Source organism: Pituophis catenifer, unplaced genomic scaffold (assembly GCF_029215685.1).
Source record: "Pituophis catenifer annectens isolate HBS135680 unplaced genomic scaffold, rPitCat1.0.hap2 SCAF_2, whole genome shotgun sequence".
NCBI classification, from domain to species: domain Eukaryota; kingdom Metazoa; phylum Chordata; class Lepidosauria; order Squamata; family Colubridae; genus Pituophis; species Pituophis catenifer.
Window position 1 is genome coordinate 94,438,865 of NW_027256882.1, and position 108,791 is coordinate 94,547,655.

Here is a 108,791-nt window from a genome sequence, read left to right on the forward strand (position 1 = left end):
GTAAAATTGAAATGTTTTCTTCAGGGGATCTTCTATTATTCCAAATAGCTGCATTCTTTCTAAAGTCTTCTCCAATCTTTTTTTATAAATAATACTTTGGATGAGATTAGTCACAGTACAATGAAATCTATATACTATTCAACATGTGAGTGTTCTGAGACACTGAAGTTTGCAAGGTAGTCAAAGAGTAGTGGTTAATTTTGCATGCATAAGAATAAAATACTTTATGTGCAACAACCATAGACTAAAAAAATATTTAAGAGATCAGTGTTAATTAAATAAAACAGGATTTTGCAAGCAGAAGTCAGTTTCAGCTGCTGATGACTTCATTTCAAAGGCCAGAAATGGAAGGATCCCACTGGGAAATACTGGAATGTACTAACAAAGCCAAAAATATCAGCTTCCATGAGTAAATGGTCCAATCCACTATTCAGTCATGATGCATAGATTCTATGATCAGGAATGTGTGGGTCCTCAAAAGTCAATTTCATTGCACTGAATTCTTTGAAAGCTCCAGTACTCTATTGTAACCCTCCCTCCCTCCCTCCCTCCCTCCCTCCCTCCCTTCCTTCCTTCCTTCCTTCCTTCCTTCTTTCCTTCCTTCCTTCCTTCCTTCCTTCCTTTCTTCTAGAGAAATATTTGCCAGACCACATGGACAATAAAGATTACATCTCCTTTTCTTCCAGATCTGTTTAGTTTTTAAAATGTCTGGCACATTTTGTCGTTTCCTGGACCAATTATATGATGTTGGATGGTTTTCATTCCTGGGCAGGCAAAAGCAATAACCAAGGATTAAGGATAGGGAAGCTTTTTTAAAAATCACTTGAGTCCTACATTCAAAGCAAAAGCAATGGGAATCTCCTTGAAGTCTTCTAGTTCATTAAGAGCACTCTCTGGCAGTGGAAATTTAGACGGAACTGTGTAGATAGCAGAAAATGAATTGTGAGTGAATTCTCTTATATCCTGGCAGATATTTTTTTTTTTATTTAAAGGACTTTTCCCTTAAACAAATAAGCAAACATTCTAAATGCTCCATCACTGGAAGTTTTCAGGAAAAAAGATTGGACAATGTTGGAAGAAAAATCCAAGGCCAGCTTTTAGAAATGCAGATTTGGTAATCCATTCAGAAAGACTGGGTCAGACAGAAACTCCAGATAAGCAACACAAATAGGCAAGCCAAAGTTTGACAAGAATAGCTTAGACAAACACCCTAGGATTTGCATTTTCCCTTTTACCTATAGAGCCAGGCATGACCCCTACATGATCCCATAGAAATCAAGAAGGTATAAAAAGCCACCCACTCTCAACTTCTTTTTGTCAGCTGCCCAAGAAGTACAAGCTGTTGGTGGTTCTGCTCATCAATAAACAGAATCTTTCTTTCCAATCAGCTTCCATTTTATTCCCGGGTTGGAACTGGAACTGGATTTTCCTTCCAGCAACAGCCATTAGTCTAGAACTCAATAGTAAGGTTTCTTGCCTTGGGTAGGGGATTGGACTAGAAGATCTCCAAGGTCCATTCCAGCCTTACGATTTTATCAGCTTATGTCAGTGATTCCTTGTGGGGTCTCTTTGGATCAGTGTTCTACAAATATATGTTAATAATTTACAATTAGGAGCAATGGGTTTGGAAAAATGCTTTATCTCTTCATGTCTCTGACCTACCAACTTTATGGGAGTCTTTGTGGGCTCTGTATGGAAAATGAGCTAGGGGAAAAAAACAAAAACACACAAGGCATTTTATCTGTGGACAGCATTCTTTGTAAAACAAAGATCTGAGGGGTAGCCAGGGGTGAAATTCAGCCAGTTCTATCCCAATCGGGTGAACCTGTAGTGGCAGCTGCGGGAGACTCCGCCCACCCATGCAGACGTCATGACGTTACTTTTTTGCGATGATTTTAAGCCTCTGTGCATGCGCAAAAGGCTTTGCACATGTGTGGACAACGGCAAAGTGTAGGGAAGGTAAGTGAATTTCACCCATGGGGATAGCCTATTTGTAATTGTTTCTGCCAATCTGGTATGTTATGGCAGAGTGTGTGTTCTTCAGCTCTTCTTTATTAAGCTTTGTCACCTTGCACGAGCAAGAAGGAAGTCATGCTTCCTATTCTCTGGAACAACATCCCCCCCTCCCTGAGATACAGACAGCACATTCTCTCCTGGGATTTCAGAAAGCCCTTAAGGCCTGGCTCTATTCCCAAGGCTGAAGTTAATGTGTTTGTGGGGTCCCTGTTGGTGATTTATATTACTGTTCTGGCTGTTTTTATCACAGACTGACTTGTGTTGTTTTATGTTTTGAACTGTTTCACTGAGTCCATTGGAGTGCGCAGCCGTAACAAATTTAAACCGATAAATAATAAAGGTAACTATAGGCAATGATCCCTATAAACTAAGGACAGCTATAGGGTCCCATAACTGCTGAGCTGTTATGCCTTGACACTGTCTAACTTCAACTTGGAGAGTTCTAATTCCTGTTATCCAGAATCCAAGGTTGTTGGTTTTAGCTTAGCCTGATTTGCACACCAGAACAGGTTCTACCTGTTATGATGTACAAAATTAGGCCGTTAATATTTGTTCAACTAAGCAGGATGTTAAGAAATTCTAGTTTAGACATTTGAGGAAATGTAGCTATTATGCTAAGACAGCAAGATGGAAGTACTGCAAAATAATGTACTTCTATGTATAAGCAGCGGTGGTGCGGTGGCTCAGGGGCTAAGACATTGAGCTTGTCAATCGAAAGGTCGACAGTTCAGCGGTTCGAATCCCTACTGCCACTTAACGGGGTGAGCTCCCGTTACTTACCCCAGTTTCTGCCAACCTAGCAGTTCGAAAGCACGTTAAAAAATGCAAGTAGAAAAATAGGGACCACCTTTGGTGGGAAGGTAACAGCGTTCCATGTGCTTTGGCATTTAGTCATGCCGGCTACATGACCACGGAGATGTCTTTGGACAGTGCTGGCTCTTCAGCTTTGAAATGGAGATCAGCACCACCGCTTAGAGTCGGGAATGACTAGCACATATGTGCGAGGGGAACCTTTACTTTTACCTATGTATAAGTAAAGATAATGTTGGTAACGTTCAGTGAAACAACATCCATGGTGGTTGTGTGAGTGGTAAAATTGGCAAGATAAGCAGATGGAGCATTGCTCTTTAGGTACAAGTGTTGACACATACATGTTCAAAAAGGATTGGCCTTGCATCTTCTAAATGCGCTGTCCATCATCTTGTCCATTTTGACCTTCCCTCCATGAATGCTACTAGTTTAGCAGGATGTAGGCACAAATACTTTACTCTTGCTATCTCTGAAGGTAATCAGCATGCCAAATGCCCCAGGTTAATTTTTTATAAAAAGTTAATGGTACTCTGTGATAGATTATTAGTTATGGAATTAAATTCTAGGTACTGAAATATCAAGTTAATTATAACAATAGCATTATGTCAAGAGGTCTGTGTGAGAAAGATAAACTTATTTTTTTAAAGTTCTGTTAAAAGAAACCACTTAACAATAAATTAGTTTTTTTAAAACTAATATTTACATTTGGTTGGAGGGTCAAGAAAGGAGAAAGGAAAGCAATCCAACAAGAAAATCTGTGTGCTGCCAATACACCCAGTGAAATTGCTTTTTCCTGAAACAAGTCTAAACAGCTGGATAAGTATTATATATTTTAGCAGATTACTTTTGAAGGGATTCCAAAACATCTGTTCAAAATAAGTGTTGCTGTTTTCACTAGCTGTAGAAAATGTTTGCATGCATACATTGTAAAAGAGTTATTAAAACAAAGCAGAAAAACCCCTCAGCAATAAATCATGAATTATGCATGTTTCAAGAACAGTTTGGAAGAAGAGCTTGTGAGTCTCATACCATCACACATTCTTCCGCTTGACCTCAAAAATTGTTGCCTCAACTTTAATGTGTGGATTCTTTAAAGCAGCAAATTTAGGATGTTAAGAAAGGACAACAAAACAATAAATATCTAGCTAATGCTATTACCAAGGAAGTAACTTTTCTGACTCCTATACCAAAATTAGAAGGAAGCCTTTGATATGCTGACATTAACTTAGACAATAACAGCAGTTAATGTTTCTTTTCCAATGGCCCATATGTTTTGGGCCTTCCTTAAGGCCCTTGCAGTCAACCAATGTCCACCGGAAGATTCAAAAGCTCCTCTTTATGTGTGGATGTATATAGAAAATAAACTCTTCCATTCTCAATTGTGCACAAGGCAAATCTGTAAATATAAAGGGATATATGAAAAAAGAAGCAGCTCAGACTAGAAAACTCATGCAGGAGAGATAATTATGCAGTCAACCAAGGCATTTTCTTGTTCACTCATTGGTCCAAAGGTCAAGTAAAGAACGGTAAGGAAGTTTCATGCTAGGAAAGAAAGGCTATCTTCCCCACCTACATATCTCATGGTGAGGAGAAAGGAAGAGAAGGAAGCAAGTACTCTAGTTTTCCTGTAGGAAAATCCTGTAGGAAGCAGAGTAAACAGGAAAAACTAAGATAATTTCCTCCCTTGCTGTTTTTAGCATTTTCTAGAGTGAGCCAATCATTGCTGTAGCCAAATAAATAATGAGGCCAGGCTTTAAATCTGTTATTGATGGCTGGGTGATAGTAGGAACACATTGTTCAGTCACTTGTAGGTAAACAGTCAGAATACCAATCTTCCAGTCGAGGGAAGACAGGAGAATGCAAACAACATTGCATTATAAATTTTTAATATTGTAAGCCTCCCAGAGTCACCTGTGTATATGAGCTGGTCACCCATATAAATTTGTTAAACAAACAAACAAACAACCAATAAACCTCTTCCTTGCTTCTTCTCCTGCTAAGGCTCCTTAATGTAGAGCAGAAATGTCAAACTCATGGTGTCATGGTGGCGTCACGTGAGGTATCATGAATTTTTCCCCTTTCACTAAACCGGGCGTGGCCAGTGCGTGACACACCCGGCCAGCAGGCCTCGCGTTTGACAGCCCTGATGTAGAGAAAATGGATACTTCCACCAGATGCTTATAGCCCATATAAAGCCTGTTAATCCCAGTGGGTTTGATGAGCTATTCTGTTAAAGAGCAGTGTGTTATGGAGGAACAAAAGCATTCATGGCCAGATGACATTTTGTGGTTTGTGTTTGTATCTCTTTTCAGTAATGGCAATATAGTAATTTCTGAATGAGTGTTTTGCATTTATTTTAGCAATCGTAAGCATCTTGAATGTCTCCAAAGACAATTTGGAGGGCCTTCATCATAATGAATGGGGAGTTCAGTTTTATTACATATTAAACATTTATATATCGCTGTTCAGCCAATACCTCCTGGAGCAGCAGACAGCAAATGCATCATAAAATGATGAAAGCCATTACAATAACAATAAAATGAGATAGGCAGCAGCAAAAATATAAAAGAGCCTGATACATTTTTCAGATTAAAATGCTGATGAAAATAAGAATATGCTTAGTCCAGTTTAAGCAGAAGCTTGCTAGTGCTATTAGAATATTTGCTGATATCTAAATCAAACCCTTTTGCTGCACCTGGGTTGGTATAACAATGGGGAAAGAAGTTACAGGATGTATCTGAATTAGACCAATGCAAGTCACAAGATGAGTGACAGTTGAACTATCTTGCCTTCTTCCTCATCGTTCAGATGTGCACTGTGTTTCATACCTCTGTCACACAGTAAATACACCTTCAGGAAAATGCCAGCATAGAACCTAAACCAATTCATTAAAATTAACACAAAGCTGTGGGCATTCAGAAATTGGTTTTTGCAAACTATTTTCCATAATATAATACATTTTTGTACATTATGTTTATGAATAGATGCACTTTTATGTGATTTTTTTTCCTTAATACATGGAGGGAAGCTTTGGCTTCCTTTTGATTAACAGATTCATTGCAGAATTTGGAGAACAATTAATTTCAAACCACATATTGGCCTGAATATGCGAAATTAAGACTGACAAAAATGAATTTTTCCATCCTCCTATACTTTCACATTATTCCTTTTCACTATACTTGATGACTTTACAATGTATAGCTTGTAGCTGACTCTATTGATTCCGCTGACAGCTGCATTTGAAGTGTTACCTAAATAATAGCTGGGTTTTTTTTGATGTAGGATGGATTAGGCACAGATTTTACTTACATTTACACATTTACGCTTTTACTCGATGTTGAGAGAACAAGTATTAGGGTACTGTCCCTGGAAAAAAACAACAACTGCACTTTCCACACACAAAAAACAGGAACTATGTTGATCATAAGGGAAAATAAAACCAATTTAGCACGGAGCAATACTTTATTTCTGAAACATCAGAAGCACTAAAGAGTTATTTGGAAAGCTTTTATTTGTTACCCGACCTTGAGGTGACCTAATGAAGATACTACCGTCAGCTGGATTTTGCAGAAAGAAAGTGCTTTTTTTCATGCAAATAATTTAGTAGCAATAGAAAGTTGGACAAGGAGAATTCCTGTCCATTGTAAGAGTGTGCCAATGACCAGAGTTAGGAAAGGAGTTTCCAAAAAAGTAATGCCCAGTTAAGTTTGATATGAGAGTTTTCCGTCCAACATCTCAAGGAGTTACAAGGAAAGGAGCACAAAAAGCAAAGAAGTTTTATGCCACTACTTCAGTCTAATAAGTCAAGAATCACACTGCCATTGTAAGTAGTCCTTTTTTCTTATCACAGATGACAGCTCAGCCAGATGCATGCTGAATGACTATCATGGAAAGAATATATTAGAAAGTGATAGCTATGAAGACAATGTTAATTTTTTAATAGTTTATGATATAAAATAGAAAAATATAAGAGAAAATAGTAGTAAAAAGAGAAGAGGGTGAAGGGGGAGGGCAAAGTGTAGAAAAGAAGGAAAAAAGAAAGAAAAGGTATTGACTTCTGACTCCCTTTGGTGCAGTAGAATAAGATAATACCTCAAATGAGATAAAACCTCAACTTTTTACTTTTACATAATAGTATAAACTAGCCATTTCCATAACAACAATCCTATCTAATTGGTGAAACCCAAAATGAAAGTTACATTTTTTTCCACTTTAAGCAGAAAGTCCGGAAGCGGTTTCCAAGTAGAAACAAAAATAATTGTGGGTCCCCCCCCACTTTAATCAAAGCAGTCAATTTAGCCATCTCTGCTAACTCCATCAACTTTTGCAGCTATTTATCCATTGTGGGAATCAAAGTGTCCTTCCATTTTTGTGCATAAAGTAATCAAGAAAACGTTAATGAAGAGGGAACATTTCTCAGATCCAGTGGCATTTAAAAATATTGTCTATGGCAGTGTTTCTCAAACTTGGCAACTTTAACATATGTGGAGTTCTAGCCCCAGAATTTCCCAGCCATCATGCCTGGACTTCAAGTCCCAGATTTCCTCAGCCAGCATTGTTGTCTGGGGAATTTTGGGATTGGAAGTCCATACATCTTAAATTTGCCAAGTCTGAAAAAAACACTGATCAACGGTAACCCATAATCAGGAGAGGTCTAGCAGCATAAAACACTGTATACATATTTGATAAACAGTTAAGGGCAAGACCTGTAGCAATCCATGATGAATTCGGATCACTTCCCAATGTGATAGGTCTTCTTTCTTTCTACAGTTTCAAGGTCGTAATCCAGTCTTTCACCAACATTCAAAAGCAGTTCTCCTTGCTAGATTTGGAAGTCAGGCAAATGATTTATGAACCAGAAGCGCAATTTACTGTCTGTATGTTAAATAATTCTGCTATGGGAAAATCAAGTTTTCTTTTCTTTTCTTCTTTTTGCATCCCAATGGATTGTGGAAAGAAATTGTTACGCTGCAAAAACCGATGGCGACATTCCTCTGTCAGAGCCAGCAAAATGCAAAGTCATTTAGAGGACATAGATATTAACCCTGGAGAAAATGGAGTAATAAGGTGTGGAAATGAAATGTGGCATATTTTTGTATTTTGATTTGGCACTAGCTTTTTTTGAAACTATTCTTTTCCTCTCCAGGGATGCCTCATAAATGCGCAATTTTGGCTGTTTGCATAAACCCTCAGGCTCTACAAAATGAATCTTACTGCTAAATATTGTAGTCAGTCACAAGATAGAAAAGGCAAGTTTTGCATTAGACTTATTCCATTTGCTTTTAGGTTGGCAAAATAGTTTTAGGGGGAAGATTGAAGGATTTAATCCTAAACAGCATTAAATTCTAGGTTAGCAGTGTCGTCTATTGATCATTTCCCTTCCCAAACATAGGAAAAGGCTGCAAATAAGGGATCAAAGGGAACTTTTAATTTGCATTTTCCCCTGGTTTACTAATCTCTCTAGCCTTAACTCTCCAGATATTTTTGGAAAGTGCATCCAGCTCACTTCTGCTGTGCCATTGTAAAGTTCTATGACATTATATTTATGATAATATATACTGCTCAAAAAAAATAAAGGGAACACAAGCAGAAGACATCCGAGATCTGAATGAATGAAATAGCCTTATTAAATACTTTGTTCTTTACATACAGTAGTTTATACACTGCTCAAACAACTAAAGGGAACACAAAACTACTGTATGTAACAAAGTACTTAATAAGGCTATTTCATTCATTCAGATCTCGGATGTCTTCTGCTTGTGTTCCCTTTATTTTTTTGAGCTGTGTATTTAACAGAAAGACCTGCTGAATTGGACAGAAATCTGTTGCTACCTCCCACAAGGAAGCAAATCAGAAAGGCTGTAGAGTTCATCTTTAATTTTTCATGAGGCAAAAGAAAGAAAACTCATCCTGTCTAAAGAATTGATAAATAAGGAAGGTATTTTTCCAAATTCTTAAGTAAGCAGAGTAAGAAGTAAGACTTTTCTGGGCTTCTTAATGAAACATTGCTGCTGACATATTTATGTACCTAGTTTAGAGGGATAGAAATAGAAGAAAGGTCTAATAAAATAAAAGACAAGAGGAACGAACAGTTCTAGTACATCCTTCCATTCTTTAATTTTTTCTTCTCTGTCCTTCAAAATAAATCAAAGGAACTGACCACCATTGGGGTATAGACAGACCTTCATTCTCCCTCATTTCATTAAATGATAAATCTTGGTTTCAATACTCATGAACAAGACAGCAGTTCTGGCTATGTGTTCAATGGGATTTCGAAATGCTTCTTTCATTTATTCTTCATTTTAATGACTGGAAGGCATACCTGGTACTAGGAGGTTCATGGTTTGAGGTTAGTAAAATCTAAGTGACCTTCATGCAAGAGATGAATGTCTGCATTGGAAACCTCTTCCAAAGAGTATACAGCCCAGGATGCATGCCCGCTGCCCTTTGCTGTTTCCACAAACTCCACCATTGCTTCTTTCTTTCTTATTTATTTATTAGTCGCATTTCTATGCCACCCAACTCCCTAGGGACTTCTTGTTGCTCTTCATGCCTAAGTTAGACATGACATGGGAATTTCAATGAAATACATACCAAAGTCTTTGTTCCGTGGAGTTTATTTGCTTGTAAAATTTGGGACAATTGACATAATAATTGGCACATTGGCTTGGCTGAAGTATCATTAGAATATCTGTATAAATTCTACACAGACCAATGTATTTTAGAATAATATTTGGATGTGCTTATAACTATACCTTTATAGGAATATGTATTTTATCCTTGGCTGTTCTTCCAATCATATGGTTCATTTTATGGATTTTTTTCCCTTCTTTTTCTCCTACTGTTATCATTTCAGTATTATTACTAAACAATTCTTATATTCCATTGACACGCATTTGACCAGATCTGCATTCATTTATCATTGGACAATGCAAATGCTATTCTATGAATGTTTAACATTTCCAACTCTGTATAGGAACATATTTAATCCAAAGATAAATTTGAATACTTCAGTTACAATCTAGAGAAAAGCTTTTGTGGTGTTATGTTTGGATATAGATTTGCATCTTTGCTCTTGATGGAAATATGTTCTTAGTTCAGCAGAATGCTGGTACATCTGATAAAAAAAAAAGCCACAAATTTATTGCTAACTAGTCACTAAGTGCTTCAGCTTCCAAGCCTCCAACTAATACACAGAAGTGAATGGCAAAAGCATCTAAAAATTGGGTGCAATAACCCAAATTTGGCTAAATAAGTCATATCTGCTCCATAATATTACCTTGTGATTGGCTGATTCAACAAATGAGGCTAAAATGTGCTGTGAATTAGAAAACTAAATAAACTTTTTAATATAGTTCTTACCTTGAACACACTTTGTCTTACTTTTTCATACAGCAATCCAGCCTATTATAGTATAAATTCTGAGGAAAATTAATTTTTCTTTAACTCACGGCCTTCTGAAATCAAAGAATCGGATCAGTTGCAAATCCTACTAGTCTTATGTTCCTGGTGCTGAAATATTTTCACCATTAAAATAAATATCAGGAATGTGGAAACAGGAAAAAGGATGTGACTAGCTATCAGAAAGGCCATGCATTAATTCCTATAGCAAATAAAAATACAGATTATAATAGAAAATTTGGAAATATTTCAGGCCAGGAGCAAACAAAGGTTAGAATTTGAGACATCCCTTCCCTGTACACCAAGTTAAATAATAGAAAGTTTGCCAAAGTTCTAGGAACTGAAGTGGACAGGTGTGTGTAATATCATAGAAAATTTTATTTCTTAAAATAGGGAAGATCCATTTGTTACAAAAGCAATGCAGCTGCTTCAGAAAGCAAAACAAACAGTAACAACAACAAAAAACAGTTTAAAAAAACACAAGAGGAAGATCTAGGATTCCTAAAAATTTTGCCATTAAAACTCCCTTTAATATAATCTTAATGTACATACTTATCCTAAAAATCCAAAGACTAGAATGAACACAAATGAACAATGAAATCAGTACAAGAGAGCTTTATTTTAATAAAGACATAAAATAAAATAGAAAACTTTATGCCTCCCCAATCACTTGCCTCCCCAATCACTGGCTTGTAGCTAGTATTTTGGGAAAAGTGGTTTTATTGTGACAATGTACAACTAAAAGGTCCTTCACACCTCCTGTGGACTTTACGTCTCAAGAGTTTGCAAAAGCCGTGAACTACAGGGCACTGATTGCATAGAAAGCCGAATGATAACTGTTTATAACAAAGGGTAGTCCCCAGGGAAAAAAAGAGCCTTCGATAATCTATCCTGGTATAACAAGAAGAAGAACTGAGATAGTGGACTTTGGCTTAGCCTCTTTAGTTCATTGCTATTTTCAAGTGGCTTCCACTGTAGAGGAACATCTTGTTCACAGCATATGCTTTTTGTCCATTCAGCTGCACAATGAATGTGGCTGGGTAATCTACGGAGGACTAAAAGCCCTCAAATAGGGTTTATCGTTTCTCCTTGGATGGCAGGGAAAGGTCTTGAGTTTTATCCAAATAAATCTTTGTCACATGTTAGCTTAAGAAGAAAATGTGTGATTCTATTTCAATTTCTCAGGGCCCCAGAGATACACACAAGCTTATCTCATTGAAAGAAACAATATTTTCCCCCCACAGGACAGGCTATTTGAAGGCTATTTGATTGTTAAGTGCAACAAGAATCTAAAAGGTTTGCTTTGATAGAAGATCTCCTAGTTGCTGAGAATATATAATTTAACACCTAAATATATCCAGTCATACTAACAATATTAGTAGTACATGTTACACAAAGCTTTTCATCTAAAGCTCTCCAGATGAAAAGCATATGAGGATGATAAGTATAAGGAGAGTTTATATTATTTTCCAACATATTATTGTTCTGATCAATCCAAGGTGCACATTTATACTGGAATATTCAAATCTGAGCAAGAAAGGCTTCAATCTGGCTCATTTATTTGGGCCTCTTAAACCTAATGGGCTATAAATACTGCAACCTCTTCTAATAATGTAGGAATGTGCATACTCAAATATAAGAGAGTGTAAGACTCAAGGTGTAAGACTCTTCTTGTGCTTTGTTCAGGGTTGCCTAGATACCTCTCAACACATGACTCTGATCCAGCTATATATGCAAAGTGTCTTGAAACCGTAAGGGTTGGAAATTGTGTGGAAACATTGGAGAATCATATCAACTTCCACTTGATCCTGGGAGTACGGTAGTAACTAAGCAGGAAAAATATAACAGATATATCGTATAATTTTCACACTATAAGCTATTTTTGTAAAAAAGATTCACATCAATAGCTTATACTCCCAAGAAAGAAAGATCGGTCAAAATGTTGAGAATGCTACTTCACAGAAATACTGTAGGTATCTGTGAATACATATTATTGAAAAAAAAATTCTATCCATGGCCCAACCATGCCTCTACAAAACTATGGCTCTCCAGATGTATTGGACCTCTCTTCCCCAAATCCTCAGTGAATGAAATCAAAGGTCCTGCTGACGGGGGATTATATGGATTGGCATTCAACATATTAGTAAAGCAGAAGAATGGGAGAAGCTGTTCTTGTGTCCAGGGTGCAGAAATCAGCCTTGACTTTTTTTTCTACTGTGAGGAAGGCTCACAAGGAGGGCTGTCACGTGTTCAAAACACATGCAAAGGAGTTGTAAGATTACAGCAATTTAGCATCCTCAACTATTGATGGCTATGTTGGCCCCAATTCTACACAAGGACGTTGTAGAGGTACCAATGTATATATTTCACATTTACACTCTCCACATATTGGTGAGTCTTAATTGATCCAGGAATTTCTCTCTTATGAAGAAATCCAGTATGAGGCAAGTTTAATCAGATCCATATCTGATGTGCTTTTTCCTTTCTACAAGAGATATTTTCTATACTCATGACTAAAAAAAAAAATCAGGATATATATATATATATATATATATATATATATATATATATTTCTTTTTTGTAGGCTTTTATGTGCATATTCTTTCTAGCCAGGTTTTACCTACGTAAACTAAGTTGTTCTGCAGCTCTGGTTGTGTGAAATCTCATTCACAAGCTTCAGGGCTTTTTTTCTGTTGACAAATCTCCCAGAGAGCAACACAGAGTTGCAGTTTGTCAACAGAAAAAAAGCCCTGAAGCTTGTGAATGAGATTTCACACAACCAGAGCTGCAGAACAACTTAGTTTACGTAGGTAAAACCTGGCTAGAAAGAATATGCATATACACACACACACACACACACACACACACACACACACACACAGTACATATACACATACATACATACATACATACATGCATACATACATACACGATGGCGTCATGTGACGTATTGGGACTTTCCCCCCTTCGCTAAACTGGGCAGGGGCGGGGCCAGCACATGACACATCTGGCCTGCGGACCACGAGTTTGACACCCCTGCTCTAATATAATGTTTCTCAACCTTGGCAACCTTAAGATATATGAATTCTGGAAGTTGAAGTGCTGGCATCTTAAAGTTGTTGAAATTGAGAACCACTTCTCTAGTATGTAAGACACAATGCCAACAGAAATCTAAAATGGAAGGTTAAAATGAAATTGTAGTTTGACCAGTAAAAATTCTCAGGTTACCTAAAGAACCATCTTATCCCACTCATGTCAGCAGAAGGGACATGTTTTGGATCCCATCGGTCATGGAATTCCAACTGGCTCTAGAACATTGTATCCTTCGAAGTGAGATATGCCCCCACCCTCTTGCCTTCTGGAAGGGCTTTAAAACCTGTTTCGGCCAGTTGGCCTGGGCTCCTTTGGGCCATTCCCTTCTGGAGCTGGTTAGTGGAATAAAAAAAGATTCAACCTGCACATGTTTGTATATTGGTTGCTTCCTTTGCTAATTTTTGTTAATTTTAATGTTAGCATTTACCATATTTATCATTTTAATGTTTTATATTGTCATTTTATCTTGTTGTAAGCCATCCAGAGTTGTTTGATAGTGAGTGAGGCAGCATATAAATTTAATAAAATGAATAAATAAATGAAAGGTCCAAGTCACTGTTATTTACAGTTTAATTAAGAAGCCTAGCTTTTTCTCTCTTTCTTCACTGGAACAAATGGAAAAAAGTATTGAAAAAAATAATATTATAAAGGAATATTGCAAGATGCAATGGATATAGTGTCTTAGAACAATCTTGCTTATTGTATCATTATTTCTTTAGTAATGAACCTTTTCTGTCCACTTCCAGTTTTCTAATCATCCAGGAGGGAGAATAAAAGATACCATACTAATCCTGTTTTTTCTCCCTCCAACTTCTTCAGGAACCTGGAATGAAAAATTGATGTGGGCTAAAGTACTGGTCTCTGACCAGTAAAATTAAATATAGACTAATGTGTGTCATTTCAATGCATGAGTGCTGCTCATAATTTACAAGTCAGGCAAAATAGATCCAGTAGATTTCCCATTTTCTCTTTCATTGTTCTCTTGACAATTGGTCTTGCAACTCAAGTATGTAATGGTATGTGAGATAGATCTTGGGAGATAAGATGAAAAGAAGAGAACAATCAGATAAGAGGTAGCATAGTCCACAGTTGGATAGTGGGTAGGGCAAGAGGCTCAGAAGGAACCCTTCTTAGTTTCTTCTGAGGGATATAAAGGAGATACCAGAAAATTGTATTTTTGGATTTGTAAGATTTTGTTAATATAACTTTACGTTAAAGTAGAATTGGCTTATCTGGTATTTCCTGTCTGGTCTACCTGGTAAAAATTATACTGTTTGATCTGAAGGCTCTTTCTGTAAATGACACAGAAGAACCTTCTAATTAGCTAGGCTGTCTTTCTGTCATGTTGAATCACTTGGGAATTATTAAAAATAATTTCCTTTTTTAAAAAGATGTTGCATAACAATTTCAGTATCTTGATTTGTATAGGTTTCTTTCTTTGTTGTGTTGGCTGTGAAAACTGAAAAGTCTTAATCTCCATACATTAACATTAAGAAAATGACACATGGTGTCACCTACCTTCAGATAGAAGCACCTGCTTTCATTGTAGAACCTTAGGGAACCTCTGAATAATGGAAGCCCAATTAGCGGATGATATGATGACAGTTTTTACAATGCTGGTATAAAATAAGATACCTCACAAGGTTTTGTTCACATACCCTGAAATAAATTCTCTCTCTGAAATAGAAAAGAGAATTCTCTCCAAAAGAAAGTTGGTGAGAACATTCATATCAAATTGTTTTACTTTTTAATAAGTTGTTTACTTTTTCTAAAAATAAATCAGATCACTTTTTAACATAATGCCCTCAAAATAAGCAGGCAAATGGAACTTAGAGTTAAACTTCTTTTTCACCAAACTTACAGTTCCAGATGATTCTCACAGCTTTATTAATTTGGCTTTAACACTATCAACAGCTAGATATGTTCATTAATAAATACATTTCAATTCATTGCCTTTCATAAGAACTACAACAGTTAAATTGATTGATTACATGCCATTAAGTCATTTTCGACTCCTCGTAACCTTCTCCACAATGACCTATTCCTAACCTGTTCTTTCAGTTCTCCTAATGGTGCATTGATTGTCACTGTAACTGAATCCATTCACCTTGCTGCTCTTTGTCTTCTTCGCTCTTCTTCCACCATTCCCAGCATTAGAGCCTTCTCCAGAGAGCTAGATCTTCATATCAGGTATCTGAAGTAGGATAATTTGAACCTGGTCATTTGTGCCTGGAGTGAGAATTCTGGGTTGATTTGCTTAATGATCCATTGATTTGTTTTCTTGGTTGTCCAAAGTAGTCTTAGGAATCTTCACCAACACCAAAATTGAAAAGCATCAATGTCCTTCCTATCTTGCTTCTTTAAAGTCCATGTTTCACTTCCATAGAGTGTGAGAGAGAATAGCTAGGAAATAAACAGATGCTAAGTGCATGTTGATCAACAACTTTTAAAATCCAGCATATGGTCTCCACAATGATCAAAGTGAGATTATGGGAAATTCCCCAACAGCTCATGGATGCAATAATACTTGCCGACTTGTATCAGTGGATATTGAGATACTGGATCCAGTGCTGGAGGTAATATTTAGCATCATGATATTGGCCAACAAATCCACTCTTCAATGACTTATCTAATCCTTGTTTAAAGCTTCTTGACTTCTTATGATTTTGAATGTTATATTATTGAACATTATTAGCATTATTCAAAAAGATAATATATCCCTTTCTACTTTCTCCATACCATGCATAATTATCTGCCATGCATCTGTCATCTTAACCCCCTCTTCCCTTTTCTTTATTTCTAAGAGAAAAAAAGCAGTATATACCTCAACACTGCAGTATATACCTCAGCAACTTCCCTTCTCACAGGGAAGTTCCTCCAACTGTTTGATCATTTACACTGCCCTTCTCTCCATATTTTTCTAGCTCTTCTCTTTTGAGGTGCAACAACAAGAACTATATAGAGTATATGTTTCAGAAATTGCCACACTCATTGATACTGACTTTGTTTCTTTCTTAATGGTGGTTAACATGAAGCTTGGCTTCTCATGGGAGCTGATGTTTTGACTTGGTGGCTTTCTTTGACTTTAATATGCCTATCCTAGCACATCACCTCCAGCTTCAGCTTAGGCTCATCAGTAAAATTAGGATTTGGGGCCGTTACATCACATTTTATTACAAGGAACTGCATTTATTTAAAATCTTCTTTCTCCGGTCTGGAGATATCTTTTTGCCGCTCTTCAGCTTTTTGTTTTAAGCTCTTTAAATAATTTAGCGTCATCAGCAGATGTAACTCCTGTCTCCAGATAATTAATGAAGGCTAGTCTGAACATAAGACATTGTTTCCATCTTTAGGAAAAGCACCAAACTTCATGGAGTTCAATACATATAAAAAGAGAAGAATATTGGAAATTAAAAATGGAATTATTCAACTGTTATCAACTCTCAGCCAAAGTTGTAATTGCAGTTTTTCTATACTGGGTCTTATCTTACTGACCTATATTATGGAATTACACAAAACATGTTTAGAAGCCTTTGCAGTGCCTGTGAAGGCTGCAGTTTCTAATGCCTATTTTTGTTGTTTTTCCCTAGATAATTACTTTTGCCTGCACAGTTACTTAAAAAAAAACACAACTCCTCAAGGCTGAGTGTGCATAACCTCTGTTTCCCTCAGGAATTCCTTCAATACATCACAAGTCCCAAGTATCTGAGCATTCCTCTTAACAATGAATCATAGTTTAATTAAGATGAGACACAGAGATGTGGCAAAGAATAAAATGCCTTATTTCCCAAGGTATTCCTTCCCCCCCGCCCCCGCTCAGTTTGGAAGATATAGTCTGAATGGCACCTTTTACATTTCATCTTTCCGCCACTCTTTCTGCTTAGTCTGTAATCACAGTTCGAGCATCTGTATCTCAGATATATAAATGAATAAATCAGCTTTTAAAATCCATTTTCATGTGCATTATGCAAATAAATAAGAGGTCTTAAATTTAGCAGTGTTTAGCAATGTTTTAATCTGGTTTTTTTTTAAATGAAAAGAAAGATATATTCTATCTCAAAAGGCAGACCAAAAATTGGCAGACTATTAGTATTTTTAATTGAAGGAGATGTCCACAATATCTTGGGGTAATTGAGATGTTAACCGTAAGAATTAATTAAATGAGATGTCCATTTAGTCATGTGGTGATAAAGGGAGATAAAAAGAGGAACTGATATGTCAGGAAAACAGCCCTCTCCAGCTTTGATTTATTATTCTACTTGGCTTTCTTCCTTCTGCTCCCATTGCTTAGAGTTCTACATTCTGTTTTATGTCGTCTCATTAGTCATAGGGAGGCAACCATCTCAAACCGGATTCTAGGAATGGGGACAAATGGCAAATATAAGGCCATATAGTTTAGAGGGGTATAATAAGGTCCAACCTGCATTTCCAGAACTAAAGAATTATCAGATATATATTGATGGTCGTGCTCATTTGGTTCTATGAGGAAGTTATTTGGTCAATACAGCTTCAGGTTCAAAAGTTTGTTTTATTATTTACAAATATATACATGCATACAATAATGAACAGGGTGTCCTGTTGCATTTTTACCCTAACTATATGACTCAGATGTTGAGAGGAGAGAGAAGTTCACGTGTTGTCTCGCTGAGAGATAGATGAGAGAGAGGCGAAAAAAAAGGGGAAGATATCCAAGTTTCTAGGTAAGAGTCCAATAAAAGAGTTCATTGGCTGATATAGTCACATGTGATGTCTGTAAAGACTTAACCCCTTCTAGTCTCTGGTGCATCATATGCAGGCAATATCTGACAAGAATTGTTCTCAGATAACAATAGAAGATACTACCCCATTGATAGTTCTGAAGAAAGATTCAACAGTTGTGCTTTTGGGACATGATCTGACATGAAGTGGATAGGGTTGCTTTAATCCACTGCCCCAAATTAAGACATGATGGCTCAACTCCTTGAGGAAGATGGGCAGTCTAGAAATATAAATAAATAAACACACACACACACATTGCATTGTGTGCCTTTTCCTTTCCTTCATGAAAAGAATATTGTTTCTCATATTTATAGATAGTTCTGAGGTGAAGGCAGTGGTTGATATATCAGCAGCAGATGTCACAAAGACATGCTATTCCCCTGAAGGAGAAAAGGTAATGTTGTTTCTTTATGCTAATCCTTAAAGGCTATAAAATCCAGTCTGTGTCAGAGATTGCTGGCTTTCCAAAGACAGTGACCTTCAGTTCTCTTTCAGTGGTTTTTCTACATATCAGTGCAGGGTGAGAGGAAATCACAATAGATTACAACAGATCTTGTGAAAATTCCTATTTAAAATCACTGATAAATACAAATACAATGATATGCTATTAATCCTTCCTACTTCCTTATTTTTAAATCCTCTTTTCTGCAATCAGTAACAGTTAAATAGTTTTCTTTCCAGGATGGATAAAAATCAATGATTTTTTTAAAAAAAATCAAAAAAATCAGATTTTTTTGATTTAAATCGAATTTATTTTAATAAAAAACTTTTGGGGTAAAAATCTATCGTAAGATAGTTTTCTATTTAAGATACATAAATAATTTAGTTTATTCAGCATGAAATGGAGCTTAGTTATGTAGCATGAGGCTGTATATTCTGCAACACTGGGACTATCGGTGAGTCAACAGTGGGTCAAAGGAGTAGCAGAGATGACAGTTGCTCTTTAAAAATTATGATTTAAATCGAGTTGATTTAAATCAAGCTTTTTTACTATTGATTTAAATCATGATTTAAATTGTGATTTAAATCAACTCGATTTAAATCAAATCCACCCTGTTTCTTTCATGTCGATTATGGGACAAAGATATTTAGTGGTGGTACAATATGTAGAAAGTGTCTTCTAAAAACTGACAATAGGTTTGGGAGTTGATTTTGAGTCCATCTTCAACCTGAAAAAGTCCAACTAGCTCAGTGGTTCTCAACCTTCCTAATGCCGCAACCCTTTAATACAGTTCCTCATGTTGTGGTGACCCCCAACCATAAAATTATTCCTAAAACCATCGAAAATATGTGTTTTCCGATGGTCTTAGGTGACCCCTGTGAAAGGGTCGTTCGACCCCCAAAGGGGTCGCGACCCACAGGTTGAGAACCACTGAACTAGCTCATCTTTAATAATAACCAACCCATACCATTACCCCACCTCCACCCTGCTGGTGTCTGAGTTGAAGTGGAGCTCTGTGCCCATTACTAATCCAGCCATGGACCCATCCATCTAGTCTGTCAAGACTCACTCTAATCTCATCAGTCCATAAAACCTTTGAAAAAATCTGTCTTCAGATATTTCTTGGTCCAGTCTTGCTATTTCAACTTATGTGTCTTGTTCAGTGGTGATCGGGTTTCAGCCTTCCTTACCTTGGCCATGTCTCTGAGCACCTTGTACTTCTGGGTACTCCAAGGAGGTTGTAGTTCTGGAATATGACAACACTGGAGGATAATGGGTTCCTTGTAGCTTCATGTTTGATTCTTCTCAAATCTTTGGCAGTTAATGTGCGTCTTTTTTTGTCAACACGTTTCTTGCGACCCTGTTGACAATTTGCAACAAAACGTTTGATGATTCTGTGGCCACACCCCAATTTCTTAGCAATTTCAAGAGTGCTGCAACACTCTGAAAGCCTTGTTACAATTTTTGACTTTTCAGAGTCAGTTAAATGTCTTTTTTGGCCCATTTTGGCTGAGGAAAAGAAGCTGCATAATAATTATGCACACCTTGATATAGGGTGTTGATCTCATTAGGCCACACCTTCCCTCATTACACAAATATACCTGATATGCTTATATCCACTAAGCATTCAAGTTTATACAGCTTGGAGGTGGAAAATATGCATAAAAATGATGATATGGAGAAAATACTCGCTTGCCTAATAATTGTGCACACAGTGTATTTTTAAGAATGGGTAAGGATCAGATGATTTTTATTATGTCCTGATGTGTAAAACTATAGAATTTAAAGTAGTTCCTTTTTTCACATGACTCTGTGTGTGTGTGTGTGTGTGTGTGTGTGTGTGTGTGTGAGAGAGAGAGAGAGAGAGAGAGAGAGTGTAAAACCTGCTAAGTAACAGTTTTAGAAGAAAACCAGAAATCTCGTCCCCTGCACACTTGGTGGATGATGATGCTTTTAAAGTAAAAAGATAAGTAGTTATGTTGAAGATTTTCTTTCCTTAAAGTCAAGGGGCTATTGATTCCAGCTCTCCAATTATGTGGGTTTACCCATGTGATGGGTAAACCCATCTGAGTAAACCATTCACCTGAGCAGATTTCCCATACAAATCCAGCTTGCATTACATACTGTTTTTCTTAGGTTTTTAATTTTGCTTGCCTGTGATTTCTCCCTCCTTTTCTTTGCTTTGCATAATCCTGGACATCCCAAAAGGGAATACCATAAAGGGTATATGTATGTATGCATGTATTCTGTGTGATGCTGTATACTGCAGTACAAAATTGCTGTTCGTCAGTTGTTTTGTACACCATCTGTTAGTGCAGAAACATTCTTGTGATAGCATACCCAGCTCATAGCTCTCCTTGTCTGGAAAATGAGTACTAAATTATACTGAGTACAATGTTTATATCTATCCCATATACTGCAGGTTTAGTGCTTGGATGGCTCATTAACTAATAATAATGAGTCAGAGTGCTGAGCTCATGGGTACTGTAAATGATACAGTGTAAGGAGATGCTATGAAGATGCAGAATTTCAATGAGGCTGATATAAAAAGCCCCAAGAAAATGTCACCATTTATTCCTCTGCTGTGAAATAAATAGTCCCTCTGGTCTGGATATTCAAACAAGAAGGCCATCCTCAGCTGTGCTGTCTCCGGCCCATGTTCATTCACATGCATTGCATTCATTTTGACCATTAAGATAGGAGCCTCTTTGCCCTGTTTCTCACAGCAGCACCAAGGGGAAGGCTGATTTCAACTGTTTATATGGGTGATATTTTATTCCTTATTTTTCAAAACAGGCTTTTAAAAATATATATAATTAGGTTGTCTTTTCCATTTGGTAACAGAGCAGGAAAGCCAGGCTAAACAGAATTAAGTAGCGCTGTCATTTATGGATAGTCTATATCTGAGATCTCAAGTTAAAATTAATAGCTATCTTTTTGGGTTGACCTTTCTGACTCTGGCTAATAATTATTAATGTTGAATTTTAATGCAAAAAAAATCTGCTAGTTTTGGGTTCTTATAGTGCTGTTTTATTTGTTTTTAGTGAATCACTTTCTACCTAAATATTTAAACTATTTCTAAAGCCACATGCAACCCCCGTTTTACAGTTATTGCTTCATCAAGACCAGTATTTCCTTAACAAGGGAGACAGTTCTTCTTCCCCTTTGCTTTGTCATCCAGGTAGCCTGCCAACCTACCTTTCAATATTCTTTTTCTTTGGCTGCTGTAAATGTCAATATGTTCCCCATGAGGATGACAATTGTACAAGAATTAGTATGCCATTCCAGATATAATTTGTATGCCGGTTATAACAGTAACCTAATCATGCTGTGTTAGATTTACCTAGGCATTAGAAACAACATTGCAAGATGCCAATAGTCCTTTTGGTGATCAGTCTAGAATCGCGCTGGATTATTTTGCTCTGGTTTCTGGACAAGAATGATTTAGCTGATTTTGCAATATAACAAGGCAAATGGAAGATGAATGGAAGTCATATCCAACCATCTGGGGACAAGAAGAGGCATAGAAATAAATAAAACATTTTTCCTATGTAGAAATTAATGACACTCACATATAGAATGCAATCCTAACCAAAGATTTTATTGCTTTTCATGCTAAATACCTGATCCTGGGTACCTCCTGACCTCCAAAAAGACTAATTTACTTCAAAAAGTATTGGCTACCAAGGTCTAAATAGACAGAAGTTTCATGCAGTCTTATAAATCAAGTTATCAGGAAAGATTGCTGCTGTCAAATAAAATTGGAATGATATAACTAAGCAGTCCCCAACCATTCTGGTGCCATGGACTGGCGGCAATGGGGAGGAGGGGGAAGAGGGGATGGTTTCACACACATGCTTGCCATTTGTGTGGCCTGGTACCAGGCCATGGACTGTGACTTAGGGACCCCTGATCTAAATAATACTCACTAAATCATACATAATTGGGCAATTAATTCCTTACATTTTAGTGATTTCAGTAGGTCCTCACCATGAAATCACAGCTTTTTTTCATAGCCATAGATTTCAAATGCAGCAGAAGATACAATTTAAAAAGGGAGAACTAAAGCCCCAATATAAGTTGATAGACTTCATGGTTATTTGATATATAACAAGTAATGCGAGAAGCACTCAGACGGACAGATTGCTTTTTCTGTTCCAACTTTCTTCAGCTGGTAAGGAGAAAAGGGTTCTAATTTCTGTTTCAAAAGGGATTAATTAGTTCATTTCTTGAGGTAAATAATTAATTATACGTTCTGCCATTGGCAAGGAGATACCCGAGTGATCTTTTGTAAAGGGCTTGTTGTCAGTTAATTGATTCTCAGGGTTAGAGTTCAAAAGGACACTCATTGCCTATAAAAGTTAAAAGGAAAAATACATCATGGTAGAATATTCCCTGATGCTTTCAAAACATACCAGAAAGATTCCCAGTGACCAATTATTTTCAGGCAGCAAAAGATGTTTCTTCAGCAGGCATTGTGCCAGGAGTTGCTTTATCTGCAGGCCCGAATGTCTTTGGCATTCAGACATCTTTAAAAAATTAAGATCTGTTTATATTTGAACAATTATTCTATATGCAATCTACTCTCTTGGAGGAAAGATGTGGAAAAGATAATGAGGCAACAGTTTACAGAGAGTGTTGGAAGAAACAAAGGATCCAGACCAGGATTGGTATTCACTTACCTTCCCTACCGGTTCGCAAATGTGTGCACGCACGCGCTGTCTTTGCACATGTGTGAGGCCTTCCATGCATGCACAGAGCCTTGTAAATGTAAAAAAAGGGGACGTCATGATGTCCGCGTGGGTGGGCAGGGCATCCCGCAGTCCCCCCTACCGGTTCGGAGAGAACCGTCTGAATGCCACCACTGATCCAGACTCATGGCAGTCAGAATTCAAGCCTGGGCAATGGGCATGGGACAGAAACCACATAGGCCTCGCTCATGGATAATTTATGGCAGGACTTGGATGAAAGAGAACACAGCCATTCTTTCCTTGCTAGATGTCTGCAGTTTTTGCTAGTAAGATAATGGTATCAGATGAGGGCTGGGAATTGGAAGCACAAAATTCGGATGATTCTATTCTTTCCTGAATGGAAGGGTTCAATGAGTTGTCACAGTGAGGGAGAAGTCAGGCCCTCATGCGGGCTCAGTATTCTCAGTATTCAACCCTTAGCCTGTTTATCTTCAAATGAAACAACCGGAGGAAGCCATTTACTGGTTTGGGTGATACAAGTGTAAACATAATTATAAATACATGAAAAGGATACGAATAAAAGAAAACATTAGGACATTATCCACATATTATCAATATGTGGATAATAACCAGTTGTACATCTCCAGAATGTAGACAGAATGGGCTACATCAGTGGTGAAATCCAAATTTTTTTACTACCGGTTCTGTGGGTATGGCTTGATGGGTGTGGTGTGGCTTGGTGGGTGTGGCTTAGTGAGCATGGCTTGGTGAGCATGGCAGGGAAGGATACTGTAAAATCTCCATTCCCACCCCACTCCAGGGGAAGGATATTGCAAAATCTCCATTTCCACCCCACTCTGGGGCCAGTCAGAGGTGGTATTTGCCGGTTCTCTGAACTACTCAAAATTTCTGCTGCCATTCTCCAGAATCTGTCAGAACCTGCTGGATTTCACCCCTGAGCTACATGGTGGAAGTTTTGACACAGTCTAAAAATTGACAATCTTCAAAAGTCTAAATGGGTTAGAACTAGCTCAGATTCATTTCTAACAAGTTATTTAGAAGCCCACTGATTCTGGGATTCTATAGTATTTGGCTATGATATAGCCAAATAAACAGGTTTATGCTTCCTTGTGGAAAGCAAGTCCACTGTTCAGGCATCTTCCCAGACTTTTGCTGGAATAACAATGAAGCCCAGGAAGACCAATTGAAGTTGCAGCCTTACGTAGAACAGGAGGTACTAACATTTCCCCCCATACATCCAGGCCCTTGTCATCTCCTATATAGATTAATGCAATTCAGTTATAGGGGTCTTTTTTTTGAAGACTACCAAGTTGCTGCAATATGCCCATATATGTGCACAGATGCCCACTGGAAAGTCTTATACTGCCATGTAACACCATTGCTGTGGGAACTGCATTGGCTACCAATGAATGCAATGCAAGGAACTAGTTATTATCTATAACAGGGGTCTCCAACCTTGGCAACTTTAAGCCTGGAGGACTTCAACTCCCAGAATTCTGGCAGTTTAAGCTCTCCAGGCTTAAAGGTCCATATCTATCAGGAGGTACAATGGCAGGTTCCTGGAAGTGGGTATTCACTGTGGGGTCTCCTCTCATCTGGAACAGCTTTTCCTAAAGGCAAGGGATAGAAACTACCCTTCAGCCAGTGGTGAAATCCAAAGTTTTTTTTACTACTGGTTCTGTGGGTGTGGCTTGGTAAGCGTGGTTTGGTGGGTGTGGCAGGGGAAGGATACTGCAAAATCCTCATTCCCTCCCCACTCCTGGGGTAAGGATTTTGCAAAATCTCCATTCCCCCCCCCACTCTGGGGCTAGCCAGAGGTGGTATTTGTCAGTTCTCTGAACTACTCAAAATTTCCGCTACCGGTTCTCCGAACTGCTCAAAATTTCTGCTACCGGTTCTCCAGAACCTGTCAGAACCTGCTGGATTTCACCCCTGCCTTCAGCCTTCTAGAAGCTCTTAAAAATTGGCATGTTCTCAAAGTCCTTTGAATCTTAAGAGTTTTGGAGTTCCTGAAGGCAAGATTGATATGACTATTACTGTTGCTAATTGTAATCTGTAGTTGTAATAATATGCTAGAATTTAAAAAACAAGATAATATATGGATTATTGTTTATTAATATTACCAAGGCTAATAACAAACACCACGCTACGTGCAGTTTGAAATCTCCTTTTTGTGTGTAGTAAGCTGTGACAAATTTTGATTTTCTACAATATTGAGGCTTGAAATTACATGAACCCTATAATATTAACCTCAGATGCAAGTCACATAATTTAAAATAAACAAAGGAACCCCTGTTTTGTCCTGCTAATCAGTCTTCTTCTATATTTGGGCCTTATATAATTACCAGCTTCTGCCTGGCCTCTCAGGGTTGCCTGGTTGCAGACTGAGTAAATTCCCTACTTTAAATGCTGAGCTAAGTGCCCAGTTGTCAGCCCTGGAAGGCTGCTAGAGTTCACTGCACATTCCTGACCTATGCCAACCAAGCAAGTTGAGGAAGGAGAATTCATTGTCTGCATTTCTCTGAAGTAATGTACTTAGCAAATCAACATGACTCTGTAAGTCATTTTTATACATCACATAGACTAAATACTTGTCACTGGGACTTAATTTGAGCATGCTGAGATACAGTACACTTTGTATATACTCTGTAATAGCAGAATGGATAAGATGTTGGATGGAGTAAATGTTGAATGATTTAGGACAATGTTTCAGGATCCAATCTGGGTTGGTCACCGATACCAGCGGTTTAGTCTTCCAAGCTTTTGCTAGGGCAATGTTTGTTGAATATCTGCCCTAGCAAAATTGAGTATCTGCCCTAACAATTTTTTTTAATTAAAAGTTTTTTATTTTTTAAACAAACAAACATTTAATACATTGGTCATTCCTTCCATGTGACATCTCGGTGTTTTCTCCAATCGTTCTTCTTTTTGTTATTTCTTCTGTCTTCATTCTTATCCAATCAATTACAACAATTCATCACTAACAAAATATTCTGATTATAGCATTTTTATACGTAACTACTAATTTACTTATTTGTATCTCTTTTCTAACCAATAGTAAAATTGATTCCATATCTTAATGCCCTAACAAATGTTTGTTGAGCATCTCTGTTGATACATTGCTAAGGCAATGTTTGTTGAGTATCAACAGAGAAAAAAATAGAATACTGTATGGACGTATTAGGAGGAGACCCATGTTACTGTATAATGGCAAAAACAAAAAATAGGCGAGTCTGGTACTTCCTTTTTTGACTAATTTTATTAAAAGGCACAAGATTTTGGGAACTGTAGCTCACTTCATTAGTTGCATAGTGGCTAGCTATGAATCTATACATAACTACCGTAATACCTATATATACAGTACCTATGTATCTATCTAAAAACTTATGCCTTTTGATACAATTTGTTAGTTAGAAAAGTTGTTACTAGGCTCAATCTGATTTTCCTTCCTTCCTTATGCTTATTTTGAATACCTGTGTATTTTATATTAGCACAATTGTATGATTCTTGAGGGTGTATATACATAAAATATCCATGGTAGGATACATATAAGAGCTGCAAAGAATTCAACCAAATGTAAGTAGTTACCAATAGGCTTCAAAGCCCAATTGAGAACACTGATTATTATCCCTAATGCCCTTCAAACACAACCAAAATATAATCTTTCCATCTAGTTATAACATCTCAAGAAGACCTGTTGAGGTTTACCCACTCCCACAAGGCACGTGGGATATGATCTGGGCAACAGACCTTCTCAATGGTTCCTCCACCTTATGAAGACCTCCTAGGTCCCTTCCAACTCTGTTATTCTCAAACATCTTTCCCCAAAAGTACTAAGTTAAAGCGAGCTTTTGGTGGCTTTGTTTCAGGGGCTATCATAATTGTGTACTATTATTTTAACTACTTTCTAAAAGGTTTATTACATTTTCAACTAATGTCCCCTGCCCAAGAGTTGAATTATATTTATGCTATAATCTATGGTGTTTCAAGAGCCAAAATACTTTCTATAACTATTCCATCTTTTCCTTCTTCAATGATTATCTATGGCAAGTAAATTGCAGATAATGGAGTAAAACACAAGAGAATAACAATTGGGGCAAAAAAATCCCTAAAATCCTATGAAGTGTGCAGAAAAGCAATATCTACAAACACCTAACTTTCAAAGCAAACATACATTTTATAAATATTGTTTATACCCAGCACATTTGAGTAGGTTCTTAAAATTGCTTAATTCAAGTTAAAGTAGTAAAAGTTGTTCATAATCACATCTTTTTTCTTCTTTGATTATTTTGATATTTTCTGTATTAAACATATTTTAAAGTATGAAGAATACAGTAGTTCCAGTTTTGCCAAAATGTATTTGTGCACTATAGTCATACATCTGCTTAATTTCTCCAGCTAGTCTCTTGTAATAACTACAAGATACAGCATGATGAAATAGGCTTCTGTCATGTGATGTTAATGGTAGCTGGAAAATGGGATGTGAGTAAATGGACAAATAAAGTGGTACAAATGGAGCATGAAGGATTAAGTTAGTAGGGACTGATTTATTAAGCCAAGCTAATTGTTTGTGAGATGATGCTCAGATTAGAGGAGCATAGACATGTGACAACTTAATGTATCCTTGAATTAAAACAATTGCTTTCTCTAAAAAGTAGCTGATTTAACACAAAAAATAAGAATTCCATTATTTAGTAGAATAGACTTTTAAAATCCATGCAAATTCCTGTATCGTGATTAAAATGAATGTTCAAGTTAGGAGGAGGAAGAGGAGGAGGAGGAAGAGGAGGAGGAACTGAAGCTATCTTCGAAATCACCTAGTTGTTCTCCTGTTGTAAGAAAAGGTTATAAATAAGGGGAATTTCATTTTCAGCTTTATGTACAAAGCTGATTTCAGTCTCCCACCAAACTGGTTTCTCTGTTGAGAACAGGAAGAAAAGTCCCTTTGAGGTTTTAAGGAAGAAAGGAACAAAGCAGGGCTTATTGATGAGAGCAAACTAGTGTTTACCTTCTTTTGTAGAAAAAGTGCTAGTTATGTGGCCTGCTTGCCTTGTCTCAGCACAACCCTAACTCATGCTGAGCTCCGCAGCTGCCCAGAAGCAGCAGGAGACTCAAGAAGAATTCCAAATTAGCTGGCTCCCTTTAAAAGACCAGAGGAGTGAACAACAAGGAGCTATTCTTGAAGAATTGATGGGTTCAGGGAACTAAAACATTACAAATAGTGACCAGCTGGCCTGCCTCTAATGCCAATAGGTGGCCCTCAGCAGCTTTTACCAGCTATATATCCTCCAAATGTGTTGGAACTACAATTCCTAGAATTCAGCACATAGGTGGAGAATTATGTATTCCCATTACAACTTTAGGACCAAAAGTATAATAACAATATATGTGAAACCATTAGTTTGCACAAAATGTTTTACATAAATAATAAGTATTAGCATTCGCCTTGGTGGCGCAGCAGACTAAAGTGCTGTTAAGTAGCACCAGGTGCCTGCAATTACTGCAAGTTCAAATCTCACCAGGCTCAAGGTTGACTCAGCCTTCCATCCTTTCGAGGTAGGTAAAATGAGGACCTGGATTGTGGGGGCAATAAGCTGACTGTATAAAAAAGAACACCGCTTGGGGGGGGGGGGCGAAAGCCCTACTAAGCAGGTACATACAAAAGTATGAAGGCTATTGCTTAACGCATTGCAAGCCGCCCTGAGTCTCCGGAGAAGGGCGGCATATAAATCGAACCAATAAATAAATAAATAAATAAATAAATAAATAAATAAATAAATAATCGATGAGACAACTTGCCTCCAGAAGTTGTGAATGCTTCATCAATGGAAGTTTTAAAGAAGTGATTGGACACCCATTTATCTGAAATGGTATACAGTCAGGTCCAGAAATATTGGGACATCGACACAATTCTAACATCTTTGGCTCTATACACCACCACAATGGAGTTGGAATGAAACAAACACAATGTGCTTTAACTGCAGACTGTCAGCTTTAATTTAAGGGTATGTACATCCAACTCAGGTGAACGGTGTAGGACTTACAGCAGTTTGCATATGTGCCTCCCACTTGTTAAGGGACCAAAAGTAATGGGACAGAATAATAATCATAAATCAAACTTTCCCTTCTTAATACTTGGTTGCAAATCCTTTGCAGTCAATCACAGCCTGAAGTCTGGAACGCATAGACATCACCAGACACTGGGTTTCATCCCTGGTGATGCTCTGCCAGGCCTCTACTGCAACTGTCTTCAGTTCCTGCTTGTTCTTGGGGCATTTTCCCTTCAGTTTTGTCTTCAGCAAGTGAAATGCATGCTCAATGGGATTCAGGTCAGGTGATTGACTTGGCCATTGCATAACATTCCACTTCTGTCCGTTCAAAAACTCTTTGGTTGCTTTTGCAGTGTGCTTTGGGTCATTGTCCATCTGCACTGTGAAGCGCTGTCCAATGAGTTCTGCAGCATTTGGCTGAATGTGAGCAAATAATATTGCCCGAAACACTTCAGAATTCATCCTGCTGCTTTTGTCAGCAGTCACATCATCAATAAATACAAGAGAACCAGTTCCATTGGCAGCCATACATGCCCACGCCATGACACTACCACCATCATGCTTCACTGATGAGGTGGTATGCTTAGGATCATGAGCAGTTCCTTTCCTTCTTCATACTCTTCTCTTCCCATCACTCTGGTACAAGTTGATCTTGGTCTCATCTGTCCATAGGATCTTGTTCCAGAACTGTGAAGGCTTTGTTAGATGTTGTTTGGCAAACTCTAATCTGGCCTTCCTGTTTTTGAGGCTCACCAATGGTTTACATCTTGTGGTGAACCCTCTGTATTCACTCTGGTGAAGTCTTCTCTTGATTGTTGACTTTGACACACATACACCTACCTCCTGGAGAGTGTTCTTGATCTGGCCAACTGTTGTGAAGGGTGTTTTCTTCACCAGGGAAAGAATTCTTTGGTCATCCACCACACTTGTTTTCCATGGTCTCCCGGGTCTTTTGGTGTTGCTGAGCTCACCAGTGCATTCCTTCTTTTTGAGAATGTTTCAAACAGTTGTTTTGGCCACGCCTAATGTTCTTGCTATCTCTCTGATGGGTTTGTTTTGTTTCTTCAGCCTAATGATGGCTTGCTTCACTGATAGTGACAGCTCTTTGGATCTCATCTTGAGAGTTGACAGCAACAGATTCCAAATGCAAATAGCACACTTGAAATGAACTCTGGGCCTTTTATCTGCATATTGTAATTGGGGTAATGAGGAAATATCACACACCTGGCCATGGAACAGCTGAGAAGCCAATTGTCCCATTACTTTTGGTCCCTTAAAAAGTGGGAGGCACATATACAAACTGCTGTAAGTCCTACACCGTTCACCTGAGTTGGATGTACATACCCTCAAATTAAAGCTGACAGTCTGCAGTTAAAGCACATTGTGTTTGTTTCATTCCAACTCCATTGTGGTGGTGTATAGAGCCAAAGATGTTAGAATTGTGTCGATGTCCCAATATTTCTGGACCTGACTGTAGGGTTTCCTGGGCAAGGGGTTTCCTGAGCAGGGAGTTGGACTAGAAGACCTCCAGATCTTCCAACTCTGTTATTCTGTTATTCATTCCTGTAATACTGTGGTGCCACTGACATCCTTCAGAGGAACCTTCAGAAATAAGGTTCCTCTGTAATGCTTTCCTATAGTACTAAATAAATGAAGCAACCATGAATCCAATAATGTTCTTATTATTTTTCCCTTAAGCTGAACTCCATCTACAAGAAGCATTTACGTGACCCACCTGTTAAGCTTCTTTTACCTGCAAGGTACCCAGAGGAATGAGAATGCATTGAATTTGGATTAAAAAAAAGACAGTGCCAAGAGAGTGAGGTTCACATCTCAGCCAGATTTGGGGTGCTCATTTGAGCATTTTCTGACATCTATGCTATTGCAGAAGGTAATAGAATGTAAAGCTGACCTTGAGGGAGATATTACCAGACAAGTGGCCAAAATAGGACCTATTCTCCTTTTCCTCCTCATATCCTCTCTCTCTGGGAGGCATAGCAAGAAAATTATGGAATGGAATGGAATGGAATGGAATGGAATAGAATAGAATAGAATAGAATAGAATAGAATAGAATAGAATAGAATAGAATAGAATAGAATAGAATAGTTGGAAGGGACCTTAGAGGTCTTCTAATCCAGCCCCCTGCGCAGGCAAGAAACCTTATACCATTTCAGACAAATGGTTGTCCAATGTCTTTTTAAAAACTTTCAGTGTTGGATCATTCACAACTTCTGGAGATAAGTTGTTCCACTGATTAACTGGAATCCACAACTGGATTCACAACTGGAAATGCTTGAACTGTCTGTTAGGTTATGTTTTGCTTAATGATCACTTTGCTTAGTGGTGGCAGTTCCTGCCCCAGTTAGGGTTGTAACCCAAGGACTATCTTTATTCTAGACTCCACATTAGCCAAGCAAATAAGGCACCTGAGACAGTCTTGCAAAGTTATCTAGGATTTTTTTTTTCAACCTTGTGGGCTCTGAGAAAATGAAGAGGATCATAGGCAGCATGAAATTTGTCACCAGTGGGCTCGACCCATGCCTCATTGGACAGCAAGAAGGGGATAGAGAAATGATAGGATTTGAGTGTTTAATTCCTCTCTGAAGGAGAGAGTTGTAGTTTTTGCTTTAAGGAAGTTGCAGTAGAGTCCCACCTGAGGTTCATCTCTTGATCTTACAGTGTTAGATAATTTTCATCCTTCCCTTTTAATCGAAATGTCTTGACTATTTTGATAGGGATCCCTGGCTGTGGAATGGAAACTGCTATACTTTGTTGCTCTTTTGGTTTATAAAGAGGGGATGGGACAATGGAACTCTCCTGATGCTTTTAGATATCTCAAATGAATTTGATACCATCAACCATGGTATCCTTCTGGATCACCTACAAGCAGTGGTGGGATTCAGCTGCTTCTCTCCAGATCGCGCAAACCAGTAGCGGCGATGGCAGGAGGCTCCGCCCACCTGACCTGACGTAACACGTGCCTACTGCGCATGCTCAGAAGGCCATGTGCATGCGCAGATGAGGCGTGTGTGAGTGGAGCGAGTGTGAGCGCACTCACATTTGCGAACTGGTAGGGAAGGTAAGTCAATCCCACTGCTGCCTGCAAGGGTTAGGAGTTAGGGGCACTGTTTTGTAATGGTTTCACTCTCTCCTGAGTGGATGGTTCCAGGCATTAATGAGGAAGGAAGATTATTTGTATCCCAACAAACACACTTCTAATATCACCATCAGCTTTCCTTAACCAACTCGGAGAACATCACACATTTTTACCTTATTTGACCAGGGGACCATTTGCAAAGCATTGCATTTATTCCCACTCAAGTTTTACTACCCTCATATGCTGTTTTTATTACATTTAGCAACCAATTTCCCATTCCATATTTGGACAAAATGATGTAAAGGCCTGTTTTTTCCCCATCAGAACCCCAGTAGAAAACTTTTTGACAGAAATATGCTTTCCAAGTGAAAGAGAAAAGAACAATAAAAAGAAAAGATGTTTATTACAATTTGTCTGAAGAATAAAATTTGAGGCATGCTTGGATAGACCTTTGAAGAAAAAAGACGTCGTTATATTTGTAACAGAAAAGTGATGTGTATGCTTGTCTCTTCCACCCACCTACTTACTCCCACCCCTTCAACAAAAAGTACAGAGATATTTGGAAGAATGCTTTTGCTATGTGCTGTTTTTCTGCAGTAAGTGTGGAGTATGTGTTGTAACTCTGGATTAACACAGTGAAGTGTTAGTGAAAAAGAACACCAAGACATCCAAGTATTTTGCTATTTTATTGCAATGTTTAATATATAATATTTCTACATTTCAAATATAGCACATTTTAATTATTTAGGTAATCTAACAGAATCTACAATGTATTTGTGCTTATGTGGGTTTAAATCTAATGGTCCCATTCCTGGCAGGAACTGTTCTGCCAGTGGCATAGATACTTAATTCCCATCTATGGACTACTCTGAAGTTTGCTGTAGCAAACTGAATACCCAGAACAGTGATGTGTGTGCAATTTATATAATTTTGTCTGTCTGTCTATCATCTAAAGTACCTGGCAACCAACCAACCTACCTACCTACCTACCTACCTACCTACCTACCTACCTATATAAATACATCATTTAACAGAATTCTACACAAATAAAGTTGAATGTAAATGAAGATTCATAGATTCTCATTGATTCATATGGTTATCAAGGAAGGTCACAAGTTGCTCTGGTAAGTGTCCCCAACCCTCATACTTTCTGCCACTCCCTTAGTGCTTGCGCTGTATCAGTCAGCCATAGTCATGTGAAGCTCAACTCAGTGGAGAAGCTGATAGTGATTCTAAATGGTTCTAAGGTGATAACAGCTCCATATAGCATTGTGGTAAAAATAAAATAAAGCAAAATAAATATTGTCAGCTTATTGGAAGGACAAGGGGGATGTCACAGTCAAGAGATGACATTAAACATTGTCAGAAAATGGCAAGGAGAGGCGAGATGAAGAAACGGATGACGAAAGGGCTGCATGTTCTCCAGAATGACAAGGAAAGGCACAGAATGAGGAGTCAAGAAGAGATGGAGGAGGAAAGGAAAGATAAACTGGAGAATATGTGGTAAATGCTAATTGCTCTGAGAGTTCCTTGGCAACACCTGCCTTCAACAACAGGACTTCAACAGGGAAAGAGCAAGGTAAAATGTATGGCTTGCATAGCCTAATATTTCCATGGCCAAAATCTACCCTTACTGTTGTGCCTTCTTATTCTCAGCAGAAGCCACCAATTTCTGTTATGTGAAAACGAGAGCTGAGGATAGGAACTCTATAATCTTTCTCCATTAATAAAATGACATTTTCTTCTTTAATTTTAAAGAAATTAAAGCGGCCTTTGGATAGAGTTTGTTCTGACATTTTTGGCAATTTGCCAGATTTTAGGTTTTCAAAAGTCAAATGAAAGCGAATGACCTTCAGGTCCTATTATAGCTGGATAGAGTAGACATGATCATTTTAAGAACAACATATATGAATGAAATTTTGATTTAATTATTAAAGTGCAGAGTAGTTACCTATACATATCAGGGAGCAATTCCCTTTAACTTATTCAGAAGCGCCTAACTTTTCTGGTAATAGGAATAGAATTGAATGGGAATGTCCCTTTTATGTAATAGTGCAAAGTCAGGGAAATACTTGGTTATAATTTTACCATGCATCTAATTTTGTTAAGTTAGATATTTCCAGTATTGCTTCCTGGCTGAAAAGCCAAAACTTCAGCATTTCTGTGGAGATAAAAATATCTGAACTGATAAAGTGGAGAAGCTGAAACATTCTGCTGCATTTCAAATTTAATAAAATAACATTCTTCATTTTTAAACTTGGTTTACTATACACAGTTATAAACATTTGCAACAAAACAACAGTGGAAACAAAATCCATGCACCCCTGCAGTGAAAACCACTTATAGTAGCAGTGATGAAGCACGAAGACATTAACTTATTAGGCCTCAAATGTCCAGTGCAGGAAGTTTTAACATTGTTGGTGACCAAAGCAGTGGTGAAATCCAAATTTTTTTACTACCAGTTCTGTGGGCGTGGCTTGGTGGGCATGGTATGGCTTGGTGGGCATGGCTTGGTAGGTATGGCAGGGGAAAGATACTGCAAAATCTCCATTCCCACCCCACTCTGGGGCAGCCAGAGGTGGTATTTGCTGGTTCTCCGAACTGCTCAAAATTTCCGCTACTGGTTCTCCAGAACCTGTCAGAATCTGCTGGATTTCACCCCTGGACCAAAGGCACATCCAGGCAGCTTTTTAGCATGCTGCCTTCCACCTCTGAGATGGCACATAATGTATAAATTTGCTCTGCCTTCATAGACAGTCTTAATCTGCCTCATTATCGAAGAGGATCAGTACTGCCATTCTAGGAGATTGACAATTTATGATAATGTGATTAATGGATTTCTCTGCTAGCAAAAAACACATTAGCTATAAACTTCCTATTTGGTGGAAAAGGGCTGGGCTGAGGATATAGGCAAGGTTTGACAGACGGCCAGAGTGAAGTCAGAACCTGATATTGAGGGTCTGTAAGAGCTGATGATTAGGATTTTGTTTTATGGTTTTATGTTTTATGGTTTTATAGTTACCGTGTTTTATTGTTGTTGTGAGCTGCCCAGAGTTGTGTTTAAGACAAGAACCCATACAAATCTTTTAAATGAATAAATAAATAAAAAATAAGCCACATCCTATTTGTATTGCTATGTGAGAATGACCTTGGAGACAGGAGGAAGAGCAGAGTTTAGACAATGACCTAATAAAGAAAACCTGAATCCAAAGGAGGGGTGGTGGTAGAGTAAGCATCTCAGAAGGGATCCTCTCTAGTTTTTGGGACAGTAAAAGTAAGGGAAGGGAGTGGTGCTCCTAGTTGGTGCTTCTTGTCTGAATTACCTTGAATGGCTAACATATGTGATCTGCCTACATGCCTACTGACATGTTCTGCAGAGGATCTGAGAGGAAATTTTGAAACAATTTCTCCTCCCAGATTCCCCCATGACATGACATGTCATGCCTAACCCCCAGCAAGTAAACTGTTTGTGATTCATTATCTATTGGTGGCAACTGGAGGGGACCATGTTCCACAACACCAAAAAAATGGCTAATAGGAGCTAATTAGATCCACCCGCCTATTACATCATTAATGTAGCCTCTATCAAAATGCCATGCATGATGTAAATAGCAAGGCTCAGATCAGGAGAAGGAAAACATCAGCTTTGGTTCAGAAAAATAAGATGTTAGTTGGCCATGGCTGTGAGCTGAGGATAAGAAGAAGTTTGTGTCATGTGGAAGTTTCCTTCAAAAACTGTTGGTCAGACATTCTTGAGCTGAATTTAGGGGTAGATGTAAATATGCCAAGTGTACAGAACTTATATAGACGGCTATATAAGACCAAGAAGGGTAAATTATTCCTATTTGTATCAAAATGTTTGATACTGTAGATCAGGGCTGTCAAACTTGTGGCCCGCTGGCCAGATGCGTCATGCACTGGCTCTGCCCACGCCTAGTTTAGCAAAGGGGGAAAAGTTGTGATACGTCATGTGACGTTGCTGTGAGACACAAATTTGACACTCTTGCTGTAGATCGAGATTAAGCATGAAATCCCTCAGCTGAGAATTTTGGAAGAGGTCAGCTCCTCAAGCTTGCCATCAAATAAACTCACAGCAGCATCCATGCCCCATTCAATTTTTTAGTACTAACTTAAATGAATGTACTCAAAATGTATTCATCATTTTGTTCACTGTGTACCTTAAAAAAAGAAGAAGGAAGGCAATTTAAAGTAGACACACTTCGGAAATTTAAAAAAGGAGCTCAGCCCTTGCATTTTAAGAAAGGAGTTGACGAAATGGCATTGTTGCCATTAACATGAAATAAACAGCATCATCTCCAAAGCAACATGGCCAAAACCTAATATGGATTGAAGGTAATGAAAAGTAAAATAGGAAGACAGGTAAAGAAAGGAAGGGAAAAAGCATGCACAGGAACGAAGCGAAGCCTAATTATAGTATTCAATTAAGAGGTGGGGAGGAACCCTCACCCAATTTAACTGGCAAAAAGGTGACACATGGATTGTCACTTCTTTTCATTGCTCTGAGGGACTTTTTATGTAAATTCAGGAAAACAATTTCCCCATTCTCTTTGAAAGCTCCAGGAGGGCCAATTTCATTTCATGAGCAGTGGGGGACGATAATCATCCTGAAGTGGCTCCTATTCTGAAAGACGAAGATAAGGACTGCACAGTGGACTAACTATACTGATTTTACTTTCCCCCCCTCAGTTGACAGCTTTGGGAATAACAAAAATCAGGCAACATAAAAGGACGGTAAGCTCTATAATCTCCTCTGAACACCTCTTAGTTCAGTGTTTATTCCCCCCTCCCTCTTTTTTTTTTTTTTTTTGCAGGCAATAGAGAAACCTGCAAGCACCAAATTCACAAACCGTTAATGGTAGTTATAAAGGCATAAGGGAAAAATTAAAATTAATGGTCTTAGCAGCAGTGAAAGCATGCTTGATTTATAGACAAGGCTGCTAGAGAACTTGTGAGCTGCACAGTAACAGTACTTCAGAACCATAGAATGAAAACCAGAACCCCCCAAAAAATAAAATCATATTTTTGAGTAGAAAAATTCAAGTCACAGAAATCTTAGGGATGGGGGAGGGGCACAAGTCTCCTTTTAGTGATAGATTTCATCATTGAAAACATCTCGCTGGCATTCTGACTCACACCCATTAACAATAACTCAGAATCTGCTACAGCCCAATTCTTTGAGGGTCAAGGCCACCATCTGTGAACATGAATCCTACTCTAGGAAAACAGAGAGAGATGCCCAATAATAGAGTTTTGTAAAAAAAAAAAAAAAAAAAAAAAAAGGAGCTGATGACACATTTCTAGGTTTGACTTTGGGGTGGCTAGAATGACTCCAATTATAGGTCACTAAACCAATGGAGTGAACCTAAGTGTCAGTGTGATTTTCTTGGGAAAATTATTTCTATTGAATGTAGTCATTCTTCAAGTGTTGCTGAAAAAAATCTTGCCTCTAAACGCAGTGCTGGTGGTGATGATGGGCATTTAACTTCCCTTCTAAAATATGCTGCTGATAAATTCTGACAGCCCTACATTTGGGCCTGAGGAAAGTTGGCAATCCCTGAAGGATAGCAGAAAAGGGTGCAAGTATGCACTGCACGTTCTTCATTTATTTTGCCTAACCTATGTCCTTTAACTGGTCTATTGTCTTTTGATATGGCAGTGCCAACAAAGAATTATAATGGGAGCAGGGAGCCATAGCACCATAACGTCTTGGGCCAAGTCAGGTTTGAAGCTTCAGTTTTGAAGGTTGGGATTCTTATTTTTGGATTATGCCCTACCTGACTGAAAGGGGTAGAAAGTAAATGAGAAAACTGGATTAACATACTAATTTTCATTCTGTACTGTGTTGTGATCTCTGCCAGCAAGCCACAATATTAGTTATTTGTTTTTAACGTATCTTGAGGTTTGAACCCACTCCTTATGACATATTATCTGCAAATCACAATCGTTTGACCAACAAGCCATGTTTAAAAATCTACTTTTAGCATTACACGTGAATCCAGCTTATGTCTAGCACAGCATTCTGCTTCCAGGAACAGACTCCCAAAGTAGATCTAACCAATACAATGTTTGTCTTGAATTTCTACAAATTAGAAATTCACTGCTCTGGAAAATGGGGACTTACTAGGTTACTTGGGTTTTAGGAAAATGAAAACAGAACTGGGTTGAGAAAACATATTTTTACTAAAATAGTTTGGAACAGACTTGTGTTCTTTTCTAAATTCCAGCCAGCAAAACATAAAAATAGGCTTTATAATTTTTTATTGGGAGAAAAATGACTGCTTCATTTTAAGTGGACTGGAAGAACACCAGAAATAATGGCTCTTTTATGATGCGAACTTGACAGACATGAATGGCAATAGAATTTCCCCCTGGGCCTTGAAAACTAAATGCAGCTCTAGAGAAGAAGAAAGGGCTTCTTTCCATTATAGCGTTCCAAGAGTGGCAGTGGCGACCACAAATTCCCTTTTCTAATAAATTCTCGGGGCCCTACATTAATAAACATCAGATGTCTGGCAAATTTGATTTCCTTAAAGATCTTTTTCCTCCCTTCCTACTGCCCCATTTTTTCCTGAATGAAATAGCCAGGAGAAACTGGGGCAGGCATGAATCTGCAGGTGATGAGCCCCAAAGCTGTGTTTCTGTCATGTTTGAGACCTGGATTTTAAGGAGCTTGTTTTTGTTCTTTTAAAAGCGTCCTGCCATTGATCTTAATTTTTTTTCAAAAGAATTCAGAGGCTCTGAAAATGGCATTGACACTTTCCTAGTGAAGAAAATGGATAATTCAAGAAGTCACTATAGGAGATAACCAGACTGAGCCTGAGGGAGAGGTCAAACACGGTGTCAGTCATGAGTCACTGCACGCCCATAAGAGATCAAAGCCCAGCCCGCCTTGAAGGCCTTCTTATCTCCCATTCATTTCTCTTGACCCTTAGTAGCTCAGATTCTTATAGAGAGCTTAAGGCTGCAATAAAGCTTTATACTCATTTGAACTGCCTGAATCTCCTGATTTCCCTGGCACTTGATAGTCACCACCTAGTTGTATCTGTGTGGCTATAATATGGTATACACAGTATAGTATCCATCTGGACTGGCTGGGGGTGGGTGGGTGGAAATGGTCAGCACTGTATTTTGCTGGTTCTCTTCTTCAGTGATAGGTTTCAGTTGGTGTTGATGGGTTGGTTAATTCAGTTGGTTCCACCCTCAGCCTCTAAATTGTGGGGTACTACAGATTTAATATTCTCTCTGTTCTTATTGTTGGGTGAGATCATCTGTAGCCATAGTATGAGGTATAATCAGTATGCTGATGATACCCAGATGTATATCTTTCCCCCTGGTGAAGTAAGCAATGCTGCCAAACATCTTGTCTTGGTGCCTGATGGTTCTAGGGCCATGATGGCAAACCTATGGCACGGGTGCCAGAGGTGGCATGCAGCGCCCAGTCTGATGGCACATGAGCTATTGCCCCAGTTTAGCTCTGCTACACATGCGTGCGTGCTTCCTGCTGACCAGCTGGTCTTCGGGTCTCTGCCGTGCATGCGCGGGGGCGAGGCACATGCACCCCCGCATGCATGGGGGGGTAGGATGCATGCATGGGGGCTGTGTGCACATGTGCAGGGGTGTGGCATGTGCAGGGGGCTGTGCGCACATTGCATTTTGGGGGTTCAGGTATGTGCACTTTGGTCTGGAAAAGCTTAGCCATTACTGTTCTAGGGGCTTGGGTTAGGAACAACATGCTACAGCTCAACCCTGGCAAGACTAAATGGCTTTGTGATTTGGGGCCATCTTTGGTTCTGAGTGAGGTTACACTTCACCAGAAAAGACCTGGTGCACAATCGGAGGGTTCTTCTGGACTCACAACTCCTGCTCAAAATGTAGGAAGCAGTAGTGGCTAGATGAGTCTTTGCACAGCTTTACGTTGTGCATCAATTGTACCCATTCGTGGATCAGGAGGCTCTATGCTGAGTCACTCATGCCCTGGTTTCTAAATATAATTTACTATAATGTGCTCTACATGGGGCTGTCCTTTTAGAGTATTTGAAAGCTTCAGCTGATGCAAAATACAGTGGTTCAGGCAGTCATGATCCATACAAACCTTTCCTAAATTAAGGATATTCAGATCAGTTTGGGATTGTAATGCCCATAATATCCTGCCAATCCTGACACTGTAGAAGCCATGGAGATCAGCCAGTAGTGTAAAAGGATGTAGCCAACTTCTGGGCATACCGAGCATCTATCTGAACTGTAAAAACTCTGGGCAGTCATTAGATGGCTGCAAAAAGATACAGAAAATCCTATTTCTTTGCTGCTATTTAGTGTTCAGCTGAATTTTACCAGTAAACAGTTGGGTGTTTTGTTAAACAAGTATGCAATTGGTTAATTGTAAACAAAGCTGCCCCTTTTCTGCAATTACAATATACAGTACTTTGGAGCTGCATGTTAGGACACATTTAATGTTATATACCATTACATTCAAAAGTGTGCATGAATATGTTCTGAAAAGTGATTCAAGTGAATGGGAGACTTCAATTAGACACAGGCATACACCTACTGATTTATTATTACTATAACCTCTTTTTTGTTACCCTAGGGCCTAGGCAGTTGATATATGTTGCCCAGTGGTGAAATCCATTTTTTTTTACTACTGGTTCTGTGGGTGTGGCTTGGTGGGCATGGTGTGGCTTGGTGGGCGTGGCTTGGTGAGCATGGCAGGGGAAGGATACTGCAAAATCTCCATTCCCACCCCACTCTGGGGCCAGCCAGAGGTTGTATTTGCCGGTTCTCTGAACTGCTCAAAATTTCCGCTACCGGTTCTCCAGAACCTGTCAGAACCTGCTGGATTTCACACCTGATGTTGCCCTATCTGCCATTGGTATGATAATTAAGACATACATTTCAAGCATTTTGCCATTAAGGATATCATTATCATTCATGGGTGGGTTCTACTTACCTATACTACTGGTTCGCAGCGCATGCACAGAAGCATTTTGATTACGTTGTGGTCGGTGGGTGGAGCCTCCCGCCAGTTTTACTACCGGTTCTATAGAACCGGTGTGAACTGGGGGCAACCCACCACTGATCTCATTATATAGTGGTGTAGGGTTTCCTGCCTAAGCAGGGGGTTGGTCTAGAGGACCTCCAAGACCCCTTCCAACTCTGTTATTCTATTCTATTCTATTCTATTCTATTCTATTCTATTCTATTCTATTCTATTCTATTCTATTCTATTCTATTCTATTCTATTTCCAGGCTGGCAGTTAACACTGGGCAATATCATTTCCAATATATGCTCAGTGTATGTTCTGAGCCATAAGTGCCTCAAATGAGAAAGATGAAAAAGATAACACATGTGTGGATTACAAGGAGGTTATTATTAATACAATGACGGTATTACTTGCAATTGCAATCTTGTGCAATTAGAACTCAATGGCTGAGTTTATACCACATGCCAAGCTAAAATGTGGCCATTTAATTTGTAGCTCAGAGTATTGTGCAAAGAGATCTAGAATGCTTTGCTTATTTATAGTTCAGCACATTGTAATAACTCCAGGCGGCTTCATTAAGTCCATTTGCCATCAGTTAGGGATCTGAGTTTATTTTTCAAAAGGCAAAGTGATAATGTGTCTTCTATTTAGGTTGAGGCAAAGCATGGACAGCAGCAGGATATATGCCTCAATATATGCTAAATTGAGTTTATTTTATTTTTTTAAAAAAGGAGTACGGGTAAAAAAATTCCTCAATTGATTGGAGAAGACATTTAATAAGTAATTCTATCCATTCCCCTTATTTTCTTTGCAAATCTGCATCCAACTTGTATCTGACTAGAACTGCTTACCATTGTCTTGTATTTTCTGATGCACCCCCCCATTGGATCAGAAAGGTTAGGATGTCAGTCGTGATTATTTCATCTACAGATATAAAAACAGGAGGACCTTCAATCACATTGTTGTGGCCAAAAATGTTGATTTTTTTAAAAAAACCATACCCTGAGAACATGTCTGCTCCATTTCAATCTGAGCTCTGGATGACTTTTAATTGCATAGCTTCAACAGGTATGAGAATTCTAATCTGAAATTTAGAGTATATCAATGCCTGTGTTTGAGTCAACTAACACTTAGTTGATCATTATGAAGTTATTGCTCTGTTGTTTGACTAGAATTAATTTCCCCCCATAAATCAAGACAGCATTGATTGAAATAAATCATAGCCAAGTGTGTATGTATGTGCATGTTTGAGTATGTAATTTGATGCTGTTAGTATAAACAACCACATTTCCCAGTGCGATCAACAGATTGGAAACCCTACTTATATGAATTGTCTTTGCATAGTCTTTACCTGTTGTAGTACAGGTAGTCCTCGACTTATGACCACAATTGAACCCAAAATTTCTGATGCTAAGCAAGACAGTTGTTAAGTAAATTTTGCCCCACTTTACAACTTTCCTTGCCACATTTGTTAAGTGAATCACTTTAGTTGTTATCTTAGTAACACAGTTGTTAAGTGAATCTGGCTTACTCCGTTGACTTTGGTTGTCATAAGATGGCAAAAGGTGATCACATGAACATTGCAACCGTCATACATATGAGTCAGTTGCCAAGTGTCTGAATCTTGATCACGTAACCATGGGGATGCTGCAACGTTCATAAGTGTGAAAAACAATCGTGTCACTTTTTTCAGTACAGTTGTATCTTTAAACGGTCACTAAATGAACTGTTGTAAGCTGAGGATTACCTGCATACAAACTATTCTGTATTATCCTGATAGAAGTAGCTGAACCCAACCAATTGTGGTTTGTTCAATCAATCATAGTTAAAAATTTAATGTGGTCTTTAGCTTAATGTGTTTTCTGATCCCATTTATAACCTGAGGATTAATGTATATGGTCAAGCAATTTCATGAGTCATTGCTCCCTTGAATCTTTCCTTTGGAGGTAACCTGCTCATTAAAAGTCATAGACCAGAACTTATCAAAGGCTTTTTGACAGCTGAGTCAAAAGGTCCTATTACATTTCTGGCATTGTTCTTCCTTGGTGCTTGTTTTGTGTTGTCATTTCACCTCTGGATTATGAAAATGAACTCCAGTATCAGGAAGAGTGTCATTCGTGTGTATTTTTCAAGATCATGAAAAACCATCGGAGCTACACATTATTTTAAAATTGCAATGAGTAGAATAATCAGAAATGGTAATGAAGAATGATAGCAATTGCAAAATAAGTGGCATTTTACTGCATAAAGAAGAGTTGGGAGAACTTCATAATGAAAAAAAAAATGATTAGGTTCTACAAGGATGCATAACTTGTGGCCTCCCTGATCTTGGATGTCACAATATTTAAATGTTTAATACTATGAAGGGGGGGAAGATTAATTATATTGGGAATAATTATATTAATTGCATTTAACTAGTTTAATTTTGTTAAGTTCAGCTTTTGATCTAACACAACCCATTTTTTTGAAGCATAATACTTGTTGGAGTATGGATAACAATTTATTGGATTGTGGAGCCTTTTGGTGGTCTTTGAGCTTAGTTATTTGCTTGCAGAAATTTCATTACCCAATTAGGTAATATCATCAATTTATTGGATCGCTTGTAAAATTCCATGAATGTGATGCGAAGATCACAAGATAAAAGCCCTATCTGGAAGTAACCCAAATGTAGTAGTACTGACCATGTATGTCCAGCAGAATCAAATTCAAATGATATTTCCTAGAATATCCACTTGCTGCTTTCCTCTTATCACTCTCTTACCTAGCCTTTGCTCAGTGGTGGGTTGCTACCGGTTCTACCCGGATCGGCAAACCGGTAACAGCGGCGGGAGCCTCCACCCACCCACGCCGGACGCTTCTGCGCATGCGCAGAAGCATCGCACATGAGCGTGAACACATATGTGCGCACAAGCGAACCAGTAGCAATGTGTTTTGCAACCCACTACTGCCTTTGCTACTACTCCTGGTCCTACAAAATCCAGAAGTAAAGAAAGTTGCATTCTGACTGCTTCTATATATTGCAGTAAATCATAGTTTACAAACCACAGTGTTGGGCTTTAAACAATGCAGTAAACCAGAACAAATAAACTACATTATGAATTAGGACCAGGGGTGGGTTCTACTTACCTTTACTACCAGTTTGCAACCGGGCTGCGCACACGCTCTTCTGTGCATGCACAGAAGCATTTTGATGACGTCGCGGTCAGTGGGTGGAGTCTCCCACCGGTTTTACTACCAGTTCTATAGAACGGGTGCGAACCGGGGGCAACCCACCACTGGTTAGGACAATGTGTGAATCCAGTGGTTGCATTTATGCAACCCATGAAGCTATTGTAAAAAGTGAACAATCACACACACAATTATTTCTCTCTGTAATAAGGTTCATTTCAGACTAAGAATGAGACTCTTATTTAAAACTGGAATGATTACAATTTTTGGTTTTTAGAAACTGGAATTTGGAACAAGGCATTTGGAATCCAAAGTAAAAATTAGACAGCAAGGGGGCAGGGAAAGGAGAAATGTGAAAGGTATACTTGATCATTAATCCTTTATGGTGGTTTAGAATATCATGTAAGGCATTACAATGCAACACTATTTTTTGAGTTGTCTACTCAAACTACTCAAACTATCAAGTTAGTCCCATTTAGTTCACTGGCGCCTCCTTCTAAGCATTTAGCCATAGCATGGCCACGCTATGAAACTTAATCAGGAAATAAATTGAGACTTAGGTCTGAGTAAATACACATCCAATGTCCTTGGGTTGGAAATTGCCCCAAAATGGTAGTAGTGAATTTTTATTTATTAAATAAAATTGGAGAAACTATTCTCCACTATTGGAGAAACTCTGTTGTGGCTTATAATGACATATAAACGAAGGAAACAGCTTCCATTCAGTGCCACTTTTCCTTGTTTATTTATTTATTAATCAAATCAAATTTCTATACCGCCCTACTCCCAAAGAACTTGTTACCTTTACCGGTGGCGCAGTGGTTAGAAGTACTGCCGGGTACTTCTGCTGACTGCCAGCTGCCTGCAATTTGGCAGTTCAAATCTCACTGGCTCAAGGTTGACTCATCCTTCCATCCTTCCGAGGTGGGTAAAATGAGGACCCAGATTGTTGGGGGCAATAGGCTGACTTGTAAACCGCTTAGAGAGGGCTGTAAAGCACTATGAAGTGGTATATAAGTCTAAGGGCTATTGCTTTCGTTGATTCCTTGATTTTGTAGGTGATTAATGCCGGAGGAAATTATCTTTTTTCTTCTGATCCAATCTATTTCCTCCATAAGCAAACATACCCTATAGCAGGGCTCCTCAAACTTGGCAGCTTTAAGACTCGTGGACTTCAACTCCTAGAATTCTCCAGCCAGCTGGCTGGAGAATTCTGGGAGTTGAAGTCCACGAGTCTTAAAACTGCCAAGTTTGAAGACCTCTGCTCTATGGCCTCCACTTCCCACCCTCTTTCATTCTCAGTGATTGGCAGAGAATTCTGGCCTTAGGAAGGAGAAGGAAGGAGAAGAGGCAGGGCTGGAGTTTCTCTTTCCATTGTTCCTCCTGCACAGCTGACTGTGTTCTCTAATGCCTGAAATGCCATTTTGCTAGACCTCATTTCTGCCAGCCTGACAGATTGGGTTTGGGTGTAAGTTTGCACTTAGGCAGCCTGGCTTTGCTCCTGCAGCAGATGTCTTGACATGTGATGGAATGAGGTAATGACCTGGTTTGGATTGTCTCCAAAAATCTCAGCCGGAAGAGAGCTGCTGCGTCTCTGGAAAGTAATGTTCCGTGTCTCTGCTCCCTGACATTTATCAGTGTTGCTTTATAGCAAGAAGGTAACAGAATTAGCTCATTCCCCCTTCTTCCTAGCGGCATTGTTCTTTAATAGGAGCAGCACAAGCTAATAATAGGCTGTGTGTATGTTTCAGTCTGTGCAAGAAATTAGGGGGTAATTGAAAAGATACCCATTATCATGCTAGAGTCTTTAAGACATCATAGCATTTCTTACAGTACTGGAAGCCCAACTCTGAAAGCAAGATGCTTTATTTTTAAAACTGTATCATACGTGTATCTTTCTACCAAGGCAGGATGGGATATTTGATTCCTTCTTCTTAAAATATGAAAGACTGAATAGGACAGCAGGCAAACAGGCCTTAGGATGATTCCAAGTCAATCCTGCTGGCAATCAAGTCCTGAAAAAGATGATTGGCAGTCCCTCTGACTGAAACATGGGAGTTGAAACTATTGCAAGTTGTCCAATATGTTCCAGTCTGCCTTTTGCTTGGAAACAAGCCATTTAGCAGGCTACTGTAATGGGGAAGTAAGCTGTCTGGGATAAAAGAGAACCAACAGACTATTATTAATTTTTCTTCTATTTGGGAGCAAGGCTACTGCCTAGCAGGAACACAGAATATCAGCTGGCTTGGATTTTTAGCTGAGAGGGATGTCTCTGTAATTGCAGATCCCGGCTGGTTGTGTTTGCACAATACACTTATCCTGAATTGACTCAGTTACATGGATTCACATAGTACACCGAACCATTCTTTAGCTCAGACTTGGGCATTTTATAGCCCCCAGGTCATATCCCGCCCACCTGCGGTCAACTGGAAATTAGAAATCAAATGTAAATAAGTGTATGCAGTTGAGCAGAATTAAGTTCAGCCTATTGGTTTGGGTTCTGTCCTCACTTGGGCATGATAGTTTGGCCCTCCACAACAGTCCCAGTTTCTATATGGCTACTTGGGGAAATTAGTTGCCTATCCCTGGTTTAGCTATTTTGGCTGGATTCTCACAAAACACTGAATCACAAACTAGATCGGGTGTCTGTAACCTGCGGCTCTGGAGCCGCATGCGACTCTTTTGTCCCCCTGCTGGGGGGTGGGTTTCATGTGAGTGAATGAGACTGAGTGACGTTGAGTTGGCCATGCCCACCCAGGTTTTGTGGCTCCCAATGATTTCTTTTCTGTGGGGAAACAGGTCCAAATGGCTCTTTGAGTGTTTAAGGCTGCAGACCCCTGGACTAGACTATGCACATTTAGCCTAGAGTTCCCATTGTATAGGATTGCAATCCTAAGGCACAGTAACAGAATTGAAGGGACCTTGGAAGTCATCTGCTCACGCAGGAGACCTGTACTAGGGATTCAAACCACCGAACTGCCGACCTTTTTGATCGACAAGCTCGGTGTCTTAGCCATTGAGCCACCTAGTCAGGCTCAGTTAACTCACTATATATGGGAGAGATATGCTCCTATCCATGTACAGTTTTTTCAACAGTTTTTAGATTAAGGGAAACAAAACAAGGAATGATCTGTGGCAAGATGATAGCCCAACCTACGTCTTTTTTTTTTTTTTTAATGTCTTGGGCCTTGCCTTTATTCATATACTCTGATTTTTCAGAAGAATATAATGCAGCGAATGGGGTATTTCAATGTCAGCTGAAAATCCTTATTTTCTGCATAAAGGAAAACTTTATAAATAGAAGGGGAATTTGAACCCATAATATGTGTTTTCTTTGCATTTTTGTAATTAGACACTAAATATATTTAACATTAATATTATAACATATTTGGGTCACCTTTCTGCAGGCAATTTAATTTTTTTTTAAATTAAATTTAAAAAAATTAAACTTATCAAAATATGATTTCTTGATAGAATGGATAGACCTGAGGAAAAAATTGTAATTAGCCAACATGATTTGGGAAACTGTCCCAGGAAGATACCAGGGTGCTATGCAGAAGTGTCCCTAGGAAGAGGTCCAAAAAAATCAATATGGTATCTTTATGCTGTTGACACACATAAAGAAGAGGGTATATCAAACACATTGTGATCACCGTTTTGACTTTTTTCACCCTTTCTGCTATGCAGCTGCACCTGCTTTAAACTTTTTTCTGCCCTTTCTGACATGAAAGCAAAACTCAGTTTTTTCTCTGATGAAAGAGCTTCAGATTTGGCTTAATGCAGACTTGGCCTCAGTTATCAGTGGGACTCCATCAAGTGTTTGTAGAACAACATTTCAGATCATTTGTGCTGCAGTTTTATTTCTCTAACACTGCCATCTGCCATCTAAGTTATTTTATCATCTTGCAACATACTTGGAGTACTTAAGGCAATGAGCCAGTTTTACAAGATGACACACGCATTTTTCAGGGAAATTGTCACAGATTGTGCAAATATGTCATGTGCCTTTAACCAAATATTTGATAAATATGTGCAAAACCAGAATGTTTTATCAGAAACCAGCAAATTCGACATGGAAAACTGACAGCTATTTCTTAGTGTCCCTTCCATGATTATATACTTAAAAAAAAAAAAAAAACCACCCCAAGCTCCACCTCTTCATAGGTTAGAAATGTAGATTTTCAGGGTATGCAATCATGCATTCCCTAAAGTAGAACAAAAAGTCATATGGTACACAAAACATGTCCTGAGCCAGCCACAGATCCTCAAATATTATTGTCAGGTCCGTGTCAAATCTGATCATTGAGTATTTCAATTTGGTATTGTGTTAAATGTTGCCTAATCAAAATTGTGTATTTTGAAAAAAGATTGTAATAGTTCAACATGATTATGGATGTTTTTGGTGGATAATTGTTTGGCAAGGATGGAGTCTGAGTCCTCCACATTGGTTAGGGGAGTGCATGAGATTTAAGAGGCAGATGGAGCTCTATAATCGTGGCCTGGGGAGCAGGCACACTCTCTAGAAATCTATCTGTTCATAGGAATCCATTTGGTTCCCCTGAGCAATGTCTGCATATCAACAAGCAAGAGGTTTCAGAGAAGGGACCAGACTGGACATCAGCAAGCAAAAGAGCTTCATTCAGAGGTTGAGAATCATAGAGAACCACAGCAAAACAGAAATGACAGAGGGTCTATCTACACTGCCTAGTGGCCAAAAGCAACCGTTTTTGAAGGACAGAGATGGTCCATGTTGTTATGTATTGACCCTTATCCATCGCAAATATGACTTTTGGACACATTGTCTTACTCTTTTCTCCCTTACATCACCTTGATGGCTCCTCTCTGTTTCAGCTGATGAAGTTCTTTGGCATAGGATAGGATAGGATAGGATATAATAAAATAGAATAATTTATTGGCCAAGTGTGATTGGACACACAAGGAATTTGTCTCAGTGTACATACAAGCAGCAAGTGATAAATCATAATCATCATAAGATACATTCATCAGAAATCATAAGATTCAACATTCAGTGATAGTCATAGGATACTAAATAAGCAATCAACACAAATTGATTGCTTATTGAAAAAATAGAAAAATAGAAAAAAAAATTTTTTTTGAACTCTGAAATAAGCTCTTGGCCTTATTGTCATGTGCTCAAAAGCCCGATTGGGCTTATTATCAGGGAATGTCTTATTTTGGGGGAAACAGGGTAGGTAATAGGAAAGATGTGAAGGATAATAGTAATATAGCTCTACTAGGTAGTTTGACAGTGTTGTGTGAATTAGTTGTTTAGCAGAGTGATGGCATGGGGGGAAAAACTGTTCTTGTATCTAGTTGTTTTGATGTGCAATGCTCTAGAGCATCATCTTGAGAGAAAAAGTTGAAACAGTTTATGTCCAGGATGTGAGGAGTCTGCAGATATTTTCACAGTCTTCTTTCTGGCTCATGCAGTATACTCAATGAAAGGCAGGCAATTGTTTTTTCTGCAATTCTAACTATCCGTTGAAGTCTCTATCTGTCTTGTTTGGTTGCAGTGCCAAACCAGACAGTTATAGAGGTTCAAATGACAGACTCAGTAATTCCTTTGTAGAACTGTACCAGCAGCTCTGTGGGCAGTCTGAGCTTTCTGAGTTGGCTCGAGAAGAACATTCTTTGTTGTGCTTTTTTGATGACGTTTTTGATGTTAGGTGTCCATTTTAAGTCTTGAGATATTATAGAATCTAGAAACTTGAAGGTCTCTACTGTTGATACTGTGTTACTTAGTGTTGTAAGAGATGGTATAATAGGAGGGCTTCTCCTAAAATCTACTATTATTTCTACAATTTTGAGTGTGTTCAGTTCAAGATTTTTCCAGCTCTCTGTTTCAGCTGATGAAGTTCTTTGGGATAGACTAGCCTGGCAGTTTCATCAGGTCCCAGCTTAGTCAATGGTTGGCATGGTCCCTACTCTCTTCTGGAGGTACCTTTGCTAGGGATGCTGCCATAGTACAAGGGTTATAACACATGTCTTATATAAATAGAAGACTGATGGTTCACAAATCCAGTAGAATTTCCCCTCTCCCCAATACATACAACACACTGTTTTTCTTTCCCTCAGCTACCTACAGTACTTTACATGTTGTTGTCTTTTTTACAAATTCACCTGTGTGCTATTTCATTCCTTTTCCCTGGCATTTTTAAAAAAGATAATATTCCAGCAGTGCATCATTTGAATTATGCAGACAATAAGACTACAGTAGTGTCTTTTTCTGTCTAATTTCTCTTTTCTGCTTCTTGTGGTAGAATCATTTTTATAGCAGTGAACCAAGGGAATCTGGAAAATATAATTTTTCTAAAATTACTTATGTTTGTCAGGTGCGCTGGGAAAATTATATTTTTCAGTATACCTGCTGCTTGGTTAACTATTAACAAAGGATTTCAAGTGCCAAGATAGAGAGAGGATTCTCCTTCTCCTTTTGCTACTGGTATCTCAGTCTTCGCCTCTTGGATATCTTAAGGGGAAAAAAATCTTTTCATATTTCAAATGGCCACTGAAGGGAATAGACTTTTTTTTTTGTTTTCCTAGTAAAGTGCTTAAGATTTATCTTTTATTATTTCCATCTATTTGTACAGATATTTTAGGGTTTTTTCCCCTTATATCTTGAATTGTCCCAAAGGTACTTTTTTCAAAAGCAACCGGACTTTCTTGTTTTTGCTTGAAGACGTTTCACTTCTTATCCAAGAAGATTCTTGAGTTCTGAGTAATAGTGGAGGATGGAAGGATTTATTTTCTTTGCAGTCATTAGAGTCCTTGAGGCTACTTGGAGCCCTCAGGGTTACCTGAATAGAGCAAATGGGTGTGGAATCTTCTTGGAACTGCTGAAAGAACTGTGTTGTAAATAGGAGATAAGCGGTGTCATATCCCTCCCCTCACTTTAGAGAGGGCTGTTCAATCTTAATATAGGTGGCCTCTTTGACCCCTCTTTCAAACCAGTGGTCCTCTCAGTCCAGAATGTAGACTTCACTGTCTTCAAAAGAGTAGCCTTTGTCTTTCAAATGCAGATGGACTGCAGAATTTTGTCCTGATGGGTTTGTTCTCCAATATTGTGCTATGCATTTATGAAGTGGTTGATTTGTTTCTCCAGTGTACATCTCACTGCATTGCACTGCATATATCATATTGCTCAGTTTGTATCCGAGTGTTTTATCCTCAGGGTGGACAAGCTTCGCCTTAGTGTTATTTTTGGATTTAAAGTGTATATGCCTATTGTGTTAGTTGAAAATCCTCCTGAGCTTTTCAGATATTCCTGCAACATATGGAATGACAACTTTGCTTCATTTGTTGTTCTCTTCTTTGCATATTATGGAGGAGCTCCTGCTGAGATTTTTTTTATTATTATTTGATGAAGGCCCAGTTGGGATAGCCACAAGTACTGAGGGTCTCCTTGATGTTATTTTAGTTCTCTTCTTTTTCCAACTTTGCTAATAGGCAACCCTGGGTTCCAATCACTCCCATTTTTGCTCCAATGGGTGATGAGAATCAAAACATAAATACTGATTTCTGTGTGTGGATTTTTCTGGAAACTTCAATGTTAAGGCTTTGGTCTTCTTTAATGTGTACTGCACAGTCCAGGAAGACCAGACTATTTTCCTTAATATCTTGTGTTTTTGGTGAAGGCTTCCAATTCCTGTGTTTTAATCTTGACCCAAGTATCATCCACATATTTATACTGGTGAGTGGGTGGAATTCCTATGAAGGAGTTTAGGGTTTTGGTTTCTTCCTCTTCCATGTAGAGATTGGCCATGATAGGGCATACAATTTAACCCATGGCACAGCCGTGATTTTGTCTGTAGAAACCTTCATTTAAAATAAGTAATGGTCAGGAGGAAATTCAGAAAAGCACATATGTGCTCTGGGCTGAGATTCATTCTGTCACCTAATGTACTGTTTTGTAGCAGTTGTTTCTTCACTACCGTGACAGCTTCAGTTGTTGTCAGAGAATAGATGAGGGTAGGGCCAGTCAGATGAGGTATTTATTGGTTCTCCGAACTACTCAAAATTTCCGCTACTGGTTCTCCAGAACTGGTCAGAACCTGTTGAATACCACCTCTGCTTTACACCCCTCTCTAAGCACTGACTTTACAGAGTCAACATATTGCGCCCAACAATCTGGGTCCTCATTTCATTCACCTTGAAAGGATGGAAGGCTGAGTCAACCTTGAGCTGGACAGGATCGAATGGCTGGCAGTTGGCAGAATTAGCTTGCAATATTGCATTCTAACCACTGAGCCATCACAACTAATAACATCTGTGTTATTGTATCAAATGAACACAGATGACTATAATGCCTCGCCCAAGGAATACATAGAGAGCTGCCAACAAGGTCAATGAAGAACAGGAGATATTTAAAGAGATAGCGTGCAGGGAAAGTTAGGAGAGCTCCTAGCTTATACTTATGAATCAACAGAAAGAGCAACCATTAGCAATATTTGGATGGGAAAAGCAGAAAAGTGAATGAGTGTATGCAGGTGAGAAGATTGGGAATACTTGTAGCAGCTCAAGAATGAAGGATGTGCATGCACCAGGAAGCATGCATGCACACTCTTATGCAGATACAAAGAAAGCATAAACGAAGGAATTTTCAGCCAACAGCATTGATATTTGGCGAGAAACTGAATATATGAAATACTATTACTTCTCATGCTTCATTACCAGCACAGCATGTAAGATTTAGAATCTGATGTGATGTTATTATCCAGGGGAGACTCTTGTAAATAATGTTTCTGGCAGATGAATTATACCAGTGTTTTCGTTCTTTTGAAATTGCAGCCTTCTAATCAAAAAGGCTAAAAATGTATACTTCCTATAATGAAGAAGGGTTGAACTCTAAAAGCTCTGAAAATGAGCAAATGGGTTAAATAGCATGAATGGATTTTATGTCTCTGAATGTGGACTCCCCCCCCCCCCGAAATATAGTTTTCTACAAGTTAACCAGCCACTAGAAGTGCTAGAGAGTCAAATGATAATAACTCAATATTAGCCTTTCTTTTTCTGAAAATGAAACAGAGAGGAAAAAGAGAGAGGATCTATACAAGTCATGTTAGTTGTTGTTCTTATCACATCTTGATGTTGAAATTTGATATTGCATCGTTTGCTGAAATCCCCCTTTTTTTGTATTATAAATAATACAAATACAAATAATAAATACATAAATAAATACCCAGTCTCTCTGTCTAGTAGGTGGCAATCATGTGGAGTGAAAAACTAAGCAGTGCCAGACTTGTTTATTATTTGGAGAGGAGACAACCAGAAAACTTCCAGGTGTGAGCAGTGGACTAGACTACAGTAAACCTTTCAGAATTGCTACTGGCCTGTATCCAAGAACACACATGCTGTTACGTCCAATGTCCTTTATCTTGATATCTGCTTGCTGATCCACTTGATGACTTGAGACAAAGTACACTGGACACTGCAGCTTGGGGCTATGATGGTTTTGACCAGGGGTCAGCAACCTTAAACACTCAAAGAGCCACAAAGGTCTTAACCGGAAGCCCCCTATTCAATTCTGCAGCTGACCAGAAGTCTGGTTCCCCCACCATAGAGTCTGCTCCTAGCACGGCGTCCTTTTTCCTCTACCTGTCCTAACCGAAAACCCTATCAATTGTGGAGCTGACTAGTGACAGGGAGCTGCAGCAGAGGGATGAAAGAGCCACATGTGGCTCCAGAGCCACGGGTTGCTGACCCCTGGACTTGACTGTAGAATATGTAACCCTATGATAGGCATGTATTCACCTCCATTATTTTACTTTTCTTTTTGTAGAAAATGTAAAACCACTTAATGTCTATGAAGATTCTCAGTCATCCAGTTTAGCCATCTGGGTCAGAAAACCAGAAAGTCCAGTTGCCTCTTGAAAAAGCACCTTTGGGAAAACCACTTAATATTATAGCTTGTTTTAGGACAGGTATCCATTAAATTATAAGTAATAGTAGTAACTCACTAGTACTAATTTACAAGGAGTTTTGAATTTCTCCAGATTTCTCAATATTATCTAATTAATGTGGGACTGAAGGATAATTAAATATATTATAACAATATTACCCACTCCCAAATTAATATTTTAATTGCTAAAGCTCCCTGTTAGAACCTAGGACAAGAAATAGAAAGTCAGGAAGTCATAATGAGTCATTTGAAGGAGCAAATGAAAGTAAGAATAATTATACCAGGGAAAGAGATTAAGTCCTATCCAGGGATGAAATCCAAAATTTTTCCCTATTGGTTCTGTGGGTGTGGCTTGGTGGGCATGGCAGGAGAAGGATACTGCAAAATCTCCATTCCCACCCCACTCTGGGGCCAGCCAGAGGAGCATTTGCCGGTTCTCCGAACTACTCAAAATTTCCGCTACCGGTTCTCCATAACCTGTTAGAACCTGCTGGATTTCATGCCTGGTCCTACCCAACATTCAAACACATCTGGATTCTTTTTTAATGCAAAGGGCAAGGCTACTCTGAGGATATATTTTGGATCACTGTCTTACTCCTGTAAATAAAACATTATGGGACTAGGCATAATTTTCATTATTCCAAGATTTATTTATTTTACACCATGTTAGAGGTATGTTAAACTTTGTTTTCACCTCTTTTTATTACCTACTGCTAATACAACTAACTGATACAACTCTTAGTTCAGATTATTGTAACCCAGATTTGGTAGTTCTCTCAGAGCCTCCAATTTGAAAGCAGATTGAAATGGCTATATACAGTGTCATACTGATGGTGATAATGATGCAGTAATTAAAGGTGAAACCCCCCCCAGTACTTCACTTCATATTCTCTTTTTTAAAAAGTTGCTACAGAGATAGAGAAAACATAGCATTAATTATTTTCAGTATCCTTACTGAGTTCTATATGGCAAGCATCTGAAATAGTTTTACATATTCTGCAATATATTCCTGCTCTCCAGGATACTGCAGCATATTTGCAAGTAGATGTATAGCTTAATAAAGGCTGGCAAAAAAAGAAAAAGAAAAAAAAAGGCTAATCAGTTATCTATCTACCTGGAAATATGCTGTAGTAACCTAAGGCAGCTAGAATATCTAGCAGAATATTTAAAGGTGTCTGAATTATGCAAAAACCCAGATCAAGTTTATGGGTGAATTCATACTGCATTTTAGTGAGAGGAAGGCCTTTGACTCATACTGTGCTTTTTTTTTTTTTACTTTGTAATGCACCTTTTTTTCATACTCATTTCATAACAGAGTTGCTATGGCCTCCCATCCTTCATTTTAAAAAGTGTTGGCTTTGGCATGGAAATAAAGTAGTATGCATTAAAAAGTGAAGAGTTTAGAAGGTTACATTCAAGTGCTTTCAGTTCACTTCCTGGAGCCAGCTGAGACTCAAAGCAACAGGATAGAAATGTACAAATGCCCCCTTGTCACTCTTGGCAGGATGCCAAACCTGAAACAAGGGAAGCTCAATATATCAGAAGATTGGCTTCACATACCAAAATTGAGTCCAGTTACCAAATATCTTCCAAATTCTAGGGAAACAAAGGCTATGCTTAATTTTCCATAGACAAAAGTAGAAAAACCAACTGGTAAAGTCTGATCCAGACTGAAGCTTTCTCTGGTATAATAATCAAGCATTTGTATATTCTGTCCTTACAGCATTTTAATGGGAGAATTTTATGTGCTTTTAAAAAGGTGGCTTTTTAAAGACTTTCTTTCTCCTCCATCTCACAGAGCTTCATCTCTCTGCATTTTTTTAAATTTATTTTTTATTTTTTATTTTGATTTATATGCTGCCCTTCTCCGGAGACTCAGGGCGGCTTATAAGGCGTTAAGCAATAGCCTTCATACTTTTGTATATTTTATACAAGGTCAGCTTATTGCCCCCACAAACCGGGTCCTCATTTTACCTACCTTAGAAAGGATGAAAGGCTGAGTCAACCTTGAGCCTGGTGAGAATTGAACTTGCAGTAATTGCAGGCAGCTGGAAGCTAAATACTATCTTTAACAGTAGCATTAGTCTGCTGCGCCACTCAGGCTCTTGGGATCTATGTTTTGTAGTTAAATGCTTAAAGGTAAAGGTTCCCCCTCACACATATGTGCTAGTCATTCCTGACTCTAGGGGGCGGTGTTCATCTCCATTTCAAAGCCGAAGAGCCAGCTCTGTCCGAAGACGTCTCCATGGTCATGTGGCCGGCATGACTAAATGCCAAAGGCGCACGGAACACTCTTATCTTCCCTCCAAAGGTGGTCCCTATTTCTCTACTTGCATTTTTTACCTGCTTTCGAACTGCTAGGTTGACAGAAGCTGGGACAAGTAACGGGAGCTCACCCCGTTACACAGCACTAGGGATTCAAACCGCTGAATTGCCGACCTTTTGATTGATAACTGCGTCCCCTATGTTAAATCCTTAACTAGATCGCAATTTCTAGTTGGCTTTGGCGGGAGCCCACTTGGCTCAGGCCTGGTTAACACTTGAATGGGTGTCAATCAGGAGATCCCACAGTGGCAGGATAGACAGACATATAAAAGAAATATATCCTGAAGGATAAGACTGGCAAACCATTTCTATACAATTGTCCAGAAAATGACATGGGTAATTCCATGCGAGCATAAGGAGTTAAGGTATATTTTTCTTACTGCATGCAGTCTGTTCCCTGCCTCCTTGTATGGTCATATCAATATTTAAGGTACTTGGGAAATTGTTTTCAGTTACTTATTCAGACCTGTGAAGAAAAAGAAATTGGACTGACTTAGGTGTATATAACAGTGTTCAGTGTTCCTATCCATTATTTGGCCCGCTGGGAGCTCATTACAGGCATCTGCTTCCAAAGAGAGTATCTTCTATTCAGTAATTTTATGAGTAGAGGCTTTGTTTGGGTCACCCTGAATCTTCCTAGCCTAAAACTAAAATCTAAAGGATTTTTATACGCTCCCCTGGAAATTAGGGGGTAGTCAGCTAATCTAGGTAAATCGGTAGAAAGTGTTACTAAAGTTAAGATTTTCAGGCACATCAAAAGACAAGTCATGCTGAAGAACCTGACTTCCACAAGAGTAAGCCCTGTTTTACTAATCTGTCAGAATACTTTTGAGACATCAGAAAATCATGTGGAAAAATGCTTCTGATAGTCCTTCAGTGAGGAATCAGAATGAAGTCATGACAAAATATGAAAAAGGTTATTTTGGAGAATGGACAGACTAAGGAATACATAATTAATTTTTGCATTAATTTTTGCATTCATTAATTTTAATTAATGAAAAGGCATTATGAGCTATGGTGGCGCAGTGGTTAGAGTGCACTACTGCAGGCTACTTCTGCTGACTGCCGACTGACTGCAATTTGGCAGTTCAAATCTCACCAGGCTCAAGGTTGACTAAGCCTTCCATTCTTCCAAGATGGGTAAAATGAGGACCCAGATTGTTGGGGGCAATATGCTGACTCTGTAAACCGCTTAGACAGGGCTGTAAAGCACTGTAAAGCAGCATATAAATCTAAGTGCTATTGCTATTATATTGCATCAACAGAAATATAGATCAAGAGAAGACATTCTTCCTCTCTGTTCTTTGTTGGTTATAATATTGTGTCCAATTCTGGGCATTACAAAGCACACTGACGAAATGAAATGTGTCCTGAGCAGAGGTGGGTTTCACATAATTTTACCACCGGTTTGCTGTGCACCAAAAATGTGAGCGCCTTCCGCGCATGCACACGGCTGTCCATGCAGGTGCTTTCCTCACGTGCGCAGTTTGCATGCATGTGTGTGGCTTAGAAAACGTAGCTACATAGGATGGCATAGCACCGGGGCGGGGGTGGTGAGGCAGGCCCATCCCAAGTGGCTACTACCGGTTCGCCCAAACCAGTCCGAACAGCCTGAATACCACCACTGGTCCTGAGTAGAATGATCAAGATTGGAAGGGGTTGGAAGGGAAAACTTATGAAAAACATTGGAAGAGATGGACATAAGATTATTGGGCACTGTTGTGACCCAGGCCCAAGTAGTTAGTATTAAATACAAACAGTTCGAAAACAAACAGACTTTATTAGAACAGCTGAGAATTAACTCATTCTCAGCATAGTCCAAACTAAATTAAAGCAAATTCTTCAAAACACCATTCCTCAGTTTATTACCGACCTTGGGATAATTAGACAAACTGCCAAAGGCTTTTCTTGGCAAAAGTTCAGAAGCAGGAGACGCCGACAAGAAATGAATACAGTGAAACAAGAAGTAAATCTCTCAACGTTGTTTTCCGGCAAAGAGGCCAAGAGACGTTGCTGGTCTTTTAAGCCTTACGGGAAGGGCCAATCATCTTTTGGCCCTACTCCCGAGTCGTCCTCTCTGCTTTATCTGCTCCTGCCTTCTGGCAGCTATTCTCATACGTGCACTAGGAATAGGCTCCTCCTGTTCCTCTACCTCTCTACTGTTAGCCTCTGGAGGCTCCGAAGTCCGCATATCACTCTCCAATGGCCCTGGTCCCATCTCTGCCTCCGATGCAGAACCCTCATCTGGGTCTTCCCCAGCCTCCAGGACTGGCCCATGTTCTTCCTCAGCCTCATTGCTGTCCAACTCCACTGCCAGCTCCGCAGGCTGCTGGCGGACCACAACAGGCAGACCTATAGCCACATGTGAACATCTATCATGTAGAACACAAAACAGATTGTTGAGAGATGTTCCAGATGACATGACAAAAATTGATTTAAATTATAAAGACACAGGTAGTCCTTGACTTACAACAGTTCATTTAGTGACCGTTCAATGTTTCAACGGCACTGTAAAAAGTTACTTATGACCGTTTTTCACAGTTACAGCCTTTGCAGCATCCCCATGATCATGTGATCAAAATTCAGATGACAAAAAACAAATTCTCACTTAACAACAGAAATTTTGGGCTCAGTTGTGCTTGTAAATCAAGGACTACCTGTACAGCCTTCACCTGAATATTGTAGAAAATTTCAAATAATTGATTTCCGACAATGGAACAGACTACCTTAGGTGCCTGCACTGGAGGTGCATAGTGGGTTGAATGGCCAGCCATCTAGGATACATAGCAGTAGATTTCTGCACTGGGCAGGGAGTTGGGCATTTAGAGAAATGGGAATTCAAGAACATCTCATAATCTTCATGGGAAACTTATATACAATACAGGTCAGGAAGTCATAATATGGACAGAACATGGTGAAAAAGACTGGGTCCAGGTTGTCAAAGACATGAAACAAGGCTGTATCCTCTTACTTATTGATATGCTGAATCAATTACAGGAAGATGGATTGGGAAAAGATGGGCATGGTTAGAAAATTGGAGGAAGAAACATCAATAACCTGCAGTACACTGATGACATTACTCCGTGAGCTGAAAATGCAAAAAAAAAATCTGAAAACTGTAGTAATAAAAGTCAAAGAGTGGAAAAAATAGGACTAGAATTAAATACAAAGAAGACTAAACTAATGACTAGAATTACAAGAACCAGCCTTAAAACTGGCAATGAAGATAATGAAATGGTAGACTGTTTCTGCCTTTTAAGATTAACCATTAACAGTAAAAGGAGCAAACAGTCAAAAGTCTGCGGCAGACTGTAATTTAGGAGAGCAGCCACAAAAGACTTGGAAAAGATATTTAGATTCCTTATTATGTAGATTTACCTCTTCCAACCTATTGTCCACTGTGCCTTTCTCAAGATGTGCTCTCATAGTTTGGTCAGTACTTTACAGATTCTTCTTCTCTTCCTTGCTGTACTTCTATTTCCATCAATTTCTCTGGCCTTCCATCTTGGTAATGACTGATCAAACTTCATCTTCTAGCATTAGAGGCTCTAGTAAATGGGGAACAACATCTAAGGCAGCAGCCCCAAACCTTTTCAGCGGCTCAACCCGGTGCAGGGGGGGGCGCATGTGTGAGTGACAGTGCATGTGTGACTATGCATGTGTGCACAGCTCCATTTTTGTGTGTGCCCTCCACTTGCGCGAATGGAGCTTTGTGCTTGCCATTCTCGCGCGCATGAAGCTCCACTCACGCAAGCGGATGTCGCTTGAGTGGAGGGCACTTGTGCTCATGTGCAAAGCTCTGCTTGCATGAGTGGAGCTTTGTGCATGAGCGCAGCGCCATCCACTCGCACAAGTGGACCTTTGTGTGCGAGTACAAATGCCCTCCGCTTGCACAAGTGGAGCTTCACATGTGCATGTTTAGCCAACGCTTACACAAGTGGAGCTTCACATGTGCATGCTTGCCCATTTTTCTTGTGGCTCAGTTTTGAACAGGCTGTGGCCCAGTAGTGGGCTCTATTAGCCTGGTGGTTGGAGACCCCTGATCTAAGGTATCGTGGATGTATCACTACTACAGATTTCAATGTACTCTTTCCATCTTGGTTTATCTTCCTTGAACCATATATTGGTATTTCTATTATGATTTGTCTCACAGTCAGCCAGATGTTTAGATTGGATTTGGCATTTTTATTTGCCTATTGAATCCTTACCAAAGACCTGGGACCTGGCAGATGTTGATGTTTGATGGTGTTAAAGGTATAACCCAAAAGATGTAAACTGTTCCAAGAAAAGCTACCTTTTCCAATTGACCAATGTCAATTGGTCAATTGGACGGGGACAGAACACTGACAGTGTTCAAGGGGTGCTCCATTTATTTCGGAATCGCACCCAAGGCGCCTATTATCACCAGTACTACCTTTACTTTCTTTTGCCACAGTCATTCTTTTTCTATTGGCAAATCTTGGAATTTTGTTTTTTCTCTTCTCTTCTGCTCTCTCCAGGTACTTCCACATCCACTATCTGGACATTTTTGTCTTACTTTCACCATCATTATATGCCAACTTTATTTTGTGCAGTTCAGGGCACTGCACGTCATGTACCCCACCTTCTATTCTTCACACAACAAGAACCTTCTGTCTAGTGGCATAAAATACAATATTGGCTTACCGTTGTTTTCTGACACCTTTGGTGTTTCCATTCAAGTCACTTACCTTCAACATCTTCCTATATCACTGTGGCTTAACTCAGCAGTCTGCTTCTTCTAGCTGGACAGCTGGGATAACGTTCATACCTTGGACAACCTTGCTTGGAGGCTGAACTCTTAGTGTATAGTCTATTGTACTTTACTTAATCTTCCCCAAATCATAGTCCACCCCCATCCTCTGCCAGCATGAAGTAGCACAGCAGGACCTGAGAAGGATTTGTGATTTAATAAATGCATAAATCAAGCAATGTGGCTTATTGAATAAGGTAGTTCTCAACTTAAAACAGTTCACTTAGCGACCATTCAAAGGTACAACACTACTAAAAAAAGTGACTTATGATCATTTTTCACACATATGACCATTGCAGCATCCCTATGGTCATCTGATCAAAATTCAGACACGTGTTATTAACTTTACCTGCAGTGATTCACTTGACAACCGTGTCAAGCAAAATCGTAACAAATTTAACAAATGTCTAATTTAGGGGGGAAAAAAAGGGCTCAAGTGTGGTTGTAAATCGAGGACTACATGTACATTATGATTGAAAGAAACCACAATCCAGTGCAGTTGTAAACCAATCACATACTCCGTCTGCAAACTCTGAGCTCGCTTAAAAGCTATTGTTTATAACAGAAACTTTAGGACTTCAGTGACTTTGTGATGTCTTTGGCTCTATTTCCTCCTGAGGGCAATATTCTAATTGTTGCCACAGTAAATTGCTTTAGTAGAGAACACATGAATTGCCTCATGAAGCAAGATCAATGATCCTTCTATCGCTTGCTCTCCAATAGCAGCCGATATTGAAGCAATAATCTTCCTTAATGAACCTATTTTGCCAGTGATGTTTGATTTTCACATCAACCGATGCACCTCCAGAATACAAGAAGTGAAAGTTACTCCATCTATTGCTTATCCTATTTAATTCATAACCACAGAATCCTATTCAAACCCTGTGATTTTAGGAACGATCCATATTCAGAATAATAATGAGGAAATTAATCCGGTATATTCAAGTGAGGCAGGGAACAAACTATCAAATGAAATAGTTTATCCCATACAGGAGAGAAGTACAATATCCTGGGAACCCACAAAGTGTAGAACACAATTAAAGCCCAAAGGGAAAAAATATATGAAGTGAACAGAAGAACTGAGGGAAAAAAAAATGATTTCAGTTGAAAGACAGAAAGACCAAGAGCTCAAAATGTATTTCACATACCTATGTACCAGTGACATGGAGATAAATTCTGCATTACTTTCACACCAATCTTCATTCAGTTTGATGAAAGACAACTTGTTTGTAACATTTCTTCAAAGAACGAGAGATTTGGGTGACATTTTTATGAGTAGAAAGCACTTACTGTATTTCATTATGAGATAGTTTAGAGGGGTCACTGTGTCTTTCACTGTACATTTTTTCCCCTTCAGCTTTCTGTACTTTCCCTGAATTTTCTTGTTCAATTCATCAATTCAGTTTAATTCATCAGGGAAGACATATTATATACTCTGAAGGAATTCTTCCCTTGACTTTTTCAGGTTGCCAGATATAGCCAGGCAGAGAAGCTTTGGGGAGATGGAAAGATCAGCAAAGAAAACAATAGCATCACCTTCAATACAAAGGAAGTCTAAAATATCACCAACAATTCAAAAGAAATTGACAAGCACTCTGAGAACAAGGTAGGAAAGTAAAAAAAAAAAACTCTAGGATCTGTAGCATTTATTAATAAGAGTTCTAATTCATCTCACTCCAAAGGCTCAAACTGGGTCATAAAGTATGATAACACATAAAAGTTGCAACATCTGTGTGATGGCATTAGCTTGTCAATGTCATATATGTGTCTCTTGGCACCCACCAGGAAGGAAGGAAGCAGGCAATTGATGACATTGGCATCATATTAGAGGTGAAATGCTCCTGGTTCGGACCGAATCGCCCGATCCAGTAGCCATGGTGGCGGGTAGTTCGGACAACCGGTAGCAAAAATCCCTGCCCCCTCCCCACCATGCCCCGCTGAGCTGCACGATCATCAGAGGTTTTTTTTTTACTTTTAAAAGCATTTTTTCTACAACTTCTTCTGCCGAAAAAAATGCTTTTAAAAGTAAAAAAAAAGCCTCTGATGATCGCGCGGCTCAGCTGGGCTCGTCAGAGAGCATTTTTTTCTGCAACCTCTTTAGCGGAAGAGGTGATTAAAAACTGCTTTGAAAAGGCTCTGCCAATCAGGCAACACTGCTGGGATCGTCAGAGCCTTTTCAAAGCATTTTTTAACCACCTCTTCCCCGGAAGAGGTTGCAGAAAAAAATGTTTTAAAAGTCTCTCTGACGAGCCCAGCTGTATTGCCTGATTGGCAGAGCCTTTTTAAAGCATTTTTTTGCATTTGCAGAAAAAAATGCTTTAAAAGTTAAAAAAAAAAAAAAAGTTGGCCACGCCCACCCAGTCACATTACACCCCCACACCAAGCCATGCCACCAGAACCGGTAGTAACAAATTTTACATTTCACCCCTGCATCATATCATTGTGTAAATGACACGGTTATATCATTGTACCATGTATTTGATGTAAGGATACAAATTACATCAATTGTAGGATGATATTATGTTACACCTTTCATCATTTTTATGTTATCCTGGCTTGTAATTTATGCTGCTGTTACTCTCCTATCAAAATACTAATCACACCTTATGCTCCTTAGCCTCTATCCTCAAACTAGACCGACCATCTGCTGCAATTGGCTGAGGCATTGAGATGTTATGCAGTAAATGACAAGTGGCTATTAGAATTTGGACATCAGACATTTTGTTAACAGAACCAGAACTTAATAGTGCTTATGAAAATAGAGGCAAGTTGTAATGGCCAATAGGAATAACCTTGAGGAATAGGAAGAAGACTTGAACCAAGGCCACAAAAATGAAATATCGGTCCTGAGCAGAAATGTAATTTGAGTAAGCATGTCAGATAGGACTCTCCTTAGTTTTCAAGAGAAAAACCACTTCTTACTGATTTTGATAACAGTGAATCTAATCAGTTCTGTAAATAGTACATTTAATTTTGGGAGAGCTTCTTTAGACCTTTCCCAGTCCTCGCATTCTATATCTGACTTAATGAAACCTTTTGTATTCTCCCTGCATTCTAATTGGCAAACACTGGGGAGCTACCAAGGCAGTCTAAAATTTTAGTGCTTATTATAATTAACTGTGATGCTAGTAATGCACGAGCACGCATGTTTCATTAGTTTGGTTAAGCTCGCCAACACACACGCTCCTCATCCAGATTCATTTGTAATGTATTCTTCATCTTCCTGGAGAAAAAAAAATAATATGGGATGTGATTATTGCTATGCAGCTTCACTTTGCATAATTTGCCACGCTCAGGATTTATGTCACTTGGGGTTTCTGACTTGGCAAGAGTCTTTCCTCTAATGGGTATGCGTTAAGTGAGCCAGGAAAGACAGGCGGTAAAAATGGGAAAGAGAGACATAGGATGGATGGAGAGTTACCCCATGAAGAGCTAGTCCCTAAGCAAGTCAGACAGAGCTACTTCTTTCATGAAGGATCTGCTTTCTCCAGGTGGCAAATCGTTGAAAACATCTGGTTTAGAACCTAAACTTGAAAAATACATTATCGTTCAGCAATGTGTGTAAGAAGGCATTAACCTATGCAGGATTGTGTTCCAACTAACATGAAATAATAATAATAATAATAATAATAATAATAATAATAATAATAATAATAATAATAATAATAATAATAATAATAATAATTTTATTTCTATACTGCCCTTCTCCCGAAGGACTCAGGGTGGTGTACAGCCTATTAAAAGCACAAGACAAACATCAATTAAAATAATTTAAAATTATTAAATAATTTGGCTCAATTATTAAATAATTTGGATCAATTTAAAAAAAGCCTGAGTGGCTGAATATTCAGAGTGGAAATGCCCCCCATTTGTCCTTAGTATTCAAGAACTGGAACAGAAGCAGAAGGTCTGATTGATTTTTGAAGAAAGACAAATCTCAGGAGATTATAGAAAATGCTCTAAACTGGGCAAAAGCTCAAGTTCATTATAGTCCAAAGCATTTCCTGTAATTTCTAGAGATATTTGTAAAAAATTAGCAATGTTGGGCATACCTCTTGGGAAAACAATTCCAGTACCTGCAGACTAATGGCAGGTCATGAGTGTTTTAATGAAATTTGCTTCAAAGTTACTGAATAAGAGATAAAAGCTTCAGCAGCTAGTTATGTATCCGTGTCTGTATCTCCCAACATTTAATTTGGGAATTTCTTTGCATTAACATCTTGGTTTCCAGGCTTCTGTTGAATAAAAGATTCAGTTAGTCACTCAAGAAAATTTGTGGTGCTGGGAAAGGAGATCTCATTTATTTATTTACTTAAACCAGTAGAATTCTTTTTGTATCTTGGTTTTTCAATTCTAATACTTTCCTAGCCTCACCAGAAGTCGTTGTGTCAATAATTTATATTTTCCATGAATAACAACCAAGTGTTGGCACAATGACTTTCAGGTAATGCTGTGTGAAGCCTTACCTGAATATGGATATTTGTGTGTTCTGAGGATTGGTTTGCCATTGTGTTAAATTCTTCAGAACAATGAATTTGGCAAAAGATGTCACACACCCCTACATTGCTTTTGTTCAACGAAGAAAAATGCTACGGCCACTGATAGATTTTCCCTTTATTTAAATTATTTGGATTATGCATTTCAATTGCCTCTCTCATCATTCTGGGGTAATACTTGTTACATCATACCAGGATGCTGATGTTCTCTAACTCTATTTTGGGATTTGATTAAATTTTAAGATGGGTGTTCATCCAAGGCTGATTGCCTCTTATAGTTATACCTAGTGTTTATTTCCAAATTTAACAGATGTTCCCTATCTGTTAAATTGGGTTAATTACAGTACTCTCCTTGATATCAGTAATTATTCCCACAGATCGTAGTTTGCAAAACTATCTATATTACTGTAAGTAGGCACTTGGGGCATGCATACATATATACATACATACTGCGCGCACACACACACATATCAGTGTATAGTGTATACTATACACTGTCATGCCAACCTCATAGTCCCATAATCATGTATGTACTTATATGTATGTGCACCAGGGGTGGGTTCTACTTACCTTTACTACTGGTTCGCAACGGGGCTGCGCAGAAGCTTCCTGATGGCGTCTGGGTTGGTGGGCGGAGCCTCCTGCCGGTTTTACTACCGGTTCTATAGAACTGGTCCGAACAGGGGGCAACCCACCACTGATGTGCGCACACACACACACACACACACACACACCCCTATAATACACAATCATGCGACTGTGAGATTGGTATGATAGTTGTAACTTTGAAGACAGGTTATAAGTCACTTCTTCCAATGCTGTCCAATGCTTTAAACTGTCATTAAACAAATTGTTGTAAATCAGGACCTAGTTAGACCTGGAATAATATGGATAACAGTTGTGGCTTCTGTTCTCTCTCCAATTATTTTTACTTGTCCTACCGTATCTGGCAAGAGAAACATGCTCCAGGTTGGCTAAGGAGGACCCTTTCTGCTGGAGCATCTGTCCTAGGAAATGTAATTAGGTCAATCCTAACTTTGCTGGCCTTTTGCAAGGTCCCAAAAACTTGGCTTTGCACCCTAGCCTGGGGCCCCATTTGTCTGATAGAGCCCATGTAATCCTTCTGCCACTTTGGAATTTTAAGTAGTTTTGGTTTTGGTTCCAGGGGTTTAGAGAACGTATTCCGGTTTCCATGCTGCAAGTAGAGGCTCATTGGTTGCTTCCTTTTCATTAGAAATAATATACCAAAATGTAGTTATCCTGCAGTGAGGAGACCTCGCAACCATGCTAATGATAGTGTTGAATAAAATACGATTGGCTTAATTCATCCAATATATAAGCTCAAACAAAAAACATGGAGGCCTGAGGTATGAACCCAACCATAATGATGATACAAAATCTGAGGCATTGATTGGAACTGAGCCAAATAATGGAAATGGGACAATTGTAGATGTTCCATTAAGCACATATGCAGTACATTGCAAATGTTATAATTTTGCTGATGTTTCATAAAATGATCCTGTTCAGATGCTGGTGTAAATAATCATATGTGGCTACCATAGGAATTCTGTATTTCATCTTTTCTGTCTGGCTCAGAAAGAGTTCATAGTGCAATCTACAATTTACAGATTTGATATCTCAATGAGTAAAGTTAAGAGCAGAACAACACAATCTCTTTTAGAAAGAAAAATAAGTGAATTTGTTTACATTTACTTGAAAAGGCCAGATACTATAAAAAACATTCTAGCTACTTGCATGAACCAATCCTCAATAAACATTTTTTTCCCCTCTCAGGACTCCTTCTTACTTTTAAAAATGATGAAGGAGCTTTTATTTGTATGGGTTATATTTATCAGTATTTACTCCGTTAAAAATTGAAATTGACACATCTGTTACCACTACCACTTCTCACAGTTGTTTGACGAGATTTTAATATTATGCTGTATTTCAGCATAGGCTAGCAAATAATTTTAACAGAATAACAGAGTTGGAAGGGACCTTGGAAGTCTTCTAGACCAACCCCCTCACTCAAGCAGGAAACCCTATACCATTTCAGACAATCAAGAGATTTTGTTCAATCTCTTCTTAAAACCTCCAGTATTGGAGCACAAGGCAAGTCATTCCACTGTTTAATTGTTCTAATTGTCAGGAAATTTCTCCTTAGTTCTAGGTTGGTTTTCTCCTTGATTAGTTTCCATCCGTTGTTTCTTGTCCTGCCTTCAAGCGCTTTGGAGAATAGCTTGACTCCCTCTTCTTCGTGGCAGCCCCTTAGATATTGGAACATTGCTATCATGTCAATTTTGATTTTATGGACCACAGAGAAAGTGTTGGGGGACCCTCAGGTATCTCATGATCACACCTTAAGAAACATTTTCTTCATTCATATATTCTGGTGATATTTTTACAAATTGCATGTCAATCCTTGCCAGTAGTAAACATAAACTCATTCTCTATGGGGACTCCCATTCAGACCAAATGTTGCCAAGATTCAAAAAGAAGAAAACTTTGTAATTGGAACCAGCGACAGAACTATTAGAATCAAAATACCACAGGACCATTTTAATACTTAAACAAAACCCAATGCAGGTCACAGTCTCTTTTCCTCCGGCGAAAAAGGGGCAATTCTTGCTTTCATCTTTTGAAGTGTGCTCCAGCATTTGATCAGTGACACACCACAAGCTAAAGGTTCCCATAAGAAACAGTCAATGTAAAGCAAGGAAGGAGAGAAGAAAAATAAAAATTCCAAATGCTGAAGTTGGATGTTAAAATCAATCCCAAATTCATAATCCAGAATCTAAGTTCAACTTGATTTTGGAGCTGGTTCCTGCAGCTGGCCAGGATCTCCAGATAAGTGGAAATTATGATTCAGGCACATTGCTGTCATTGTAGGTTGGTAATTGCCAATGTGTAATTAAAATTTTAGCTATGATTAATGATTCAGAGATGCAGCCAAGCACATTCGAAAGTGTCCAGATAGCCACTGAATGTTATTCAAATATTGTGAGCCACTTATATTGGGCAGAATGTTAACTTAAAATAAAAGGTTTGTTCAAGCTTGTTGAAGAGTTCAGAGACTATCTATCTATCTATCTATCTATCTATCTATCTATCTATCTATCTATCTATCATCTATCTATCTACCTAGACCAGAGTAATCCTGAATGTAGGGTCTGGGTAGAGGGTAGATATCTGAAGCTAATATGCCATTGCAATGCGGGTGTCCATTGAGCCACAATGACAAGAACTGCAGATAAGAAGAGACAATTTTTGGCCAAATTCTTTTCAAGAGAGTTAAAATTGCCACCCTGAGACTGGTATAGTTTTTGAGCCTGTTCAAGGCATAAAAGGGGTCAAACTGTCTACAATACTTTTCAAAGTCCCATTCTTGTCATCCTAACTTCCCCCTCTTGGCATTTTATAGACTTTTAGCTGTCTTCCATGGGAACTAGAATTTCCACCATAAATGTCCTTGAACCACATACAACTCACTCTCAGCTTTAGGTTTGGGAGAGAGTGAAAAATGAGAAAAATCCTTAGAGACACTACTCTGAGCTTCAGAGAGAATGCATGGGAAAGAAAGATGGCTTACAATAATTTAAAGACTCTCTTTCATCAAGCTAAAGGGAGAAGCTATTACTTTTGTACTTTTTACAGGCTACATCATTGTCTGTCTGTCTGTCTGTCTGTCTGTCTGTCTGTCTGTCTCCACCTACTATCTATCTTCATATGTTGGCCTGTCTATCATCCATCACACATAAAGACCCACACATATAGTAAACAGACACACACACACACACACACACACAGAGTTGGCAGCCTGGACTGTTACTAGGATTGGTTTGATCCATTGTCACAGCTTGCCTAACTCCCTACAGCTTGTGTGGGAGGAGGAACTGACCTGGATGGACATCGGTTCATTTTTTTTTTTTTAGGTTATTATCTGATTCAGCTCTTGATTTTTTTCAACCTTGGAATTAATTGCAACAGAATGAATTGCATGCACGAGAATAACTTGAGCAGTCATAAAATGGCAAAGAAACGGAAACCGTAAATTGGACTGCTACTTGTAGCACACCCATTTTATTTGAATTTCTCTCGGAGGGAATATTATCAATTTTATTTGCCTTTTCTATCTTCAACTTTTATTGGGCTGTCTCTGGTGGAAAGATAGAGTGCACAGGCCATATGTTTCAGGGATTTGTTATCTATTTATTTTCCCTGCCATTTCACTCCTGGTGCTTTCTTCATCTGCTGAAATGACAACCTGCTCATATTTTACCTTAAAATTCCGTAAAGTACCAATTCACTTTTCTAGTGCTAAAAATAAATGCTCCACTCTTGACTTACGTAATGAAAATGTCTGCCTCTGCACTGTTTCAAATTACTTTGACATATTCAATCTTGGATTCAGTTATCAAGAACAACAATTAGCATAAAGGCATTTTTTTTTAAAAAAAAAATAACAGCAGGGAAGATATCTGTAGATTTGAGATTGCAGCAGTTTTAATCTTTGCAGCAATGACACAGTATCGCAAGGATTCTTTTTCCTTAGAAGTGAAAGCAACATTTTGAGTGCTTTATAAAATACTTCCATTTTAATGTTTTATTTTCTTTTACATTCGATTTGAATGTTCCTGGTCTTTATGAGTGTTATTCCAAAATCTGATTCAAATTAAATTCTAGATAAGAGAAATAAGATGCATAGTTAAACATTATTTTGTTGTCTTGTTCTTGTATGAAGTTCGGTGATATCATTACTAATACATGAGGCTGCAGTGGCAGTGTTATTAGCAGTATTTATTGGCTTTAACTGGCTGTTTTTATGACTATTTTATAGGTGTTTCATTGTCTTTATTGTATGCTATCAAGGTCATGGGAACAGGCAACAAACAAATGACAGTACATTCATAAATTAAATAAATCAATATTCCAAATTACAAGGAAAAACATCGTTTAGGTACTGGCCAATTGTGATTAACAGCATCCAATGAATAAATAAATAAACAATAACTAAAGAGTTTGGTCTTGTGTGTATTATACTGAAGGGCACTGTTCTGACTGCTAAGTGCACAAATGCAGCTAGAATAGATAGCTTAAGGAATCTTAATACAAAGAAAATTTGAACTAGGGAAGTAGAAAATTGCAATTTTCCTGTCCTATCCAGGTTCACATGTCAGGGCAGGATGCTAATTTTCCATCAAAACTACCATACGCCAAAATAACTGTCCTCAAAATTTTTTTGGGAAGGGCTTGAATATGAAGGAAAACTGAGGAAAACTGAACATAAATATTTATGTGGCATCTGCTGCACAAAGGATAATGTCTTTTCTTTGGCTGGGCAAGACAATTCTTCAAACATTTGAAGTTGAACAGTTCAGGACTCAGTTTTTCCAATTACAGGTAGCCTTCGACTTACGACCACAATTGAGCCCAACATTTCTGTTGTTAAGTGAGACATTTGTTAAATGAATTTTGCGCCATTTTACGGCCTTGCTTGCCTCAGTTGTTAAGTGAATCACTGCAGTTGATAAGTTAGTCACCCGGTTGTTAAGTGAATCTGGCTTCCCCATTGACTTTGCTTGTCAGAAGGTCGCTAAAGGTGATCACCTGATCTTGGGACACAGCAACGGTCCCAAATATGAACCAGTTGCCAAAGATCTGAATTTTGATCACATGATAGGAAACAATGTTGTCTCAAGACTAATAGCTCCTGATAAACCTGGCCCCATGAATGTCTTATTTTAATCTTCTTTTAAAGCCATCCAAGTTAGTCGCTACCGACACACTTTGTAGCAATTAATTCCATTGGTTGCACTGTGTGAAGAATGCCATTGTGTGAAGTAAACAGCTTCTTTGGGTAGTTGTTAGACTAATGGTATCGTAGACACAAAAACCTTCTATGCTGCCTCTGCATCATGCAAGTTTTATACACCTTGATTAAATCCCTGAACAGCTGTCTTTTGCCTAAGATTAAAAAAAAAACTTGTCTTTTTTTAAAAGGAAGATATTAATGTTCCCTGAATATTTTGGTTGCTCGGTTTTTCCAGGTCTATTCCATCCTTTTTTCAAATGCAGCAATCAGAATAATATAGAGTTCCAGATGTGGACGTAGCAATGATTTATATAAGGCATGTTGACAATTTTATTTTCAATCTCTTCCCTAATGTCCCTTACCATCAAATTTAGCTTTTTCATAGCTGCATCAAATGAAATTGACATCTTAATTGAGCTAATCTTCACTGTGATTTCAGACTTCATCCATCTGCTTAACCCTGCCCTGCTTATCAAGATCATTTGTGAACAAGTTAAAAAGCACAAATCCTAACACAAATCCTTGAAAGGCCACTTCTTACTTCCCTGCATTAAAAAAAACAAAACTCATTTATTCCTATGTTTGCCTGTTGTTTTCTAATCAATTAGTAAACTATAAAAAGATATTTTTCCATCTCATAAATACCTCTGTCTTATGCTTATTCAAGAGCTGCTTAGCAGGGGACCATCACCAAATTTTCTTTAAAAATCCACATATGCAATATTACCTTGGTCCACATACCTGCTGACACTCAGAAAACTTTAGAAGATTGATAAGACAGAATTCATAATTTTAGAATCCATGCTGGTTTTTCTTCCTGTAAATTTTGTTCCTTTAGGTATTTAGGCTTTTTTTTTTACCACTGTTTTCACCAATTTGCTTAGAACAGAAATTAAGCTGAGCAACCTATAATTTCCTAGATCTGTCTTGGATTTTCTTTTTTTTCTTTTTTTTAAAGAAAACTGGTATTCTAGTCTTCTGGCATTGAGCCTAATCTGAGGGACAAATTACATCTTTTTTTGCTAAGAATTCAGCAATTTTATGTTAGACTCCTTTAAAAACTCTTTGCGGATACATCAGAACCCAGTGATTTGTTAAGCGTGTCAAGATGTGTTAGAGCAGAAGTCTTCAATCTTTCTGGCACCAGGGACCAGTTTCAGAAGAAAAATTGTCTTCCACAGACATTTGTGTGTGTGTGTGTGTGTGTGTGTGTGTGTGTGTGTGGTTTCACATGCAACCTAGATCCTGCGCATGCACAGATGAAGCTTTGCTCGCTTGCTCGCTCACCCACCACTTGTGCAGTCCGGTTCCTAACAGGCCATGGACCGGTACTGATCTGCACCCCAGCGAATGGAGACCCCCTAACCTACATTATCTTTTGTTGTTGTTTTCTCAATTGTTTGTTTTTGGATTTCTTCTTGAGAAAGTCAATACAGACTCAGATATCTTCCTATAACTTCAATAGTAAAAAAAAAAGATGCAAAGAATTCATACTGTTTCTCTGCAACTGTCAGACTTCTTTTGAGAAAGTTAGGCTAGAAATAGACAGAAAAGATTGGACTGCCATTTGTCAGAAATGGTATAGGGTCTCCTGCTTGAGTGGGGGGTTGGACTAGATGACCTATAAAGTCCCTTCCAACTCTGTTAATCTGTTAATCTAGGAAAGGACAGAAAACGCTAATTAAGTAGGCTTATTGCAGAACAGCCAATGAAGCCATTACAAAAGAGTACCAGCTATTGTTTGCTATCAAATGCAAGTCCTATTTATAAAGACATCAAGGTTTTATTCTCATTCTCTCCCTCCCTCCCTCCCTCTCCCACCCCCCTCTCTGCTTGCTTTTGCCATGGCGCTCACAACAATCTGTATATGCTACTGGATAATTTATTTTAGTCCCTTGTTACCAACAGCCCAACAACATCCTTAGCTGATTACTTCTTTTAACTGCCCAAAGACTCTGAGAATCAGGCAGCATATCAATTTAATAAATCATCATCATTATTATTAATTATTATGCTTTGCCACAGACAGATTGTATCCTTTTTAAAAAAATCCTTGTTGTCACCCTTCATTATTTTTCTGCAAGACCGCATGTTCCTTTTTTATTCATCTCATTAAGACAGCTTTCCTATTTTGTGAAGAAGCCTTTTAAATCTTTAAAGCGGCTTGGACACCCTTAGGAACAGGCAAGTAGATTCTTTCTTACATTGTAAAATACCATCCAATTGAGCCTTAATCTTTGAGATTTTTAGGTTTTTTTTTTTTTAAAGAAAATATTTATTTCTTTTAAATTTAGTTTTAAACTTGGGCAACAAACAGTATACTAGAAAATAGTTTGAATTCTAACAATAGGATATATACAAGTAGCTGATGTTGGGAAAAGGACCAAAGAAACATCACAAAAAGGTGTGCGTGTGTCACAACTCTTAGTCCCCAGGCTTTTTTGAAAACATGTTGATCTTCCAATTGTCTCTGCTTCTGCATTTCCATATATGCATGGAAAATGTATGTATAAAATGTTATCATTCAGCAGTAGCATATATCAGAATTCATTCATTGTTCCCATAAGTCACAGGCTTCTCATGAATTCATAATTCCCATAAATCTGTAATTCCCATAAATCTCAGTCTCCAATAAATCGGAGCTATTATTCTTATTAACACATACACACATACATTATTTTCAGATCTTATAAAAATGCAATTCATCTCTCTATAAACCTATTACTAGAATTTTATCAGTAGCTTTTTCAAGAAAGGAAATTGAGCATATTTTAGTACACTATGCATTTTTTTTCAATTCCTAAATTACCAAGGAATTTTCACTGTTGAGCAGTTATTAATTTATCTGCGAGAAGTAAAAAAAAAAGATAAGTTCTCTATTATGTAATTGAGCATTAATTCCTTTGAAATTATGTAGTAGTCCAAACTCTGGACATTCTACTCTTTGCTTAGTCATAACCCTTACTTCTTCCAGTATTTTCTTCCACAAAGGTACAACTTTTCCACATATGTCTTATATACTGTATATTAAAAATGTTCCATTCTGTTAACAATCCCTCCAACATTTTGTGAGTTGTAAGATAATTACATTATGCTAGATGGAGTTAACCGCCACAGCTGTTCTCTCTTCCACCACAGTTCTTACGTAGAAGTTGATAAACAACGTGCTAAAATTTTCTTTCCTTACTATTGATTTTTGTATTGATTTTTTTTCTTTTTTGTTATTCTTTAACAATAAAAATATAATAAAAAATTAAAAAAAAAAAGAAGTTGATAAACAGCCTCTTGATTTCTCATTATTGTTTACCATTTCAGGATATGAGGCTGCAGGATCTTATGTGGTTGGGATTTCCACAGCTTGGAAATTCAAAATGTGAGAGTGCGAGTTGCGTGACAGAATGAGCTCCTGTCAATTTGTCCCAGCTTCTGCCAACCTAACAGTTTGAAAGCATGCAAATGCAAGTAGATAAATAGGTACACTTTGGTGGGAAAATACTGGGGACATGAAAGGAGACCCATCAGGCGTCCCCTGGGTGATGTCACCGGCTAATCCTTTCAATCCTTGGTAAGTGCCTTGGTAAGTGCTTCTGACACAAATGTATTAATACCATTTCATATGACTGATTTGTTTCCACTGATCTGTACTCTAAGGGTGTTTTTTTTTTTTAATATACAGGGAGATCTTATATTTTTCAATAATAACAAACATGCACAAACATGCATTTGAGACTACTCCTTTAGGCTGTGAGAAGTAACTAATTATTAACTTTTCAAAATCTAGAGACAGTAAGATGTTGACTGCCTTACATCTTTTTTATTCAAAAAAGATTTAAATTGGAGCTATATTAACCAACATAATCCTGTTTATTAAAGAAACCCACGCACAATGTATGTGACTCACTGTCTTCCATATAGAAACATCTTTTCTTACAAAGGCTATCATCACTCCATGATGTCAATTTGGGCAATTCTATATTGCTCATTAATTCCTAATATTTGGATGGAAGGGGAGATAGCTTCTATCAACGCTGGGTGTTGATTTCTCCAAGTCTGAAACATAGTTTTTGGAATTATATAATCTAGATTAATTTTTTAAAATAAGTTTCTTAGGAAGAAAAAAGCAGAATCTCTAATTTGTCTTATTTATTTATTTATTTATTTATTTATTTATTTATTTATTTATTTATTTATTTATTTATTTATTAAATTTATATACCGCCCTATTCCTAAGGGACTCAGGGCGGTGAACAGCGAACAATAAAAATACATGTAATACAAACGTTAATAATAATAAAAAAACCAATTAAAATATACTAAACATTCTGGTCCTAGATAATTCAAGACATCCCAGTTTAAAATAAAATCAAAAAGTAATATAAAGGGAAAGTTAGGCCAGGCCGGCCTGCTGAAACAGGAATGTTTTGAGGGCACGGCGGAAAGTGCGCAGATCCGGAATCTTCTGTATCTCTGGGGGGAGCTCGTTCCAGATGGTGGGTGCCCTCACAGAAAAGGCTCTCCCCCTGGGGGCTGCCAGTCGACATTGTTTGGCTGACGGCACCCTGAGAAGCCCCTCTCTATGGGAGCGTACTGGGCAGTGAGAGGCTATTGGTGGCAGAAGGCGGTCTCGTAAGTACCCCGGTCCTAAGCCATGGAGCGCTCTAAAGGTGGTAACTAAGACCTTGAAGCGCACCCGGAAGACCACAGGGAGCCAGTGCAGCTCGCGCAGGAGGGGGGCCACATGGGAGCGCCATGCTGCTCCCATAACTACCCGCGCGGCCGCATTCTGGACCAGCTGGAGCCTCCGGGTGCTCCTCAAGGGGAGCCCCATGTAGAGAGCATTACAGTAGTCCAGGCGTGAAGTGACGAGGGCATGAGTGACCGTTTTTAACGAGTCCCGATCCAGAAAGGGACGCAACTGGCGAATCAGGCGAACCTGATAAAAAGACCTCCCGGCCACAGCCGTCAAGTGTTCTTCTAAAGACAGCCGTGAGTCCAAGAGGACTCCTAAGTTGCGAACCCTCTCCGTGGGGGGCAATGACTCATCCCCAATAGTCAGTGATGGCACCAATTGACTATATCGGGACGTCGGAAACCACAGCCACTCGGTCTTGGATGGGTTGAGCCTCAGTCTGTTCCTCCCCATCCAGATCCGTACAGCCTCCAGGCACTGGGACATCACTTTAAGGGCATCATTGGGGTGGTCCGGGGTGGAGATGTATAGCTGAGTATCATCAGCATACTGATGATACTTCACCCCAAAACCACGGATGATCTCACCCAGCGGCTCCACATAAATGTTGAACAGAAGGGGTGAGAGAACTGACCCCTGTGGCACCCCACATACAAGGGGCCTCAGGGTCGACCTCTGCCCCCCTGTCAACACAGACTGCGACCGATCAGAGAGAAAGGAGGAGAACCACGCAACACGGTGCCCCCCACCCCTAACTCTTCCAACCGGTGCAGCATGATACCATGGTCGATGGTATCAAAAGCTGCTGAGAGGTCTAATAGGACCAGGATAGAGGAGCAACCCCTGTCCCGGGCCCTCCAGAGATCATCTACCAATGCATCTTATAGATTTATCTAACCCTTGTATGTATTCTATGTGGCTTTCCCTGTTTTATGCAATCTTCCCATGTAAATGGAGTAATAATATATTCCAAATTGGCTGTTTTTGGTAATATAAAAATTTATTTATTTATCAAATTGATCTGCCACCTACCTCGCAGTTCAGGCAACTCTGGGATTCCCTTATCCTGTTTCTGAATCAAATAAAGAATATTTCTATTAACCCTTAATTTTTTAGAAGTAAAGGTAAAGGTTCCCCTCGCACATATGTGCTAGTCATTCCCGACTCTAGGGGGTGGTGCTCATCTCCGTTTCAAAGCCAAAGAGCCAATGGCGCACGGAACGCTGTTACCTTCTCACCAAAGGTGGTCCCTATTTTTCTACTTGCATTTTTTATGTGCTTTCGAACTGCTAGGTTGGCAGAAGCTGAGACAGGTAATGGGAGCTCACCCATTACGTGGCATTAGGGATTCAAACAGCAGAACTGCCGACATTTCGATCGACAAGCTCAGTGTCTTAGTCACTGAGCCACCGCATCCCTCTTTTTTAGAAATAGAAGGTATTAATTTTTCTTTGCTATATCATGCATATTTTATCACAAAACTGTGTCTCACTTATTTTGTCCATGTCATATGGGGGGGGGAATTCACTGCAGAAAGAATTATGGTTGGAGGAGTTAGAGGTAAAAGGAAATCAGGCTGCCAAAGAACACAGTGGCTGGACTCCATCAAACCTGATACTCACCAGAGCAGGGGTGTCAAACTTGAATTCATTGAGGGCCGCATCAGGGTTGTGCTTGACCTTGGGGGCCCAGGGAGGACATGCCCAGGGTAGGCTTGGCCAGCTCTACGTTACTCATTGAAACTCTGTTTTTGGCCATGACAGCCTCTTGTAGCCCTCTGTCAGCAAAAATGGAGCTCGGGGAGGCTGCACGTGGCCTCTCCAGGCTCTGTTTTTGCTGGCAGAGGGCTGCAGGAGGTCATTGCAGCTGAAATCAAAGCCTAGGAGGACCATGCATGGCCCACCCAAACTCAGTTTTTGCTGACTTAGGCACTGCGGGCCAGTCCTTGGCTGTTTCCAGAGTGGCCCCCAGGTGAGATCTAAGCACCCCGTGGGCCAGATCCAGCCCACGGGCCTTGAATTTAACACCCCCGCACCAGAGCATAGAACAACTCAAAGAAGTAGAGTAAGACTGAAAAAGGTGGAGTTACCTAGCCCATAGAATCCCAAAGAATTGGACATGACTGAATGTATAACATCATCATTGCATATTTTATCTGGAATTTTTACTGGAAGAGATTGAAATTTTAAAAAAACAGCCCACATTTGAATGAACTATCATTTTTCTGCCACAATCTAACCCTGTATGTATGTTCAAATATTTCTTATTTTCAAATTTTCATTTCTTTTTTTTATCTTTCTTCAAACTGGAATAAATTTGTGAACAAATTTAGTAATATTTTCATTATATTTATGTTCAGATATATTTTCAAAACTGTATACATGTTTCTGAATCTAAACTGTAAAATATATCAGGGCATAAATATTATTTTGGGAGGAGTATAGAAAACCTCAGCTTTGATTTTTGAAAATTCAGAGTTAAGCCTGGTATTTCTGCAATTCATTCAACTCTTTCATAATATATTTGACTGAAAGGCTAGAAAAAGAAGTAAATACTACATAGTCTGCAAATAGATTTAATCTCCTTTTTCACTCTTGCAACCATTGCCACAGTGTGCTGCTCCTAATATTTTAGTAAGAAGATTAAACAATAAATGGGATAATGAGCAGTCTGCTTATAGTACTCAAGATTAAGAATCATTCTGAATCATAATTAGTAACACTATAAATTTGATCAATCATACCAAGAAAATTTAAGCACTTTTTCCACGGTTGGCTTTGTAGGCATATATGTTTGAAAAAAACTGAGAAAATATTTATAATATTAATATATTTAGTATTAGAAATAATATCACATTTAGTAAATTTTATTATCTTTACAAGCCTTCTGCCATTTGCTTTTTAATTAATTAATTAATTTATTTATTATTAAATTTCTATACCGCCCTTCTCCCTGAGGACTCAGGGCGGTGTACAGCCAAAATTAAAAAACATGCAGTACAAATATTAAAAAAACAATTAAAAGATATATAAATTTGGCCCAATTAAAACTCACTACCAATTAAAACATTTAAAAATTTCTTCTTAAGCCAGCCCGGCTTGCTTGAAAAAATGGGTTTTAAGGGCATGACGGAAGGCACTGAGGTCTTGGATTGTCCTTATCTCTGGGGGTAGTTGATTCCAGAGGGTAGGTGCCCCCACAGAGAAGGCCCTCCCCCTGGGGGTCACCAGCCTGCACTGTTTGGCTGATGGCACCCCGAGGAGGCCCTCTCTATGGGAGCGCACGGGACGATGGGAGGTCGTCGGTAGCAGCAGGCGGTCTCGAAGATAGCTAGGCCCTATGCCATGGAGCGCTTTAAAGGTGATAACCAACACCTTGAAGCGCACAAATTTCTTTGTTAAAAGTCCTGAATTCTTATCAACTTCATATTTTTGCTTTAAAAATAAAAATAAACTAGAAAATTTAGCTGTTTCTAAAATTCCAAACTCTTTTCCTTTGTATTGTTTTCATATAGTATATTTACTGATATTGTTATGTTGCATTCTACCCATATGCTCTTAATTCCTGAATGTAATACATTTGTTACTTGTATAATATTCTTTTTAATCCTGATCATTCGGCTTATATATTCGTCTCTTATCACTGCCTTCATGGTGACCTATCTTGCTGTTAACAATATTTGCTTCTCAGCATTTTTGTTTCTTTTTGTTTTTTTAAAATGTCAAAACCTGAGCTTAATGTTGTTTCACTTGGCTGGAATTCAAATGAGAAAATGGAATGCTTCCATTTCAGGAACACTGCAAAATCAATGGAGCATGACCTGAAATATTCATTGGAACAATTTCTGTTGGCTGCAGTTGATTCAGGAATTATTATTTTTTTGAAGCCAAATACAAAACAGCCTTGAATGAGATTGATGCCTGCCTGAGTAATATGTAAATCCTTTCATTAAGGGATACATAGCTCCCCAAATATCAATGAGACTATATATTTGCATAAATTTTACAGCTTTTCAAATACTAAAAGTTGTCTTCTCTTTTTATGAAAAACTATTTACATGCATTGCTATTGAAATATTTCTTTAGAATCTAATTTTTCCTGCCAAATTTATTATTTCATTTATTTTTTATTTTATTTTATTTATTGTATCAAGCACATATTAGATAATATATATAAGTATAAACATGATTTGAATATATAAAATGAATACAAATAAAGGGAACATTAGGACAGGGATGGTAGGCATGCTGGTATGTTTATGCACGCCCCTTACAGACCTCTTAGGAATGGGGTGAGGTCAACAGTAGCCAGTCTAAGGTTAAAGTTTTGGGGATTTTGGGATGAAACCACAGAGTCAGGTACTGCATTCCAGGCATTGATCATTCTGTTGCTGAAGTCATATTTTCTGCAATCAAGTTTGGAGCAGTTCACTTTAAGTTGGTATCTATTGTGTATTGTTGTGGTTGAAGCTGAAGTAGTCATTGACAGGTAGTTTACTCAAATCTTTAATGACTTTCATCATGCATTCCATTTAACTCTGGTTTGGTGCATTTACAGAAATCAGCGTTACAATTTTATTCTAAAACTTCAATGAAAATACATTTCTCCTCTCTATCTTTCAGAATTTTCTCTCTATTTATGTTAGCCTTGAATAAAATGGTCAGTATTCTTGACTTACCAGTGCTTTCTGCAAAAAATTATCTTTCAAACTATTTGCTCTTGATCCTTTTTAACTTATATGTTTCCTGTAATATAATAAGATAGGGCTGAAAGAGCTGAAATAAAAGTTGTTGTTTTTATGCTAACCACTGGTTCAAAGAAGCAATCATCTGTTCTTCATCCATTTCATATTATGTTTTGTTCCTGTCTTGCTTACCAGAAATATTTTAGTTTTCATTTATTTCTTAGATTTTATCTAGATTTTTTTAATTCAGCCTTTATTATTTTTATAGATAACTCAAGGCAGTGAACATACCTAATACTCCTTCCTCTTCAATAATAATTCTGTGAGGTGGGTTGAGCTGGCAGACAGTGACTGGCCCAAAGTCATCCAGCTGGCTTTTATGCCTAAAGCAGGACTAGAATTCACAGTCTCCTAGTTTCTAGCCCAGCACCTTAACCATTACACCACATTTACACTTTTAATAAAATGTGTTTGTCAGATGTAAATGCCTTATTCTCTAATGTGTAAATAATGTATATATGGAACATCAGGGGTTAACTTATTCTTTGGACTTTAATGTATTCATAATTTACCACTCCCATTCCTGGCTCCACCCCTTGTATATAAAAGGAGCCATCCTCCCCATTTTCCTTGCTTCTATCTTGAATATTCAGCGAATATAGAATGCCTATTATGATTAAAGAGAGATATATTTAAATCTCTAACTTCTATTATCTTTATTGAGTCTGATCCTGAAAATATTGCAACAAGCTGGTAGCAGAGGATGGTTAATTGACTCAATAAGTAATTAAAAATGTCCAAGAAAGATAGGCCCAACACCAGGGCCTACAGCAAAGAAATAGAAACTGATCAAGAGATGATCAACGAATCCACTAATGCGATTTCGAGAGAATCCGAAGAATACACCACTGAAGAAGAAGAACTGATGAGTGAAAACAACGACCAGGAAGAAATTGAGATAGAAAATAACGAACTCAGGTCAGAGATATTAAAGATACTAAAAAGCCAAAAGAATGATGAAAGCCTCATCGCGGACCTCCAGGAGATGCTGAGGAACAGCGGAGCAGCGAGAGAGAAAAACGTCATTAAAGAAAAACCCAAAGATCAAAAAACTGTGAGTGAAATGACTACTGAGAAAATAGTTGTAAAAAAGAAAAGATGTGACCTCGCGCGAAATTTTGAACGGAGGCCATCTTGGTTTCAACGAACTTCAAAAGAGAGTGAAGCAGAGCCAATCAAAACGCCCAGTTCAAAATTTCTGGCGCGAAAAACGCTATCAGACGAAGAAAGTGAAAAAGAAGTCTCAAACTCTTCAGATGAACCAAAATCAGAAAGTGAAGACGATTTAACAAAGTCTCAAGTAAAGTCAGCAATGAAAACGCTTTTTGCTGCTTTTGGGCCAAGATTGAAAATCTCAAAGACATCAACGAAGAAGCAAGAAATCAATTCGACAACTCAAGACCTGCACGCTCCCATCCTGACTTCGAAAACGACGACACCCGAGCCCAGAGAGCCATGCCGATTCCGTCCTACACCGCAGACAGAATCGAGTGCCAGCGCACACAAGAGAAAGAGAAGAACCGTCGCCATCACCAAAGCCCCAAAAACCGAGTCAGAGACCGACTCATCTGAAGAGGAGCGGATCGAGAGAGCTGAAATGGAGAGAACCTTCCACAACGGCGCCAAAGAAGAAATGAGCAACGCGCATGTGCAAAACTACGTAGACGGCCCCGAAAGACTTGAACTGGCCAGAGAACCGCGCAGACTCGTTACAAGCATCCCAATGCCGTTCTGTAATTTCCTGCACTTGAGAGACCACGGACTGCCTCAGGTTGTAAGTAATGGACAAAATAATGTGGGGAACTTACCCAGTGACTTCCCAAAACTTAGAGTTGATGGCATTAATTTACAAGAGTGGTACCAACAGCTTCAGGTTATTTTTATGAAAGAAAATTTACTATTCTTTATAACTAGTCCTCCAAGAAGACCTTGGACTTTAAAAATAGACTGTTTACATCATAGAGCATTTTTCATAATAATTTCTAGCGTGTCTCCTGCAATGTATCATAGCATCAAACCAAACCTAACTGTATCAGAAATAATTCAATGCATGTTTAATCTATTTCACAGCGATAGCGTAGCCACAACCACAAGAATGTCTAAGGATTTCTTTTCTTCTAGAGTGAAACCAGGGGTTTCTTTAAGTGAACATTTGATAAATCTAAACAAAATAAGAGCTGAGCTGCAATTGAGGGGGGAAGTGATTTCAGATCAAACTATGAAAAGTGTTATTATCAATTCACTTGATCCATCATGGGATAGCTTTATGTCACACTTAGATACCATTAATTTGGGATATTTATCAATAGAAAGTCTATCTAACAAATTGATAGCAGAAGACAATTCAAGAAAAAATCGTTCCAGTAACCAAACAGAACACAAATCTTTTAGGAAAGTAGTCTTTCAAGATAAATATAATGAGGCCTTTAGATGCCACAATTGTGGATCCAGGGAACACAGTAGAAGAGACTGTCCCAAAGTCCCAAGGGAGAGACATAGGCCAGAATATAGGAGCAAATACAATTACAGACAATCTTCCACAGATAGACACAAATATAGAAGTCCACCAAACTACAGAGAAAGTAGAGGGGGTAGAGAAAATTCAAAAGAGAGAAAATCTGGGTCACTAAATGGGCTAAATAAACAAGACAGCACCAAAACACAACAAGATGAGAACAATAATTGGCTTATTGATTCTGGTGCAACAAATCACACCACTAACAACAAAAGTATATTATCTTCATTTACAGAAGATAAGTTTGTGATAAAGGTAGCTAATCAAGAAAAGGTTCAAGTATTAGGCAGAGGAAATGTGACCTTGCCTGGTTTAGGGAAAATAGAGGGGGTATTATTAATCCCAGAAATACCTCACAACATACTAAGTGCTATAAAACTAAGCAGAGAATCTGACATCAATATAGTTTTCTCAAAGGGGAAAGCAACTATAGAAAAGAACAAAACAAATGTAGGCACTGTGATGATAAAAGGGGGTCTACCCTATCTGATAACCAAAGAAAGATGGTTACATAACATTGATTCAAATATGGAAGATTGTATTGAAGCAGATGATGAAAATGTCAGTAACAGTGACAATGATGAATGTAAAATAACTCATGATAACAAAAATACACACAATGAGAAGAAACCAAAAATAGGTAAACCAATTCATGATGAGTGTGCTCACATCTTACATAGGAAGTTAGGACATGCAAGCTTTCCTGTAGTACAAAAAATGACTGAACACGCAGAAGGTGTAAAAATAAAAAATTGTGAAAATTATTTAGAATGCTCAGTATGTAAATCCACCAAACTAAAAACCAGTCCCAGACCAAAAAAATCTAACAGATCAACTAACAATATTTTTGATTTGGTACATATGGACTTAGTTGGTCCATTAACTCCATCAATTAACTATAGAAAACGTTACTTCCTAACAATAGTGGATGATTACAGTCGCTATGGTTTTGTCTACACATTAAAGCACAAGGATGAAACCTTTCAGAAATTTAAGGAATTCTACAAACGCATAGAAACACAACATAATATCAGAATAAAACAAATTATGACAGATAGGGGATGTGAATTCATGTCTAAAGAATTCTCCCAATGGTTAAAGGACAGAGGGATGCTACATTTCACGTCCAATCCATTTTCTGCATTTCAAAATGGAATTGCAGAGAGAAAGAACTCCACACTACAAACCATGATTAGATGCACATTAGAGGATGCTGGTTTAGGCAAACAATTTTGGTCAGAAGCCTTACATTATTCAAATTACACTCAAAATAGAACATGGTCCAGTATTGTGAATAAGACACCATATGAGGTGATGTACAATAGAAAACCTAAATTAGCACACATGCACATATTTGGAGTTACTGCAGACGTGCACATACCTAAACAATTGAGGAGAAAGGGAGAAAACGTATCCAGGAGATTAAGATTCATGGGATACGAAACTGGAACCAAAGGGTACAGATTCATCGATAATAATAACAAATTTATAGTATCCAGAACAGCTGTGTTTCATGAGCAGGCCAATTGGTCTAAGTTGCACCTTAATGAAATTTTTCCTAATAAAAGCAAAGATAATATATCTTACGAGGAAGGAACAACAGAAAATCAAAATATTAACAAAAGTAAGAACAAAACCAAAACTTGGACAAATAGTCAGCATAAAATAAAGACAGACACATTAACAAAAAAGGAAGCCAGATATTTGCATGACAACCATAGCAAACCTGAAAGAAATATTAGAAATAATAGAAACCAAATACCAAATAAATACAAAGATTATATTATGCATATGGATGGAGAACAAATAACACCTAATACATATGAGGAAGTATTGAAACTTCCCCGTGAAGAAAGAGAAAAATGGGAACTAGCTATGGAAAAAGAAATGAAAAGTTTACAAGGATTAAATGTATTCACACCTGCGATCGCACCTAAGGATAAAACAATTATAGGTACCAGGTGGATTTATAAAATTAAGAATTTAGAAGGAGGTAATACCTTATACAAGGCCAGACTAGTTGCACAAGGTTATGCACAAAAATATCCAGAAGACTATACTGACACATATTCACCCACAGTGAGAACAGAGAGTGTCAAAACAGCTCTTGTAGTAGCATCTGCACTCAATCTAGACGTGTTTCAATATGACATACAGACTGCATACTTACATGCGAAATTAGATAAGGAAATATATGTAAGAGCACCACACAGTCAATACACTAATAAGAACGAAATTTGGTTATTAAATAAGAGTCTGTACGGATTGAAGCAATCTGGCAAAAGATGGTACGATTGTTTGGTAAAAGTACTAAAGACCATGGATTTCAACGCCACCACTGCTGATAACTGTTTCTTTGTAAAAAAGAGTAATGATCATATTGAATTTGTATTAATTTATGTGGATGATATTTTATATATTGGAAAGCATAAAGAGAGCAGGGAAATCTTTGTAAATAAGTTAAACGAACACTTCTCATTGAAATCACTAGGTAGAGTGAATAAATACCTTGGTGTACAAATTAACAAAACAAAAAGGGGATTCAAACTTACTCAGAAAGATAAAATCATTGAACTCCTAAACAAATGTAACTTAAATAATGCCAAAACATGTGACACACCTATGCAAACTGATTTTCTTAGAAACAATGATGAATCTTCCCCTGAGTTTAAAGACAACACATTTTACAGATCAGTTATAGGTTCACTCCTTTATATATCTAATTGGACTAGGCCAGATATTGCATTACCTCTCAATTTATTGTCAAGATATGTTAGCAAACCAACCTTGTATCATTGGGAAGCTGTCAAAAGAATTTTAAGATATCTAAAAAGTACATTAGATTTTTGTTTAATATTGGAACCCAATAATGACAAAGAACCAAAAATTACTTGTTATGCTGATGCAGATTGGGCTGGTGATACATCATGCAGAAAGAGTACCTCTGGTTATGTTTTTCTATTGAACGATTGTCCAGTTTACTGGTATACTGGTAAACAAGAACTGGTAGCCACTTCTACCACAGAAGCGGAATATGTTTGCTTGTCTAAAGCTGCAAATAACCTTGTATGGTTCAATGATTTGATCACAGATGTTTGGAAGAAACCTACTTTACCATTTATTATGCATGAAGACAATAAAGCGGCCATTGAAATATCTAGATCCGATGCAATTGGACAAAGGTCCAGGCATATTGATATAAAATTTAAGCACGTGAGACAACTATCTCAAGACGGATTCATCAAAGCAATACATTGTGATACTTCTGAACAATTAGCTGACATATTAACAAAACCCTTACCTTCTAAACAACACAAATATTTAACTTCTAAATTATATGTATTATATTGTCCTGAATCTGAATGTAACTGGTGTTGTATAACGAACCGGCATTTAGAGGGGGATTTGTCAGATGTAAATGCCTTATTCTCTAATGTGTAAATAATGTATATATGGAACATCAGGGGTTAACTTATTCTTTGGACTTTAATGTATTCATAATTTACCACTCCCATTCCTGGCTCCACCCCTTGTATATAAAAGGAGCCATCCTCCCCATTTTCCTTGCTTCTATCTTGAATATTCAGCGAATATAGAATGCCTATTATGATTAAAGAGAGATATATTTAAATCTCTAACTTCTATTATCTTTATTGAGTCTGATCCTGAAAATATTGCAACAGTGTTAATTGGAAAAAGTACTATTAGATCCTTTGAGATCTGGCTTTCATGCCTAAGGCGGGACTAGAACTCACAGTCTCTTTGATTCTAGCTAAATCTATCATACAAGCAATAGGTTTCCAATAGAAAATATAGGGATTCTTTTCTGACTAACTATCCTTCTTCAAAATACCATTCCTTCTCTATTCTTATCCCATCTTCCAAACCTATCTCTCTACCCTGCTCCACCATTTCCTTATGCAATGTGTGAATAACTACTTTTTAACTTATTTTCATTTCTTTATTTAAGTAATATGGCTGCCCAACTCAAACATCATGACTCTGGGCAGCATACAATAGAACCAATACAAAGCAAAAAAACAAACAAAACAAAACAAACAAAACCATTTCAGTTTAAATCCAATCAACCATTAATAGATAATCAGAGACCCATAGTTTTATCTACTTCTGGATAGGAACTCAAATCATCCTGCCTTAAAGCTCCCCCCTACCAAATGAAGGCCAACAAGATTGGAGCCAATCATACTCTGGGGCTGGGGAAGTCATTCCAGATTGTTTTAGTTAGGGGATTAAATAAATACTCTATTTTGTCTAAAAGGAGAGATGCTATCTTGAGCTCAAGTCTCCCCACTCCCTAGCCAATTGGGCTTCTCTATTACCTTCTATAAAATACTTAGCTCTTCTCTTTTATTTTTTTCCTCACATTTCCCAACTAACATTGAACACTTATTTTGTAACACTTCTGAATTTTCTTATATTTCCCCAGCCACAAAATGTTCTTTTATCTTATTATCTTTTGGAGAGTTACAGCTGGAAGTCCAAGGTTGTGTTTTATTAGTCATTCAAGCAATATTCTGTGTGATTTTTTAAAAAATAATTATTTGGTAAGAAGTTTAAATGCTAATTTAAACTTTAAAGTTTTAAATGTTAAAATTCTCTGTAATTTTAACAGGGCTAACACATTTTAAAACAGCCTTGTAACTCTGTTCCACTTTATCTCTTCCAGGTCGTAAGCTCTTTGCACTTTCTTGTTTCTCACATGGGAATTCACACATCTTATTATGGCATCTCTCTGGGTTTACATTTGGGTGAACCTACCTAGGGAGAAAAAGTCCTATAGGCCAGTTGCACAGCTTATTTGAAAGCTGAAAGTCTAGCAAAGGACATTAATCTTAGAGATAAGTTATCCAATTAAGTCAGTATTTTCTGCATTTTCTCTAATGCCTTTAAATTTCAAATTATTTCTTCTATTCTGGTCCTAGACATCTATCAAATCTAATTTAATGTCTGTAATTTTGAGGGGAAGTTTTCCAATATCAAGCTCATTTTTCACAGCAGTGTCAGATGCTTTACCAGTCATCTGAGTGACCTTTGATATTTGATAAGACATTCATTTCAGTTGTTTATTAATTTGTTCAACCATACCCACCAAATCCTTTCACATCTCTTTAGCTGACTTTTAGCTTTTCTGAAGTTGCTTAAGCTTATCTTTTATTGAATCAAAATCCAAACCTTTCCCAGGACTGTGTATAATTTTTGAGCATCCTCTTGAGACAGGAAGTGCTGCTCCCGCTGTATTGGTTTGTCTATATAAGCTTTAATTTCTCTGCCTCTTTGTGAAGTTCCTTTTTAAGATATCTTTTTTTATTTAGCCTTATCACTTAGCAGGATTCCAGCCAGATCTGAATGGCTAAAATTATCAAAGGAGCTGGGTCAGGAAGAGAGCAAATGTCGTGGTGTGCCATTCTTACAAGTAGTTACCAGTTCTCTTTGCCACCCCCCTCCCAAATAATTGCAGTATTACTACTTGGCCTTCTTTCTTTTCAGTCTTTTTCATCAGCCCCATCCTTTTGAAGAACTTTCTTGCTTTGTAGTCCTATGTTGAATCCTGCTGGTGTTTCCCACTTGCATGTGTGCTACATGAAATAACATTATGGTTCCTATTTCTGTTGGTTCCACATCACTTCCATATCACACTGATAGTCACTGTGTAGGATTAAATGTAGGGTTGCCTTTTTATCTTCTTGGCTTCAACCCTAGTTGTGCTCTGGCTTAGTCATTTATGTAACCTCCCAAACTTTAACCTTAGACTGTCTACTGTTGACCTCACCCCATTCCTAAGAGGTCTGTAAGGGGTGTGCATAAGCGCACCAATGTGCCTACCATCCCTGTCCTAATCCTTTTATTCATACCCATTTCATGTATTTATAATCATGTTTCTACTTATCTGTTTATCTGTTATCTAATACTTGCTTGACAAATAAAATAAACAAAATAATAAATAAATAAACAAAAATGTAAACGTTTGGCTTGTTTATTGTGGCTTGAGCAAATTGTGCTTGGATCAGTGGCGGGATTCAAATTTTTTTTACTACCAGTGGGCATGGCTTGGTGAGCCTGGCATGGCTTGGTGGGTGTGGCTTGGCGGGCATGGCAGGGGAAGGATACTGTAAAATCTCCATTCCCTCCCCACAAGGTTACTGCAAAATCCCTATTTCCTCCTGATCAGCTGGGACTCGAGAGGCAGAGAATAGATGGGGGTGGGACCAGTCAGAGGTGGTATTTACCAGTTCTCCGAACTACTCAAAATTTCCGCTACTGGTTCTCCAGAACTGGTCAGAACCTGCTGAATACCACCTCTGGCTTGGCCTATGTGAAGACCAGGGGTGGGTTCTAAAATTTTTTACTACCGGTTCTGTGGGTGTGGCTTATTTTGTGGACATGGCTTGATGGTCATGTGACAATTATTTAGGATTTAGCAGAGGTATTGGTCTACCAGGCTTTTAACTGCTTGCAGAGCTGTACTGATCTACCCATTTATTTTTGCAGGCACTGGTCTACCCATTTATTTTTGCAGGCACCGGTCTACTGATTTGTTTTCTTTTAACACCGATCAGCTGTAGGGCGGCCCTTTGAAGCCCCGCAGCAAGAGTTTTGTTAAGGATATTGTTGTTGTGTTACCAACCAACAGAGTAAATGCACAAGGAAACGTTGCTGAGAGCAATGAATAAGAATTATGCAAACTGGTTTATCAAAAGCTTACTTTATAGTAGAAAAACAGTCTCATAGTCTTTAAACAAATTCCAAGTCTTTGCCAGTTAAATCAGTCCAGTAGTTACAGAAACTCTTCCACACAAACAGTAGTTGGTTAGAATAACAAACTCACTCTGGTTCACAAACCACGATGGTAGCAGATCCATCAAACGATGATTAGCAGATAGCAACTCTTCTCAATGGTAGCTTATCATAGCAGCTTCATCATCAAACTGAATACGTTACAATACCTCGCTTAAATACTCTCACAACCAGTCATTACCTAATTACAGCATGACTCAGCATTACAATGAAAACCTTTAAAGTAACATGATACATTTACAGATTAAAGTTACAGTACACTTATATTGCCTGGACAACTTAGTTAGGCTCAAACCATATCCTAACAAGTTTAAACAATTTTTTTACCTCTAGCCATCAGCTGGGACTCAGGAGGCAGCAATAGATTGGGAGCGGTGCCAAATAAAAGGTAAGAATAACGCAGGGGGTGGGTGGGTGGGGCAGGGGGGGAGGCGGGGGGGCAGAACCGGTTCGGTGAAGTCATATCGTCATCGCTACTGGCTCGGTGGAACCGGGCCGAACCGGGAGGAACCCACCACTGTTGAAGACCTCTATTATTACAACAGCTTCTGATACACTTGCATTTACAGGAAGGTGTTTGACTTGGCCTAATTGCCCTTTGATTAGCCTCTATGATTATACTATATTACATTACTTTTCTGTTAAGAAATTATATTGGTATATTCTGAGTTACTCTCTATTTTTTTTTTAAAGGTCTATGCAAACCTCCAGATACCATACTCCCCATCTTGGGCAATTCTTAAATAATCCTTCACCAGGTGTTGAAATAATTTGATACAAACTCTATTGTGTATTTCACAGTTAATCTAGTCCTTTGTGCTTCTGATTGCTAGAAAAGCTCCTGTGAACTCTAGACATCTGGTGGCAATGCTGGCAAATTCCTTTCTCAATCCTCATAGAATATAATGATGAGAAACACTTATTCCTCTGAAAGCTTCTCAACACTGTAGCAGTTCCAGATGGCATTTGATATAAAATCCCATGGTGGAATATGACAGTCATCTAAAATAGATTACCTACTTTGGAAGTTTGCAATGATTTCATTGGTAGCTAGACCAGTCTAATCTCTAGCTTTGCTAACAGAAAAAAAATGTGTTTGGTGTTTTTTCCTTTCTCTGTTGAACATGGATGAAAAAGAAGGATCGATTCTACAGTATGCTGCATGAAGATTAAATTTCACAACAAATGCAGAAAGGGCATTGCAGTAGTCAGAAATTTTATTTGAAGGTCAAAGTCAGAAGACTAAATGAATAGTTTAAGAGAAAGTAGGAATCAAGAGCTAAATTAGGAACAGAAGTCATAAAATCAATCCAAATGTCAAGGTAAAAAGGATAACAGTATCTTTAAGGAACACTGATGTATGTTAATTTAATTTATGCAGCTTGACTGAGGTTTGGTGAAGTTTTTATAGCTAATGTTTTTCTTGGCCCTCCTCTATTCATTTTCTGTTTCAACTAATTTTGGGAAGTCTGTTTTTTGTTCTTTTTGTCACAAAGTTTGTATCACAAATTTCACTTCTGGCAGTCAACTCATATATGTGTCCACTTCTGTGTCTCAGAGGCATTTTATTCAATCATACTCTAGCCTTCATTTCAAATATTCTAGAACATTTGCCTAGAAACAATAATCAATCCTGAATAGTCTCTTCATCTCCTGATTCATTTAAACCAGATTGATCCATGATTTCCCTCAGGTTTTTTTATTCCATAACTGTATTTCTAGTAAAATTTTTGATATGTTAAGGGAACATAGTTCTCATGTAGTTGAAAATGTTCTTGAATCTGCTATATCAGATTCAAGCATCAAGCATTATAGCATCACCAGGAAAACATTTTTTTACAGTAAAAAATCTTGTGTAAACTATGTGTAAACTTAAATCTAAACGATTTAGTGAAAAAATGATGAACAATGAAGAATACCAGAAGTTTCAGTAATAAATAGAGTACGTTAAACTTTGCAAGACCATAAGAAAATGTATCCAAGAAGAAATGCTTCATTTAACATGAGGTTTGTGAAAAAGGCAATTGAAGAAAACAAAGGGCAAAGATGCAAGCTTATATACAAGAAAGAAGGTTTTAGCATTAAAACGTGAAGGTGGCTCTGTGTGTAGAACAAGATAGTTAGAAATGTTAGAAATTATTGGAAAATTCTATTCAGAGCTATACAAAGATCAAGATCACACAAAAGCAACAACACCCACAAAAGAGGAAATGCCAGACATCCTAGTGGAGGAAGTATCAAGTGCCATAACATCAGGGGTGAAATGCTCCCGGTTCGGACTGGCTCGGGCAAGTAGGTAGCAATGGTGGTGGGCAGTTCGGAAAACTGGTAGCAAAAATCACTCCCCCCCCCCAGCCTCCAGCTTGCTTACCTTCGCACGCCTGCCTTGCTTCGCTTGCTATAATCCCTGCAATCAATTGCATCAGCAAGCAACTGAATCTCCCTACCTGCAGTCAAGCTCATCGGTGAGCAGCTCTTTCTGCCTGCCTGCCTTGGAGCTTTAAAAAAATAGTTAATTGGGGTTTTTTTTAGTTCTTTTTTTAGACCTAGCCATTTAAAGTTTAAGAAGTTTTAAATTTAGCTGCTTTTATATAAAAATAAAAATAAAATAAAATAAAATAAAATAATATTTGTGCAGCTTTCTGAGATTTTGTGTGTTTCTGTAGTATTTCACTCTAACTACACAAAGAAACAAAATCTCACAAAGCTGTATGTGGAATTTTGTGTGTGTAAAGTGTGAAAGTTGGTTTTTTGGACTTTTTGTGGCTGTGTGAGGTTCCTGCTTGTTGCAGGGGCCATTTTGGGTCTAGCACAGCTGCTTTTACATTGTGGGTGAGCCAGTTGTGTTGTGTTGTGTTTTGTAGGTTAAAAAAGGGCAATGAAGTGACGTTGACTTGGCCACGCCCACCTTACCAACAAGCCATGCCCACCCAGTCACCTGATCACCAAGCCACACCCACTAATTAAGCCACGCCCACAGAACCGGTAGTGAAAATTTTTAGATTTCACCCCTGCATAACATCAATGAAAAATGGCAACGCTTCAGGAAATAACTGTGTTACAGTTGAAATACTGAAAGCTGGCAGTCATAGTTTACACAAGATACTAGCAAAACTATACTCAAGATGCCCTAGAGAAGAAAAAATACCCAATGCATGGGAAAATGCTGAAGTGATTCTTATACACAAGAAAGGAGCCCAAGATGCTTTAAAGAACTATTGCCCAATAAGCCTTCTTTCAGTCATCTACAAGATTTTCACCAAGATAATAGCAAAAAGAATATTGAGAATATTAAATGATGCACAACCAAAGGAGCAGGCAGGGTTCAGAAGTGGCTACAGCACAATGGATCACATCCAGGTTGTTCAGCAAGTCATTGAAAAACACAAGACGTTCACCATACCTCTGGGCATGACTTTCATTGACTATGAAATGGTGTTTGACTCAGTATTCCAGCAAGTAATAATTAATGTGTTGCTCAACCAAAGCATAGACATCGCTTACATAAACTTACTACAATCAGTATATGAAAAAAATGGTGACAATTTGCCTTAATGATCTTAAAGTGGAAATCAACATAGAACGAGGTGTATGACAAGTCGATACAATATCACCTATCCATTTTTCTGTCTGCCTTGAAGAAATATTTCGCAAACAAGATTGGGCAAAAGATGGAATAAAAATCAGTGGCGCAGATGATGATGTTCTCTTTGCACAAGATCCAGAAGAGCTACAAAGACACATACAAGAGCTGCACAAAGTAGGAGAATTATTTGGTTTAAAAATAAACCTGAAAAAGAGCCAGGTTATGTTTATTAAATTCACCAAAGGAAAAAAAGTGGTATCTGGAGAAGAACTAGACATACCGTGTTTCCCCGAAAATAAGACAGGATCTTATTTTCTTTTGAACCCTGAAATAAGGGCTTGGCCTTATTATTGGGCGATCTGGCAGAGAGAGGCTCCCTCCATGCACCATCAAGACCCATCCCTCCTGCAGGGGGGATGCGAGCAACCGGAGCAGAGTGTCTTCCGACAGCGACTGCTCTGGGAGTGCGCTTCCCGCTCTATGGTTCCAACTCCATGCGGCTGCCCTGGCTCCCAGAAGACTCAACAGCAGGCAGCTGGCCCAACCAACCTCCTCTCTGTTCCCAGTAGCTTCCAGCCGGGTTTTGGAAGCTGCAGAGGAAGCCATCCTCAGTGCTCAGATGGCGGTAGCGGTTGGGTCTCCCCATGGGGCTGCCTCTCCCTTCACCTTTTGCTGCCTCTCTGCCCTGGCTGCCGGAAGACTCTCTGCCCTGGCTGCCGGAATACTTGGCAGCAGGTGGCTGGCCCCCCCAGTGTCTTCCAGCAGCTTCCAGACAGGGTTTGGAAGCCGCAGAGGAAGACATCCTCAATGCTGGGTGGGCACCACATGGCAAGAAGTGCCAGGCGGCTGCTGTCTTGCAAGCCAGGCAGGAGTTTGCAGGCGAGGAGGATGGATGGATGAATGGATGGGATGTGGGCAAGTGCCAAGAACACTGGGGAAAGAGAGAATGAGAAGCAGGTCCTGATCAGCTCAGCTGATCCACAGGTCATAATTAAGGGGCCTAGCTGACATTAGCTGACCAGGGAAGGGAAGGGCTGCCTCCTGTGCTGGCCACACCCACCCCTTCACTAGGGCTTATTTTCAGGGGTGGGTGTATATTTACGCCCACCCCAAAAATCAGGCTTGGCCTTATTTTCAGGACATGTCATATTTTTGGGAAAACATGGTAGTAGACCACTACATATACGTTGGCCAATAGATCTCAATGGAAAGTGATACAATAAAGGACACTGAATGGCATGTTAAATGTGGTTGGCAGGCATTCAGCAAACTAAGTATAATTTTCAAGAACAACTTTCCCCTATGCCTGAAGAGAAAAGTTGGTGATCAGTATGTGCTACCTGCTTTAACATATGCTGGTGAAACATGGACACTAACCTCACAATCAATACAAAAGCTACGAGTGGCACAAAGAGCCATGGACAGATACAAGCTCGGCATTAGAAGCTTGTATTAGAAGACCAGAAAGACCTGCACATGGATTAGAGAACATATGAAAGTATACGATATCATCAAGAGAGTAAAAGACTTTCAATGGAAATGGGCTGATCACATAGCAAGAAGAACTGATGGCAGATAGACCAAGGCAGTCATAGAATGGATTCCACTTGATAAAAAACCTCCATGAAAGAGACCCAAAACAAGATGGATCGATGACATCAGCACGTATTGCAGGCCCAATTGGCAAAAGAAAGCTCGAGACTGTATTGGTTGGAAACATGCAGAAGAGGCCTTCGTCCTGCAGTGGATAAACAATGGCTAAAATGATGAGCTGATATCAAAGTATTCAAAATGGAGAATTATTCCATAATATCCAATGCTGGTATTGCTAGGAATTCTGGATGCTTAAAGCAACATCAGTACATCTGACTGCACTCTCAACATTGTGCATAGACTGTTTTTCTCATAACCGAATCTTCATTTTTGCTGTAAAAAGTTAACTTCAGCACTGTAATAGGGATTAAAAAGGCAGGCCTGTTTTTATTTTGCCATCCCCTATCATGCCCCCTAGGCTTAGCACCTCACTGATGAAGCTCAGGCTGCCCTATCTTGAGAACCCCTTCAGGAGAAACTTTTCAGTGGCCAATCACATGCCTCCCAGCTTCAGAATATAGCTCTGCATTCAACTTTTCAATTTTATGCTAATTTATCCACAAAAATAGCCTACGAATATATAAAACTGGAATAAAGACCCAACAGCAATCACAATACTGGGGAAGCACAGCAATAAAATAAACAGTGATTCATTTCTGATAAATGAATGATACATTTCAGTTGGCAAAAAATAGCACAATCAATTTATGAAGCCTGAATCCTCAACATTTTTGTGCCAGTGAAGATGTCTGAAATCTTGAGATCATGTTACTAACCCATTTGCAAAATGCCATGATGGATATGGCCAATACTAGTAATCATACAATGCATTAGAGTGCTGTCCCCTGCTCTTCTTCCTAAGATGCTTCTAGCATCCAGCACTATTTGGAACACAAGTTATAATTCAGGCACATGTTTTGCTTTGCAGCAGTTAGCTTTCCATTCATTTTTAAAGCTAAAAATATTTTTAAAACAAAAAACAATACAGAGCAGGAAGTTTGCCATTTTCCCTCCCCACCTAAAAGTGTTGGAGTTATGCTGTCATCCCAGGTGGCATTCTAGGGACTTAGGCCCCAGAATAAATCTTTTGAATTTGTCATGCTGATCTACCTTATAATGAGTGTTAGGCGTACAATGTATAAATTGAAGAAAAATAGGAAGGGATGTAAGCAATATATTAAATCCTTAATGCCCAATCTTGCTCCTTCCTTCAGTCATACTGGTTGGAAATTATGAGAATTGAGCTCCAAGACCTCTTGGACCAAGGTGGGCTGGGTTGATTGACACAAAAAATAGGGGAAATGCCAAATTATGTTTGTAGGTCTGTTGGTGAAGTTATAGTCCCATGTTGATGTGGAAAACAGAGTTGCTGCTGGGAAAGGTTAAGTTTGAAGTAAGAGTTCTGGATATCTTCTAATGACTAGCTGCATCTTGCGCTGTATGAGAAAATTTATACTGAACTTCACATTGACCTTGCCTTTCCCATGTACCCCCCTGCTAAAGACCCAAGATTGTGCCAGGAGGAGGAGAAGGAGGAGGTGAAAAAATCATGTTGATGTCCTTAGGACCACACACACATAAAGTAAGGAAATTGAAGGCCATGCTTTTTTCTAAATGCCATCAGCTGAGTATTATTTAAGTAAATATCAGTGTTGATCCCTAATTCACATTTTGCATGGAGGAAGGCATCATCAGAAATCAAACACTTGAGTTTTAATTTCCTACATCAATATGTTTCACTCAGCTTGATGAATGTTCATCTATTTATGCTGTGGTGTTCCTGAAATCAAATTCCGTAAGTGGCTCTAAATTGGATTTCTTCACTCCTTTTACTGTAAGACAAGTGCTTAATGTCAGATGAATCAAGAGGAAATGTCTAAAAGAAGGCAACGCAAATGCCTATAGCTATGAAATAATTAGAGAATTAACAGCAGCTTCCTGTTATTTAAAAGCTACCCTGAGCAAAGAAATAATTCATCCTACTTGGTTTATCCTATCAATTACACATTTTATGTAAAGTCAAAATTAAAGTCAGGGGGAAAAAGTCATTCTGAATCTGGCCAGGTTACTATGAGCATTTTCATTAAAATAAGAGTTGTACCCAGAAAACAAATGTGTAATCTAACCCTAGGCTTATTTATTCCAAATTATGCCCTACTGAATTCAGTGCCGTTTACACTCCAGTGAGTACAATTGGATTGCAATGAATATTCATTTTTCTACCAATATAGCCATGCATGAAATGAATGTCGAAATATTCACTGATTCATTTATTGTAAACATTTTAGTAAGACAATTTCCAAATACAGTGCCGTTATAACAATTAGGAAAAAAAAACATGCAAGAGCATCAGTGGAATAAAAAAAATATGTAACAATTCATTATAAACATTTGTTGAATGCACTAAATTAGATGTTCAAATATAGGACAGCATGGAATGCCCTGTATGTAATGTTTCTATTCATTCCAAATTTTGATGCATTCAGAAAAATGTTATAAAACACTTATGTGCTTTTTCATGAAGGGTTCAATTAAATGCTGGGGATATTTTGCTCCAACTGCAGCACTACAGCAGTTGACTAGATCATGTGATGTGATCATAGGCTAGTATAGGTCCCTATGGAGCAGAAATCATTTCAAGTATTCATGTTATTCTGGAAGACTCATTGGTCTTTATTGATGCTGACGGGCATTAGGTCAATAGTTTGGGAGCTAAAAATACAATGGGAATGAAAAATGCTCATCTTTATGACTGCAAATAAGCTGATACCACTGTATAATGCAAGAAGGGCATCAACTTTGGTTTAGTTATGCAATGCATGGAAGAATTCACTTCTCTTTCTACATTTGAATAAGTATTTTATATTGGGAACTCCATTTGGGGGGCAATTTGCTTAAACACAGAAGTATACTGATTACTTCATTCACATGACTACGGGATCATTTCCAAGTCTCTAAGATAGATGATTAGGCTATCTGAGAACGATAGGAGAGGAGGATTGATATTTTTTCTCTCAGAACTCCATCTTGTTCTTCTGCTAGATGTTCCTTCCAGACTATATGCCTCAGTGGTGAAATCTAAATTTTTTTACTACCAGTTCTGTGGACGTGGCTTGGTGGGCATGGTGTGCCTTGGTGGGCGTGGCAGGAGAAGGATACTGCAAAATCTCCATTCCCACCTCACTCCAGCAGAAGGATACTGCAAAATCCCCATTACCTCCCCACTCCTGGGAGAAGGATATTGCAAAATCTCCATTCCCACCACACTCTGGGGCCAGCCAGAGGTGGTATTTGCCGGTTCTCCAAACTACTCAAAATTTCCGCTACCAGTTCTCCAGAATCTGTCAGAACCTGCTGGATTTCACCCCTGATATGCCACCATTGTTTTGTTTTCTGTTTCACTGGTATTTCTGCAGCATTCCCAAAGATTCCAGTAATCCTTTGAAGTCACAATTTGACTGGGGGCTATCAGCCTTGTCTTTGGTCTTTGTGATTGTCTCTTCAGGCTGTCCAGTCAATGCCTAAGAGGCCAGTCGCTATGATATCAGCACCCATTTATTGGTTGGTTAATTGGGATAACCAATAATTGCCAAATTTCAAGAGTTACTTGTAGTTGCAAATAAACTTAACAGTCATGAAGTTTGGAGCACTTTTAAGCATACAAAATTAGGCAGAGAGCAATCAATATTGGGTAATTATCAAGTGGTATTGTCATATTTCCATGTATAGTTCTTCTATATTAAAACTGGAGGCACAGTGCTGTTTTTATCTGAAAATAAATCCAGACAAGCAAGGGCTGATATTACCTAGTTAGGTAATAAAACCTTTGAAGCAAACCACCAAGGTCACAAGAGCACCAAGATCTCCACAAATAAAATCTTGGAAGAATTCTAGCCCCATATGAAATACAGGATAAGGAAATGTCAAGTAAGATAATTAAAATTTCCTTATACTTCATATACTCATTTATGCGGTTTTCTTGGGGGCAGTATGCAAGTAGTTTGCATTCTCTCTCTGTCTGTCTCTGTCTCTGTCTCTGTCTGTCTCCCTCTAGTCTATTCTACAGCCCTGGTATTCATTGCAGATCTCTCCTACAAGTACTTACCTTCTGAACTGAAACAAGATGGGCCAAGTACCTTCTAAGGTAAAAAAAAAAGCCTCTTCCTAAAGATACAAAGGTAGCCTGATGAGGAAAAAAAAGTGTATCCAGAGCTAGCAGGGTAGACTTTAATTATTTGTTTACAATTTCTTGTATTACTCTGACATCATATTAATTTATCCTGGCACTCAACTTGAGAATGAATACAATAGAGAATTATTATTTCATTGCAGTGCAATACTTGATCAGCGATGTTGTTTTATATTTAGAAGCATTTCATAGCTGACATGCTATGATATGCAATATAGCTGGTAGGAACTGACAGGAGAGATGCATTGGTAATACACCTTTACAGTTTCAAAACTTTGATTTATTTAAAATTTAATGGGTCCCATAACTATGTAAGAAAGTTAGCACCCACCCATGTCCTAGAAGAATGAAACATTCCAGGAAATATTAAAAAGGCAGAATATTATATTTCCCTGGATGAGAAAAGGAGAAACATGTTTTTAAATACAAAGCAGCTTCCTGCAGCTCCCTGCCCCCCACTTCAGCTCCAGGGTAATAGTATTAAGACCTTCACTCTCAGGACATGATAGGATTAGCTTCATTACCTCACCACCCAACAAGATTCAACCAAGCCTGGTATTCAAGATATCCTACAAAGTTACCCCTGCATGGCCCCATGGGAGTTTGACATCCAATCAGGATACCTGCCCTTACACAGGAACAGGAAGCTCCAAGGCGGGGCCCAAAAGAGGGTATAAATCTCTCTCTCTCTCTCTCTCTCACACACACACACACCCATGTGCTCGATTGCCCAGGACCTCAAACCATGTGGTCCTGTCCACCATTAAACCATCTATCCAATCAGCCTCCATGTTTCCAAGTATCTTTCTTCCCACTTGGAACTGAACCCAGATGGACATTTCTTCCAACAACTACATACACATAAGTATTAAATATTTATATTTGGAGACAATCAAAATTCAAACAAAAATACAAAGATTTAAGTTTTTGTTTAGAGATGTTTGATTCAGCTCTGCGATGAAGATGATAAGCATATGCCACAGGACATTGGAAGCAACCAATCCAGTGGTGGGTTCCTCCTGGTTCGGTCCGGTTTGGCTGAGCCGGTAGTGGTGACGATATGACGTCACTGAACCGGTTCTCCCCCCCACCCTCCCACCCCCCCACTTTATTCTTACCTTTTATTTGGTCCCACCCCCAATCTATTGCTGCCTCCTGAGTCCCAGCTGATGACTAGAGGGAAAAAAACTGTTTAAACTCTTGCTGCGGGGCTTCAAAGGGCCGTCCTACAGCTGATCAGTGTTAAAAGCAAACAAATGAGTCGGGTTGTAAGTGCGAGGACTGGTCATAAATGCAAGGACCTTCCAGGAATGATTGACCAGCTAGCCACACCCATCTAGTCACATGACCTCCAAGCCACACCCACAAAATAAGCCACGCCCATAGAACCGGTAGTAAAAAAATTTAGAACCCACCCCTGAACCAATAGTGTCCTTCTATAGCGAAACTGAGTCCAGATAAAATTGATTCTGGAACTTCTCACTACATCCAGGGAGATGGTAGCAATGTTTTGAGGTTAATATATTGCTTGGTCAATAAAACCAAGACTGGTGTGAAAGTAAAACCACTTTAAGCAAATTATTTAATATCATTTACTATTTTTCAACTCCTCCAAATTTTGCAATGCAGTCAATTCAAAGCATTGTAAATTTTAGGCCAAAATACATTAATCCCAGAGTTCTCAAATTTGTGAATTTGTGCAATTGCTCCTCTTTTATAAAATTAATAATAATGGTTTGCTTATGCTCAATTAATAGAGAGGTTTAAATTGGATAAGAAGAGTTATGTAATTACCAATGAGAAAACTGACTTTGAGTTAGACATATATGTTAATGCTGATTGTGTGATTGCTAAATAGTACAACCTACTGGAAAATGAATGCTGAAGATGAATATGTCAAAGATTGCATGATTAAATGGGCAAGCAAATTTGACTAGGCAATTTTGATTATGATATAATATAGGATCAAGATGACAGTATGTGGAGTAAAAGACAGAAATTTACACTGACTTATAATTTGAAGGATACTTTTTAAAAGATGATATATTGGTACCTAACAACTGAAAATATTATATCTGGTATACCAAAGATATGTTGGAAATGTAAACAATCTGAAGGCATTTTTTGCCATCTCTGGTGGACATGTAAGAAAACTAAGAATTACTGAAATCTGATTTGTATTTTAATTCAGAGAATTCTTAAGCTGGAATGTACAAATGAAGCCAGAGGCTTTACTTTTAGATCTGATGGACAAACAGATTTAAAAATATGAAACTTTATTTTTATGCATGATAACTGCAGTATCACACTTCTTTATGTGCAGCAATGGAAAGGCTCACAAATACCAAAATGGAAAAATGGATGGTGAAACTAATGGAGATGATGGAGATGACAAAATTGACTGATTTGGTTAAATTAAAAAAACTTTGTTTAGCTTTATCTTTACTTGGAAATCATCCTTGGACATTTGCGTGAAATGGAAAGAAATTAAAATTTAACTTTGGAATTTGATGACTAGACTTGTTCATTGATTATAGAAGTATTGTACATTACAATATAACATAGTTCAAAAAATTATTGCATTTTATGCTTGTGTCTGCACTGAACAAAGTTGGAAATTAATTTCTTTCATAGCTCTTTTCCTGTTCGACTGCCACCCCTTATTTTGTTTTTGCTCCCTCTTTTTCCCTTCCCTTGAATGTCTTTTTTCTCCATTTCTTCATATTTTATACATTTTTTAAATGCATTTTTAAAAAATCCTATAAAACTAATAATGATTCTTTGGCATTAGGGCTGGACAAGAAGTAAATATACAATTTATTTTTATTAATTACATTTTAATCTATTTTTTCAAATAAAGAAGCAATGATAGAACTTTTAGTTGTGTCTTATTTCCTAATCACTGCCTGGACAAGTCCACACAGTTTTCTTGGCAACATTTTTAGAAGTGGTTTGCCATTTGTCTTTCTTTCTGGGGCTGAGAGAAAATACTATAATTGGCCCAAAGTTGCCCAGCTGGCTTGGTGCCTAAGTGAGGAATAGAACCCACAGTCGTCTTCTTTTTAGCCTGGTGCATTCAAGAATTACACTGGAATGTTATAAAACTATTTCACTGAGGGAAAGTAAAAACAAGGAAATCACATTTCAACTATGTTTTTTTTTCATTAGGAGTTTGGTTATTTTTGCCATGCAGCTGGAAGGCAGAATATTGTTCTATTTACTTAGCAAAATATCCCTCCTCCACGTTCCTTAATGGTATACTGTTATTTTTGCTCTCCAAAGTCAGGAATGTTTTTTTAAAATATTGAGCACCAGACATAACAGTGTCCCTGTGGCTCAAGTCAGCTTCTTTTAAACTGCTTTTATATTCCTGCTGTTTGCAAAACATAGGCAGACTGTAAATTGTTTTTGGGACTCTTTCCCAATGCAGCTACACTAAGCTTCCTCCATCATTTCTACAAGCTTGATACTTCTAAACCTTTCCCCCTCTCTTGTAATTCCATCCTCACTGCAGTTTAACAGCCCTTTCTCTCTTTCCCACAGTTTGTAATTCCCTCTGTAGAGAGAGAAACAAATCAAATGTTTGCATACCTTTTCTCTGAAGGACAAAGGCAAATTAAAACAACAACATAAGCACTCAAACTCTGGAAACCTTGCTTTGTGCTCATATGTTTGCATCAAACTGGGTATGCTGCCTTGAGAGGATTTGCTAGAAAAGCCCATTAACATGCCTACCATCCATTATCTTGAGACCCGGTGGTGTGTGTGTGTGTGTGTGTGTGTGTGTTGAGGGGGATGAACCTTGTTGAGAATCACTGCACTCATTTACATGTAATTGGAGAGAAATGAGAAAAGCTATTTGAAGAGTGCATATTTGAATCCCTGTGATTTTCCAAAGAAATATGTCAATTCATAAGAAATGGAGCTGGGATGAATCCACGTGACATTGTCATGGATCATCAATAATATGATCATCATCCTGCAGTGCTCTAGCAAGCAATAAGAGGGAGGGAAGGGAGAGAAAGGAAGGAATAGCTGTAGACCAAAAGAGGTTTCTAAGTTTGTCTTTTCACAAAGAGAAATTATTGATTTTAGCTTTTTGAAAGTGTTCTGTTTGGGTCTGACTGCTCCTTGTTTAGATTGGCATTGAAAATATGAAAACAGCAAATATGTATATCATTCAGGCATGCTTACTGAAAGCCGTGACTGGCTGCAGCTTCCTATTGAAATGACAATTCTAGATTTCCCTCTGCATCAGGTTATGAAGTGACATCATTAATTTCTGATTCGGATGCCCATATTTATGTATGCTTAATGGCTACTGAAATAGATGACTGTAGGAGGACATGACTGGACAGAGGATTACAGCCAAAGGGAACATATTCATCTTAATGTTTTGGAAATTCTAGTCATTGCACAATGGCAATTTGGCCAGAGTCTCACACAGAGGGAAATACATTGCCTAGAACTAGAAGCCAAGTTTTTAATAGGAACCAAGGGGCCATTTTACTCAAGCAAGCAAACAATGTTGAGCTAATATGCTAGTTCAGTTGTTCTTAGGCAGTGGTGCTGAAATTATGTGGTTGTTGACTTATTCAACTGGCTTACCATGATACTGCCGATCCAATTACAGATCTGAAACAGTATTATTTCTCTGTGATATCTTGCATGGATGGTGATTAAATCCAAGGCCATTTAATGCTTTCACAACTTCTGTGTTCCCATTGCGCTTTCAGAATGGCTGGCTATTCTGCATTCCTTTATATATTCCATGCCTGTCTCACTCTGGGTGTCAGCAGGTGTTTTTCAGGCATTTCTCTCTTTTTAGCTTTTATGGCCTTTGTAGTTGATATTTTATATATGCCAGCAGTTCTACTCACATCTGAAATGCTGCACAAATGGAAGGAGGAGGCAGGGTGGAAGGGGAGGGAAGGCTAGCAAACAAGCCCCAAACAATGATTCCTTTTACTTTTTGAAATGAGTCCAGTGTTGCTTCCTCCAGCATATTTATGTGTGATGGAGTTTGCAGACTGCTTCTTTTATGAGGGCATTCTCAAGTTGTAAGCATTTTGAAATCTAAGAGGGTGAACGAAGTAGATAGATTGCCAGTCATTCTGCAGTATGAAGATGACAAGAGTTGCTAATTCCCACCATCCTAGCCACAGACCCTTACACCCCCAACTGTAATCACACCATGTATTATCCATAATTCAGTGTGATCATCTTTGGCTGATGTGGCTATTTGCTGTGGCAGCTGTGAATAATGAGATTTATATTTTGGCACATTTAGAGAACACCAAGTTGGAGAAGACTTTTTCACATAGGAGAGGTCTACCAGTATTGTCATTCTTAGCGTTTGCTATTGCTGGGTCTCTAAACTAGAGTATAGTGAGCTTGACCTTTATAGTCCAGGATATGTATCATCCTAACATTCTTCTTACCATCATTCACTCCCAGCCCTCCTTTATACTGTAATGATGACTTTACCTCACTATCTTCGACCATCTCCACTTCCTTTTCCAGCTGTAAATGATATGTAACCCTTTGCTGTTGAAAGCTCCATGGACGTTACCTGTGATGTCCTGCAAGTCACTTTTGCATAAGCCAAACGGACAGGCTCAACTCATGTTCAACACTGAAGTTTTTATTCTATGAGTACTGGAGTCCCAGCCAACCTGTCTAATGATGTGAGATGCTGGGAGCCTCAGTTCAGCAACATCTGAAAGGTCCCCAGTTTCTATCTTCCTGCCCCTTTTTTCCCCACCTTCCCCCCATATAACATGTCTGACTTTTAGTGCCTGTTTCATTCTAGGATCACACAGAGTTTTTGGTTCAAGTTTTATGATAGCTCTCCCTTATGCACAGATGGTGGCATTTTGGTACCAGGGCTTGAACCTTCAGAAATAAAGGCTGTGGCATTTATAACTGGATACCATAGAACATAAATTGTACTCTATAATCGGTAAGCAGTGAGCCACACTTTAATATCCTTCATTTGGGACTCTGCAGTGCCATGTATATGCAGAACTTGTATGCTACTGCTGGCTTATATGCTTGGCATGTGTCTGAACTATTTTCCTGGTCATTGTATATGGATGGATTCTGTAGCACACGCAAAGAGGGCACATGTGTCAACTGAACAGTAATTATGCCTGATGTGAACAAAATATCAATAGCAATTGATTCAGCGGCACGGTGAATCCAGATTAACATTGACCATCCATCCTCTTCACCATCAAACTGATGCCTGGACCATTGGCTTGCAATTTTTGGGTATGTGTGTGCCCTTTCTGCTCAGAAAACATGACTGACATGCCAGACTTTACATGGGAAGCTTGGAAACTTAGCATGGTTCTAGTCCACACCCTATAAAATGCAAAATGACCACCACTTAACTATAATTGTTTGAGAAGTCCATTGCAATGGTGTGTTGCATCAGACCAGCTTGCAGGCTCTCCAATGAGGCAGAAGTTCATTGTGGGTAGCAGGAGAGATTTAGGCCCTCAAGTCACCATGTAAGATTTAAGTCTTTCTTGGGAGTTCAAAGAGGTACATTTAGTACCCTTCCAATTTGACCTTCAGGATGAGTCCTCTGTGTAGGTAACTGTGCTGCCATGAGGCAGCTGATAGCCCAAGACACTCCTATCACCTTCCAAGGCTAATAATCATAGACTTGAACCTGGACTTCTTTCATCCTAATATAGTTCTAATCCATATCATGATCTCGTACTTCTCTCCCTTTCTCTATTTGTTTTATGTCTCTCTGGCAGCACTAGGACATAAAGCTAACACTTTGATCAGCATGATGGGGATAAACCTGGGACCCTAGCATACCTATATGAAGAAGAGAGAAGGATTTGTTTTTGATCTTCAACTAATTTTAGTTTCCTGTCATATCTGAAATGGGTAATGCTGCTAATTTTAGTTTATCTAAGCCAAGATTATGTACCACGGTTGTAAGATATATAACAACAATATGGAAACCAATATCAAAGAAAATCATAATCTTTTGAACATATAATAAACTTAAATGCTTATTTGTCCAGCGAAGTAAAATAGTTCAAGGTTGCTAGTATTTTAAAACATGTCTTCTGGCTGACTTGATATTGTCTCCATGTTCTTCAAAACAACAGCTGCCTCTAGCGTTAAATGCATATAATTACAATTTTTTTTTTTAAAAAAAAACACCTTACATTTAAGAAGGACAGAACCAAAAATAAATATATGATTACCAGCAAGGTTCCATCACTGGCTGACTCTAGAATGATTCTTTATAAGTAATGGGTGTGTTAGATTAATTTAGCTGAAAATAAGCCCCACAAAAATAAATGAAATCCAAATACGTAGTGCCTTCCAATATATATGTGCAGATAACCAACAAAAGATAGACAAATTCTTTATACAGATATTTTTCTTAGGTTGGATGGGTTTATATGTTTAATGGTGCTCTAAATCCACTACATTTTCTTTTGATTTTGCTATTATGCAAGAATTGTGAATTTACCCTATTATTTAGTGATTAGTATTACACATAAGGATTTTACATTCTACTGGCTTGTTTAGAATAGTCAACCATTATATAATTGTCCCCTCTTGAATTGTATTAGATGATCAAACAGTGTGAATGGAATGAAAGCAGATACAGTAATACTATTTTAAAATACCCGTATGTACTCACAGATAAGCTCTTCCTTGGATAAGCCAACCCTTGAATTTTTAACCCAAATACCGTGAAAAATGTGCCACCCACAGATAAATCAACTGTGAAGATTAAAATGTATATAAATTTTGAGGGTCATCTTATCACAAGTGGCACATTTTTCACAGTATTTTGGTTAAAAAAATGAGGGTTGGCTTATCCAAGGATGGGCAATGTGTGTGTATATACAGCACTTTATTTTGATAAAGGTTCCTCCAATGAGTACCCTCCTCTTATTGCTGATTGTGCTATATCTTGATTTAGGAATGGAGAATAAAGTAGGACCTTTCTGAATATTATATAGTGCTTAGCAAATTTAAGCTAAGGGCTGAGCGTTATGGATGAAAAAAAGTAATGAAGCTAGGGTAAAGGCAGGGTAAGATTTTGCTAAAGAAACAAATCCTACAGAAAAACAGGAATAAGATGACAAGGAAGCAACTGTGTGTTCCTCAGTGATCAATATTCAGATGCCACATAGGAGTACTGTGTAAGAAATGGAAGGGAAGTTTAAAGCAGAGAAGCAGCACAGTACTTGAGGCTCCGCTGTGATCTCTGAGAAGGAGGTCATACAATGGTTTTCTACTCAATTGTAATGGAAACTTTAGTTCAATATGTCTGGAAGATATCAGACAGAGGATCAGTGTATGATGATATTAGACGTTGAGATAAACCAGAATGTTGATGCTGCTATAGTTTCTATTTTTGCAGCTCTTTTGATATGAACACACTAAAGCAAAATTCAGGCAAGCTATTCATTGATTATTTTTGCATTTTAAATCCCTATTGCTATATGCATGTAATCTTAAATATTTCAAAAGCAGATTTATATATTTCCTTTCTTATTTTCCATGTAACCAGATAGAAAAATCAATCAATAATGCATATATAACAGAGGACCAATTGGCAAAAATTGCAGAAGGCTACAATTGCTTGCATATATAACATATGTAAATGATTGCATATGGCTGCAGGGCTTTAAGGCATTAAAATAGCATATAGGACCGTGATGGCGAACCTATGGCACGGGTGCCACAGGTGGAACGCGGAGCCATATTGGTCAGCACGCAAGTGTTGCTCTAGCTCAGC

The 108,791-nt window shown here is 38.4% G+C and overlaps 1 long non-coding RNA gene across 1 annotated transcript; it reads left to right on the forward strand.

The window, feature by feature from the left end:
* The first annotated feature begins 25,707 nt into the window (after positions 1–25,707).
* Positions 25,708–91,026, forward strand: LOC139310465 (uncharacterized). Its single transcript, XR_011599886.1, has 3 exons — positions 25,708–25,788; positions 63,031–63,171; positions 90,972–91,026. It is a non-coding gene; the product is annotated as an uncharacterized lncRNA (long non-coding RNA).
* The last annotated feature ends 17,765 nt before the right edge of the window (positions 91,027–108,791 follow it).